At 37.6% G+C, this 141,586-nt stretch overlaps 2 protein-coding genes across 7 annotated transcripts; one reads left to right on the top strand and one right to left on the bottom strand.

Annotated features, from left to right (window-relative positions):
- Positions 1 to 43,334: 43,334 nt before the first annotated feature.
- SHISA3 (shisa family member 3) lies at positions 43,335 to 44,687 on the top strand. Its single transcript, XM_088524784.1, has 2 exons — positions 43,335 to 43,614; positions 44,236 to 44,687. Exons 1-2 carry the CDS (start codon positions 43,335 to 43,337, stop codon positions 44,685 to 44,687), a joined length of 732 nt encoding a protein of 243 aa, XP_088380910.1.
- An 8,361-nt stretch (positions 44,688 to 53,048) lies between these two features.
- Positions 53,049 to 140,323, bottom strand: ATP8A1 (ATPase phospholipid transporting 8A1). 6 transcript variants are annotated; one of them, XM_088524753.1, is made up of 37 exons: positions 140,250 to 140,323; positions 131,481 to 131,595; positions 130,015 to 130,114; positions 128,534 to 128,632; positions 126,887 to 126,932; positions 123,506 to 123,546; positions 122,561 to 122,634; positions 118,010 to 118,079; positions 117,184 to 117,311; positions 113,481 to 113,592; positions 112,437 to 112,602; positions 111,783 to 111,910; positions 110,004 to 110,081; positions 107,848 to 107,936; positions 105,063 to 105,107; positions 102,691 to 102,763; positions 100,483 to 100,588; positions 99,016 to 99,098; positions 98,776 to 98,825; positions 95,492 to 95,561; positions 94,432 to 94,516; positions 92,195 to 92,334; positions 91,403 to 91,541; positions 89,591 to 89,655; positions 88,090 to 88,262; positions 82,099 to 82,282; positions 81,893 to 82,003; positions 78,236 to 78,310; positions 77,987 to 78,109; positions 75,770 to 75,848; positions 74,567 to 74,628; positions 71,697 to 71,753; positions 70,445 to 70,552; positions 61,162 to 61,250; positions 60,650 to 60,742; positions 54,654 to 54,745; positions 53,049 to 53,989 (listed from the first exon to the last, which is right to left on the bottom strand). In XM_088524753.1, the coding sequence occupies exons 1-37, from the start codon at positions 140,296 to 140,298 to the stop codon at positions 53,892 to 53,894; spliced, it is 3,495 nt and encodes a 1,164-aa protein (XP_088380879.1). In that variant the 5' UTR covers positions 140,299 to 140,323; the 3' UTR covers positions 53,049 to 53,891. The 6 variants fall into 6 exon arrangements, with proteins under 6 accessions (XP_088380879.1, XP_088380878.1, XP_088380881.1 ...); XM_088524752.1 differs by lacking the exon at positions 122,561 to 122,634 and adding an exon at positions 119,894 to 119,967; XM_088524755.1 differs by lacking the exon at positions 105,063 to 105,107.
- Positions 140,324 to 141,586: the final 1,263 nt, after the last annotated feature.

Below are 141,586 nucleotides of genomic sequence, written 5' to 3'. Positions count from 1 at the left end.
ACAATGCAAAGCCAACAGAGCAGAGTATGATTTAGGATCCACCTTATCCTTATGGCACCATTTTTCCATCCTGTGCTGCTTGTTGATCATGCTAAGTTGGCCTCAGCACTGGCAACAGAAATTGAAGTTGTTGTTTATTATCCTCAGCATAGTAATGATACCTCAGGCCATAGTGAGAAGTAATTGAAACAACAGGGGTCTTGGAGATACTTAAAAGCAGATTTCTTAAAATATACAGAAACCAGCACCGACAAATAGAATGTGTAACTAATAAATTGCCAAACATTTGCACTATAACATTAGGGCCAAAATTTAGTAATTCAAGAGAGTCCCACAATGCCCCTTCCTTCTCTCCAGAGTGCAAATCTCCACGAAGCTGAAGCTGAAATGTAAACGCTAGTAATAATTAGTTAATCACACTTACATTTACTTAAAGGGTTTTCCACTTGTAAATCCTAGGCAGATAAAGAGTAATTTTAACACAAACATATGACAACAGTCACATCTGCATAAGAATCTAGTGCAGTCCTGAATACCTGTGCTCTAAAGCTGACAAGGAATTAACCAAGTAAAATAGTGATCTTTATAAATATTGTTGACTTATTGTATCACGTTGTGTTGGCTTAAAATATATTCTATCATGCTGATTGCAGACTTAGAGATTAAAAACATTAAAAACATGGGTTTTTTCATAGTTGTGTTAGCCCTAAACAGATGCCGTGGAGACTTTTATGGTGTAAGCTCTGAAGAAGCAAGAATATGGTCTCCAAAGTAAATCTTTTTCCATCAGACCCACTGATGTGTATTTCTGTGTTCTTCATTAAAAGAAATTACATTTGATATTTTTCATTTGTCCTTATGATCTATTAGCAACCCTTTACCTATCCATCAGTCTGTATTTTTCTGCATCATTTTACCCAGTATTTTCATGTGCAAGATGGTCCCAGAATTTATAGTACTATTCCATGTACTGTATGCATTTTGGGCATATATTTTATGCAGCTGAAATATATCATACTTAACAGAAAGTTTTGCAAAACCATAGTCTCACATTGTAATGAGATACAGAGAGATTAAGGCTATTTTAGTACTTTGGCTACTGGATGGCAGATGAAGGGCAATATGATTAAATGCAAGATAAAACTGTGAGCAGAGTGATAAAACCAGACAAGTACATGAAGGATTCTTCTGTCAGACATTTTTCTTATTTGTCATGTAAATATTGCCTGAACATGCTATTACTGAAACTAAAGTTTGTAATTTTGTACCTAGTAATTCTCCATTAGAGGTACTGTTTCATTTATCATTATGTAATTGTTTCTGGAAGAATAGGAAATGTGACAGAAAGTCATATAATAATAATCTCCCTTAACCCTTGCTAACCGGCCTATACTGTTATTTTCTAGTAGCATCTAGCATGTGCTAGGGCTGAGATCCAGTGAAGTACCACAAGCGTTGCCAGCATGGCCTCTCCCATGTATGAAATCAATAGTCGGCAAAGTGATCCAAACAAACAAACAAAAAGTCAGATTCCTGGGCTTTCCTATTATTCGATGAAATTTTATACATGTATATATACATACATTTATATATCAGATATGTATTTGATGACAGTTAATAAACAGAGCTGTGGGGTGCCAAGAGTTAGCTGGCAGAGTATGCTGAGCAGAGGGGATGTATCCAAACATCTCTGCAAATTATTTCTGCCATTAAGGTGTGGAAAACTGAGAAGAAAAAAAAATTCTTAAAGGAGTGGAATTAAACTATCTAACTACTGCCATGGACAAAAGTGAATGTCATTTGCTTGAATGGAGGCCAGTCTCCTTTCTTGGTCTCTGTAGAGAGGTTTGTTTGGCTTTGTTCTTGTTTTGCATCCAACAACTACCTAATGGAAAACCTTCTATTTTCCAGCTCTTCATCCCTGCTGAAGAACGGGATCAAGCTCCTTGTCCTTGCTGGCCTGTTGCCTTAGCTCAGGAGTGCTGGGGGTCCTGGGCTGAACTTGGCTTTTTGGGGAAATTTTCCTTCAGGTTTCAGAGGCAAAGTGATAGCCAGGCTCATCCTGGGGACAGCCAAATAGCCTCTAATGCCACAGCTCTTGCACAGTAGCACACTCCTAAATTTAAGAAAATTGGAAGGCTTAGCACCAAAATGCAGGTGCAAGAAGATAGCTGTCTAAAGGGCTTTCTGGATTATTTTATGATCTTCCTAAACCCCTCTTCATTTAGTTCTGATGTTTCTGTGAGTCTTGCCCAGACAGTGTAGGTTTCCAAACACGAAGTCTTAGGCATGATTGCATAACCTAGGAGCTCAGGATGCTGCTCTGGAAAGGGAGCCAGTACAACTGCATCATCCCTGGGGTGCTGTGTCCGAGCCCACATTAGGTGTGACACTGCAGCCACCTCAGCTGGCCAGTGTCAGGACCTCAAGTGGTATCTGCTCATGCTAAGCCTTGGAAATGTCCCAGTTTGCTCAGCACCACCTCAGGGTTCTCTGTATCACACAGTGAGACAGGCTTGGATTCCTTCAGCTTCGGTGTTGCTGTGGAAATTGCCCTGACTTTGAGGGCATCACTATGTAAAAGATGGGGATGTGAATACTTGGGAATATCTCTCTGGTAAAACATAGACATTTGTACCAGGAAATGTAAGACCCTCCATTGCCAGCAATATTCTAGCCCTGATTTCATATCATGCCACAGAAATCTGGTCTTACCCAGGCTTTCTGGCTGCGGCTGGAGCGCCTGAGCCTTGCACTGCTGATGCACGGTATTTTCACTTGGGGTTAGGCTGGTCAGTGTGCAGAGGCCCCGAAACGCTGCACGGGCTGCCTGTCTGGCTACGTGGCACTAGGGTAAGACAGTGTTCACCCTAAGTTGCTTAATTCATAGACTATATAAGTTGCAAAAATTACTGACTTCAAGCAATGAATACACTGGTTCACAAGCTATTTATGAACAGCAGAAAATAAAAGCAACAATTGTGACTGGCTGAATAGGCTTTGTTTGTCCAGCATTAACAGAATTCTGAATGAACTGGATCACACAGCCCCTTCGGTTATGCTTAGAAATAATCAAAGGGGCTGAGAAAGGATCCAGTTCTGAATTTTTCAAACACCTTCCAGTGCATTCAGTACACATACATTAAGATGAAGTTTCCATCCTTGCAGGTCTCCTGGATGCTTTGCATGCAGCAAAACAAGGACATAACCTTCTCCCAGAGCTCATATGGGAACTATGAAATTTACTGCATCCATCACACAAGTGTCTCGGCGCTGGGCTGGATTTAAGCAGTCTGCACGTGATCTGGTGCCTGTTCCCTGCCATTTTCCTCAAGGCCCATCCTGCCTGGCCATGGAGACGTCCTGAATGTCTTCATAATTGGTTATCTGGCTGCTCTTGCCAAAGTTCTGGGGTGCCTTATGGATATATCACACCCAAGAGGAAAGTGCAACTACCACTATAAAAAAATCTGATCTTTCCATGTCTATAATTTGTTCCTGATTACTGGAAGTTCCAGGAGAGGAAAAAAAAAAAAACACAAGACAAAATTGCCTGAGATGATTAAAAACTTCAAAATTTATAGGGAACGATCTGCAAAGTTGCTATTGAAAATAGTGAGAGACAAGACAGAAAATGAGTTGGTTATCAGAGGGAGGAGTTGTGGGGGCCTTCCTTGGAAAAAAAAAAGTTGTCATATGAAATTATCCTTGTCTCCAAAAAAGGTGTCAAGAGCAGAGATAACGAACGAACATATAGATGATCTGTGTCCCATGCTTCATTCAATCAGGCAATCAAGATAATTAGAAAGTATGGGAAAGATTGATTAATGGCCAAGACAGACATTGAGTTGACCTTTTCTTTATTACTACAGCAGTACATTTAAATAGTCTCCACTTAGTAGGGTTTAAAATAGGAAAGTGAGCTGTTATAGATACAGTAAATGTGTAACTAAGAATGGATGATCTAACATCCCTATTCTATAGCTTGCTGCCCACCTTTAATCTCCATACCATCTCATCTGAATATGAATTATTTTAATTTTTGAATACACTCTTCAGCACCAGTAATACTTACAGTTTTAGAGACAAAAAATAATGTTTAATGTCCATAAAATAAATATAGCTTTTAATATTTTAAAGTTGAAAATAGAAAGATTAGGGGCAAATGTTACCTTGTGGATCAGCATCAGCTGTGCTGCTCAAAGGAGGAAGACCAGGGCATGAAAACAGTCTCCTAACACTACAATCCCCAGGCTCTTGCTGAATTACTTGCTGGTGTCTGCTGCTGGGAGCACCTGGCATGACTAGGGCTGGACAAACGGATCTGCTGCTTCGTGATGTCAACATGGGGTGTTTTGTTGCCCCTCTTGGTTCGGTGACTGCAAGAGGGGCCACAGGATGTTCCGGGGAGCTGCAAAGCAGATGTGCTCAGGGAATATCTCCCTTTGGAAAAGGGTTTTGAAGCTGAGCATCCCTCACCCTGTGAGACATGCAGCCAGATGGGCTCTATAACATTTGCTTGCAAATGTAAATGAAAAGCAGAGCCATGGAGAGGCACATGGAGGGCAGCAGTGAGCGGGAATGGATGGCAGTGCATTTTGCCTGAAGGCAACCCAGGGCAGCAATTTTGTTGGATCTCACACAAAAAGAGCGCGTGGTCTATCCTGCAGCTGCACACCGCCAAGCTCACGGCAGAGGGTCCGGGTACCTGCTGAAGTCTGCTGAAACCTGCTAACGATGCACAGCGCGTTCCCAGCAGCCAAACTAGAAAACACTGTGTGCTGCTCAAGGCTGCGTGCTGAATAGTGCTCTTCCTAACCCTGCCTGGTCTGCAGGGAACAGAGTAGGAAGGTAATTGATAAAACTGGCAGAGTATTTAGAAAAATATATATGTTTGGGAGAAAAAAATCCACATGAAAATTGTTCTGGATACCATCCTGTGTGGTATAATGGAGAGGAAGCCAGTGGGTTTCTACTGAAAGTGTTTCCGCAAAAGTTTACAAAATCTATAGGAAAATTACAAAATTAAGAAATGTTTCAAGTAATAGAGTGATATTTGAAGCAAGATTTGTTATGAGTGTTGTCCATTTGCACTAGGGAATCCCCCCCTCACCCAAAATAGAGCACTAGCCTCTTAATTTGTAGAGCTGAGGGCCACTCACATAATACAAGTAAAGTTTTCTTTTGCAAGGCATCTTTATTAAGTAGAATTAACGGTAATCATAGGAACTGGAGCAGACATTCAGCTCAGATTAATCAACAGGTCCCTTCCAGTGTCAGCAAACCCCCTGAATCTGCAGTAGCAGGAAATCTGGACCACGTATTGTTTGGGACAAGTGAGGTGCACATTTAGTCACTGTTTTGAAGGTAGCAATGTGGTCTGCTCCTCGCAGATGTGTCCTTGTCATGCCAGGCAGCTCTGCTGAGGTCCTCCCTGGCAGGACCAGGGCTGCTCACTGCTGTCACATGCAGGATCTGCTCCTCAAAGACTGCAGGAAACAACCCCAGCATTTCCCAAGGAATGCGTCTTTACCCTATTCCATCACAAACACACTTGAAATGGCAATTAATTGGTTCTGGGATAGCCTCCAATGCAAATGGCCAGATCCAAAGCCCTCTGTTTTCCTGGCTTCAAAGGGCACCAGCTCAGGCCCCACAGAGCTATTTTCAAGGCTAGTGCTAGTGCTTGATATGCATCTAGGTCACATTTCATCTGTGACCACGCGCGCGAGCTGTGATCCTGTGCTGATTTTGAAACGGGTGCAGGGCCACATGGAGCGCTAAGGACTCGATGTGGCCAGATGCAGAGTGCTTTTACCTGGTGCAGAGCGCTTTCCACTCTCCTCAACTTCACTGCAGAAAACTGAGAGGGCTCAGCAACTTGGAAGGTGACTGCAGGAGCAAGCTCTGACTTTTGAATTGTATTAGTAAAAAAAAAAAATCTCTTCAGCATTTCCCCTCCCCCTAAGTTTCAAATAATACTACTCCTTAAACTAGGAACAAACATTTTACTTATGGCTAGAATGCATTTATTGGTAATTTTCACATAAATCAACTTATATGAAAATGTATTCATAATCCAAGCCTTCTCTATAGTGATAAAATGTTTCTGCTTCTGTGGTAGAAAATAGCTTATTATGCAAACAGCATTGCTAGTGTTACATTATGCATGGGAGTCACCTGGAGAACATCACAAAAGCTTCAACCAAAGGGAAAAAAAAGAGGGGAGAAAATCGGGTGTTCCATTTACTGCACCACTTGCCTATTATAATTAGCTGTAAATGAGCTGGTATCTGTACTTGGAAACATATTTCATATATGCCTTGGTAATACTATACAAATACAAAAAGCAGAACAGAATGGAAGAGTATGAAACTCACCAAGGAATGGCCTTGCAAAATGTCACCCCAATTAGAAAATGAAAGCCAGGGGGCCATTTTAAACTGGTCAGCTGTATTTAGTTTAGGAATAACTTAGTTATATTTATATACTACTGCATTTAGTTCAAGACACAGCAAGTTCCCACTGGACTATCATTATTAAGAATGACATTGTTGAAAATTTAGACTAAATAAGATATGTCCTGAGAAGAATGAAAAATGCACTGTCTCAAATATATATATTTTTAATAATAATGAGAAAAAGGGTTAGTCCCTTTTCCTTTCCCTTTTAGCACAGTTATCCAAGACCCTATGTACTGAAGGATAAAGAGGCACATTTTTAAAAAAATATGGGAGAATCTCTGCAATATTGGAAATTCCTCTGTAGACAATGAAATCTTATAGCTGTTCTTATGGAATATTTTTTAGGAAGTTCAGGAGAGATATTATGTATAGTAAAGCAGCTCTTGGCCAGACCGGACTTACAGCCAGATTTGCCCAATGGGAGATCTCAGAGATTTCTGTAGTTCAAAGACTAGTATTCAAGTAATTCTGATTTTCACCAACTATGAGACTCAGATTAGTGTCTGCATAAGGTTGTCTCCACCAGTCCTTTCTGGACTACTGTCTTGATGCCCAATACTTTGCTACATCTCATAAACTTTCACTGGAAGGACTCTTTCAGCTTCTGTCTTGTCAAAGAAGCCAAATATTTTCCATCATCTTTTCTACATAGGCTTGGAAATAATGAGTTTTTTTACTTCTCTAATGTTTTTGTCTTTGTCTATTATCTAATTTAACTACTACTACTATTTTCCTGAATTACTTGGATTTAAAAAACACTTGACTAAGCTCAAGAAAACATTCTATTGTGCAGTATTTGTTTTATTAAAGTTGACAGCATTGACATGACAAACATGATTGGGGCCTTCACAGCCCATGGCAAAACTCAACCTTTTAGCTAAAACTCAACAACTCAACTTTAGGCAAAACTGAACACTAGTCAGCTAGCAGCCATAGCTAGCCCAGACAAAAACAAGATGGCATTGAAGTGAGGGAGATGCTGTCAAAAAGCTATTGGTACAAAGATTGGCTGCTACTGTTGAGGTTGTTAATCAGCACTTCTGTAATGGTGGTGTCCCTGGTCTGATGCTGAAGAAAAGCAATGAGGAACTGTTTGTTGATTTGTACAAGTCAGAGCCCCCTCTCTGGGTAAAAGTCCTTGCTCACAGTGGTGCTGGGCCAGCTGTCCTTGTTGTAACCTCATCATCTTCCTAGTGACTATCTTCCTTGTGGCCCTTCTGGTTCAGTGCAAGTAACAAAACAGAGCGTTTTGGGGTTAAATGCTGGGTTTGCTAGCCCAGGCCCAAAGCAGTTGTGTGTCCGTCAGAAATGTCTGTAAGGAACTGAACAGTTCGTGCAGTGTACTGAAAGGAGGAACTGAAAGGTTTATACAGTATGTCATATCACGATCACCTGGAACAGCACGTGCACTGTTGGGAGGTCCCCAGCTACTGGCGATTGGCTCTGGCCTTGGAGAAGGTGCCTTGTAATGCTGCGTGGTGAAGTCATCTAGATAAAGTTAGTACTGCCCCGTGAGCTCTTGCTTCAGCATCACAGTCTTTTTGAGAAGCACTGTGCATTTAAACCGCAGGGCACTGTGGCTTTCAGTGGCTCCCATATAAGCTACCTCCAGTCAGCCACCGTGCATCCACCGTGACTGCTGCCAATCAGGCAGTGGTTAAGGCAGGTCTCTGTCATGCTTTCTGGCTCCCTACAATTGCTGAATGACACCAGGCAGCTGGGGGAGAACCAGCCAAGAAAATAGCCCGAGCAAAAGATTGGATCTTGAATGTTAAATATTGAAACTCTCTGAAAATGTGCCAGACAACTGGAGATGCTTTAAATCTCACTTTGCCATCCACAAGATACGGAAGCCAGCAAACAGGAGGATAATCAGAAGGCAATTTTGTTTCTGGCAACAGCTTGATCTGAGACAACTCATGTGCTTAATGGTTTTCATTTACCTCCCTCCTGGAGGGGTCACTGGGATATTGTATACAGAAATGTGAGGCATGCTGTGCTGCCGAGAAGAAAAGCACATTGTTAATACTTCGTATATGTAAATACATATGTAAATATGCATTCACATGTATATGCATACATATATAAACATACACACACAAACATACATATATATGTATGCACACACACGTATACAAGCTCAATAATTTAAAAAAGAAACTGGTTGTGATTCATTTAAGGCCAGCAGCTTGTTCTGGGGTCTAGACTGGCTAGCAAAAGACAAGATCAGGATAGAAATGGGGGCAAAATGCTCAAAGAAGAGATTGCTCAAAAAACCCCCACAAATTAACCTTTGACAAAGAAAATAACATTTTTAAAAGGTAGTCACTGTAGCTGTATTACTTCTTACGGAGGCTACACATGCTCATACTGCAGCCAGGAAGGACAATTCCAAAGGGTAAATGAAAGGAGAGTGGCAGAAAGTCATGGCTGACAAAAACAGCATACAAAGCTGCACTAAAAACTAATGCAAGCAAAGATAATGCTTGACATTTGGGAAGATATGCAGACTCGCAGTGGATTATGTTACTGTGCAAGAGTGCATACGCCAGCAGAGAGTGCACAGCATGGACAAAGGAGATGACAACAACATCACTAGCTCCGAGCAATTCCTTCTTTGAACAATGGGCACTGCTGCAGAAAACGAGTGGAATATTACCCTGAAATCAAATGGAACATTTCTGAATTTTAAGTTGGACACAGGTAGACAAGCTGGTGTGAGGCCAGAAACACAGATATTATCATGGAGATAAAAGCCACAGGCAGTAGGAAATGAGCTGGAAATGTTGGGGTTTATAGTGGGAAGCTTATCTCTATTGAGGGAGCATGGGAACTAAATGTATGAGCAAATAACAAATTAAGAAAAGAAAGATTAACATATGTGCCAAAGGGAGGAAAAACTCTATTTTGGGGATTAAAAACATATAATAAAAAAGTACAGTTATTAAAGTGAAATGAGGCCAAACCTATTTTGTAAGAATTTGAAGGTATCTTACAGAGGAGAGAGAGGGGCACAAAGAAGCCTGGAATAAATACGGATAAACCTACTGATACCACATCTAATGCCTCGGAGAGTTTCCCCTCATCTGAAACTAAAAGGCAAAAGAGCAACTAGTTACATCTTGGCTGTTGAATCACAGAGTAAGGAATGGATGCCTTCAGTGTGCATAAAATTGCTGGACATTGTAGGAGGAAAGAGAGCTGCTGCTTGCTTATCGAGATGTTAAATAAGGACTTGAAGGTAAAGTTTGCTTCTCAGAGTGTCATCTTCAGAAACAAAGATACACTGCATGTCAGTTCTGTTCTTGGGAAGAGTTCAGGGACAACCCCAGCCTCCCACAACTGGTTTTCCACTGTCTTGGGTGATAAACTGGCCTCTACTTTCATGATCCTATATCTGTGCTTCAGCACCAATGAATTGATTCCCTTTTGGCCATTATTTAATGAATTGCTTAACGGAAAGACACTTAATGAGAGCATACTTTGAAGATCTACTACTTTTCAAGCCATGGGAGACTCTGTGCACTCCTAATACATTCAGGTTACAGAAATTCCCCACTCTGTGGTGTCTTTTCCTTTTTTCTTGACTCAGGATAGAGGTCTGTGTGGCTCTCCAAAGGTGATATAGTTAGAGAAGAAGCCTTATTTCAGCAAGGAACATGTTTGTTCTTTCCTGGCTTCACTCCTGCAGGAAGCTAGTAGGCTGGACCAGCTCACAGTGATAAAACAGCAGAGGAGTGATTGAGGTCCTTCTGTCTTCAAATCAGCATTTCAAGTGCCCTGGATTTACTAATGAAATGACAGTCTTGTGTCAAAGTAGGAGCTGGTCTTTGCACTCGGACAGATCTTAGTAATCAACATAGTCATGGGAGACTAAAGCTCCTGCTGCTCCCTAAACCCAACAGAAGGAAGGCGAGTTTTTTCTGATGACCTATCCTGCCTGTGTTTTCATGTCACGTCTGGACTGAAACGTGCAGTTTCTTCATTAGCTACCAACACCCACAAACATTGTCCCTATTTTCTAAGAAAGTTTTATCTCACCCCTTAACTAACAGAAAATCCCTTTAATGTGCAATGTACTCCTTTGGGCTTAATGAGAAATGAGTAAAAATGGGTTTGAGGAATGACCTTTTGCCTTGCCAAAGCTGTGACGTTGTCCTGCTCCTCAAGAGAGACAGTAACCAGGCTGGAAAAGTTGGAGTCGCTGCATCCCTTCATGCACAGAGCTCTGCTGAATGAGACCGTGTCCACCCCACCACCGTCAGGGCTGGTGAGAGGGCTCCAGTGAGAGTACTGCTGTGCCGTGCTGGCGTGGAAGGACGAGATTGGAAAACTAACCTTCCTGCATTTGTGTGTATGCCAGTGCCAAGAGATAAAGCATGCAGGACTTTTGTTGTTTTCCCTTTCCACTAGGAGAAAAGGATGGGCGTGAGAAGGAAGAGATCAGTACTGATCCAACATACAGTGAGATAGGAGATGTCACTCAGGACTAGCAAGGGATTTTCTATCAAAATTTCAGAGGTGAGGTAAGTGAGATTTTGGGGTGATGGCTGGAAGTCAGAAAGGAGCAGGAATTACTCTGCAGAGGGTAGAGGGAGGTGGAAAACAACAAGCTTTTTGTTCTCGTGTATTCCAGTAATGACTGATCTTTAAGGAAACAGGGGTTGAAAAAGCTTTTAAGCCAAGAACTGCATGAGCTCTAGGTGTCCCTGCTGGAGCAGGGCGGTCGGACTAGATGATCTCTAGAGGTCCCTTCCAACCTCAACCATTCTGTGATTCTGTGAAAGAATCCAGTCCCACGATGCGATAACACACCCTTTCTGGCTGGGAGATGAGGGAACAGTGCTTCTTCAGACACAAGGCTGGGCTGATACGGTAATAGCTTGCTACAGTCAAGCTGCAGAGTGGGATTATTATAGCTTTGGATAAGAGCTATTAACTATTGTTGAGGTGATTGATCACTTTTATCATTTTGTTATGGAAGGAGTTTCACAATCAGAGCTAATCATGGGGCATTACAGTACCCCTGTCTGCTTAAATGCTGAAATCCAGAGGGAAAGATTGTGAGATGATTACAAAAATTGCAAGCCTGTCATTTCCATATTGAACATGGACTGGGCAAAAATCACAACAACTCATGCATTGCTGAGATACCCCGTGTCAGCGAAAACACTTGTAAAGTTTGCTTGCTGCCTCAGAGGAGGGAAACAAACAGGCTTGCTTACCATCTTGTTTGGCTCACAAAGCACACAAAGTTTCCACAGTTTCTGGAGAGTTCGCTACTCTGCATCTCCTCTGGTACCTGCCCGTCTGAGTGCTGGGGTACTGCCTTCTGCTACTGCCTGCAAGATTTGCTGACATTTCAGCACGGAAAGTTTGTGAAGGCATTCCCCTGTAAATCTGTTTTCAGCAAGTAGTTGTGAAAAACATACCTCACATGCCAGAGGAGAGCCAGATTAAGAAGCAGATTTGGATTCAGAGTTGCATGGTTAAAATATACATATCACATATACCTATATATTTTTAGGTGTCTCTGTGTAAGAGAGATGGTTTCTAAGAACATGGACTTGCATTTGACTCTCTCATACAACCTCTGTGAGGCCATATGTCAGCTTTTCATCTGAGAAATGGAAGACTCAAGCTCAAGGGCTTATTCTACTTTCTGAGGAAAACAAAGAAAATTTGAATTCATGTAAATTAAAACAGAAACAAGTTCTGAGAAAACCAGCAGGACCAGCTGGTGAATCCAGCCAGGACTTATAGTTGTGATGGGCACAAATCTGCTTGACGTTGTTGAGTTGAGGCAGTTCTGCACATGTGAACATATGAATGAAATCCCATGCATCTCTAGGAACAGGAGCGTGCATATGTGTGTTTGTGTAAAGTACCGAGAAATTTTAGTTTCCAGTGTCTAAAGTGAGCTTTAATGCCCGTCAGAAGGTGACTTGCTTTACCAGTTTTATTTTAGTGTGTAAATATGTCTAGAATTGTGCATGTGAACAGAAACAAAAGTGGAACTAGCCCACAAGACACACTCTCTAGTAACACATGACTGATCCTACGCTAAGATTTGAGATGCCCCGAATATATCAAGTAAATTCACATCTATGCCTTGAGGCTCTCAGTAATGATAAATGAGAGTGAAGAGAGTACATGCTACGTGTATAGCCGGCATCAGGAAAGCAGCACCGAGAAAGCAGCTCCTTCCACACACTTTTCAAGGCTCATTTTCTCTCCTTGAGCATCACATGAAGAATGACCTACCAAAAGAACAGAGACCTGCCTAAACAATGAGTGTTCAGCTCTTAATGCTCAATCACCTTGACTTTGCACTAAATATGCATCAAATAGTAAATACAATAGAAATAAGAGGCAAGAGACTGCATCAGGACTGGACCGGATAGAAAATTATGAGTGACACTGAACTAGCAAGTCAAGCTTTGGTTAAACTGTACAAAGTTCTTTAGAAATAATTCATACAATAAGAATTCCACAACTAAGTAGCATATAGTTGTGCATAATACTAATAGTGTCCCAGACCTGGGATGTGTGTATGCATGTGCTCACAACTGCAATCTTTTCAAATACTGTTTCTCTGCAATAACTGATCATGACAGGAAAGTAAGAGGTCTCTTGTGTTGCTGGCTAGCTGTATACCCCTACATCAGAACCTTCATGCAGATAAGCCCTTTCCTATCACTACCTTGTTGGTTTATAGTCTGTTTGCTCTGGCAGCTCCTCTTCACTTCTGCCTTGGTATTCATCTGCTTGTGATTAGGAATATGAACTCTTCTGGCCCTAAAGCTCAATATTTGCAGAATTTAGCTTTGTGCATAACAAGAGCAGTTCTGATTTGAGACTACCACTTTCATAATCTATGAACCTGAATATCAGCAAAGACACAAGCTTTGTGGATTTTCAACAAAAATCCACACACATGGAGTGCCTAAAAACCATCTGGGTGGGTGTTATTGGCTTCCTTTGCCATGGATAACCACTGACCATAATTCAGTCCATTTGCCTCAAATTATCTGTCACTGGTGCAAAATAAATGCTGTTCACAGAGAACATACTGATGGGCAGGATGACCCATACATGAGATTAATTTGGAGACATTTTATACGACTAAAAAAGGCTCTGCCTTGGGAGCACAAGATTTTACAAGGAATGGGGTAGAGCCAGTGATCAACTGGTGTACCCAGATTTTAGACTGCTTGCTGAGCAGAGGGGAAAACCAGCCCTGAAGTCCTTGAATGTGCATGCTTGCTAGATTAGATTTGTACTGATAGCTTTTGTTTCCGTTTCTTTCTCTCTTGCCGAGTTTAATATGCATGGCTATATATGGAGAAAATGTGTCTCTGTGCTGGCATAGCAAAGATAACCTTGAAGAGTATAAATGAATGTACGTATTGATGGAGCAATTTGTGTTTTTATTGATTTCTTGCTGTGTCTCACTGAATTTCTAGTGTGTAGAATAGGCTGTAACTATTTTGTTATGAAGAACACTACAGAATATGCTTTCCCATACCATTTCTTAAGGGACTTGGACAATTTATATACAACAGTAAGAAAGAAAGAATATGGTATATATTGATTATTATTATTTTTTGCTATAGGTAGGATTAAGGGCTCCAACTAGTGATACAAGGCTTAAGATTAATCATGCAAAGCTGCTAAGATGAAATACCAAGATTTTAAGCCTGATGCCCATAGCTTTCCCCAGTGTGGAAAGAGTCGAAAGTGAAAGGGTGACACAGTGATGTGATTCTGACAAGAAAGGACGTTCTCGTGGAAAAATGATGAATGCTGTCAAAATGCAAATGGGTGGCTAGAAAAGGAGAGGCCCAGCTGACTCTCCTCAGCAGGTTGTGCATTAGGGGTGTTCCCCAGCAGGGAGATGAAGTGTTATGGGAATAACAGGGCATTGGGCTGAAATGCGGATGTCAGGGTCAGGTCCAGAGGCAGGTGCCACCCCAGGTCTGTGGAGCTGAGATCCTCTGGTTTCTTTGAAAGCAGCTATGTGCAACATGGGCACAGGGGTTTAATCTACATAGACTAATTTCTTAGCTGTCAGTTAGGGATCTGGTTTGGATTGGTGGCTCATGGCATGAAAACCATGGTTGTGTGTGGGGGTGGCTTGGCTGGATTTTCTTCCATTCATTTGGATTTTGCAGCCTTCCTCTCCTATTGTGCACTCTATCTGCTCTGAGTAGAGAAGTAATAAGAGAAATGTATTGCCTGCCAGAGTGCTGTGCAACCTTGCTCGGTGGGCTTTGACACCAAGAACTGTAGATTCCTCAAGGGAAATCTTGGGATGCCCATAGAAAGCATACAGTATGTATGTGTTTTCCTGCCAGTACTTCCTAAGCTAGAGCTTGCCTCTGAATCCTGCATTTAATACTAATTTAAGTCTCTGATGGGCCCCTTCTCCACGAATCTGTGCAGTCTCTTCTGGGCTCATTTAGGCTTCTGGCCTTCGTAACATCCTCTGGTAATAAATGCCTCGATTTAATTATACACCATGAGAAAAAATACTTCCTTTGATTTTTGTGTGAGTCTGGACCTGCTTAATTGTAAATGAATGTATCTGTCAATTAATGAGGCTTTTAAAATAGAGAAGGGAAGTCATGAGACTGATCATATAGATCTGGCGTGTGAGGTTAAACACACACCAGATGTGGGTGGGGACACTATTGAAGACCTGAGTAATTAAAAGTTGGGATTGACCAAACAGGGAAACAGTAGCTTACCAGTCCTTGCTAGATTGATGGGTTGCCAAGAGGCAGAGAGAATAATTGTCTGAACACATGAGGACATGCCAGATCTATGATTAACTGTGAGATTTGCATTAGCAATGAAGCTCGGGGTCATCACACAGATAACTATGTACAATGAATATCTATAATTGAAGCCAAGTTTAACATATTTCCTCTCCATTCATCTCCTTTCTGAGACTTGAGCTGCACAATATTCAATATTCTGAGATTTGAGCTGCACAGTTTGTATAGTGGTATGATATTTTCTTCCTTGTTGTTAATTCCTTTTTAACAGTTTCTTTCACACTCTTGATATAACTGTTGTGTCCCCTTATACAACCATTTCCACATTCCACAAAAGAAATACAAGACTTTGATATTGAAGATATCAATATTGATATTGACCTATATACATTAATATAGGAATAGGTAGATTTAAATCTAATAACTTAGAACTATTCCTTTTGTAGGCAAGGTGTGAGGCTCTGGATGTGTCAAGATGAAACTGGATGTGTCGAAGATGTGTCCAAGCTGAAACTTTGACCCAAACCAGTGATCCTTCCAGGAAGCTGGCACACAAAGAGCATCAGCACTTCCTTACAGAAGGGAGTGAGAGCCATGGAGCCTCCCCTGTCTGCAGAGGCTCCTCAGAGCTTGGCTACCTTCTCTTCCCAGCTTGCCCAATCTCCAATGTAATTTTATGGGCTAAGCAATCTGTTGTTGGATAAAGTTTACTAGCTTCCTCGAGCTGTATAGCACACAGAGTGATATTAGTCTCACAGACTGAGGTTTTTTGGTGATGGGCACTTGAGGAGAAGCTCTCATACTGATAACGCTGAGGAGCCCATCTCTATAGTTGGAGCACTTCAAAAAGATGGGTTTTACCTCACAGCGTGTTTGCAGAGACGAATTAGGGCATTTCATGTTCAATGGTGAGATCGAGGCACAGACACCAAACCATTTTTGCAAGAGCAGATGCAGAATAAAAGCACACCTCCCACTTGCTAGTCCATTATCTTAACATGTCAGACTTCCTATGGATATCACTACCGTCTGAGTCACACACGCCTGCCTCAGTTCCTTTGAAAAAAAAATCCAACCTAGATAACATTGTCTGTCTTTCCCTCTGCTTCCTTGACAGATGTCTCATGCAGTGGGATTGTCAGACAAGGGCAGGAGGTAAACGGGTCCATGCCTCATTTGCTTTTCATGAAAGAGATTTATTTAAGGTATCCTGTTGTGGAAAAGGACTCATGGCTTCCGATCCAAAGGAGAGGCGAGGCACGTCACTAGAATAGGCTTTCTGGGGCCTCCCTGCTGTCCATTTGTACTGCCTCTGTCTCAGCTGGAGCTGTGTCTCTAGCAGCTCTGCTCTTTCTGTCTGCTTGTCACACTTGGCTGGGCTGGTGACCCTCAGCCAAGCTGGTGCCCAGCGACATCTTCCTTTGATAGCTCTAGCTGGAGTGCAGGAGTCAACTGAATATCATCCTGGAGATCTGCAACCTACTTCCCTATGCTCAAATGGTCTTTTGACAAAATGGTCCCTTAAGTCCTAATCCGTAGACCTTCCAGGCAAGCAGACATTCATACTGCCATTGAAGGGAGAACAGAGGTGATGTCAGGGAGCTGGGGTCAACAAATTCCTACAGAATTCATTCTAAGACTGTGGGGAATTCCAGCAACATTTCCATTTTGTGGAAAATCCATAATCTCAGCATTTCCTGTGGAACAAGGTTTTCACGTTTTGCTTCATGTTTGTTTGGCAAGATTTAAATTTTCAGGACATTTTGTTTTATTTTTACTATAAAATTTCCAAACTTAATAAGGAGAAAACCAAATTACTCTAGAGCAAATATGTTGCAAGAGGTATGTTAGGGTTTTCTTTCCAAAATTCTTTATTTCCCTTAATTCATGGAAAGAAAATTTTACTGAAAGATTTCCTTCAGGACATTTCATTTCTAATGATATATCAAGACATATAATTTTCTAAAGGAATTTTTCTAATGGAAATATTTTCTGACAGAAAGTTTTAAGCACTCTATATATTTCAATTTTGCATATGCTTTTAATGCATTTTATAGTTTCAAAAATAAAGAGTCATAAAAGTAAAAGAAATACTTTTGATAATGAGAATATTCACTACTCATGGTCAGCATAAAATCAGGAAATATTTTTAAAATGGCCTGTATGTTCCTGTATGCAGCTGTTTCACACTGAAAGAGCAATTGCTTTGGTGAGCTACCAACCTTATTTTATACAATAATAATATTTTATACAATAATAATAATAATCTTTCTTGGAAATAAAACCGAAGATTTGTTTGTGTGGGGGCTACAACCTAATAAAATGATGCCAAAAAAAAAGAACATTTAACAATTGCTCAGAAATTATCCTATTTCCTTCCAGCCTCCTAGGGCCCTCATTCAGGGCAGTTGGCTGATATGTACATCTCAAAGTCTTTCCCACTGCTAAGTACTGGCATCATTTCCTGGAAGAGTTGGAGCAGAGGTCATGTTGCTTCAAAGGTTTCATGGCCCCTAGGGCATGAAGAGTAGTCAGAGGGTCTGTTTGCTCTTCAGCAGTGGTCTCTAGTTGAAGTGATTGCATAAGGAGTAAGAGATCTGGGACCTAAAATCTGTTCAATTTAAACCTTCAGCTCCAGTCTAGCAAGAGATGGACCTAAATGTAAGCCTAGTGTATAGAAACTCCTCTGCCCATGGTTTAAAAAACAATGTCCTCAACTAGTTTGAGGGCCTCATCCTCGTAGTGTGTTTTGGGTGCTCCCAGATGCTAATGTATAGAATATGATAAGGATGTAGACAGAAAAGTAATGAGTTTGTAGATTTTGTTTGCGCTTATAGAAGGAGTGCTTCCCAGGGGCAAATGTTGATGGTGCTGTGCAGAGGTGGGTCTGGAGGCTGCCCAAGGAGAAGTGCTTCTCTAGACTGCCTGGGTACTGAGTGACTATCCTTTGGATGCAGGCAAGCCTTTTGGTAATGAAGAACGTATCTGGTCATAGCAAATTTGGCTTGACTTGGGAGGACCAAACTGTAAAGCATTCTTCCGAGTGTCAGTGCTTCAAGGCAAGTGGTAAATTGAGTGAAGAAACACTAAAAGTTTGTGGCTTTTAAGGTTTTGATAGCTGGTGTAATTTCTTTCTTTGAAGGAGACTAGTCAGTCATTTCTGCACCCTGGGCACTATGCAGATCCTATGCTCCTACCTTGCACAGACAACATAGCACCTGTTACTGGGAATAGCTTTAAAGATGTTGTGGTTTGGGCACGGACAGCAGTATCTGTCAGAAACTGGAGAAAGTGTTTGCTTCTTTCTACACAGGTCTCTAGAGAAACTTCCTCCTATCATCACTATCATTATTATCGCTTTTCAGTGCCTTGCGAATGACTAATGGGTCAGAATTACAGCAGTTTAGATCTTGTAGAATCGCAGCAGTTTAGATCTTGTACAAATACACAGAAAAAAAAAAAAAACAAAAAACAAAAAACAGCAATTTGTGACTTCCAGAGTGAGAACAAGGCTCCAGAAGTAAAAGTCTGGTCCTGACTATTAACACCAGCTAGTGCCTTCCTTCCCAAATGTACCAGAAATTAGCATAATTTTTGGACTGGACTATTGGATGTCTCTTTTCTGTTTTTTTAATGATAAGAAAGAATTTTATGTAAAACTGCATACACTCAAAGCCAGTATATAGCACAAAAAAAAAAAAGAAAAACAAAACAACAACAAAAAAAAACCTGAAAGACTGTATTTATATTGATTCTGTTTCTTTTTGATAATAATTATATGGCAACAAACTGCTAAACTGATAGTACCAAACACAAAAGAAAGAGAAAAAGTCAATACTGTCTATATTTGGACTTGGTCTGGTCAGATAGAGATGACCATTTTTTTTTAATGCATTTTCCAATATTTCCTTCCTGCAAACAGCCGTCTGGTGAAACCTGATGATTTGCCATAAAAGGACAAATCCAGAGTATAACTTCAGAGAAATTACTCGAGGGATATATTTGGTCCACTATGGAGAGCAGGGAATGCAAGTTGATTAGAATCTCTCCAGTGCTACAAAATCATGCTTAAAGCTCAAGAAATTGAGCAAGCAAAAGAGGTATTTAAAAAAGTATTACTTTTCCTGCTGACGTATGTCTGGACTGCATTAGTGCTCACTTTTGGGAGTGGTGCTTGTGCTAAAAGTATTTGCTTATCTGACTCATCCTAAGCAGGTGCCTGTCAGTGAGTTACTGCCTTATTGTCATTATTCTAGAAACGAACTTCATCTCAGCTAGAAGGGTTGCAGACATTAACTTTCCTTTTCTGGAGGGCTCACATCGCCCCTGGAAGATCGTGCTTCCATTTCTCTGTGGTTGGGGACCACAGCCTTCTTCCAGTAGGCGTTACAGTTGTAATTGCCCCTGGCAATTTTAAGATTTCTGAAATGTCTCTCAAACTCATCACTTGGAAAAAGCCCAGCTAAGTGGTAGCTGAAGCCTCTTTATGCTTGAAGATACCTGGGGTTACTGCCATTTCTTCAGCACTAACCTCATAATAATGCTGATCTAGAGCTTACAAATACGCGAGTAATATTTGTAACTTCCACTTAACTTCACTCAAATCTCACCTACATCAAAGTAACAAACAGTACAAGCAAGAGTATCCTGCTTTCTTGCCATCAGGATGCCAGAAGCTCATACAATTGAACACAATTTGCTCTGTGGAGGGGATCGGATTCCAGGGGTATGGGATGGTGCATTCGCATATTGCACACTGAGTGGCTTTAGATCTCTGCATCTTGGGACATCTACCAGCTGGTTTCCTCCATCTCTCTGTGCCCAGTCAGTGACTCTCAGGTCTTACCAGCCTGATGAGCAATTCAGTTAGTTAGTATCTAAATCTTAAGTACTCAGTAGCCTGTGGAGGCTTTGGCTTTGGTGAATGAATGAGTGGGTATCTGCCTGGAGATGCTCTCCTTCCTTCTGCCCCTTGGTGGAACATGCGAAAGGCAGATCACCAAACATTGGTGCAAGTTTTCCCGTATGGCCTGGCCCCTCTTCATCTCCAAGCAGGTGATTTGCAGAGCCAGGCCTGGCCTCAGCACAGTGTTGCCTTCCGACGCAGCCGGCGCAGCAGGTGAGAGGAGCTGCTGCTCCCCGGAGCGCGCAGAGCCCACCTGGGAGCACGTCGTGCACCGTGCACACCCCGCAGCGGCACGCTCGGCCGCCGGGACCGCGGCGCGTGGCCGCTGCACGGCCACACGCACCGCCTGCATTGGAGGCACCGTGGGCAGCTCGGCCCGAGAACCAACGCGCTCGGCCCTGCTCGGGTTCCTGTGCAAGCAACGGTGGAGCTGCAGCAGCAGCTTTGCTTCATGCCGGCTCTCAGTGCTTTAACTCACAGCCTCTAAGGACCTGAGACCTCACAGATGTCCCTGTCAAGGCTGCACAGGAGACTTATGGTAACCTGTGCATGTGGGTGAAAATGATACTTCATAATAAGCAAAATCACCTAGGATAGTTCTTATGGTGCTCCCTTCTACTCTTATACTTGCTGTGGAAACTAGAAGTGTTTTAGCTGTTTCTATTGCTATATAACAGATGGTAAGAAAATCTAGATAAGTTAGATAATCATGTGAGCATTGTGGGTTGAAATGATTTGGGGAGGGGACTTTTCCTTATTCCCTTTCTTAAACACCAACCTCGCACTTCACTCTTGGCAGAGGTGCTTCTCCATGCATGGAGGGCGGATGGAGAAATTAAAGCGGCCTTGCATTTCCCAGGAGGTCAGCGCATGGAAGTTGCTGCTCTAAGGGAAGGCACAGTTTATGGAAACTGCGATTTTTTTCGCTCATGGTGAAGAACAAGGTACCTCTAGAGGGCACTCTCAGATTCCTTTTGAGACAGGGCTCACAGCCGGAGAAAGCGCAGGACCACACTGAGGCATCACTTCTCTCCAGCTAAATACATTACACTTAGGCAGTACGTATTTAAAGGCAACAATTTTAGCAGAATTAAAACATGCATGCATCTGAATATAGATCATATTCGCCAAGACTACAAGCGTGAGATTTTCCAGAAGAAAGTGGGAAGGTGTGTAGAAAAGATTTTTGTGTTAAGGACCGTCATTTCATGCAATATGCAGTTTTCACTAGCATACGAAACTCTGGGGCACTACAGCTGACTGCAGTGCTCATACACCAGGAAAGTGGATCTCACATGAGCTTTCCCATCTGTACTTCTGCCAGCTCTTCACTAAGAGGCAAATGACACAAGAAGGAGGGAAAGGGATACAGAGCTTCATGAGGGTTGTTAGCAATGGGACTCAGGATGGCTCTGATAGGCTTTCTCTTGCTCTCTCCTCTCTCATGGTATTTTAATAATAACTAGTTTGAAAGACTTAAAAAAAAAAGATTGAGCATTGCTCAAAATGTAGGTGCTCATTGCTGTCATCCTTACTTCAAATCAAAGGAAATTGTACTTCGTGAAATCTGGTGAAAAGTACAAGCCCTGAACAAAGAGGTCAAAGGAGATAAATTTCAGAGAGGAGTTGTTTTCCCCTTTCTGTATACCACAAAATTTTGGACAATGGAAATATATGTAGGATATGCCGTACTTTACAATTCCAATACTTTTTCATTGTACCAATATCTTTGGGATGCATTTCACTAATATATTTTCCTGCTATTCACCTAATAGTACATGAAATCTGCCTCAAATAAATATAGATGCTCCTGTTCTAATGCTGAATTCCAAGTCTGCCAAAGTAGTAATCCACTTGTCTGAAGATAAAGGAATATAAAGAAATATCAAGAAAAAGTCAGTGGCTTTATTTATTCAAACTACAACAATGCCAAAAAAAAAAAAAAAAAAAAAAAGAGCTACAAGTGTTTGGGATGTGTCAATGTTTTCCTGAATCTGCCAGTTATGTTTTTTCAGGGCACAACTTGTATTTGTTTGCACACATTGGCAGGAGAGACAGCATGTTCTAATGAGCTGCAGGCATGGGCTGCTTTAGCAAATTCCAAGGATTTGCTCTTGGTGTTTATTCCAAAAATAAGCACATCTCCTCCTAATAAATTTTGTATGCAAATATGGCTCAGTCATTTCTGCATAAGATTCTAATTCATTCATTTAAAGATGTTCATTTCATAGTGTATTCAAATTTGCATCTGTAATTCAGCAAAGGCAGGAGCAATCTTTTATATTCTCATCACTTCTGACATTTTAATCAATGATTTATGTCTTATTCTTACATTTATTAGCCCTCTCTCAGAATGCTAAACCAGATTATTATGCGTTGATATTTCTACACTTACATAAAGCTCATTAAGGAGTCTTTGAAAGAAGTGTGGTCAAGGTGCAGGAATAAGGGGCAGGTATTGGAGGACTTGCACTTTACCCCCCTAAAGACTGGCTGTGTGCATTAGATTAACAGTTTTCCTTCATTTCAGACGTCCTATCTGTACAAGCAACACAGGATTGCTCTAACTCAGAGATGCAGCTAATTGGAGCTTTTAAAGTTTTGTGCTCACTGGCTGGAAGTTATCATATACATATATATATGTATATCCTTCCTTCGGTATAGAAAATTAACGAAGGTACAGCCCTATGTAACAAACATATCATCTATTATTTCTAGCTTTTGTCTGCACTTAAAAAGGGCTGCAGGAATGGCATTCTGTTAGTCAAGAGACTATCCCTTGCAGGTATTCATAGTCACATACTTCCTGACTTTTTGACAAAATTCAGCTTTTATTGCAATTGCCTTTTTCTAACATCATTGGCTTTGCAGTTCTGAGAGACTAAACTTCATTTTATTACCTCCCGGGCACCCTCAACAGAATATTTTATCTAATCTTGCTGCCAGTCAGTCACTCTTCTGTGAATCCTTGGAGGGCAGTTGAGGCACAAAGGTGATCAGCAAAGCCTGAGCTGTAGGATACAGAATTACAGAGAAGCAATTTAAGGGTGTAATTTAACCTGCAAGACCTTTGTGCATGGGGTGAACATGAGAAAGGAAAGCTTGGATTGCAGATCCCGTTTTGAGTCTGAAATAGGCCTCAGCATTTAGAAGGTGATCCAAGAAAATAATACGGGATTTTTCAAAAGTGTAACTTCACCTTAAGAGTGGAAATATGCAATCCTCTCAGAACTAGAGCTTTGCCCATGTGATTTTGGAAATGTTTGCATCTATATATGCATTAAAGGCAGCCTTGTGTCCTATAGGAATACAGTTTTATTTTCCAGACATGTAAATCTATTGATGCTACTTGTCAAAAACAAAGTTTCAAATGTTTGCAATTAGAAATACAAAGTATAAACTGATGTTTTGTGCTCTTATGTTATGTTTCAGTTGAGTAGGTAGCACATCGTATTCTTGGAGCACACACACATATGTGAGAAATCTGTTGCTTTATTCAGCACAGCTGTTGTCATAGCCACGTCAGATAGTGGAGCTCCTGGTGTCTGGAGGACATCTCAAGTGTCAATTCAAACCCCTTTCAATAGATTATTGTCTGAATCACCCATACTACATGCTCCAGGTCATATTCAATGCTAGAGTAAATCCAGATGACTGCAGTTTTTGACACTAGGTGATGGGCTGGCCCAGAGTCAGAATGAGCCACATGAAACCTAGAACATACAGGGAGATATTTTCATTATGTGAAAGTCTTGTCTGAGCTCTAATTCTGATCAGATATTTTTATGAGCCTATGAGACCTATGACTCTTGTATATACCCAGATCATTTTGATGCCATTTCGTTAGGCCCAGGATTGTCCCAAACGATCTTCATTATGAGCTTTTTTTTTTTTTTTTTCCTAAGAACAATATGTATCTGCAGTGTTACCTAGCAAAATAAACATTTTTGACATTGATCTAATGCTAAAGTTTCTAAAGAGAGATGTGTGCACATGCCTCTTTTCTTGGACATGTATCTTTAAAAGGTTCAGCTTCCTACTAGTGGGAATTAATATTCTGTGGAGGAGCTCAGAAGTCGAAGTGGGGCAAAGTGGCACTGTAGCATCTTATCAATCTCATCTCTTCCAAAAAGAAGAGTGGTTTCAGACTCTCCTCTCCTCAGCAGGCTGTTAAGAGCAGTTTCAGACTCTAAGAAAATACATTTTACCCTCCACATTAACAAAAGTTTCTTATTCCAGCTTTTAAAGGGCATTCCATATGCCATATACTCTATTCTTTTTTTTTTCTTTAATTTATGGCCACATGTAAAAAGGACAGTAGTCCTTGGAGTTCTTGTTTCTTTGGCTTGTCTTGTATACAGAGCAGACCTTGCTACCTCACAGAACTGCCAACGTGGAAGGAATGGAGATACTCATCTGTAACTGCAATGGTTTATAAGTGAAAAGAAACCCTTACCCCCATACTACATTCCCACCTTCCACTCTCTGAGAGGCAGGAGCACACCATCTCATGAGGACTTGTCCAATGAAAGGGTGTTCAGCAACATCTCCTCCGAAGGGAAGCTGGAAGGAGCTATTCTCTGTCAGGGAATACCCACTGCCTGGGATAAATCCTAAATTTAACCCTCCATGCCTCAAGGGCTGCCAGGACGCCTGGACCCCAATTTGTGTCCTCTGTTGTCTCCCTTTATCCTGCAGGAAAGTCCCCGAGGAGTAGAGTAACATACACTATCCTCTTTCCTGCAGCTTTCCCTTTGACATCTTCCAGTAATCATTGATATTCTCTGGGTATAGGTTTCTTCCACGTATACAGTATCTGCTACTTCCCTGACTTCAGGTCTGGAAAGTCTGGGCAAAACAGCAAAGCTCGCAGAGAGGTCTGGTCCAGGGCAGCCCCAGCCCTCCCCATCCTTCACTTGATGCAGATGAACCAGTAAATAAATCACTGCATATTTCTCACTGCAAAATACACAGAGCTATGGCTTTGCAACACAAACTTTCCCCAACATTTCTCAGAGATTCTTCAATCTGTAATTACATAAACAATACTGCAAATCTGAATGAGTAATTACCATAGTAATTTAAACCTGAAAGGGAAAAAAAAAAAAGAAAAAAAAAGTTGCTGAGAGAGAAGAACATGGTTTAAAGAGAAGAGAATATAACAAAGGAACAGTTGAAATTTTAAACACAGAAAATAGAGCAGAAAAACCACAGCAGAATACAAGGATCATTATTGAATGCATTTCTTGGGAAGCCCACATTTTTTCATTTGTTCTACAACTAGTGTTTTTTTTCACTTGTGTGGTAGCTGTTGTAAAGTGACAGCTGCTTTCTCTGCCATGACAGGACAGTCACACAGTCAGATTTCTACAAAATAGAAGACATGGGCAGTGTAGTGAAAACAAACGGTAGTTATTATTTGCATTTCCTGTCTGAAGACAGGACTTCATTAGTCCTGCCGAATTTTTGGCTATAAATCTAATATCACTCATATCACAGTCACTTTAGGATCTGTTTCTCTGGTGCCAAGTAGGCCATGAAGAGCAAAGGCTGAACTTTCTTTAAATAGTAAAGTAGCATCAGGAAAGAGATTTGGATGACGAAATATGAAGTACGAAATGACTCATCTTTTTTTTTTCTGTATTAGATGCCAACAAAGCGGACACATTTTTAGTGCAGCACCTGTGATTTAAGTTTTTAATGTCACAATAAATGGTGTCATTGAAAAATACACACAGAGCAGTAGGTTTTATGCTGTGGTGTATTAGCAGCTCTTACTGACCATGCAGAGCTGGTCATCCAGCACAGGATTTTCTCTGGCCATTTGAATATTTCATAAAAGGTTGCACTTTTGGAGGGTTTGATATTTAGGCCAGCCCTAGCAGCTTCTCTTTTGATAGTAAATACTACTCATTCATTGAACTTCGAGGTTTTCCTGTGTGGTTCTAAATGTAATCTGGCCCCAAGTAAGAGCCACAGACCCATGGGCTCTAGCCAGCATTTGTTTCACATAAATCATATCTTCCTTTAAGTTACATTTTATTTGGAATGAAAAGCTAATTTGTTTAGTTTTGCTAGGCTGAGGGTATTAAATTGAACCATATTGTCACTGGTAACATAAACAAGCTCACAGACTGCTCGACAGCATCAGTAAATGTAGTTGGTGAAGTAGTTTCACTTAGCCACAACTCTGAAGGTAAAAGTCTGATAAGTTAGTCAAAGCCTCACCTTTCTTGAGCTATCAGTTCATATATCACCCTTGACATAAAAAGGACCTCATTCCAATAGCTTTAGCACCAGAAGGTTTCTTCTTGGTGTTAAATTCTTAAAAACAACATCTGTGTACAAGATAGTCTTGGAATTTTTATATGACCAAATAGTATCTTACTAAATTAGAGCACAAGGACAGTTCCTGTGAGAGACTCCAGTTTATTGTGTAATTGTACTACTCAGTCATTGAAGTAACACCTTTCAAAACAAGTCTTAATAGTAAATCCAAGGAAAAGTAGCAATCATGCTCCCAGTTCCTAACAAAAAGAGGAAATAAATTTAATTATAATATTCTGTAAAATTATTCATGGGCAGGTGGCTTTTAGTAGCATTCATCTTCATTTAATTTTAGATTAGCATAACATTTTATTTTTTAAAGATTCTTTTCTAATTTATTATCTATATGGTCTCTCTCTCTCTCTCTCTTTTTTTTTTCTTAATTCTAATGCTGCACTTCACAACACTGTAAAATACTAGGAGCAAGACAGTAGTCTCATTCATGACCGACATGAGGATGCTTCCTGTGTTCCCAGGAAAGATATTACTGAAACCCAGTTGGTGGCCACCAGCAGGTACTATTTTTAGTGGACTCCCTATCATGGAGTCCCCAGATATTCTTTCTTAGACCTCATATGGAATGAACCCCATCAAAAAGAACTCCCTCTAACATACTCTACTGGGTATGTATCCAGATATCTTGCTCTAGCAAGAGCATCTAGCAGAGTGGCTTGTGGCACTGGTTATAGTTGTGCTTCATTTATATCCCAAATTTCGGATCACACCTTGCGTCATGTGTTTTTTTTTTTCTTCTTCCTACAAGATTGTCTAGAAGCTTTCTGCATAGGTAAGCTTCTAGCATTCAAAATGTCCCATCCCACATCTTGATTAGCATTTTGCTAATTTCGTAGCTACCACCTGCTATTAGTAGGAGATAGAGTGAACTATTCATTTTCTCCATGCTATTCATAATTTTACTATATCCTCCCTCCATTGTTTCTGTTCCAGACTGGAGAGACTTACTCTGTTATTATTCCTTACAGCAGGGACACTCAATCTGCCAATCTGCTTACCCACTTTGGCACCATGCTGTTTTCTTTTCTAGTGGCCCTGTAGTTTTTCTGAGCCCCTCATCACCACTTCTAACATATAATACTAGCTATTTATATATGTCTGCACTACATAGTTTGCAATCAAACTAATTTGCATGTGTCATCTATCTAGTGAGAATTCTTTCTCCTTAGAGATATTCTAGTATTCAGAGAATGTTACTCCTGCAATATCTAATACCCAAACATGCTGAAGCTAATTAGAAATGGACAAATCAGCAATTGCATACCAACTAGCGCTCAGAAGTAGTATGCAAGTCTCGATCATATAGAGTTTATTTGATGCATATACATACATGAGAAAATAGACGTTTTTTTCCCTTAAAAGTTTTCTATGTAAGGCCTAATTGCAGCTACTATTCAAAAACATGAGCAGACAAAACAGAGGTTTTGTTGCTCTCTCCATTCAAAATTCAGGTAGGAGCTATTGAAGAATACATCAAAATAATAGTCTTTTGGCCCTTCCTATTAATGGCTTATTACACTTTTCTCCCTGTTTTCAAATTTTTGTCAACTCCTCTTTACTTTTTAATGTACAATCAGAAAAAATCAGAAAAAAAAGAGAGGCATTATGACACGAAAGAATTACTTACCTGGGTTTAACAATTATTGATTATATATTGCTCTCTGAGGACTTCCGAAATTAGTTTTCATGATATATTTTCACCAAAAATGCCAATGCTCCTTGTTGAGTGCTACTGTATTGTCTTCTATTTTTAATTATTAAAAAAGAAAATCCTTTACAACATGCTCTTTTGTGCCCCTTCAAAACATATCTCATTGGAGTAATAATTCATAACAGGCCTGTCCAATGGTGTCATTGAGATAAGGCAGATCAGAGGAAATATTTAAGCGAATCACAGATGACACCCAGGTGTCCCGACAACCTGATAAACGCTGTGTAAGTTCATCATGCTTAGATTACATGTCAAAGCTATATAGTGGTGCTTGTATCATAATACGTTATGATAGACACTAAGAAAATAATGATATGGAGATTTGTGACAAAAAAAAATTGTTGAATTATTGGGTAGTTTCTGTTTCTGAGGTCGTCCTACTTCCCTTTACAAAGAAGGGACTGAGAAGACCTTCCCTCACCCATGACCATGATCACCTAATCACTGGCTTCTTGCATATTCTGTTCTAGCCCAGAAAGCTCTGCTCCCAGAGTCATTCTGCATCCAGACAGGGATGGAAGCAGCAGCCCATGACATTCAGGAGGATCCACAGGACCTGCTTGACTGGGGGCACAGGAAACACAATCATATATCCGCCATCAAGATATTATTATTTATTAAATTTATTAAAGATAAATTCATCAAGAGGAGGCTTCCTGAGACTGTTATGTCTTGGTTTATGCTTCATGGGATATTTGTGGGTGTCTTTTAAGTTACTTCCACGCATACTAGAAAGTGTTGAAGCCCGTCACAATTTAAGACCAGATTCCTATGGAGATGCAGAACTGGTTAGTCTCAAAAAAAGATCACTGGTCATTTTTTATTCATGCAATCAGTGGAAGTTTTTATTGTTTTTTTTTATAAGTGCCCTGAAAAGTTTTACTCCCAGTGGATGTTTGTTAAAAAATTTAATAGGTGTTTTAATGGCCAACTTACACGGAAATGTTCAGTCTTAATGTACTGTCCTCAGCACTAACAAAATTAGCAGCAATACCCTCTGCATTTGTGTAATGATTATCCTCCAGTTTCTATTTTGTGCCTCTAGATCATCACACTTGCTTCAAAATGTTCTGTCTCCATGATTTATGGTTAGATCTGCTTTGTCACCATCTGTTCTGCTGTTGCTGAAGAAATAACAAATCCCCAGAAAACATTACTGTCCAGACTAAGAACCATATAAGCATCCTTTGCATATGAAGCCAAACATTGACTAATGGCAGCTAAGTTAAAATCACAAATTCCCTCCTTTCCTGTTCACTGCAGTTCAAATTCATATCAAAAACTTGATGGAATTCAGCTATCCTCCTTGGGGATATAGGTTACCATCTGTCTGGTTTCCAGTGGTACATTTAAAAAAAATATTTGTCTCATTTTCATAAAACATCCTGCTGCACAGCAACCACTTCAATATCTAATTACATAGTATTATGTATCACATATGTCAGAACTAGTATAATTTGACCTAAGTTTCTCTTATCCGGTCTATTCTGTTTTGCTTTTTGAACTTAAGTTATCCAAATACCTCCAAATGCCAAGAATATGCCTTCAGCTAATGTAATTAAAAAAAAAAAAGTAATTATTGAACTGCCCAAGGAATATTTTGTATTTAATTTGGTAATTTTTATAAAATTTCCATTTCAAAAGCAAGCTAGATTTTAAACTAAAGGCTAATGTACTTACCATTGCATGAATAAAGAAAAACTGAAGTTCATAAAAGCAGGAAGAAAACAGCAAAGAATATTACTAATTTTTACACCAGCCCCATATAAACATCAGGAACGTAACAAAATAAATTAGTCTTATTCCCATTCCTCAACCTTTTCTGGCTTCATAGAGGCCTGTGCAGATGACAGTGAGTCACACAAGGAATACAACATTTACTTGTGGTGCTTGATTCGGAAGCCACTCTAGTTTTGCGGAAAGCTTCCCATCATCTCCATCAAGCCTAGGTGCTGCCAGGGTGCCCCAGAGAGAGTTTCAGCCAGCTCTTGTGGTGATGTCCTCATGGGAGGAAGGGGTTTCTCACTTAGGATAGTCCAGATGACTTCATGATTTAAAACCAAATAACCTCATCAAGAGCCAACAGGTAGCCAGACTGTACCAGGGCAGTGTCCTTGTACCCTGGGCAGTCTCAGGTCCCTTCCTTAACCTCACCCCTGAACTCCCTTTACGAGGCAGGTCCCAAGTTAATGATGAGCAAGGCACTGAAAATATGGGAGTGCTCCAACTCCAGTGCATGTCACTTCTTGATACCAAAATAAGAAGGTCTGGTGGCATTCGTGATATTAAGTCCACTGGCTTTCCTCGCACCACCTTGCCCACCTGTACTGTGTTTCTGCATGTCTCCAGCAGCAGCACATGATGAAAACCTAGAGCCACATGGTATTTCCATCCTACTTTCTCTCCCCCTGGCTACAGTCTATCTTCCTTCCCCCAGCAATGCCTTGAGGTGGATCAGAGTTGCCATGAACACAGTGTGGTGGCAGTCTGTAGATCCTCAGTGGCTCGTTGAGGCTAGGATATTGGGAAAGAATAGCCTTGGAAGCTTCACTCAGTTCCCCCAGAGCAGCTCTCCAGTCATTAGAAAGATTAGAGTAACTCGAAGAGTAGGCACAGGGAGAGGAAATATAGAGAAAGAGACAGATAAAAAGGCCTCTTCCACCCAAATACTTTCCCATCCAGATAGATACTTAAGTGACCTCTTGTCCAAAAGTTTTCATATTCCACACTTGGTCTTGTCACAATGCTTTTTTTCTAGTGCGAGGTCTCGGAAGATTCAAATGGCATTTCCCATTGCTACCAAGGGAGAACACTTAACAGCAGAAGAGTCTTGAGCTGACAGAGAGCTGATAAATAACAACATTATTATTTATCATATATTTGATTAGATTTTTGATTAGAACAAATATTTTTATTTTCCATCCATAGATGGCAACCTTGATCACAGCTATTTGTCTGAGAGGAGCTATAAATAACTAAAGTTCACTATGTACATCCACTGCTGGGGGAGGCAGGGCATGTTCCCTATAATCATGTCAGCTCTGTCTGCATAGAATCTGAGGCAAATTACTCAAAAGTGCCCCTCAATTTCTCATAGTTTTTCAGACAGATATGAGGTAGTCAGCCCGAAGACAAATGCTTCTTTTGGAGAATACATATTGCACTGTGAGCCTACAATGTAGAATTGTTTCCCAAAATTCAGAATCACCTTACAGCTATATATAGCATCAACAACTCCATCAACTACCTGGAAGAAACCAAGTTTGATCAAATCATTCTTTCTCCACTGAATTGCCAATATATTCTTCCAAAGTGAGGAAGACTCTGGCTTATTTACAAATGAAAAAAAAAATCAGTTCAGATGAAGCTATCTGTTTGCTGGAGAGGGAAACAGATAAAATGTCTTTTGGCTGAAATTCAAGTAGACATTATATGAATATTTGTACTTTCTATACAAAGGAAGCATTCAAGCCTCAAAAAAACAGCTTATTAATAACACATGATCAAAGTATCTGGTAGAAGAGGAAATGACCATTAAGGTAATATTAGACCCAATCTGTGAATCTCAGAATTCACAGCCATGGGACCTCAAAAGGATGTTGCCAGCTCTCATCTTGGATGCCTCCATTAGAAGAAGGAAGAATAAAGACCCAGAGAATGTGAGAAAACAAGGAACACTAAAGAGCAGGTGGAATTGACATTTTGCTGGGTCAGGGTCCTGTTTCTTCGTCATCACATCAAGCGTCAGAATTCAGTTATATAGGAAGAAGCAAGAATACCACTGAAGGGGTTACAAGCAGACACTAGACCCAGCTCCCCGGGGCACAGATGGAGGAGCAGGAGTGTCTGCACTGCATAATGCTGGAGGTAACAGAAAGATGCCCAGTCATTGTGAGGGATAATTGTTTTCATTCCCTTATTGGTCTTGAACTCCTAACTTAAACCTAACTTTAAGCTAACTTAAAGAGTTAGGAATTCCTGAAAGTAAATGACAGATTTTGCAGATGTAAAATGATGCCATTTAAGGAATAGCTATTGAATTGCTGGGCAGAATTAAAGCAAAAAGGGAAAGTTTGTAAATCAGTTAGATTTTGAAGAACTTTTATTCCACATACAGCCCAGCAGGGCATAAAAATTTCTTTATAGAAACTATTGCTCAGGCATCAAATAATGTATCATTACACTGATGGACTACTCAGTGAGATTGCAAAAGTGTTCAAATATTGAAACTAAAGGCTACTTGTGAAAGACCCTTGTTGGCAATACTGCTATAGCAGTAGCAGCTAGGAAAGGAAAAAATAATCCATTTAAATTTATCAGCAGTTTTAGGACACATTATCTTACCAAGATCAGTATGACTCTGAAGCTATTTCCGAGCTTCAGGATCACCTGAGATCTGTGTTATTCAATTCAACATCTGAACAAGAGAAAAATGAAGGCAGGTAAGTAACATAACTAAGGAGACATTTCATTATCAATCTATTATCAGTCAGTGAACATCTTTATTCTTCAAATAGACAGTAAATAAATAAATAAATAAATTCATGGAAGGAAAGTGATTGCTATATTTACCATAGTATAACCTTCTACTTTTTGTTAAGTGACAGCATTTGTAACTATATGCCTAATACTTCATTTAGAAGTTGACACTGGAGAATGTTTCCCTGCACAACAACTGTGATTTCCACAGCAGTCATGCTGGCAGTTTATGAACAAAATAATCCTCCTCTGTATAGGAAGTCCTCCTACGTCCATTAAGTGAGGTCTAAGTACTGCAGTAAGGAGAAAATTTAACACTTCATCTTGCTTCACATCATTGAATTAAGCTGGACAATAGATGGTAAGGCAGGCTAAACACTCAGTGAACAGCTAATAGTTGTAAATTTTAGACATATGAGGAGACGTATACCTGACGTCCTACCACGTGCAGTAGGGTAAGAAGTCAAAGGTTTGTATAATGCTATTACAAGTAAGAGTGGACCAGAATAAGTAAATTCAGGGAGGACACAAGACTCCATCAAAGTGTCTAGAGGGAGTCTGGGCTCTGGGCACCGAAGTATTTTCCAGAGAGATTCCCACCAATGAGACAATGATTTCTACAGTTCCTTTCCATTTCTATGATGAGCCTCTGCATGTGTCTGCAAGGAGCTGAGCAGACGTGTTCACTCCTTCCGTTTCCAAAGGTTTTCAGGGCAGTGTTTTCTGGGGGCCAGCAATGACTTGATTACCTGTTATGCCCTTTCTTTGAAGTTCACTACATTTGCATTTCCACTTGTACACTTGTACTGTGTCTGAGCAGACACAATCTTTCAACTCAAAGTGATGCAACTACTGTATAGCATTCTTCATGTAAACCTGAAGTATCTGCTCAGGCAGGATGCTAATTCCATGCTGTGAGTGTTGATGAACTTAAGACATAGAGAATATGTATTTTCACCCCAGAATACACATTAGTAAGTCCCAAAAGTGTTTTAAGAAACTCAGATGACAGAAATTGGGAAACATGAAGGCTTTCTTACTGTTTTCAAAACTGATAGCTGTTTCAGTGTTTCTGTTTCAGCCCAGGGAGTAGTTGCGATGAAATAAAAGATACGAGCATTGCATTGCAGAATTCATCTCTAATTCATATATGTAAAATACATTTATTTCTAGGGTCAATGGAATCGGTCTGTCAACTCCTTTGTAAGAAAAATTTTCTTGCTGTGTGAGCCACTGACCTCTGGTTGCCTCACCTCCTTTCAGCCATGCCTCCTGCCTCTGCCTGGGTAGTCAAAATGCTCAGTAGAAAAGAGAGTAAAACCATCAGTGTTGAGGAGCAAGATAATGCTTCAGCAATTTAGCCTCAAAACTGAGGAGCGGGGTTAGGAAATAAAGAGCAGCACTGAAAAGCTACCCAAAGCAAACCAGTGCTGACTTGTTCAGGGAAAGGCATTCAGCAGCAAGGGCATCAGCTGTGAAATTAACAGTTGGTCAGAGCTTTCAAGAGCAATTTCAGAATTTTATTTAAAAGCAGCTGGTCCAGCCTTCCTGTCTCTCGCATTGTTTGTTTCAGAGCAGATAGTTAACATTCATTTTGAAGCTTTATTACAGGAAAAATAATGTTCACTGAAGGTGGAATATGGGAAAATAGATCTGAAAATTGACCGCAGAATAGGAAATAAGGTGGTCCTTTTCATCCCCAAAGTACTTAGTCCAGCCTCCAGCTTACCTCACCATCCTGTGGCACAGTTTAGATAGAATGATAGAATCATAGAATGCTTAAGGTTGGAAGGGACCTCTAGAGGTCATCTAGCCCAAACCCCCTGCACACACAGGGTCACCTAGAGCACGTGGCACAGGACTGCGTCCAAGCGGGTTTGGAAGATCTCCCTAGGGCCTGGGACTCTAAGGGGCTGCCCTTGGTAAACACCAAAGCAAAGAAGGCATTCAGCAACTCTGCTTTTTCTGTGTTATTCATAATCAGGGTGCCCACCCCATCCACCAGCAGACCCACATTTTCCCTGATCTTCCTTTTGCTGATAATATATTTGAAGAAGTTTTTCTTGTTATTTTTAACGTCCCTTGCCAGATTGTGTTCCAAACACACCTTAGCTTTCCTTGTCGCGTCTCTGCATTCCCTGACTACATTCCTGTATTTCTCCCAGGGGGCCTGTCCTTTTTTCCACATTTTGTATATCGTTATCACCTGCTTGAGCATTGCCACAAGCTCCCTGCTCATCCACGCAGGTCTCCTGCTCCCTCTGCCTGACTTCTTACACACAGGGATGCCCTGTTGCTGGGCATGGAGGAAGTGCTGCTTGAAAACCAACCAGTTCTCTTGGGCCCCCCTTCCTTCTAGAGCTCTAGCCCATGGGATTCTTCTGAGGAGGTCCCTGGAGAGGCTAAAGTTGGCCCTCCAACTAACCTAAAGTTGGTTGCAAGGCTACTTACAGCCCTGCCTCCTCCTCATTGGATCCTGAACTCCACCAACTCATGGTCACTGCAGCTGAGGCTACCCCCCACCTTCACATCTCCAGCAAGTCCCTCTCTATTTGTTAGCACGAGATCCAACAGCCCACCTCTCCTCATTGGCTCCTCCACAACCTGCATCAAAAAGTCATCATCAACGCACTGCAGGAACCTCCAGGACTGTTTGTGCCTGGCTGTGTTGTCCTTCCAGTTGATGTCAGGGTAGTTGAAGTCCCCCATGAGAACCAGGGCCTGTGACCGTGAGGCAATATCCAGCTGACTACAGAAGCCTCATCAACTTCCTCTTTACAAATCCATCTGCAGAAAGTTGTAGCGGTGGATGATTATTGTCATTAGTTATCATTTATTTTTGTTGCAATAAGTAGTAATTATGCTAGTTACAACAACAATAACAACAAAAGTTTCCTTTTAACTTAAAGGTTAAGAAAAACTCTCTCTTTGGACTGAAAATATTGGCAGTATTTTCTTCAGATTGATCTCTCAGTTGCGTCAGTATTTCCAGGGACAGGCCCCTCAACTTCTCCGAATAAAGAGCCTTGGCTGGTACAAGGAATTTGAGAATGTGAAAAGTGTCTTTAATTTCAAGCAAGGCTTCTGTTAACCAGAAGTTACCCAAATTGTGTTTTGGAAAACAATTCCTAAAATCTTCTTGGTTAGTTAATAAGAGCATATTGGAGTGAGCCTGAAAAACACAAATTGAATTTGATTACAAGCTGATATGACAAAAAGAGATGCATTAGTAGAAATAAAGCTGAGCATTTCTATTTTTGCTGTGCTAAAGACCGCAATTGCCCAAAGCATGAATGTAGTATCTAGAATATATTTGATAGAGGGTGTGGGAACAAGGCATTATGAAATTTGTGAATGGTCTAGCATCTGCTGCTAAGAATGCCTGGTGATTAGGTAATGACGGGAGAACTACCAGTGTTTAATGTAAAGATGTGAGAACAGACAGCTTATATCCTGTCTGAACTCTTAGGGGTAAAGACCTTGCAATTTGCTAGCAGAGTATTGTGCAGAATAGCTTCCTGATACTTAAATTGAGTTCTTAAGTGCTTGTGTAATAGAGTAATAATAATTAACCATATAGCAAGTGAGCTGCAGAACAAAAGTATATGCTAAGAAAAAGACAAATAAGCAACTGTACAGAAGTACAATAATTAATAACTTGAAAATTATCCTAATGAGAGAAGTAGTATTATAGTCAAAAAAAAAAATAAAAATAAAGCTTCTGACAGAAACATGAAATTAATTCTTAACTAAGTTAACCTATATGATGTTTAGCTACTTGTTTGTTTGGTACTCTTAAATAGTAGGTTTTGCAACAGGTCTATTAATCAAAGTGATGGAGGAATAGAATCTTCACACACAGCCAGGAAGGCATCAAGTCAATATCAAAATCATAACATTTTAAGTTAAAGCCGTCTATCTGGACTTTGGAAATGTTTAGACTACACAACCAAAAGTCAGAAACCAAACATTCGAGCTAAGCTGATAACAAGTGATCATTAATTAAGAGTGAAGTCAACAATCTGGCACTGAAGACATTTCTAATACACTGAGCCAAGAGCCTAAAGACGTCCAAAATAGGTTCATAATAATTTATCATTAATGCAGGAGGAGATAAGCACATTGGAAAAAGTCAAATGTGGGTAACAAGGGAATATAGACTGTATGTTGAATATTAACTTCTCTTCTGAGATGAGGGTTAACAGTGACTAAAGATTCAGGCAATTAAAGACAGGCTTTTATGACTGGATAAACATTGTTTCAGGGCTACTATTACTGCTGTTTTTTAAGATTTATGTTGAGAAGCCAGCTAACAAGCACAAACAGCTGGGACTCTGCTATGCTAGGTTGTGTCCCAACATATACTCATGAAAGTCCTTGCTCCCTCTATGTTGTAGTCTAAAAACTGACATTTTACTAGTACATGAGATGAACAAACAGCCCGGGTAATGAAATAAAAAAATACACTGGGAAGTGCACACTTCACAGCGACCCAGCAGCAAAGGTCTCAGTGGCAAGACACGAAGGAGTGGAGAGAAAAAGCAAAAGTTGCATGAAATACCAGTCCTTCCTTTGCATCTGCTTTTGCTCTGTGCAACTGTGGTGAATTTCTTTTATCCACCCCGTGCTCTCAAAAGTTTGCTGAAGGGGGATTGCTGTGCAGCACTTAGAAGACACAGGTGGGGAGCTGAAGGAGGACTAGGCAGTGAGGGACTGATGGATTTTCTTTCAAACTTTTCTCCTTGCCAGATGTAGCTCTGAAGAGAGAGTGAAAGGCTGTGTATCCTATGTATATCCTACGATGTGTATCCTATGTATATAGGCTTTATGCACGGTGTGCTGAACATCCTCCTGCTTCTTTTCCCCATGGCTACATTAAGCCTTAATAACCTGAGCAAAATCAGCTAGAAAAATATGAATGTGCACTGTAGATGGTGGTGTGCGGTTGCTCTCCTCGGGATACGCACTTGTTGCTAATTCCCTGACATTGTTAAAAAAACACTTCACTCAGTAAAGAGCAAAGAAATGAGAGCAGCTGACACTATATTTAAATGCTACTAATTTCATCTCTGAAACAGGGGTATTTGTTAAATGTTTTCTGTAAACTTTCGCCTATCAGAAATACAGTTGTTTTTATAGGTCACATCCCAGAAGAAACCTAAGCAAAGAGGCAGAAAGGTAGATAAGCAAAAGAAATTTTCGTTGAGCTGTTGTACATAAGAATAAGTAACACTTCGAAGGAAAGTTATTAATTCCCCAAACACATGACTACATTCAGTCTATGGGAATACTTCATGTCAAATTCAAAAACTGAATATTTTGAGTCAACATTGCTGCTCTCCAAAATAACTAATATGTTCACCAAAACATTGTGTGACTCTACTCCTACTTCTTTTAAAATTTAGTCCTTTTAGGTCCAATACGCCACAGAACATAGTCTGCATTTATGCCATATTCAAAGATATCTTTCTAAATTACTTTCTTTTTTAGGTATTTTAGGTATTTTAGTATTTTAGTATTTTAGGTATTTTAGTATTATATAGATGTATTTTGATTATGTATTTGCTGCATATATGAAGTGGAGTGTTGTCAAGAGGGCATTGAAAAGGCAGATGAAATAAAAGATAAAATGAACAAAATCTAGCTATCTTTTATATATGTGAAATGATAGAAATGCAAACCCTGAAGGAGTGTTCTTCATTTCGGAGCAATGGAAACTGAGGCTGCAGCGTGTGGAGACCTGAGACCCAGGAATGCAGGAATACTCCCACATTCAAATATGCAGGTTTTAGCCTTTTTTTTTTTTTTTTTTTTTTAAGCATTGGATAGTGGTTATTTAATAGTCGGAAGAGGTTGGTAACAGCAGGAATATGAGCCGTTTTAAAAATTCTTTTTGTACTTTTAAAATATTTAATAAAATTATTGTGTTGCTGACTCAAGTGTCAGGGAACAGTAGCAGGTTCGGTGGTACTGCAGAATTAGCCTTTCAGGTCAAGAGGGTCATTTATTTGTGAATTATTTGCATAGAACTTCTAAGAGTTAAAAACAGACTACAAGGGCTAGAAATTACTGTTTCCTAAATAACTAGTTCTCCCATATTTCTGTAAAGGATGAATCGTAAGGTTTAAGGCACTGCACAACCAGTTGATCAGAAGATTTCTCTTCACATTAGTTGTTATTTACATGTTGTACTTTCATAATTAAAAAAAAAATAAAAAATCACATACCTTTAAACTTAGTCACACTCTGTTAATACTTAGACACACTCTGTTAGTACTTAGGCAAGTTCTGTTAATTTAGGACTGAAACAGTGCTCTCAGTATTTAGCAGTATTTATCTTAAAAAAAAAGAGCAGTGGGATGTATTCCTCATTTTTTCCTTTTGAATGTTCAAATGTTCTTTTTCTTGGCAAGAGTGAAAAACAACAGTCGCCTGAGAGAGAGTACCCTCTTTCTGCCCTCAGATTTCATATTCTCTCAGATCCTTTCACTTTTCAGCCATTAATTCTCAGGGTTGCAAGGAGAGAAGTGCACATTCCACTGCAGCGCAGAGCAGATCTGACTGATGCTATCTCTCTCCTCTGACCTTTCTGTAGCAGTATTCATTAATCGACGATAGCACCAAGTCTTCTGTTCAGGGAATTAGGGAATTGAATGGCAATAGCATACTGAGCTTTTCACCTGTAGCTGGTGGTGTTTAAAACTGGTTACAAGATGAATATTGTTAGAAAATGTAGCTATTATCTAGCAATAACTCATTCTTTTGCTGCAAGTTACTGAGAAGGAGCTACATGCCAAACTACTGTAGCTGATTAATGTTTTTCAGTTGCAAATGGTCAAAATACCACGATTTTCAATTTTTTTTTCTGTCAAAACTTTCCCCAATACTCAGTGCTTTGAAAATAACTGTAAAAAATGTAGCAAATATTCTGTCTGCCATTTTAACATTTTCTTTTAGACTTAAGTCTTTATGTTCTTTTGGCTCTTGCTGTATGAGCTGTGGGTGTAATTACATATTGTTTTCTTTTTTTCAGAATTGAAAAATGTTGTGCAGACAATTTGTTTCTGAATCTAACAGCACAGGAACTTCTGGTTTAAAAAGCAAATTAAACACCTCTTCAGCAAACCAGGAGGAAAGATCATATTGCTTGCCCACCATGGAAAGCAAGGGGCTGAAGAAATGTCAGCATTTCTGCAGGTTTCTGTTCCAATTTCTCTTGCTAGCCACGAGAGAGATTATTTTTAGTGGTGGCTGGAGCGAAGGACAGGTAATTGCATGTCCCACAAGGACAGCACTCCCTATCTCCTCCAGACATCTGTCCTTGCCCTTGTGCTCCCAGGAAACAGCTGTGTTTGCATCTGGCTGCTGAAACGGGAGAGACGCACCTGACACACGGGTGCCTGGTGGCGTGAAAAGAGCTTCTGCTCTTGATGCTGCACAGCGAGAAGGGCCATTTCTGAGGTCTGTCCCCAACGCCTCCACCCGCCAGCACTGTGCGTTTCATATGAGGGAGCACCAGTGCACCTATATAGCACGTATACCTATATAACACCAGCCTAACACCTTCCTACCTCAGCGAGTCCTGCGGCTTTCCAGCATATGTAATCCTATTTGCTTAGACAGCCATCAGGCTTACATAGCCCCATCTCTACCTTTACACTCATCTAAAACATACCCGGCTCTCTCAGCAGACTGCTTCTGTGAAGGTACAAGTGATGCTGCTTTTAGTAGTTGGGCTGTGCATTCTCCTCTCTCCAGGATGCCCGAGAGACTTTGGGTAAAAAAGTGATAATCCCGACAGGAATGAAAAAATAGTGCCGGTCAAATCTCATCCTGAAGGTGTTGTTAATCAGAAATAAGCCATAAAATAGGTTGACTGTCAGAGACTGTGACTCCCAAATCAAAACACTCTAGAATGGTCTCTTCTTGCTAGATGAGAAAGGATAAGGCTAATACACTGGAAAAAAAAAAAAAGCAAAAGAAACCTTAGTTGAACCCATTAAACCACATTTTGTGTGTTTTACAGTTTTGCATTAGTCTGCTGAAGGAGGGAAAGGGCTGCAGTCCCCTACGGGGATCAGGGGCAAGGGGAGACAGGATGGTTGTGTCAGCCTCCTGTTGAGGCGTGGAGCAAAGGGATTGACTGTCTTTCTGCGCCAGAAAGGCCAAGTTCACCTTGGTGCAAACTGCACCATCTTCCAGAGGAGGCAGAAAGGAAGCCAAAGAAGTCACTGAGGATGTCACCAGTCTGTAGACAAACTGCTCATGTCCTTGGAAACTTTCAGGATTCCCTTTGTGTGGAAGCACAGTGCCAAAATTCGCCTCTGTTTTTTCTTGGGTGAGTGTGAGCTGAATGCTACTTATCCACAGACAAGTCAAACACACACACACAAGAAAGCACAAAGTTTAGATCTTGCAAGATTTTTCTTACACGGTGGGACAATTTGGGATTGAGTTTGAGACAGGTAGTTGTGCACAAGTGACAGGGACACGCACGGCTGCCACCAGGTCCCACAGGGGCGAGCAGAGAGGACCCCTGCACAAATGACAGACTTCTATTAATGATCCAAACACGAGAGATGTTTTAAACACAGGAGAACAAAACCAGCTCAGATTCATGCTAATGCTTGTGGCCTGGGCATTCCTCCACAGTTCCTGCATGAGGATCGCAGAAAAATACCCAAATATCTGAAATATCTAAAAGAATAATAACAGAATAAACCTCTTTCTTTGAAGATAGTGAGTTAACTAGGAAAATTCTTATGAATTGCAGCACATTTGCCTAGGTATTGCTATGAAACGTGTCTTTCCTGCCAATCTGACAGGATGCATCTGCTGCCTGTAGAATAGCCAGCTATGGAGCGCTGAACATGCCATGTAGACCTTACCCCACTCATGACCCAAGTCTCATCCCAGGCAACAAAAAGATTTCTTTTGACCTTCTCGGAAGCTGCATTAGGACTTTAAAAGCCTTGCGTTGTAAAACATTCCTTGGAGGTTCTGTTTGCTTTAAAACCACAGAGAAGTAAATGCAAAACTGCATTAATATTTAACGTTGGACTGTAAAAAACAGTAACTCAGAGTCAGGACAGCTGGTGCAAGTTCGATATACAATGTCATTTCAAAATGAAAATGCGGAAGAGAGCAGAATATCACATCTTCATGTTAGAAATCTGTTTTCTTTAATACCTAATTTTGTAGTTTCTATACATATGCTTGCTAAATATCCATGAATAATGTTTTGCATTTATATAACTTTTTGATTTGCTTTTCCTGTCCAGTGGTATGGGTTGGATTTAAAGTTATCAAAACAGAAAAAAAAATCAGAGAGAAAAAAGATAATAGACTGGTTATAAATAAAAAGCAACAAACACAAATATTGTGCTCGTGGACTTTATCTGGATTTGGCCAGAAGTCGATGCTCTTGATAGATGGTTCTCAGCACGCAGAGTTTTATTGCTGGTACACAGCACACTTTGTTCCTTTTGTTTCACTAAACCTGCCAACTTTTAAAATTAGTGACACAGGCATTCAAAATGTTTGACAAGTGGTCAGGCTCACATATACATATTCATACCCCAGCAGTAAATGATGGCAGGAAGTTCAAGATGCAGTAAAAATAAATTCCTCATTTGAGCCCAGCTTTAGTGTAACACTAGTTTCGTGAGCACTTCCACGGTGAAAGCAGGAGTGCCTCTCAGATAGCACACAAGGGACCCATCATTTAAAGAAATGTTTCTTTGCTTGAACCAGAAGTCCAAATCTGCTCAGTTCATTTAAAATACCTTTTCCCCCCTCTAGCCTAAATGAATAAGCAGTTCCTTTTGTGGTTTTCCTGATGCTTGGTGACTTGCTATTATTCTTGCAGCAGCAAAAGGATCAGAGGCTCCTACCAACAGATGTGTCCCTCCTCCTCAGTCCTGCTCTCGCCCTCCCGGTTTGGAAAATAAAGGTGACAAGTCTGGTGTGTGTCTAAACAGGGCTATAAATCATATATATGCACATATTGCTGTATTTTTACACATAAAAAGTATCCAGAAAAGGAAACAAGTCAGAAAGGAAAGGCTCCTAATATTAAATAGCGTGCTATTTTTTTTAACCCTTAAAGTGCTGAGCTGCTTCAGTGACCTGCCCATGCACTGAACTCCTCTGCTCCTGCGTGAGAAGGAGGGAGAGATGCCCACGCAGAGGCCAGGGCACCCCGAGGGCCTGCGGAGGGGCAGGGGCCTCCGCGGAGCCCTGTGCGCCCCGCGTGCGGCACGAACAGCGGCGCTTCCGCGGGGATGGAGCCAGTGCCACACGTCCCATCCGGGAAATGCAACGAAAGGGAAAAAAAAAAGGAGGGGGGAAGGAGAAAAAAAAGGAAAATAAAAGGTGAAAAAAAAAAGAAAAAAAGGAAAAAAAGGGGGGGGAATGGAGGAAAAAAGATTTTTTTTAAAAAAAAAGAGGTAAAGAAAAAAGGAAAAGAAAAAGGAAGCGGGAAGCGGGGCCGGCAGGTGGAGGGGCGGCGTGCGCGCGGGCGCAGGTGAGCGCGGCTCGGCGCGGGGGCGGCGGGCGCCGTGCGGGGGGAGGCCCCGCGGCTGCCGGCCCGGCCCCCGGCGGCGGCGGCGGCGCTCGGCGGGGCTCGGCGGGGCTCGGCGGGGCGGGCGGCGATGTCGGGGCGGCGGCGGCTGCTGCTGCGCTGCCTCGTGCTGGGGCTGCTGGGCGGCGGCGGCGGGCAGCGCGGCGGCGGCGAGTACTGCCACGGCTGGCTGGACGGCCAGGGCGGCTACCACGAGGGCTTCCAGTGCCCCGAGGGCTTCGACACGGCGGCCGCCACCATCTGCTGCGGCTCGTGCGCGCTGCGCTACTGCTGCGGCGCCGCCGAGGCGCGGCTCGAGCAGGGCGGCTGCACCAACCACCGGCAGCCCGCGGACACGGGAGCCGCCGCCCGTGAGTGCCCGGGACGCGACGCGACGGGACGGGACGCGACGGGGCAGAGCGAGCGCGGCGCGGCGCTTCCCCGCCCCGCAGGGGCGCCCGTGGGGCTTCCTAAGCTCCTGCCGGCTCCAAAGCCCCTGCTGCTTCATTTTCCCCGAGGTGAAGCTGCCGTCGGGCTGCCGCATCCAGAGCCGCTCGCTCCGCGCTTGTTTTTCACCTCGCCAAGAGGAGTGACGGTCCCCACAGCACCGGAGCGGGCCTGCAGGTGCAGGCAGCCCCAGCAGCCTTTTGCAGGGAGAAGAAGAGTTTGATTCTTGAGTGGAACCGTATTTGAATAGACTGTAACCGTCCAGCAAAGTAGACACAACACAGACAGTTTTTTACCGTTAGAAATAATGAAAACTGTCAACAGAAGGTAGTCTGAGCTTGCACCGGTAGCTTGGAGAAGGTCCGATGATGAGCACGGAGGCTCTGTCTCAGGAAAAGCGTGGGAGGGTGGTGGGAAGCTGGTGGTGTCACAGGGCTTCATATCCTCTATGCGGGTTGTTTCTACATGATATAACTTCTCTTTCTGTTTTTTTAATACACATGGTTTGTCTTGCTGTTTTTTTTTTTTTTTTTTCTCCTTGCCAGAACCAGTCTATGTCCCGTTCCTCATTGTTGGCTCCATATTTATCGCTTTCATCATCGTGGGCTCCTTGGTAGCTGTTTATTGCTGCACGTGTTTGAGACCTAAACAGCCGTCGCAGCCCACACGGTTTTCCCTTCGGAGCTATCAGACCGAGACCCTCCCTATGATCCTGGCGTCGACGAGCTTCAGGTCGCCCTCGAGACAGTCCAGCACGGCCACGAGCTCCAGCTCCGCCGGCGGCTCCGTGCGGCGCCTCTCGGCGGGCCGGCCCGAGCCGGGCGGCCTGGTGGCGTCGCCCCCGCCGCCCTACAGCTCCGGCTGCTTCCCGGCGGCCCATCCCGCCCAGCTGCCCCAGCCCGCCGGCTTCCCGGCATCGCTCCCCTACTTGGGGTACCCTCTCCAGCCGGAGCCTGCGCTGGCCGGGAAGAGCTGCTCCGACGTGGGTCAGGGCTGAGCGGCGGCGGCCGGAGGCGTGAGGAGCGGTGCCGGGCCGCGCGCTGGCCCTGGGAGCCTTCGAGCGGGTGAGTGGCCCTTGGAGCGTGCGGGAGCTCCTCGAACCGGCCAGGTCGCCTTCCTGGGCGCGGGAGTGCAATTTACTCTTCACAATATGAATATGAAAGGATTAATTGCTCTAAAACCTGACTATCTGTTAGTTTGGTCTAATCTGTGCGGAACATATCCAGAGACAGGTAGGAAACCTGTTCTCGGCTAAAAGTGCTCATTTCATAGTGTTATAATTGATGTTTTAACCCTAAACGATATTAACTTAGTTAACGAAGCGGCCGTGTTGTGCAGGGATAACCATCAGAATAGCTCTTCAGAGCAGCAACGTGGCTGAGAAGTAAGAGAGAAGTAAAACTTACTAAAATGAGGAGTTTGAGCATCCTAAAAGCAGCTGACTGCATCGTGCACCCACGAGCAATGGAAACGCGAGGAAGTGTATTACTATAGGTACCCAAATGCGTGGGTTTTTTAAAATGCACTTAATACACCTGAAGTTACACTCCATACTGGCATCAGTAAATTACTAGTAAGGTAGATAAAAATATTTTAGTACTAACTAGGTTAGTTGAAAACATGTCAGTCCAAACAGACAAAACGATAACTATATAAGAGAAAAGCAGAATGTATTCAATAATATTGTTAATAACCTCTCAGCATAAAATTCTAAAAATGGCATTATATTAAAGTGTTTTTCAGAAGGAAGTATTTATTGTCGGCTTTTTTGCTCAGCAACTTTTATACAGTAACTTGGACAAACTGATCTTTATATTCTATTTGTAAAATTAGCAATGTATAAAATGTAAAGATAAACTTGTAATTTAAAATGTATTTACCGCATTGACAGCACTAATTATTTTGTAGTCACACTGCGGGTTTTTCTCAATAAACTGTGCAGTTCAAATATTGTGTCATCTGTATGTCTGTACAGAAAGTGTTTGATGAGCACGTTTTCATTTTGATGGTTTCACTGTAATGTATTTTCTTCTGTTAAAATAGTTTTACAAGCAACTGGGTACCTATGATGCTATGCAGATTCCATATAATGTAACTTTTGGAATATATAGCTAGCTAATAGGTTAATGCTTTTTATGTGAAACTGGAGACTTGATGTGGTCAGAACTACGCTGTTTAGTTAGGTATTTTGATTTATAACATCCCCTCTTAGGAATACATTCTGTTTCCTTGATCCAAGCAATCCAACAAATCAAATGGAAGGATTAAAAAGGCATCTAAAGCAAACATATGCTGCAAACAAATGCGAAATACACAAGAAAAATGTGCAGCCATTAAAGGGCCTCAATGTATACTTTTCTGAAAAAAGTAATTCTCTAAGAATCTGCTGTAACAGAGGCTAAATGATCCTCTTTTATCAGGCCCAAATTCCCTGTTCGTAGGGGCTGTTGAAATACATTTTACCTAACTAAATTTACAAGGATTAGTGTATCGGTGCCTATTAAATTTAGAGTACTTCTATGCTGGACTACAGTGTGTTTCTCTCTATATTTTAGGAAGGCTTCATTGATTCTTCCTTAAGACTTGCATATAATTCTTTCTCTTAGAATTCTTTTCTTGATCTATAAGTCAATGTCTTAGCTTTTATAAAAAATGAAAAAATATTTTGAAAAAAAAAAAAACCTTTTGTACTATTTTTATTGAATAATTTACCTTACAGTCCAGTAGAAATTATTGCTAAAAATACAATAATAAGCATAAAGACAACTTACTGTACATTATGTTTTAAGTAATAAGTTTTGGCTTACTTTTGTACCTACAAGGGTACAAAGGGGACCTACTTTTGTCAACATTTTATAAAGCTCTACCTTGGATCCACTGGGCATTTTGAATTATAAGGAATATGGGACTGTGTTAATGAAGTATCTTGCCTGGTAAAACAAACCTAGAAACGAATACTGCGATAGATACCAGCTGTGCTGCTTGGGAGCAGCTTGTATGACCTGTGTGCCCTCCTGGTCATTCTCGTATACAGCATAGTATATCAGCATATATCTGCAAACATTGTTGACTTGACTATGGTTTACATATCAAGACATATTAAGTCTTCTATTAATAAAACTTTTAAAAATCTAGTAAAAGTAAAAGAAGATCCAATCTATGGAGGGAAAAACTTCATATTTTTGGTTAAAATGGCACAATTTTCTTTTTGTTTGAACAATGAAAGTGTTTTTTAACAATAGTCATCAGAACTAGTTGCCCCGCTGTTGGATAGCTGGAGTTTGAGGTTTTCCTCAAAAAACTCATGGATTTGAGACCAGTATTGCCTATTAAAAACCCATAGTGTAGGTTAAAGCAGCCAGCCTGCTTCACCGGAATAGCCTCGATGGACTTTGATTTATTAATGTATTAACATAGGGACACATTTTGCTACACTTACATGCAGTCTCACAGACTCTGAAGGATTATTTAGTGTAAGTAGAGGCTGTGGAGTTTGCCAGGGATTGTGAAATTCAGCCTAGCAGGGAAGAGCCATCTGAACTACTGCCTTTCCTCCCCAGATGCTGCGTAACAGGTTTGTAGTAGCATATGTTGCCTAATGGGTTTGATCTCATGAAATGCTTGGACAACCTGACACACAGGAATAATTTCACTGAATGGGACTTCAAGTTCATGGCGTGTTGAGTATTTTACAGAGTGGTGGCCAGATTGCAACGAATCTTGTAGACAGGGCTCTAAGACAGTGGGAAAGATCAGGTAGAGCTAAAATAACTGCACTGAGCTACCCCTTAGCTAGGTGAGGTGGGAATTATGCACAGCTTGCAAATGGATCACAAAAAAAAAAAAAAAAAAGTTATTGTTCATGTAGCTAAAATGATGGCAATAGCTGAACAGAGATGAAGGGAGAAGGCCAGAATACCTGTTCGTGGTCAGAAGTGATTTTTGCCCTTGCTGGTACTTTCCACCACAAATGGATTTAGGCTACAGGTGACAATAACATTTTTCCTTAATGAAAAGGACCTATTGGCTCCTAAGATTAATAGAAAGATAGTTATCTCCTAAAGCTTGCAGGAAGAACACAAATGATATTCTGAGGCACATTAAAATGCCTAACGAGTTTGATTTGAAGGGTTAAATAACACGAGCTTGAATTAAAAGAGAGAAATTGCTTGTTACCAGAAGTTGTATTTACAGACATTTAGTCACATTTTTAAATATTACTTGCTTTACTACTATGCTTTTAAACACAGTAGGTTTAATTCTTCAAATTGTAATACTGGAGCCAATTTGTACTAATTTTACTAGAGTGGCACTAACCTAAAATAAATCAAAAGGACAGAATAATCACACTCAGTAAATTGATTATCATAATCCACACACTTTAGTCACAAAACAATCTGGTATCAGCATGCACGAACCCCAGATCTTCTATGGGCAAAGAATAATCGTAAGTGATGTCAATTAGATCAACCACTTGTTCTGTTTTTCTGTACTATGCGTTTCCGAAGCATGTATCTCCAAGATGTTTCAAAAATCTTCAGTGCTAAGAGAAACACCACATGCACATGCAAGAATTTCTGAAGGCTTCCATTTTTAAACTAGGTAAATGATACGGTAAAAAAAAACAGGTAAACTGATTTGTGTTTTTGTAGCACTAATTCCCCTGGAATTTTTTTAAAAAGTGACAATTTCATTTTTTTTTTTTCTGTCACTATTTGTTTAAAGTTTGAAGTAGCGTTACGGACATGGGGTCAGTTTTTGAGCCATTTTTCCTGGTGCGCTGATTTGTCTGGATGTGGAGCAGAGCAGCTCCTGCGCCGGGGGCTGCTGCTCATCACGGCATCGCGGAGGTTAAGAAACCCTTTTTTTTTTCTGCTTTCTTCCCTCTTCTCTCAATCCTGTGCTTGTGACAGGGTGACTATTCATGGGACTGCGGTGTCAATCAGATTAGCGAAATTATCTAGTTTAAAAATAACTTTTGTCCGAAAGAAAGGACGGAAATGATTGGAAAGGGAACCTGCATTGCCATAACCTGGATGATAACGGGAATCCTTGCAAAGGCTTCAAGACTGCCAGCAAAACAGAGGAGGTGGCAGCAAACTACCTGGTACCATCTTCAGGATATCACAGCGTGCACCTACGATTGTGTGTGTCTTGGCGAAATAAAAATTCTCCAAAAATAAATTTGATATTTGGTGTATATGAGGAGTCTGCGACTAAAACTCAACTAGCTATGGATATATTGATTTTTATTCTGTGCGTAGGCACTGCTGCGGAAAGAAACAGCTGCTCCTACCACAGCCAAAGGATACACTATGTTATTCCATATGATCCAAAAAACCAAGCCCGTTACCTTATCCACACTCTGCCATTGCTCTCATAGCGCATAGTTCTCTCTCAAAATACGGGACCTCTATCAGAAGCCTTGCTGAAAGCCGCTAAGTTGCAGACTCCCACCCTGACTTTTTGGAAGCTTGTTTCTAATAGTTTTTGTGCTTCACGTAGTAACCAGAAGAGGCACCTGAAAACAAGTATTTTTAAAAAGTAAAAACTTTTTTCTACTTTTTTCCATCAGTTTACCACGGTAACATAAGAACATTTGAGTGCTCTTATGAAATGGTATTTCTTATATACGCTATTTTGATGGATTAGAAAACTAAAACGATGGGTTATACATTTTCCTTCGAAAGCAATTCCTAGCATTTGCAACCAATCACTTCAACAAGTCTTCTTCATTTAATGGCAAAGTTTATTAATTTTTTTTAACAATTAAAAGACAAAACATTTAAAATTTACAGTTCAAAACATGCACAGTCACCAAATGCGAAATGACATGTAACACTGCATAGAACTGAATGTGTTACTAAGAGAGAACAACTATTTATAAAACACAGTGCATTTAACATCCAGTTAAAACTAAACCTGAGAAACTACCATAAACACTGAGTCAAAAAGTCTTCATTCATGCAGCTTTGTAAGTTCCACAACAGTTTCAGCAGTAATGGTTTAGTGGAGCTGGAAAACCTCACTTTACCTCAAAAGCAAACTTTGCTTGGACATAGCAACTGCTTTCTGCAGCAGTTCATACATATCAAACACTGAAAAACTTAATGAAAAATTAAGTCAAAGTAGAAAAACAATATTAATGCATTTATGGCTTCTATTCTACCATAAAGAAACACCATAAAACATGATTTTAAACAAACTTACTCTGGTCACAGCTTTGCAATTACAAATCACTCTATGAAAGGAAAAGATTTCATCTAAGTTAAAGTACCAGCTCTTCGAAGTGCCCAACTTTGCACATCATTACCCCGACCAGTAGTCCTTATACTTGCAAACAGCCCAATTGAAGCCTATGCGAGTAGGGGTTTGCATAAGCAGGAACAAGGCTTGGAATGCTAAAATATTCCTTTGTTTAATAAGGATCTTTTGGTTAACAGAGAACAAACTGGGGGACTGAGGGCAGGGGCGGGAAGGAGAGTCTCACTGGTTGAGTTTTGCTACCAGCAAACACGTCCAGTACCCAAAGGCTGAACTGACCAACTCATTTGCTTATATACCCCGAGCTTCTGAATATGTTATGAACAGACTTTTAACGAAGGCATTAAAAAAGGGAACAGCACCCATCATGCACTGCCTCAGAACACATAAAAATATCTCATGCAGACAAATTCATTAGAATTACACGTGCTTTTGCACAACACATAAGAAGAAAAATAAAAGCGAAAATTTCTTTCCTTAAATTTGACATATATTCCAAATTGCTAATCATTCGAGATGGGTTTAAATGTAATGAAAGAAGTCTTACGGCATTTAATACACATCTTTGGAACATGGTGGGCTTTCTGAATGTACATGGACATATAGGAATCTTCAGTTATTTATTACTGTTTCAAAATATTTTATTTATCATTTTTATACAAATAGAATGATGATTAAATATAAATCCGTTGAAATCACTTTGCAAAAATAAGTCTAAAATTAGGAAATGGCAAGAAAAAATTCCAAATACAAATTATCAACAGGTTTCTTAAAATTTGTTGTGCATTACTTACTGTTTGGAATCATTTATATATATGTGTGTATGTGTGTATATATATATATATATATATATTTAAAAATAAGCAACTGTATTTATATATGATATCTAATTTGAAAGTGGCACTGCTTCAACTTTTTTGGAGGAATTTTTTAATACTACCTTGTTACTGTAATATAGTGCACACAGAACAGATGGAAAATTCCACGTGAATTCCATATATAATACAAATTTAAATGTTTAAATGTTGTTAAATAAGAACAAATGCACTGTGATGAACCATTTTGACTAAATTGCTTTTTCTTTAAATAAACATCTGCACAATCCTCTTAATTTAACAAAGACATGATATACTAAAGAGATGCTAATAGATTATATTACTGAGTACTTAGCATGAAAATAAAGTGCGTATTATATCTGGGATCTGATTTTAAAATGGGCATAAATAGCTAAGATGTTGTTTTATTTTAAAATTGCATGAGCAGCCAAAAAGCATGTTTAGAACTGCCACATTGTCTTTTTACTATTTGCAAGGTATCTGCCCACCACTAATCACCTGACAGTAAATAACTGAGTGAGCAGAAAATCCACAGAAACAGAAAAAAAACCCCCCAAACCAGAAACATTAAAAATAATCAAAGTGAAAAAATGCACTTTGTGGACTACTACTAAAAATCCCGTAAAAATGCAAGGATGAAACACAGTGATAAGATTACACTATCTTAAAAAAACCAGCAAAATATGGCTTAGCATAACCACCAGCACATATTACAGTCTAAATTCAGGATCTTAAGAAATTTTCAGTTGCTTTTTTCCCTTTAATACAGATGAACAAAATTGGAATACTGAGCCTCCTCTCTCCCCTTCTCCACATATGATACTGGCATGATATAAGTTATCTTGCACTTTCTCATATGACATTACCAATGTGTTTCTTGTCCTTATATTGTTTTCATTAAAACTAATATTTAAGCCATTCAGAACAGGAAAAAAATATTAAAAAATTACTAATTTATGTGTGTATGAATGGATTGAATTGTTTCATATGAGTTGAGTACACTGAAAGAGTGTAAAAGAACAGCAATGTCATGGTTAATTTCTGAAATGTTTTGATGTTGGCCATTGCCCCTCGGATGACAGAAAATAGGACCCCCATTTTAGAAAGGGGCATGCCCCTAAATTTTTCCTTGCCTTAGGTCAAGTGATTTGGCCCTCCCATATTGATCCATCTATTTATTTATGCTTGAAATAGCTTTTCTGAAGGCAGTTCTTGTCTGCATGACTGACTGGCAGCACTGCAGCTAGTGGGATACGTTCCCTTTGTCCCTCTTTTTCTTCTGTTTTCTCTTCTGTGTAAAGATCACTCCGGGAAGCTGGGAGGAAGACACGGTACAACATGCAGATGAAATGCATCCTGCCTTCCACAGGGTTTCCCTTCCTAGACATGTACAGTGCTTTTTATCGGAGTTTTCGTGTATGCTTACTAGCTTCTCCCAGAAGGGAATACAAGAGACTTGGATGGTGCAGTAAAGTGGATGTTCAATGCTGAATTAGATGAAAGGCAAGAAAGTCAGCTTTAGTAAGGAGGATCCAGAAGAGATGGGAGTGCATGGCTTGTTACTTATAAACAGAAACTGGAAGGTTTGGAGAGCAAATAAGAAAATCTTTATCTCTCACAGATCATCCGGAAGGTCACTGTTCTCTTTATCTAGTAAATCTCAATTCAAAGAAAAAAAAACCCTGTCATTTCCATATAATACACTGAAATGTAATTAAAAGCATTCGTTACTCTATAAAAAGCATGTTAAATATGATTTTGATGGCTTTTAAAATCAGAATTAAAGGTGGACTAAAGAGACACACTTTTTTTTTTTTTTTAATCTCAACTGGAAAATAGCATGGAAATATCAACTACAGCTACTTTAAAAAATCACCATCGTTTTCCTCAAGGGAATAAAACTTCTCATTTTACCTCCTTTCCCTTTTTGTTTTTATCAGTCTTGTCTCTCTGTAGTCACTTCCTCTCCGTTCCTAATGAAAGATGAGAGTATGTAGGTTTTCTTCTTGATTTATAGGTTGTAAAGAGGCTTCTGCAGTGCTTTATAGGAAGTGGCTTTAGTGCAAATAGAACAGTACATACTGCTGACTGGCATGCTTCACTCTCTCTAACTATCTTTCAGATAATTGTAGTAAAAATGTTGAAAATTTAATTAGTAGTTAATTTGTGTTTATAAATTAAAGTTTGTGCTGGAGCTGCAGCATGAGCAGATAGAACTTCCAATTCTAAGCATTCAAAAATGACTGAAGACTGAAAAAGGAAAGTAAGGCAGAGCAATTTTTAAAAATCTGAACAATTCAACAGTATTTGCACTTCATTTTACAAGTGGCAGTCATTTTCCATATATGCATTATTAAATGAAAATAAAGAAAAAGCTTCCCTAAGGCCAAAGGTGCAAAAATTTGTAGTTTTGAAAGCAAATGCCATAAAGGCCACTCAAATTAGGCTCATTGTACTGTAAATCTTCAAGTGTAGAGACTCAAGCATGCAGTTCTGACATCAGGACTGGAGTTAATTTCCTTTCAAATTACTTCTGAAGAGAGAAAACATTTATGGAACTTCTTTGGCAAACATTTTTAGGTTAGTTTGACACAAACATCTATAAATATCTTGATTCAAAATCTTTCTTAAAGGCAAATTAACACCTTTAAGGTATTTTTTTTCAGCACTTGTTGAAATCAAGCTATCAAGGCTTGTTATCAACTGTATTTAAATATTTATCACTTAAAAACCTTAACAGATGCTAATGGTCTGTCAATGTAAAGTATGTTTAGCAATCTGACCATTACATTCCAAGTATATGACCAGTATTGATTCAGCTTCGTTGTAAAATAAGCAAGCTGGCAAGATACAAGGTAAATTTCAATCTGTTTACAAAGGCTAAGCGAATCCTCCTTAAAAATTTTAGAGAGATGGTGTGGTACAGTATAGTTGCACAGTGCTTATGTCTACTGAATACACAAATCCAAACTTCATGGAGTAGGACCATCATGGATCTTAAAATCTTTGATAATGGGGCCTTGGTCACAGTTCCCAGCAAAGATCTAGCAGTCTGTATCACCAAAGTAATTAATAAGGCCTAAATCGCAAGCCACGTTCCTTCACCATTCGTCAGGCCTCTGCTTTGTGGTGTCGTAAGCTCTTATTACTTCAGATTGGGAAACAATTCCATTTTCATCTTGAGAGAAAGCGTAGCCATCTGCAGACAGAAAGCAAAATGGAAATCAATTAAGGTTTGATCACAGTTACACTTCTTCACTCGACATTTTAAAGTTTTAATGAAAGCGACTTAGAAAGGTCAATAGAGCTCAATAAGCATCTTTTCAATTGTAGCAGCTAGAAAAAATACAGTTATTTCTTACACAATTTTGCAACTATAAGAAAGCAGGAAGAACTTAGTGCAGTACTTTAGGAATGACCAGAATGCAATGAACGTGGTCTGTTGTGTTTACATTCTGATACAAACATAGTCACACACGGTTCAACCTCACAAACACAAATGAGACATAAGCATTCCATAAATGTTTTCCTTTTCCTTTTTTTTTTTTTTTTAAGTATTTAATTAAAACAACATAATGATGCATAAAATTTGAAAAAACCTACTACATCTACATATAATTCAAAATAACTCATTAGCTAATTTCTTTGCTAAAAATAATATTAATGTGAAAAAATAGTTCTATTCAAAATTTCAATAATAACGTGTATAGACACAAATTGTATATTCTAGATACACGTGTTCTAGAAAGCCTTAAATCCCCTGTGACAAATACTAGGATCTTACATCTTTATTGTAAACAAATGCAGTGAAAGGTTATTTCTATATTTTGAATGTATTTTTTGTCATATCTCTGAACACTTACGAAGCAAGTTTTGCTGCAGAGAGTCAGAGCGATACAAGTTCACATGGTTCTTCTTAAAAACATTCTTCAGTAGTTGGGCTCTTTCCGTTAAACTGAAAAGAAAGTGGATATTTGTGAAAATGTATCAGTTTCTTAGTTGCCATATTCTTTTATCTTACTCTGTTAAGCAAGGGTTAGTTATTAAATGAAGTGACTATTTTTTTTCTTGTTTTTTAAATCGTGCCCGAAATAATTATTAAACAGATGATTAAATGCAGGTGAAATGGCAGATTTACGAGGTTGAAGTCTCCAGTATTATTTTGTTTGTACTTGCTGCAGTACAGTCAAAACACCTGTTTGTCAGTGCACCCCATTGCTTTAATATAAATAAATACGTAATACTGAAAATATTTAAGCCTGACTCCTTTTGGAACAAGTAAAAGGAAGGTATTGGCTTTCTTTAAGTATGGACTGATGAGAGCCAGGCAGAATTACAGTCTTTCCTTTTCTTTCCCTTTAAGAAAGAATACTTTTTCTCTGCTGACATAGTTCCTAAAATGGATGGGGAAAGAAGGTAGAGGGCAAGCTGTCTACATAACCATCGGCTGGGCCTACTGAAACTGTTTGCTTCCCAGAACAGTGTCCCAGCAAGGGGCACTCCCCAGGCAACGCAGGAGTCTTTTTTCCCCAGATCATACTCAAAAAGGAACTACTATCACTACAAAAGTTGGTTCATTTCAGCCCATATCCTTTCCAAAGCAGTGCTGACTCATACCACTGCTTTGTTATGTATTTCTTATCCTCTAATGTGATCCGTGTGATTCTCCATTTCAGCCCAACTAGAAAAGAGAACATTAAACGGCTTTTAAAGTAACTGTGGCACCAGCCAAATGGTTTCCTTGGACAGTATCCTTCTAACAATTTTCACAAATACTAAATAATTACTAGCTGTAATTGCCTTAGAAACTTTTCAAAATGCAATTGATAGTTTTGATGTATTAAAAATGTGCAATATTTTAAAAATTTATTGATCTAAATTAAATATTCATTATGAATTAGAGCTCGTATTTCAGAAAAACACTAACCTGTCATTTAAACATTTCCAATGGCGGAGAACCACCCCCTCCCTAGCTCAACTAGTCTAAAAATTAATTAATTCTTTTTTTTTAAAAAATGTATCTTTTATTCTGAGTATATAGTAATTTGATTTGTTATACTTTAGGTAGATTGTTAAAATTATTTCTTGAGTAAGTATTAGTACTTATGAAAGAGCTCACATACAGAGTAAGTTTTGACCAGTCAAATTACTTTTTAATATTCTTGTTAGCTCTACAGGCTGCCTTCCCAGGCCATCTATCAAACTTTAACTGGTGGAAGGAATGGAACAAAATTGTTTCCTCTACTGGATTAGTATTCAAACCATTAAATTAGATATGTTCCTTCTTTCTTCAGTGAGTACTTGTTTTTCCTACACAAAGCTGAATTACTAACTTGAACTGGGAATAGTAATAATCTGACTCCCCTTTCTGTTCCCTTCCAGTTTATCATCTGGTGGTTAAAGCACATACCAGGAGGTAAGAGTTTGTTAAGTTAGAGAAGGGAAATAAACCTACCATTCTCACATCCATAGAGGAATGCTAACTGCAAAACCTAGAGAGCGGTGGATGAGTCTTCACCACTCATCCTGTGACCTGCTCCTGTGGCCATATTTTGAATGAAAAGATGGAATGAAACTTCCTCTTAAAAAGGAAATTCCAGGACAGGGTCCAGTAACATAAAACCAAAATTGAGATCTGAGCCAGGCTGCTTATGAGTATAAAATCTTAGTTTAGAACTAAACACTTTTAAAGCGACAAGATGATTAAAAAGTTATGGGCTTCAATGTTGTGCACATTGGAACTTCTAGGGGTTAAACAATGTAAGCAAACCTTGGGAAAAATATATACATCCAGGTAAAGTGGGAGACCATGTGAATATCGATAAAGATATTAGCTGTATCTAGTCCTCAGCACACCTGAGAAACTTTTCTTAACATAAATTGAGTTGAAATCTATGAAATTTTTGGTTTCAACAGATGACATGTTCTAATACGAAACAATTTTGACAAAAAATATCTGGTCTGTTCTATCTTTTATGATACTATGATTACCCTTTGGTTGTGTTCCTGAATAAAATATTCAGACTGTCTAAAGGCTAAGCATGGAAAGCATGGTCTTAAGTTTTATGTGAATGCGCAGTATGTACTTTTGCTAATTCCTATATTATAAAGTACCCAATGGGCACAGAACTGACAGCTGATATAGAAAATACAAATATAGCAAGAAATAAATCTTGAATAGTGCTGATAATAGCATCTAACCAATAGAAAAGGTTAAGTCTCTTATTTGTGTTGTATTAATTTGAAGATAGGGATGGACAGCTGGAAAAAGTTTCTGAATTATCCTTCTCAGTATTCTACCCTTAATCAAAGAATGCTTTACATTCTCTAAGAGCATACCTTTTAGGTTATTTTGGCATTTCATAAGAACAGATACCTTTTTCTGTTACAACACAGGAAGATACTTCAAGGGGTATGCATGCTAAAAGAATATTAATTGGCTTTGAAGAACATACAAGAAATTTGCCAAAAAAAATCCACTGGTCTCATGTGAAAAGCACCACAATTCTTGAGTAAATACGGTCCATGAGATGGTCTATCTAAAGCAGAAATATTGGGAACTTTCCTTTATATTTATACATATTTATGAAGCTCTCCAGACTACTTATTCATGTGATAAAAATATGATTATAAAACTAGACAGATACCCTAAACCTGTTCAAAAATTGTTAGGAGCTGAAGGCTAAACTACAGAAGGTTCCAATATTAAAACAATTAAATACTTTTGGAAAGAGAGATTTTCTTTGCCGACCGAATTACTAACCCTATAGGTGAGGAAAGAATGAGACTCTCCCTTATGGAAGACATATACATGGTGCCTACTATTTGGAAGCATCAGGTTTCTCTGACATAAAAAATAAAGAGGAGGAATGTAGAAGAATTTCTCTAAGATGAAGGAGAAGCACAGTGTCTAGACAACTGAACTAAATCTAGGATGACAAAAAAATTCTTCAGATTGCAAGTACTGAACATTAAGTACTTAATATACACTAAGCATAAGCACTATATCCACTATAAGAGGTTTCTCTTTCAGCACTTTCTACTACTAACACCAGTTTTCTTTAATTCATACTTCCACATTTTTAAAATCATTTTATTCTTTTATTTCTCCAAGGCTCCTGAGTTTAACATAATGTAGCAATAATCACCGCACTAGCCGTATGCAGCTGCACACTGCAAGGCGGGTACACCTCATTGCTTTAGCAATGATTGATGTTCTCTCTAACCTTGCTTTTTTTTTTGTCATCACCTACATCCCCTACAGGAACTTGTGAATGAAGAAAAAATGTAACGCATTTAATCTCTGAATTCCAAACATTTTCCAGAATGAATTTTGAAGGTGAAGGGAAGACAGTTAATGAGAGTTCTCCTGTAAAGATTTCTGCACTCAGTAAGTCCACCTTGGTGATCTTAACTGTCTATAAGTGCCTTGATACTTGGAGAGGGCCCTATGCAGTACCTTTCCCAAACCTGTAACAGCTCTCTGTTTAAGGATCTCAGGATCCTTAAAACACTGAAACACTTGAAATTTTGCCTAAAGCTATGTTACGTTGTATCTGAAGGCCTTTGCCTTGGTAACAGTCATTGGGAACAGCCAAGCAAGTGAAGTATTTTTTGGAAACACTGCTTATCTGAGCTCCTGTAGGGTTCAGAATTAAGAACATTGGCTTAATCCTGGCAATTTTATAGCAGCTCACCACGCAATCTACCATCAAGTGCCACAGTGCTGGACTGAAATAACTGGGCTTTTCTTTCTTAGAAAGGAAAATGAGAGAGACTAGCTTTTAAGGCCATATCAACACTGAAAACAAAATATGTTTTTGATATTCAGGATACAAAGGAGCCTAAGGTCAGGAATTGAGGGCTTGGAAAAGTACAAATGAATCTTTTTTTTTTTTAAAAAAAATTAAATTCACAAATTACTTCAGATAAAAACTTATGATTCCTGAAAGAGAAGACAGCCACAGCAACCTCAATCTCCAACTTCTGAAGCAAAGGTGATAGTTAACAGAAAGCCTATTGTGATCAAAAGAAGAATCAAAGAATGTAAAGCTACAATTTCAAAGTCCTCGCTCATGAATGGATATGGGCACTAGATTAAGTCTACTGTGGTCCAGATGTCTAAAAGAAGAAAAAAGATCAACGACTTGAGAAACCTTGAAGTAACTGGGTGAGAAAAAGTTTTTTGCTACTACGTACAACTTTATGGAACAAGAGATGCAAAATATACTGAAAGGAGAGAGGCTTTCAGAGAAAATAGGCATTTGGCCTCTGTGAGCTTTGCAATGAGAAGGGCATTGATAATAGTTTAGATCAGTTTAGATCCCTGCTAAAAGTAAAGGAAGTCACTCCTGCAAGCACTCATTGGGTCCTGCAGCGATGACTGAAAAGTATGCCTGATGCAGGAAGCATCATCACCTATGGGATTCTGCAGTACCTCAGTACAGAGCCACTGCTACAAAGGCAGCACAAGGAGCCTGGTGGGAGACACAGCATTAGTATGTGCTCCTATGTAGTCCACTACACGAGAGTAGGTGCTCCACTGGTGCTGAGGGGAGTTCCAGATCATGCAGTATCTCCACTGGTATTTGTCTGTGGTACCAGGGAAGATGAACTCCACTAGAGATTTAAAAAAAAAAAAAAAAAAAAAAAAAAAAAAGCTCTTGTAAAAGAACTTCTAGAAGAGAAATGGAAAAATGGCGAAGACATGAGTTGGATATTTCATCCATCTGAAATGGTGGTCATTATCTTGGTATACTTGGTATCTAGGTAGGACCTAGCAAGTTGTTTCCCACAGAACTGGGGGCAGAGTACCGTAAGATCAGGAAGAAAAGGAACTTAATTATCTTTATGAAACATCAAGAGAAGCTGCCTGAAGTTGGACCTACAATGAAGAGTTGGCTGTGCTGGTGTTTTTGCAGCTCTCCTTCCATGCATGTCTTGATAGGAAAAAGTACTTTTTGACTAAGCAGCCTCTCCCCCTTTGTCTGGACAGTAGTAAAATACCAGTAGTCTACAGAGATATACATATATATATATATATATTTGTATATTTAAATTTCACAAAACTCATGAAGATTAGGAAAGAAAGCTCTAACTCTTCCAAATGGCCCTAAGCGATTGGAAGTAGAGAATGTTATACTCACATTCAGCAAATACCTCCTATGAATTCATCTAGGACTAAAATGTCTGAAGTGTTTTATGTGTGTACTCCATACTAATTTTACACATGTAAAAATGTTCAGTTCTCAAACTGACTTCATCCCTTCTCAAATTACCTGCTTGACACATGAAGCAGCATGTAGTAAGATAATTTTTGTGGAGTGTTAAGTTTAAATTATTTCTTATCTAATTTATCAAATTTCTGATTCTTTTTATTTAATCATGAAGAGATGCCAGCAAATCCTAGAGAGATAATTGCTGTTTTCCTCTATGTTACCAAGTAATAATAAAAATATTATTATTTACTTTTTTATTAAACAGTGTGCTTAAGTCCAAGTTGTAACTATAATTGTGAATGATCTAGGTTTAAACTCGCTTTGTCTTAACTGTTAAAACAATTAAAATGACAGTATTGAAATTCTACCACAATTTATTTTAATACACAATAACTAGAAATATAACCATCGACAAGAAGGAAACACACCTGTTAAACAGGTGACAAAAACACTGATAAAAACTACCTACGGCTAAGCATATAAAGAACCACACAGGCTGAAACCTCTTTACCTACATACCTACAGCGAACACTTTTTGCTTGCATGTTTTTGGAAAATAACTTTTTGCTTTTGAGACACATATGAAGCTGCAAACATTCAGCATTCTTATTAAAGACAATACTCGATAGATTTTATAGTACCTCTTGCCATGCACAACTGCCCCAGGATCCTCAGACTTTGCTTCCAACTCCTGTACTTCATCTACCAATGTCTTAAAAGTAGCTCTTTTTACTCTATAAAAAATACATAATACTATCATTTACTCTCTTGAAACAAGAACAACAACACTTTAACACTTTTTTTTTTTTAAGAGCTCATAAATTAACATTCGGTTTACAAAACTGTTTTCTCAGATGACTTGAAATTAAATTTTAAAATAAGAAATATTAGAAAGCAATAATTTAATAACCCATTTGATCAGTAGTTCTTGAAAATTATAACTGACAAATATTTTACTTATAAAAATACATTACCATTAAAACATTTAAAAATAATATTAAGGTTTGCAACAAGATTCGTAAACTACACACAAGGTGTAAAATAATTTTATATATCCAGTAGATGTGAAGTCTGTTTTTCTTATAGTAGTAACTAGAATACATTTTTAAAGGTCAGCATCTTCCCCTATAAACACCAGCATTTCCATACTCACACTTTGTATACTACATCAAAAAGCAATGCTGTCATAGGAATACAGAGAAGTCCCATCCAAAACACTCCAGAGCTGAACATCATAGCTGCCTGGATGGAAAAAGCACAAAATATGATGAAGTTACGAAAAAAACTATAAAAAGTTAGAAATACCAATGGTGCTTGATTGAGAGCATCAAAACTGAATTTAATTGAAGCCCCATAGACTATCTAATGTAAATTCAAAATTTAACTTCTCTGTAAAATCCCCTTAAACGCTACAGAAACCTGGCATTTAGTGAGCACTAATACATGTTAAATGACTGGTATAAAGATCACATTGCCCAGGCTCTTTGAGAGAGGGGGAATCTACACCTCTGCAAACCCAGCTCTACACCACTATGCTGACTGTAGAAAATTCAATTAAATTCAGATTTATTTATTGAAAATCCACTAACTACTGCAATCAATCCAAACAATAAATAACTGTTACTGGCACTTGATGTTAATATTGTATACTTTTATAATCATTTTGGAATACAACTCAGATAAAAGCACATCTAGTTCCAATAGAACTCACTATACGAAAGTTCCCACACTGGTACAGTGTCCTGTTCAACAAACTGTTAAAAAAACAGAACTAAGAAAACAACTAATTACATAAATACCAAAGAGCAGTATAGGAAGTATGCAGTATATCATTAAATGAAGATTCACAACATGCATGGTAAAATACTTGCAAATATGTTATTGCTTTTACTTGTGGGTTTTTGTCTTTTTTATGAAACGTTACATTAATAGATAATATATTTTTTTCTGTTCAAAGTGTGTTTGTACACCTGCTAAAAACTAAAGGCCCAAAAAGCTCCAAAATAATAATGGCACTATCGAAAATCCTTTATTCTACCCTTCACGCCCAAATATCTACATCGATAGTCCTATGGTTGCAGGGAATGTGATATATACTTAATCAAACACATTAATGAAAGGTTTGCAGTCAATATTAAAAAAGCCTTTGCAATGTAGTTAGATTGCATAGAGATTAAAAGCAATACTGGTGCACAATGATACCCTTTCACACCCTTTGCTTCGTTTCTCGGAGACTAATTCCTTTTCCAGGTTAAACCTCAGCATTTAACTTAAAATAAACATGCTGGAATTTTACTAATCTCCATTAGCAGACAAACACAGATAATTTGCAGTAACTCAAATATAATCTTGGAACACATAAACAAGGAAGTTTGTTTTAGAATTATTCTTGGTATGTTGCTTGTGTAAAAGCAAAAAAGGAAATAAAACCTCATTCTACTATAGAAAGAAAAGGCTCGTTTACCTTGTTTTTTGTATCCGATCAGTTGAAACAGTTATACAGATTCTTTGGAAAGCACTAGAATATATTTGAAATGAAAACGTGGTAAACTTGCCACAACTTATGTTAAGGGACATAGATACTTCCCCTATATTTCAGTGACTATTTCTGCCAAAGCTGTCACAAAGGTAATAGGTTCAAAATAAAACAATTCTCATAGTCAACAGGAAGAAAATAAAAAAGAAAAAATTTCAATCGGGAAGTGGAGAAAATGTATTTGTATTGTCACTTGAAAAGTGAAACATGACTTTTGACATACTTGATGACATACTCAGATCTTTAAAAAAACAGCTAATAGGAATGTCCATCACAGCTACATTTTCTAAGGGTTTCTTATAATTAAGTAACAATTAGAAAAGACTAACGGTTTCCTAACCAACAACAAAAAAGCATAGAAAAATGCAAATTGAAGCAAGTGTCTCCCTATTATTAATAACATTTCTTATTTTATGAGAATATAGCAAAGAGCTGTCCTGCATTAGCTACCCTGTATTAAGCGTTTTGCTGGTGAAACAGTAAAAGTGATAATGTAGGTCTTAGGATGTTAATTCTGACCATTGTAATGCTAACTATGAATGAAGGAACAACTGGCGCCTACTATTCAGCCATTCCAGCCTTTGGCTTTACAAATGAACGACATGAATTGAGGAAAAAAAAAAAGAAAAAAAGAAAAGTTTTTCTGCGTCATATTTGAAAGCCTGTCAGATTTTTTTTTTTTCTTTTACAGAGTTAATCCAAACCTAAAAGATTTAAAGCCGACATTCGCATTAAAGACAGAGGGCCTCTTTGTATTTTTTGGACGAAGAGGGGAAAAATAAAATCCCACAGAGGTATTTCCTTCCTTTCTGTACCAGAAAGCTTCCCCCTCGCTCTGTAGAAAACATTTTTGTCTCTAACTTTTCACATCTCTCTACACACAGGCAGGTCATCTGGGAAATGGCAAACCAATCCCTTCCAGACAATGGCACTAACAGGAGCAGCCTGTTCTAGGGACCGACTCTGGCTGCCTCTGTTCGGGGTTTACAAATTGTTCCTAATGTGAGAGATTTGTGGTCAATGCCAAGTTTCTCCCCTTTAGGCCTTGTGAAACCAAATGGAATCTGCCACAAAAGTGCCTCCCCGGGGAATTCAGAAGTAATCCAAAATGAGAGCTGGGAAGCCTAGTTTATTGTAAGGCTAACAAATCCTGTAGGGAGGATAAATAATTTGTTGTCTCTGTAGCTCTTGCTCAATTCTAGGGCTTTCTACAATGAATTAACACTGCTTGTAAGCACAACATATCAATTTTCACACTGGTGCTTAACTTTTTTAAAAGAGAAAAAAAAGGCCGAAAATTACTCTCTTTCCTAGGTTAGGATGAGAAATACTTGCATCAAAATATTTTTAATGTACTGATGAAAATGTACTATTAGGAAAGAACACGCCAAAATGAAGAATGAGAATATTCCCTATTTCCTTACTATGAAATGTTCTGCTGAAACAGCTAGCACAGATTTGAAAAAGGAGAGCCTTCAAAATGCAACGAGAGGAAGATGAAAAGACCTGTACAATTCTTGCTGAGGAAAAGCTTATGAAAGCCCTTTTCTGTACAAGACTTCAAGCTTTAAAAAAATAAGTAACTATTAAAATTACATCTTCTTACCATCCTAAAGAGAAATTTTAGTTACTATATGTGTTTGTCTTCATACATGGCAAAAATAACCTTACTGATGCAATAGTAAAACAGATTTAACTCCCAATGCAGTGAAGTTCCTACAAATATCCTATGAACATCTCAAGCCTTTCTTTGCTACTTAGAGCTTAGAAAATAATCTCACAGGTCTTATTAACTCAGAATTAAATTGGAACTATGCTTATTGAGAATATTAAAAGGGGATCTCTCCATTATCCTCTGATAATACAGTCAAACCAAACAAAGTCTTACTGAGATTCAACAGAACGTGGAGATACTTAAGCACAGCAGGTAGCAGTTAGTTGGGAAACATCTCCTGTGAAATGAAGAATCTCAGTACGGACGGAATAAGGACCCGGCCTGTAGCATTTCCCAACTCTTCTCACTTCAGCCAAGGATTGCACCAGGCCTTTGCTAGACCAAGACTTCCCTAGCTGCAGGTGGTATCTGAACAGTGGAATGCATCCAACAGAGGAATAAATTATGAAGCTATGTATGTGTGTATACATATGTGTGTGTGTGTATACATATATGTATATATAAATAAAACCTCACAGATACAAACTATAAATCCCGAAGACAGCTTCAAGACAATATCTCTGTGGTAATACGGTGAGTATATAAACATTAACAAAGCCAGACAGAGCCATACAGAGCATCTGCATCTTGCCTTTTTCCCAGAGAATATCTTAATCACTCAGGTAAAGGAAACCCATCATAATGTCTCTTGTGATCCAATAAATATTTAATTATTCTATTTACTAAGTGAAATGTAGAAGGCTTATAGTTCTCTATTCAATGACTCTTTCAGCAGAAAGCATTACTCTGAAAGCTCCAAAGCACGGAGACACTTAAATTTGGCTTGTTGGTAACACTGATTTTTGGTGAGTGTTCTAGGCCTTTAATTGTTAGATAAATGGGAGATGAAGGGGAAAGCTGGTATAAGGGTCTACGTTTGTGAATCATCAGATTAACACCTATCTCTAATCAGAATAAAGCATCTGAGCTCCAAAAGGATGAATTATGAGACTGTTTCTTACAGAATGTTCCTGTGACTAGCTTAGGGGTATGTTTCCTCAATTTTTATTTTGTGAATTAACTTCGCAAGCACTTAATTCTAGCCATCCATTTTATGACAGCTTAGAGTACACCCTATGTATTTCACCTTGGAAAAAATAACACAATGATAAGTTTTAGTGCTAGGAATGCTTTTATCCTTGGCTACTTCAGTATACCTTAGATAGAAATAATAATTGAAGTGCTTGCTTTCAAAAATAATGAAAAGAAGTATTAAATAATTCTTGAAAACATTCCCCTCAAAGTCTCAGAGGACAGCTCACTTTAAAAAAAGAAAGAATTTTCTCCAAGAATTGGAAGAAATAAGCAAGTCTGGCTAACAAGGATGTGCTACAGCACAGATTGATAGACCTGAAAAAAAATCACCTTAAAAAAAAAAAAACCTAAAGAGAATCTGGATACAAAAATAAAAAAACGCGTTGGCAAGGTCCTCTTTTTTTGATTACTTTTAACTTTGCTTGTAATCTCATTTACAAAAGAAAGACTCAACTATCCTCTTTTAAGTAAAGCAAACACTTAGTGCTTTGGAGCGACAGTCCGCTGAGAGGGCGGACTATCTATGTTGATTTAAATGCCATGCAAGTAATGCTATCACAGAATCACAGAATGGTTGAGGTTGGAAGGGACCTCTAGGGATCATCTAGTCCAACCCCCCTGCTCAAGCAGGGACACCCAGAGCACGTGGCACAGGGTGACATCCAGGCAGGTTTTGAAGATCTCTAGAGAAGGAGACTGCACAACCTCTCTGGGCAGCCTGTTCCAGTGCTCTGTCACCCTCACAGTAAAGAAGTTCTTCCTCCTATGGAGGTGGAACTTCCTGTGTTTCAACTAACACCCGTTACCCCTCGTCCTGCCAATGGCCACCATGAGGAAGAGCCTGGCCTCATCCTCCCTACAATCACCCCTCAGGTACTTGAACACGTGGATCAAATCTCCTCTCAGCCTTCTCTTCTCCATACTAAACAGGCCCAGCTCGCTTAGTCTGTCCTTGTATGACAAATGCTCCAGTCCCTTAATCATCTTCATGGCTCTCCGCTGGACCCTCTCTAGAAGTTCCATGTCCCCCTTGCACTGGGGAGCCCAGAACTGCACCCAATACTCCATGTGCAGCCTCACCAGGGCTGAGCAGAGGGGCAGGATCCCCTCCCTCGACCTGCTGGCAACGCTCCTCCTGATGCAGGCCGGGATCCCATTGGCCTTCTTGGCCACAAGGGCACAGTGCTGCCTCACGGTTAACCTGTTGGCCACTAGGACTCCTAAATCCCTCTCTGCGGAGCTTCTTTCCAGCAGGTCAACCTCTAATCTGTACTGGTGCCTTGGGTTATTCCTCCCCAGGTGCAGGACCCTGCACTTGTTCTTGTTGAACCTCATGAGGTTCCTCTCTGCCCAATTCTCCAACCTAAGTCCCTCTGAATGGCAGCACAGCCTTCAGGAGTGTCAGCCACTCCTCCCAGTTTGGTACCATCTACAAACTTGCTGAGGGTGCACTCTGTGCCCTCATCCAAGTCACTGATGAACAAGTTGAAGAGCACCGGGCCCAGTACTGATCCCTGCAGGACACCACTGGCCACAGGCCTCCAACCAGACTTGGCCCCATTTATCACCACCCTTTGGGCTCTGCCATACAGCCAGCATGCAGGAGGGAGAGGGAAAGCCAGAATGAGCTGTGATGCTTCCACTGAATTTATTATTCAGACAGACACTACCCAAACTACCTAAGTATAACAGGGAAGAAGCCAAGGTAACAGTTTCACTGGGATCTGCTACAGCACCGAAATCATTGCTCCCAGTTGCACACCAGAAGAGAAAGCTGGTAAAGAGCGAAGCTGAATACCACAATTTTTGTAATGCTAGTTCCATGCATAAGTACAACAGAAAACTGTACTGTGTTTGATTTGTAACATTTTAAACAGAAAAAAATAGCAACTTTTGCATATAAAAAGCAAAGGGGAAGGAAAGAAGGGAAGAAATAAACCTAAATGCTGACATTGGGAACAGTCTTGCCAATAGAAAGGAAGAATATTAAAAGGAAAACTGCCAAGAGTGACCATTATAAACTGAAAAGGCAAACTTGATAGTTTAAAAATAAGCTCTGCTGTTTCTGGTCATAATGAACTAGTTAAAGAATAATACGGATATGGCTACTGAATATGTAAAATATCCGAATCTCTGAAATATATCTGGGAATAGCAGACACTAACCAGTACCTACTACTAGATTAAGAACAATTAAACCATGAGGGTCTGTGGACTCAAAATTAAGACTATCCAAAGGGAATCTAATAGAGAAACTATTACTAAATGTGGAAAAAAAATCCCTTAAAAGAGAAAATAATTTGAATTCCTTAAGTGAAAAAAGAAAGCTTTTAATATAAAGATCTGAATGAGCAGAAATATGCCACTATCACAACTGTAGCAATCTTAGACTGTCAGGTGAGGATAGAAGACAAAAATGGAGATGTGTTATGGATTGGATTCTGATTTCCCGAAAACATCTTCAAGAAACCATATGAGCTTGGTTATGCAGTAAAAATGTTTTCACTTCAAAATTTCCCTAAACAGGAGGTTTGCAAAGGTATATGAGGCAGCACATGCAGATCACGGATTACCCCTTTGCGCAGTTTTACAGGTCCGTATAATAAAAGCTGGGGGAAACAAAAACTTGGATAAGGAGCATTGGAGAAAACCTGAAAACATGGTAAGAATGTAGGAAGAAGCCCAGAGAAAACTTATGCTGGGTATGGGCTGGGAAAGATCTGGAACTGTAAGTGAACACATCAGCTCTGTTGCTGTCTGTGTTCAGTAAAACCAGATTTCATGCTTTCTTTGCAAATAAGCAATATCCCCTCACTGAAAATTTACTACACCAATTACCCCTCCCAAAATGAAAACCCAGAATTTTGGCTAACATTTGAATTCAAACAGGTAATAAGCAGTGAAATAGGGAAAAAAAGGACAAAAATTACTTGCTAACTTAACATAACTAGCCCAGATATCAGTCCTTAAAACACAGAGTTTTCTGCAAGTATTATGATAAAGAAATGGGAATTGAACAATCTTAGTAATCAAGGCTTTATGGTTATTTATAATGTATTTTATATATAGGGGAATACCTATTTTTAGCAAGAGCAATTCTGTTGTGGGGTTGTGGGGTTGTGGGGGGATAATGTAGACAGAAGCAATACTTTAGCAACTAATACTGTTAGTACAGTATATACTAATAAATCTTTCCTACAGGGTGCAGTTAAATTGTCCAACAAGGAGTTTTATTGTTGTTCACAAGGATTCTCTAAACCTCATTCAAAGGATCTGAAATTCTGTAAGACACATGCTTGTTCCTTAACTCCAATTTCCTTCAGTAGTTTTATAGATCCCCTGAGCCAGACAGAGAAGAAACAGCTGGTGCTCTGGAGAACTTTACAGTGCACATCTACAGTACCACAATAAATTAAAAAAAAGTTCTGCAGATACTGAACTTCTGCTTTTAATCTTAATATGTCATACCACTTATTCAAATAAATTTTACATTTTTATGCTCATTTATTAATCAGACAGATGCATAAGAAAACCTACCAACAACCTTGAGTACACAACAATAACAAACCCTAAACTCTCAGTGTAAAAGATAGGCTGTAATTCAGCCAACTTCAGAGAGGAATCAGCGCTTGGTTATACAGCTAACACTTTCCTTAAAGAGTACACTGCCTCATAAATTGCTGTACTAGTACAAAATACAGACAGGCTTTATTTTATTTATTCTCTCCCACTTAAAGTTTTGCAGCTCAAGTCATAAATGTATTTGTTCAAAAAAGAGAAAATATACCAAGTTAGAAATGTATCAAATCTTATCATTCAAAGGAAAAAGCAAAACAAAACCACCCCAACCAATGTGCTTCCATTTAGTGACATTGAAAAGAAAAGCTGATAGAATAGAAAGATTAACTGAAAGGTTCTAGCAGCTTTATAAACCTGCTTACACAGGAACATCAAGTAGCTATTCTGATTAGGTGATGCAAATTACAGGTTTTCTATTAGCTATTTCTTTATTGTAAGAAGAATATAAGACTTCAGAAGACGACTGCAAGAAATATACTTTAATCACAACATCAAATTAAACAGCCTTCCATTTCCAGAGCAGGTCATAGCACTGTGAAATTCAGAATGTAGTTTGAACAAGGGTATCTTTTAGCATTTTTGACCAATCAGAAGAAATAAGCAGTTCCTATGTCTAATTCTAATTCTATGATTATTTATACTTCTGGTAGCAGAATAAAGATGCTGTAGAAAAACAATTTTGGAAAAGTATCTGTCTAAAATAATTTAAGTACACCAGCTGTTTATAGGATTTCATAGAGATAAAAAATAAGGGTCAAGGGTAAGACTCATTTTATGTAGTAGGTCTAAACAAATAGGTCGTGACATGGCCAACTTCTCCATAGTGGAGAAAAGCTATTTTAACACTTCTCTGTAAGCAGATATCCCTGCTGTTTCAGGATCTGTGATGAGGACTAGGAAGAATATGGTCCCTTATTTGTTAGGCAGGTGGCAACAGCAGGACTTTTGTGGACTCAGTCCTATTTGCAACTGACAGAGCAGATATATGCAAATAGGATAAAAGCAAAACAAAAGGTTAAGGATAGCACACAACAACATAATCCAAGTGGCAAATTAATAAAAGAAGAAATGTATACATTTGCTCATGTAATTTTAGGGCCCCTCAAATGTTTGATGAATTTCATAGTTTCAAAAAATCAGAAAATTTAGAAAATTGTAAATTCTGATGAAAAGACAACCATAACTAATATACTACTAGCACTACTCCATTCTGAAGTCTCCAGCAGTCTCAAATATTCTGCATACTTATATGCAGAATAATTTTACTGAGCTCTGAGTTTGTAAGACAGCTCTTAAAAAAAATCCAACTTACCAAAAAAAACAGTCAAGCATCTTACCTGCTACTTCTCCTTCATTATAATATAGACTCATAGCCTGACAGCTGATCTTCATTTTCACTAGAGTAAAAATTCATTCTATTTTAAGTAAACATGGCTACTCTATTGGATGTATAGAGGAAGAAACTCTTGCAAACCCCTACTCAGCAGAAGTATCTAATAAAGATTAGACCTGTAGTGAAAATCAAAACAGTATTCTTAACATAAATTTGGAGATGAGTTAAAATATACTTTACCTCTCCTGACATGTCAGGTGCCATAGGAATGACTGGCCACAAAGAAGAGTAGATGCCAAAAAACACTACCCAAAGTGCTATGCTGCCCCAGATAGCTATATGGCTGAACTGTTAAAAAAGAGAGAAAGAGACAGACACAGACAAAGAATAATCATCACAGATGTATTACAAATTAGAAAAAGATCTTTGCTGCTTAGTGTTTACTTTGAACGTTGATGTTTTGGGTGAAATTTCCATATTTAGCATTAATTTAATTCTGTTCCTTTAGCCTGATACTTGTTAAAGCAAGATGATACTTTCAGCAACAGCAATAATTGCTAGTGTGTTTTAAACCAATTTAAGTTCAATTACAATCAACTAACGGATATTTGATTCTTCTAATTTAGAGATTACTTTAGGTCTTATACCAAAGTCATCCTTTTCACTATTCACAGAATCACAGAATGCCTGGGGTTGGAAGAGACCTCTAGAGACCACCTGGTCCTACCCCGCTGCTCAAGCAGGGACACCTAGAGCACGTGGCACAGGGTGGCATCCAGGCAGGTTTTGAAGATCTCCAGAGAAGGAGACGCCACAACCTCTCTGGGCAGCCTGTGCCAGGGCTCTGTCACCCTCACAGTAAAGAAGTTGTTCCTCCTATGGAGGTGGAACTTTCTGTGTTTCAACTTGCACCCATTACCCCTCGTCCTGCCAATAGCCACCACGGAGAAGAGCCTGTCCCCATCCTCCCTACAATCACCCCTCAGGTACTTGAACACGTGGATCAAATCTCCTCTCAGTCTTCTCTTCTCCAGACTAAGCAGGCCCAGCTCGCTTAGTCTGTCCTCATACAATAGATGCTCCAGTCCCTTAATCATCTTCATGGCCCTACGCTGGACCCTCTCTAGAAGCTCAATGTCCCTCTTGCACTGGGGAGCCCAGAACTGCACCCAGTACTCCAGGTGCAGCCTCACCTGAGCTGAGCAGAGGGGCAGGATCCCCTCCCTCGACCTGCTGCCAACGCTCCTCCTGATGCAGGCCACGAGGGCACAGTGCTGCCTCATGGTTAACCTGTTGTCAACCAGGACTCCCAAATCCCTCTCCGCAGAGCTGCTATTCAATGCTATATTTGGTCTTTCCACACAGCAATGTACTTAATAATTTACTTAGATATTGTGACTGGCAGACTTTAAAGACATAATATAATAAACAGGAACAAAATAATGATATTTTTATAGCACTTTTGAGAATATGATACGAAATATTTCCTTACCAAAGTCCAGTACGAGGTCTCTAATCCAGCCTTCAAACACACAGTAAGAACTACAAACTGGAAGAAGAAAAAAAAAAAAGAGAAAAAAATAGAGAGAGAAAAATATTGTATTTAGTACATATGGTTTGATTAGTTTAGTTACATATTCAGCAGAATATAGAACACAAAGGTTAATTATTTTTGCTCATTATATTCATTTTCAAGTGTTAATGTTAAAAGCCTAAGTAAGATCTATGTTCTGCGTACCAAACGCACAATGAATACATTTTGATTTTTTTTTCCCCTTTTTTTTCTCTATATTAGTTTTTTTCTTATCTTTATTTATGGCACAATCTCTAAAAACATCACATCATTCTGAGACCAGCAGTAGTTGAAAGTTTATAGTCCTATAGCAGAGACTGGCTGATTTAGGAAAATGCTTATCTCCTTTCTTGTAAATTTACATAAACAATCAAGTTTTCCAATTACTAAAAAATAGTTCCTAGTTTTGTAAGTCAGGTTTTGTTCTGTTTGCAATCTGAAGAACATAAGAAAGACAAAATGGGCCACAAAGACCAAGCGCCATCTATAATAGCTCTGTTTTAGTTTCAGACATCTATGGTTTAAGATCTAGTCTGCTGGCCAAGATGGGGGAGTTTGTCTGTGTTTGAACTTCAGCGAGTCTCAGACACTCAGAAGAAATTTCCTTCAGTTGGAAGGGATATATTTGACGTGTCCTTTATGTTTCGGGCATAGATGGATATAAATCTTCCTAGAAAGCTTTCATTCCAGCTGTAACAGTTTATGCTTTTAATTCTGAAATCTCCTGTTTCAACTAATGCTGCACTATTTAGGATGACAAATTACACCTCTACAGCTCCATTATCCAGAACATGTGTAAAATCTGATTAGCAGATAATTTAAGGTGCTTGATGAGTGTTTTAATTTACCTAGTCTAACCAGTGCTGTATTTGGCCAAGTGGAAAAATGTAGAATTATAGAGGGAAAAAAATATATACCACTTCTCATATGCTACACTTGCTAGCTATTTTTGAGTCAGTCATTAGGAAAAAAAAATCCAACCCACATTCTTTAGGATCACAGTAAGAATTTTCATTGTATAGACAAAATACATACATAGCCCACATATGCACTCTGCTGCAGGTCTCTCTAAAAAGTTACAGATTGCATGAATATCTCATCTCTTTGCACCTTCACTGTTTCCCCTAAAAAAGTTGCCAGATATGCACAGCTGTTTCCTCAAGGATTTGCGTTTTATTGCCCCATTCTCTCCTTGTCCCAAGCTAATGATAGCTCAACAGAATCCAGCCCAGGGAACACAAAATCAAATTGTTATTTCTGTATACACTGTTGAGCTGAAAAGACCTCTTAAGAATGGTCATACAAATATTTTCATGGGACTCTGTTGCTATTTGAAGTTTATGTTCAAAGAGGTAATTAATTCTAGGACATGATATGAATCAGCACACATTCCTGAGTTTGTTTGTGGATCTAAAGAACCTATATTAATTGCTGATTCATTTTTTTAATTTTTTTAAAATTATTTTTATAAGAGAGGGATTCATGGAACTTGATGCCTAGATTAACGATTTTTTTCAAAAGCCTCCTAAAATGGCACCTTGGATAGACAGTTCATTTGGCATACTGAAATGAAAGTATTCTGTTTGGCATAATTTATTGTGTTATGTATCATCTAAAACAGGTTGTTCAGTGACACAGGAATCCCTCTCTGATATTTCTAGGTTACTTCTGGTAAAATCTTTTCTTTTTATTCTTAATGGGCATGCTCCTGAGTGCAGAATTCCTAAATACAGATTAAAAGCAGAAGAAGAAAGGAAAGTTCCTTAACCTGTTACGATTTGGATTTTTCAAGACTATGACTATTTCAAGCATCAGTGCAGACATTTACATGCACATATTTTTTGAAAAGCAGGCTCACGCAAGGAATTCCCATGGTTGAGTATGACCTTACATCTTAATTGCTTGAGTATGACCTTACATCTTAATTTTGCACATGCAACTGAGGTTATTCCATCCATTCTTAATGCAGATCAGTTCATTGTACAGTGGACTGCACAACTGTATGTGACTACTGCTAACAAATATGCTGTGCTTTGCCTTTTATAACAGGCAAGGAGGAAGCGCAAACAGGTTCCTCAGAGAATGTCCTAATGCAGAATTCTTCAATGTGGCCTGAAAGAACCTGCTCAGTGTCTTGGAAAAAGTGACAGAAGAACCATTTTATTTTCACTACTACAGCAGTAAAATAATAATAAAAAAAAGTACAAGAAGGCCTATGGATACTCTGCCCTTTATGCTCTCACAAAGCAGCAAAAAGAACAGACTATATGTTAGCTGACTAGAAACCACTATTTAAAATGATCTCTTAGGCAGCAGATGCCTTTAGTAGCTACACATGCCTACATTCTCAAATAATTACCATTTATTCTAGAATACCTTTATTTCTTTCAGGTATGACGCTTTACTTTTTCCTGATTGAATTAGGAACTAGATTTTGATACAGATTTATATTCACAGCACAGACCCCTTTTCTGGATGAACTTCTTTACTGTCTAGACCAAAAATAAAAAAATAAAGTTTATTTTCCAAGAACAGAAGAAAGGGATGGCAACTCTAATTTTACTTCTGAGAGGGATCTGAGGAAAGCTAAATCTGTCAGGTAAAACTTATATCCAACGAGTGCAAAACTTCTCCATTTCTTATTCTTAAGGCACTCTGCTGAATCAACGCTTCTACATATACAGCTATAAATAAAAACACATCTCTACATAAAATGTAAAGATTGAGTCAATATAAACAAAAATAAATAATCAGCTAATAGAGCACTAGGTAACTATAGCAAAACTTACAGTGTAAACAGTGTTCCCCAGGAGCAGATAATCTGAAGTTCTACCATTGCCAAATACAGTGCCTGGAGAAGAGCATCAATAAAAACATTAAAAAATTTAAATATCCACAATGATAAAATATATATGAACTTTATTTTTGATATTGGACATTTTGTGAGCTTTCTTCTGGATTGTTTACCATCCTCTCAAACATAAGTAGCAGCCAGTGAACTTGCGTTCACGCGCATTTCATGGAAAGTGAGGCTGTTGCCTACTTTGTTTGCCCATCAAAAGTTACCAAGTACAAAATACTCTGCAGAACAGTTTCTCTCTTGAGCATTTCTCCGTGACCTTCTCACAATCTAGTCTCAAACACCAGAACCTTCCTGAAGTTCCAAAACGTTGAGAGATGATCAGAATATCTCTGTGCCCCTTGCACTAGGGCGGACTATTATCAGGGGAACTGAGAGGACTACTACTTTTACAGAAGCTGGGTACACCCTTTCTGTATATTTAAACATTTTCTACAAACCGAAATTGAAACAAAATAAACCCCACCCCTATGACAGCCTCAATACACATAATAATTCCCATTAATTGGAAACACTGCCTTCGGCCTCCTCTAATTATTATGGCTTGCCTCACAAGCCTCTAGTTTCCTTCTGCCTCTCTGGTGCACATAAAACAGGAACAAGAACGGTGACAGGACTGAGCTGTCTAAGATATCCTGGTTTCACTTGTCACAAACCCAGTGATACAGTGGTTTACCAACGGGTCTGTACATCCCCAAAAGGAGAGAAGCTATAGGCACAGGCTATAAGGGCCTTGCAAAAACATGCAAGAGGCAGTAGTGACTGACCTAGCATTTCACAAGTATTCAACATAGTACATTATTATACAGAAGTAGGGTAATTAATCACCAGTCCTTTTTCCTTCCATATGGTTTCTATTTGCTTCAAGTATATTTATATAATTTCATACATATTACATTATATTTCTTGTATTTTTAAACATAATTTAAACATGCCACATTTAAAATAGATTGCATATTCCTCTCTAGCTCTAGAAATGATAACTTAAAATTTAATTCCACAAAACTGTTAGCATTTATCAAGAGTTCTTAAAGTAAATTTAGCATCTTTCAAAATTTTATATGTGTGTATATATATATATATACACACACACACATACACACAGACACATATATATGCTTTATACACTTACCATGCTGGAGGGCTTTTAGTGGAAACCAAAAGAGAATGAATGAGTGGAAGAGGCCATTTAAACAATGAACCCAGAAAACCTAAGGGAAAACAAAACTCCATGAGAACCATTTGCAATAAACTAGCTCTGTGAACCCTGACCTTTCTTTTTATCTGTGGGTTAGATTCACAAAATGTGTTTCTGTCAAGCCACCACTGTGAGGTAATATAACTGACAGGCACTTTATGCCTCTTAGCGCTTCATGGGCCATTTTTGTTTGTTTGTTTTGAAAGAGGTGTAGAACTAGAGTTCTACACATAACTATCTATATATTTCTACATAGAAATAAACTTAAAAGGACAAACACATATAGCTTCCTCAGGTTTCTTCTTACATGCTCCATTCTTTAAGGGCATAACTTCATTATATTTAATGTATAAATAATTCTGATTTCACTTTCAAGTACATACCCACTTAAAAGAAATACCATCTGAGAAGAACAGTATTAACTGTAAACATAGTCATCCTATTAATGCTTTACATGGTATGTTGTACAAAGATAGAAAAAGACGTAATCAGAAATATGTAACTTGTGTCCTTTGGGATAGCAATCATGTTTTCTCATTAAAAACGCTTTTTACAAACACAGCTTTTATTGTAACTAGCTGACAAGTATTACAAGTTTTAAGGTGTTCAAACAATAGAAATTAAGTTGCCTGCCTCACGACATTTTCCACGACGTCTCAAAGCCTTTTGTTAGGATCATATAGCTACACCAGGTTGTAGATCCAATTTACACTCCAGTACTTTGCACATTTGAACTTGTGCTACTCATTAACCTTTGTCTCTCCTTCTTGCTGTGTCATTACCACAAGTTTTTATTTGACAGAAAGCACAGGTGGGTGCAAGAAAAATTAGTTCTACTTTTCCATTTTCCTAACCAATACTTATTGTGACATGTTAATCCTTTAACCTCTGTCATGACCTTGCAACCTTTGATCCTTTTTACCATAACAAACATCTGCATCAACATTCAGGGCAGCAATGTTTCCACTATTCAACCTCTATAGCTGGGAATTTTGTAGACAGTTACCCCATTTCAAGGATTATGTGGGAAGAGCCACAGAATTTCCACTGAAGACAAGAAGACATTTGTGCAATACTGGAAGTTTCGAGAGTTATCATTTTAAACATAACAATTCAGCTACTGTGATGCTTTTCACATATGTTGTTGTATTAAAACTACTGTAACGCAGAAGTGACTATATTAACAGATCATGAAAATTCTCGTATTTGTACAGCACTCACAGTGACACAAGAAGCTGACTGGGACAGTGAGGGAAAAGGTGCAGGAGAAAAAAAATCTCATAGGCTTCAATGAACAAAGATGGTCTAGACAAATAATTCCATAAAAATACTTCAGTTCCGTAACAAAACTGGCACTTCGACATCCGCTACAAACCCTCACATGCTAATTCAATGGTAAATTGAATGTACCTCCAAGTTCGACATAAAATGAAATTACCTGAAACGTCCCAACAATGTTTAGAAAAATCAAATCAGACCATAAAGAACTGTCTTACAAATGTCACCTACATACATAAAATTGCAGATTCAGAAAAGTTTCTTATTTGTTTTTAATAGGGATTATTCTATATCTATAAAAATTGTGTATATTTTATATATTAAGAAGTCCTACTTAGTTCTCCTATTTTTTTAGTTTTTGCAAGACAAATATTGCCAATTTCTATGAACAGTAGCCTCAGTTTTCTTTTGATTCATCCTCACACATTTTAAATATATCAAAGTATTTTTCCCTAAAATTCCAAATGAGATGATGAAATTGAAACTCAAAATTGACAAGGAGTAGTGCTACGTGCTTTCCTCTATAAATCTAATAACAGTTCTAATTGTCCCTTGCAATACTTCTCCACATGCTTTGATAATTCATTTCCATATAATAGTACAAATATATACAGCCTGATGACAGAGAACACTAATCCGTTTTGCCTGCAGAAGACGGTTTTATTAACAGCAGAGAAAAAAAAATGCTCATCTTTTTTCATATTGCTAAAAATGGAAAATATGATTTGTGCCATTCACAGACCATTGGACTACTACAGGAAACAGCAGCAACAAATGCCCACACCACTTTTAAATATGAGAATATGCAGGGCAAAAAAAATCAAAATGGTTACTATTTTGAATTACTATTGCTTTAATTATATTTTGACTTACTTTAGTATTAAAGTCCAGTGCATTTTGAGAAGTCTTGTACAACTCAGGATATTTCAGCATATTTTCTTTTCGGCAAGATCTCTCAAATATTCCAAGAGTTAATGGAGGCATTGCTGTAAACATCTAGTGTATGTATTAAAAAAAAAAAAAAGCATATTGCAAAACTGGAAATGAGAGCACTTGCTTTAAAGCTTGCTTAAGAAACTTACATGAATGAGACAGAAACTGAAAGTAAACAAAGCATCTTACCACATTGTAAAGACCTATACACCATCTTTCAAAAAGAATTTGTCCAGAAAAACCGTTAACAAAAGCAAACCAGATCTGAAAAAGAAGAAATACATTAATCAAATGTCTTGATTTCTTGCAAGGTAAGATATAAGGTAAATATATTTTTCCTCTGCATCACTAAGAGGGGTATTCATAGGTCACATGTACAACACAGTTGGGAATACTCTGGTTGAGAGCTATATAAAAAATAATCCAAAAAGAGCCTATTTTCAGAAGACATGATGGAAAATGTCATCAAAAATGTGAGCAATTTTGTCCAAATATGAAAGCACTTCAGAGAGATAGCTGTTTTCAGAAGGAACTTGATATTCTTCAATTATTCACAAATTATTTAGCTCATTACATTTGAACTGTATTTCAGTCTTAACAAAATATGAATTCTGAGAAAGACATAAGTTTCAGGAAAAAAAACTGTAGATTAAAAGCAGTCATCTACTAATCAGTAGAATCCTCCCAAACTAATGGAATTCATGGAGTAAGCTGTAATTTTGAACTTGGGTCCTTTCTCTTACCTGAAACTCATGGGAAAACGAGGACTCACCAAAGTACTAATTCAATTACAATTCATTTACAATTACAATTCAATTACTTAACATTAACAGCTATACTTTTCACTATTATAACCCACTAGCCTACCAGTTGTAAGACTGTTAAGAGACAGAGTATCTAGAGAATCTTCGAGGTCTAAGCAGAAGCACAGGCTTTCTTTTGCTTGTAAGAAATCTTGGAAGAATTAACTGTATTCAAATGTTTTCAATAAGAACATCAGCAGTTTTAAAAAAATAGCAGCTAAGGAGAAAATAACATATATACATATATATATGTGTGAGTAAGGATAAATACAGCCCTCATCTCAAGTTGGAAAAAGTGAGAAGAGTAGATCACCTTTTAACCCCACTCTTAACCTCTGAACTCTAGAAAATTGCATCCTTAACCTTGATATAAAAACAGAAATATAAACTCTACAGAGCTTACTACAGTATTAATAGCAACAGGAAAGAGCTTCACAGTGGGAAACTGTCTTCATGGACAAATGTTTTTCATCCTGATTATGATAGGCAATGGAGGCTGCTGTAAAACACCTCTCTCTATAAAATATTAGTGTTCAGGGAATATGGTACATAATGATTTAGGAGCAAATTTAGGAAGCTTCTTAGGGAAGGCAGACCCTACTCAAACTGCTCAAATTATTAATCCAGCATCTCAGCATAAAGGAAAGATGACAGGTGTCCTTGAGAAGTGAATCAGACTGTGTAAGTGAGGGAGAAATGAAGATGGAGACTATTTTATAGTCCAATAGAGTTTCCCAATGAAAATAAAGATTTAGATTCATAATCAGTGAAAAATGAGACAGGTTGTAAATGGGGATCCATACATTCCTAATTTTTCAAACTGTGTAACAAAAAGTTGAGCATGCTCACTATCACTTCTGATGTCCATGTTTTAAACTAAACTGAATTCAGCTTGCATACATTAAGCAAACTGATTATGTAGCATATGGACCTTCTATGATTTAACTGTCCCCCTTCTTAGCATAAGTGACAGAACAACAAATCCTAAACTTTATGGTTCACTATTAATCTGAGTATTCCTAAGAAAGTCTCCTTAGGTTTGGATTTATGCATGTTAGGATCTGAATATGATTGTAAGGGTTCTCTAGTTTGTCATATCAGATGAATCAGGAATAAAATGATAAACTTCAGTTATAGACATGAGCAACAGGAAAAGTGTCTAACTTATTAGAAGAATGCAAACACTTGGGGAAAAAAGATACCATATGCAATTTTAGCTATGTAAAACTTGGGAGATAAAAAAAAAGAAACGAGATAGATGTAGGATTAGACAAAAGTAAAAAATATCTGGATTGGAGAGATAAATGTATATTTCAGTACATAATCTCAGGAAACTGGTCCCATACAATAAGTGAGGTCTATGTTTAGATATCTATTGAAATGAAGAGTGGAAAAAGCTTTTAGAGACCACGTCTAGTTTCTTATAAATAGGAGCTTAAACATACAGAAATTGCTGCTACAGAACTTTAACCTGTTCAGCACTAAGAAATCAATGGCCTTTATTTCATATCAAGGCACAAGTGCCTAGGAAAAAAGCTGTGCTTTACATTAAATGGCACCTATCCTATTACTTGTTTGATTAGTACTAAACAGACACTTACATGCAAAAATGCATATATTAAATGAAGATAGATAATTTCATTAGCCTTCGGCAAATAAAAGGAAATGGATTTTAAAGCAACTTCCAGGCAGACTTTTTGTGATGTTATTTTCTGAAGGTGGATTTCTGAAGGCCTTCTCCTGAGGTATGAGCACGTCTGCTGATTAAGCAGCAGCTTACAGATACTCACTGAGCCCGCTGCTCCCATGCCTCATCAGTACAAACCACTGAAAAGGAGTTCGAAACTGGCAGTTGTCCCTTCTAGAGACATTCAGTGATGAATATCTGCCCATTCATCCACAGTATTGGCACGAGCTAATTAACACGTGTCAAAGATTTTCTGAGCTGACAAGGGTTGGGTATATAGGAATTCAAGTAAAGTCATCTCGTCTTTCAGAGAAGGTATATATGATAAAATGCTTGTAGGGGCTATATATGAAATGTAATAATGCACATAAAAATAATGTCTTTGCCCTTCCATCTGCCTCTCTTTTGTATTTTTTAAATTACAAACTCTGTACCTTGTACCTTAAACTTTCTTGCACAAGAGAATACAAATAAGGAGATATTTATTCATGATTTAAGATTTAAATACACAGACTGCACAGGTGACAGTAACATAAAACCAAGAAAAATAAGGCAATATGTCCTAAAGCTGAATTTTGTATTCTTTCCATAACTACAATATACTTAATACTATTTTAAATATTTATTTAGCTATTCATTTAAATGGTATTTAATACCATTTTGCTAAGAGGTTGAAGAACTTAAAAAATACTGATGAAGAGTTACAGCTAACAAATGCATCATGAATTCATGCTTGGTTTTGGAAATGCAGGATTTAAGACTACTGTCATTTTTAAACCAACTGAGGATTTCTAACAGAGCATTTCTTTGCATTGCTTCCTAGACAATAAACTTTTTGATATTACATTGAAATCTACTCACGTGCCTAAAAGCAGCATGGATTACACATTAAAAAGTAAAAGGTGTAGTGCAGGGGTGTGATTGAGCACGTGCATGGAAAACACAAAATATTTCTTCCGAACAGCAACAGCCTAAACATGCAGTTCTGCAGTGGTCTGAAATGGGCATTCAGTTTGCAAACTGGACAGTTGCAGAGAGCAGTTCAACAAACTGCTTAAGCACATACATTTCTTGGCAAATTTAAGACTATTTACAGCTGTATCCCTTAGGTACTGTAACATGTTACAGATAAGTATTAATAAGCTAGTAGTATGATGCAATGCAAATATTCAGTACTAATGTAACACTCATATTCACTAGGTATTTGTACATGAGCAAAAGTAACAAAATCAGACTATAAGATTAATCAGCTTATTATACAGAAAGATTCAGGCCAATAAGCGTTTACTGTAAAGATCACATATATTAACCAAAAGCTCAAAATAAATGCTTAAAGCTTTCAAAAAGTAAAATTACCTCAATAATATAAAGGACTATATTCTTGTAGAAACAGTATAAGATGCATTTAGCTACTCTGTTATAGTTCCAGGCACCATGAACCAACAACAAGTTCTTCAAATACTTGAACTGCAAACAAGAGAAAGCACATACTTAGAACACGGACGTATTGATATTACAAGTAATTTAATAGCAGATTAATGATTTACAGTGTTGTAATTTACCTGAGCAATTGAGTAATCTGAAGAATTAGCAGCCTGTAGACCTTCATTCCCACTAATACCAACACCAACATGTGCTGTTTGTATCATACTAACGTCATTTGCTCCATCACCAATGGCTAGAGTTACTACCTTAACTTGTTTTTTAACCATTTCTACAACTTCAGATTTTTGAAGTGGAGATACCCTAAACGGCAAAAGAAAGCAAAAGGTTTAATATAGGAATTTAAAATGAACGTACTTTTAAAACAAACTTTGTTCTGCTACAAGTTATTAAAAATAAGCCAATTAACATCCCAGTCGTTGACAACTTTTTGTTATTGCCCTTTAAGTTATATGAAAAAACACATTTCTTAGTAAGTTTAATGCAAATATTGAATTTAAGTAAGATGGGAGACACACATGTCAAACATCATCTCCATGCACAGGCCTGCTGTGATCTCGTAATAGACCCCTAAAATGGAAAAATGGATGAAATCCCACCCAGCAACGTGAGATTTTCCCTGTAGTGCCAAAGGTCAGTGCTTGGATGATAAAGGGATGCTCATACCATAACCTAGTTGTTTCAGGTTTGAAAAACAAACAAATTCAGCATTATTACAGCACCCATGCAGCCACAGAGATTTCTTCTGATCGTGCTCTAGGTGTCCCTGCTTGAGCAGGGGTGGGACTAGATGATCACTAGAGGTCAATTCCAACCTTAACCATCCTGTGATCCTGCAAGTTCAAGGTCCCAAAGGACTACTCTCATGAGTAGGTGAGTTCTGAGAGACTTCAGGATACTTGAAAAATATACCATCAAAATTGATTCCTGAAGGGCAGGTTCTTTCCAGTTTGAAGAACTCCAGCTAAAAGAATTTTACCAAATCAAGTAAGTTAATGTAACAAAATCACTGTCCTATCTGATCCTTTTGATAGGATCTGAAAAGTGTGCTAATGATAGCAATAAAAAAAACCCAAACACCTACAAAAGAAAAGAAAAATCTTTCCAACTATATACATTAGTCATATTATTAGTCAACAGAAACTCCTGGCATTATAGGATGCTCCTTTCTCCTCGCTGAACACTGTCATTACAGCCAAGGCTAAAGCATCTGCTTCTCTTGACATTGGCCGCTCTGGTAAGCTACAGTTCACTGCTCTTTATAGGAAATCAACTGCTTCTCTAGAGAAAAGGATCTCTTCCCACCTTGACATATGAACTTTCTCATCACCATTCTTCCTCCTGGCCCACAAAAGGCCAAAACACAACAAAATCTCTTTCAAACTAAAAAATGAAAATAAGTTAAATTCTCCACATACAATTAAGTTTCTTGGTTTATGAACAATGATGCACCAATTACCTTAATGAAGCATTATTACCTAATTACAATTACCTTCATTAACGGCAATGTTTGGCCTTCACTTTCTAACTACCTGTAACCTCTACCATTGCTAATAGGACATACAACAACAAGCAATTACATGTCTGGCTGAAGCTAATGGTGATTCCAAACATCTTCCACTCTGCTTGTATGAAAAAAAAGAAAAAACAACTGGTTGATATTTTATTTGCTGAGAGATAACAAAATCCAATGTTCACAGGACAGACAGGCTATAAACTTAGGGAAAAAGAAAAAAAAAAGAAAACTTTCCTTAGAATTGACACTGAGACTGATGACTGATTTCTTTTTTATTTCTTTAAAAAAAATAAAAGCAAGAGAGCAGAGCAGTGAAAAAGCTCAGAGAAAAAAAAAGAGACTACAAAACCTCTGACATCACACTTCATTTTATTACCTCTCTTCTACTTCTTTTATTGACAAAATCCAAGTAACAAAGGTGTGAGAAAATCAAAACACGGAGAGCAAAAGGAGAAACAGTCTTGAAAATGGCTCTTATTTCTGAAAACCCACAATAGTTTTCCATGATAGGAAAACACTTCCCCACTAAAACAGAGGCTATTTAATCTTTCTAATCCAAGAATAATCATGACGACTCTGAAATACACCACACCTATTGGTTTATGCCATTAGTCCATAACGCCAAAATAATTCTTTTCCTACGGAAATTAATGATATGTGATCTGATTCAGTTTGTCACAGAAGAAATACAAAGCAATAGTATGAAGCACATTGTTCATTAAAAAAAAAGCTTTTTCTTTTTTTCCCCTAGTGAATGTGATTATTTTTCATTTTGTCTACCTTATGAAATTACAGAGAGAAAAAAAAAAAGTAGATGATGTCAAAACACTGCATACGCTACTGAGTTAATGAGTTCCCAGTAATGGTGATGGGCTCTCTTTCCTTGGCCATGGTGACAGTGGGACAGTCTTGCTAAACAAAACTGGGAGCCTGGCATCTTCATGTCCTGGCATCTTCTAATTCCTCCTGGGACACATCCTTATACCTATAATCCAGTTTTCTAATCTTTCTCTCCATGTGCCGAGGACACTTACTCACAATCCACCTGACAGCGATGACTGTTCAGCTGAAAACATCCCCCAATGCCTATCCTGTGCCAACGAAGTAAAACTTCTTAAACTTCGACTGCAATCAGTCAAAAAGAGGTTAGGTAAAGTCTAACTGTATGATCTTCCAAAGCAAAAAAAGAAAGAAATGAAAAATAATACAGACTTTGGATTGAAGGTCTCTATCTAGATACTTTATTCAGCAGCCTGTGCAATAAATCTTAAAAATTTTGAAAATAGTCCTGTACATTTTTATGCAGAAATTGAGTTGACAGCTCCTAGGCAAAGCCCTTTGAAAGAATTTCCATGGTCCAAGTATATTAAGAAGTTTTTCTATGATCAAAAGATTATATATGTTATATATCTTATTTGAACACTGCTTGATGAGATATCGAGACTAGCCACAGCCAGCTTTTACAGAAGATCCCTGACTTGAGAACTGAAATAATATATAAAAAACTAATATTCTGAGATTCCAAAAAAAAAAGTTCCAAAATGATGTTTCTCTCTGACACAATAGGATTTTTATAATTATGATGACGAAGCACTTCCTGTGTCTACCCAGCAATGAAAAAAAGTGGAAAGCTCATTTTAAAAATGGTTTATTTTTTATCTATTTAACTTTCAAGGAACAATAGGTTATTTCCCTTTTGGACAATATTATTGGGGCAGTTGGAAGATGACACTTATTTTCAAGACCACATGAAAGCAAAATACATACTGGATACTGGATACCTTCAAATTTATAGTGAAAGCTAAAAAAAGTACCTTCCGTTCACTTTGGTCACACTAAGCTGTATGTTTTTTTACTACAGAATCATCAGTTTAACATTCTTTATACACATATTCCTTGGAAGCCAATATAGGGCTGGAATTCAGCTAGTCTAAGTCTTTAAGCCAAACATCTGCTTGGAATTAATAGCATATGCAGATTTTTTGAAGTGAAAAGTCTACTGAATGTTTGTCAGCTTCATCTGTGTTATGGCTACTCTTAGGAGGGGTTCACTGGCAATAAATGCTTCTGAACAAATGAATACAATCCGAAAACGTCAAAGAAAATGATGTAATTTGTAGTTATAGAACCAAGGAGTGCTTAAAAGTGTTTACTGCCTTTATTTGGATGGAAGAATTCTGTATCTTTATTTTCTAAAGGGATAGTGTTGTCAGACGGATAAGTGATTTGCATTATTAACTAAAATTGTCTTTCTGTGTCTTTGACCAGGAGAAAAGATTAAAACATATATTAAAAATGATAACATTTAAAGATGAAGAATTAACAGAAAAAAAAAAAACTTTGGTATAATTTTGGCTTTTGAAAAGCAAGCGATACTTTTCAAAAATCCACATGTGCTAACATAAGGAGTGTTACAAGTAAATATTTTAGTTTTAAACCTGCAGCCAATTTTTAAAATATGTCAGAGCATATCCCTCGACAATTATTGAAACTGGCTGACCTAAATAGATTTTGGAAATGTAGAAACGGCAGGCAGAATGTTACTAGAACAGAAACTCTGATTTTGTACTTTCTGTTGTTTAGCCACAGAAAACCTACCAATAAAACTATTTGTACACATATCCTAAAATGGTTCTACCTTAATAAAAACTTGTACTGTTTCTTTATACAGCATGAAACGTAGCTCTGAGTTAAGGAAACCGAGGAGAGAAGCAGGGATTTCAAAACAGCAGCTCTCCACATATCCACTGCCTGTTACTTACTCTGCTGAGCAGAACTGGAACTGGCAGAATGCGCGCAGAGCTCCTGCTTGCCCCTGTGACTGTCCTAAGGTCTGATGTCACAACATGGAAGTGATTAAAACGGTGTTTATTCATCACACAAGTTCCAGTGTAAGATTTTAGCTGGAAAGAGACCTCCATGCTGGAGCATGGCCACAAAGCTAAACCTTAAAAATCAAGGCCAAAAACTGTTCTCCCCTTCTTTTGCAAGACAGAAAAATTTCCATTTTAATGTGCAGATCCATTTTGAACATATTACTTCTTCAGAAGGATGTTTTTACCTTAGTGAAACATTCTAAACTCTATACCTGAACTGAAAGTGAAAACTTTTTCTTTGTTGTTGTTTTAAAGGAAAAGCAGACAGTCTATTTATTTTCAAGTTCCCACACCTGCATGAAATGTCCCTTTACTTTCAGATACTGAAGTAATAGGCAAAGAGATACTTATATAATTTATTAAAGAAAATTTAAATTTGGTAAGAAACGGTGCTAAATTCTCTGAATTACTTTATTCTTTTACAAGATCCAGCCTGACTTTCCTTTTCATAGATTCTTCTTCTAAAGCAATTACAATCAGGTCATGTGAAGAAAAGTGGAATTAGATGCAACATTATAAGACAAACATGCCTAAAAATTACAGTACGACAATAATTGTGAGAATTTGAGTCTATGATACTATTTATTATTGATAAACAGCAAGCTATGAAATAGAGTTTGAATGGCTTATATTTATTTTTCCAGGTCTAATATAGGAAACAACTTAGTAAACAAAATAGTAAAATTAACTCGAGAACATTAATTGGATATTCTTGCTACAGACTCCCTAGACACTAATGAAAATAACAGTCATTTCCACAGTTGTGGAATTTTTGAATGCTTTTCTAACAAGGGTGTCCTACTTGAGTTAATAATGACAAATCTTTATCATTATAAAACCATAAACAGTCACTCAGCAGAAGACCAAATTCAGTCATTGACTTTTGCTTTTTGACTGCTCAGTCACTTGGGTTTGGCAACTTGTTTAAACAACAGCAGGAGCAGTTCTTGTTTATCTAGCTAATAGTTCTGCAAATCCTTTTTCTTTTTCTTGCAATCAAGTGTATGTGATATGCTGCAGAGGAGATGTTTGCTGTTTCTATGTTTAGAGCCACATCAAAAATACAAATAAGCTATCAATTTCACAGTAATGACGTATTCTTTAAAATAAATCTGGAAGTATGAAAAGACCGGCAAAAAGACTAGAACTGTTTTCATATTTTGCATATTTGGAGTGCATGCATCCATTTTTCTTTGATCTGGGAAAAGTTTCCTTTAAACACCTGATTGTTTTGTAAGAAGCCCAGAACAATAAAGAATAAATAAAGAAGCTATTTCCATCAACTTCAGGAAGGAAAAGTATCACTTAGAATGACATCTTTTACATTTTTTGTATTACTTATACAGTGTAATCCATGCTTTATAGAAAAGGCACAGACATAAATGCTTTCCTGAAGAGGGAGCTCTGCAAAAGACTCTGGAGATGCCAACACCTGCAGATAACTGTACTGCCAATTTAAGGTTTATATAAATGTCTGAGACTATCTTTGTTAGACAACAATTGATTTTTGTAGTATGTACAACCTGAATTATTTTGACAGGTACCCACCTGTTTCATTCTTCACTAGACAAATATTTCGCTTGAACATTTCAGAATTTTAACTAATATAGATTTTTTATTTCATGCTTGGAAGACATAGATGCATATACGTATTTGCCTACTTAGAATTAGAAAATATATTATTAAAACCTGTAGAGAAAGAAAAATGTAAGTCTTACCTGCAACAAATAACAGCTTTACATGACAAAGCCAAATCCAGGAAATACTGTCTCACTCCAAATGTCAAAGCATACTTCAGGGATTTACCATCAATGATAAGAGCAAAATCATTTTCCTTCCTTAAAGCATCACCAAGAGTACTGCAGTGATGGCTAAGAGTCTCTCTGGTTCCCTATTGCACATAAAATTGTAAGAGTTGATTATTTTTAATTCCTACTATTGCTATTTTTAAATCCAATAATATTTTCAATTTGATCAGAAACATCTGCCTTCACCTTTTTAAGGAAATTACCTTCTGATTATTCTATCAGATTTATCAAATATATAGTATCAAATAATAATATCATAAAAATATTTTCAATAGATGTGCTAGTAGAAACCACAGTATTGCTATAACACTCTGCCAAAAAAAAAAAAAGAAAAAAAGTTCAGAAGTCGTGGTACTTTTAATGCTCTCTAAATAGCAACAATAGCTGCCTAAATGACTGCTAACAGATGTTACTGAAGTATGTTTTTTACATACCTATCTGAGGGAAAATTCACATATAAATACCCAAAGAAATATTTTTGTTCATTGTTAGGATAAGCCAACATCAATCATATGCTATAGAAAAGACTGTATTTCATATTTTTTCAGCTGCAATGGAGAGTTTGAATCACACCTGCACAAATTGCTATTCTGTGATCCAGTGCTAAGAGCTTTTGATTATAGTCAGTGGCCAATACCTTCCCTTTGATTTTATGCAGCAGGATTTTTTAATCAGCTTTGGAGAGGTCACTCATATCTAGCTAGTTACAGCAAAGTTCTACCATACAATGTCATGAGAAGAGCAGGAAGAACAAGTAACTGGTCATATTTCTTTTTCTGTAAATGGCATTTATACAGCTATAGCCATCCTTTTCTTCTGCAGTATTTTTCCTTCACATATCAGCACAGAGTAAGTCAAGTTTAACTTCGGAGTTTTCTACAGAAACTTTCTGTACAGGAAATATGTCAGTTGGAGAAAGGCTTTCCTTTTAAAGTTCATCTAAGGCTCCTTCAGAAAGTGGTTAACAGGAGCTCTATTTTTCTCTTCACAGAATTTCTTACAACTTACATTTCTGCATTTGCTTATTGCAAATTTATGCATTTGGTTATTTGCTCATGCATTTGCTTATCTAAAAAAAAAATCCCCACAAAGACCTGTAGATTGGTGGTTTCAATCTTAATTTGTAGGTAAGTGTTCTGCTTACAATTTCAGTTGTTTCACCACATAATAACAATTTTTTTTATATATATACTAAGAAGTCCCTAAGAAATACCATTAGAAGAAACTTACAATTAGTTTGTGTTCTGTAAGCATGTGGAGTTTCTAGCTCTTTGCCTAGAAGATGGCACTACTACTAATTCTTGCATTTTGGAATCTGTTCCATTATTGTTCTGAAGTTACTTCAGTATTTGAAGTAGCTAAATAACACAATGTTTCATTTTGGATTGAAAGCTTCGTAGGTTTTACTTACATCCAGGGAGCCTTCATTTATAACAATTAGTCCCATGTTCTTTCTCAAAAGTTTACAGGAGTGACCTGTTTTAAAAAAAAAAGTTTTCAAAATCCGCTCAACAAAATCTTTTACAATGTAACAAAGCATTTCTTTTCTACAAGAGAACTATGGGCAGAATTAAAAACAAACTGTCCTAACTGAAATGAATGATTAAAAAAATTATTGTATATCATTAAATTCCTATTTAAACTACTCTCTTGTGTGAGGGAGTGCCCATTCTGCATGCATGTGTGTAGGTCTAAGTGTTAGCAACTGGGTCAGATCACAAGTTCGAGGGTCCTTGTGTGCAACTGGCACAAGGTATATGAGTGAGAATGGTGCCATCAGTAGTACCACACTAGCTGGCATGTAGCTTAAGTGCCATAGGAGAGAGGCATCTGAGTGTGTATCCTTAAGTGAGATGACAGGGAGTTGGCTACAGGGGAGATGAGAAGAGACCCTGCCACCTGGGCCAGCTCCTGGACGGACCACGCATTGAAGGGCAGCTACAGGAGGGATCACAGTATGGATGGGCAGGCACGTCCACGCGTTGTATGTGAGGGGGTCTACACCAGCAGCAGGAGTGGGGCTGTGGGCCTCCTCGGGAGCTACATGTCCAGATACCAGCAACCGGGGAGACTGGGGATCCTTGGCCAGGTACCAGGGAGAGTGAGTGTATTAGCCCAGCTCCTGGGTCAATGTACATGTATGTGTATGTTCCACTGATGGATCCTCCTCCAGATCTGCCAGAAAGGAAAACAGGACAAGGCCACTGGTGCTATATGTGTCTGAGCAAGTGCTGAGCACACTTGACTGAACTGCCCTGTGGAGGCTGGCTGTGCACATATGTAAATATTCATAGTATATGTGTGGCTGTGTGTTTTTTGGCCAGGAATACATTCTCAGCCTTGCTACGTGAAGGCATGGAGCTGCAGCATCCTTGTGTCTGCCAGGCTCCTGCATTTGCCTCCTCCAAACAGTATGGCACATACTAATGAAGCAGAGGGCCTAGACAGCTAAATATTCACTGCTACTCCTAATAAACTGAAGATAATGGTATTATATACATTACCTTAACCATAAAGTCACTAAGAAAATTAACTGCGTTGTGTACAGACAGAAATTTCCTTAAGATTAAAAAGTAATAATAACAACAACAACAATAATAAAGAGATTTGTATTACCAAAAAGTCTCAGAGCACTGATTTAGATTGGTGTATAAGTGTTGATATTCCCTTATGAAAATAATCTTAAATTTCACATTCTGTCTTCCCATATTACTATTTAACTAACTCAAATGGTAATACAGCTATATGTTGTCAGGATTTCTTTTTTTTGTGTGTGAACAAAAAGAAACCTCTCATTGATGATAAAGTTTATAACACTTTAATGTACAACTTGCATTCTTTGCTTAGCTTTAGTTGACATTATGATCCCTGAATAATGTCTTTTCTGAAAGCAAAAAAAAAAACACAAAAAGAAAACTAAGAATACTTAGATTTTCTTAACATTATTCCCTCTCACTGCCCAAAAACAGTGTATTCTTCATGATTTTAGATGCAACAAAAAGCACAAAGGCCTTTTTTTTCTTTCCTCTCTGGGATAATGTGAACTTTTGTATTGTTACTGTTGTAATGGAGGAATAATGAAGTTAATATTTAAATTATAAAATGACATTTAATAGTATTATTTTTACAACATACCAATGAGTTTGGACAACAGTTTTATTCTAACAAGATCTATAATCAGGCAAGAAAACTGTAAAAAAAAAAAAAAAGGCAAATTTAATACCAATGTTAATAGCAGTCTCTTGCTTGTCCCCAGTAAGTATCCAAATTTTGATGTCTGCTTTCATGAGCGTCTCTATAGTTTCAGGCACTTTGTCCTGTAGTTTATCTTCAATCGCTGTTGCTCCAAGCAGCTGAAGATTCTGTGAACACAGAGTATACATGACAATTCAGGAATCAGACTTGGTATCAAATAATGAAGATCTTACAGGCTGTTCTCATGAGCTTTCTTTTAAATATCTATTTGGTTTGATAAACTATACAGCATGAACACTACAACCTCACCAAATTATTCACCAGATCAATGGCTTCTTTGGAAATAGCTACCTTTTCTTGAGAGGAAACTTCTTGATTTGAAGTAGTATACTAAGAAGTATATTAATTACAGTCTCTCTCACTTGTAATAACTTCTTTTCACCTTTTAAAAACTGTTCTTTTACCTTAGAGATTATCAGTTTGATTATGTTTGGTTTTAGCTTCCCATACATCAAGCCTACACAGTTTTTCTGAACACAGCCATTTTAATATTTCACATTTCTATTAACTTTAAAACTATCTAACTCCTAACACCAGCACTGTAAAGCTAACTGTGTGCAATGCCTCTAGCTGTATGGCCTGAATACTACAATGCTGAAGGAGTACTAATACTAGCAGTAAATTTTGTCAATACAAATATATGGCTAGCAAGGTAGCCATGCCATTAAAAAAGGTATGTAGTTTCTCATCTTATTTCTGTCTGGATAGATTACACATTTAGTAGGAAGCCTGCTCCCCAGCCCCTAGAAGGGGTACATACTTTTTCAATTAGCTCATAGCTCTCCTCAAGTTTGAGCGCTCTGTTCTGTATAGCTGTGGAAGCCCGGTGATAGACATTTAACCACTCTCGATAGTCACTTTCTGAAATTTCAGCCACAGCAAAACACAGAGTTCGTAAACCTAAGGCAAAAAGAGATACAAACATGATTCAATATTTGTCAGCCTCTTTCTTAATACGCTTGCAACAAGCAACTACTAAATACTATTTGTTCTGTATTTATTCTATTTATTCTTTATTTTGTGTATGCTTATGCCTGATTTTCAAGTTACAGTTTCATGCCCTGAAGAACTTTGTTTCACGTATATAAAGGAAAAAATGTAATAAAATTTTCGCAACAGTTTGTCAATGTAGATGAATGTAATACAGGTGATGCACTTAAGGGGAGGAAAAAAGGAATTTTGTATAATTTTAAAATTATCTCAAACTGTAAACTATGCAAATATGAAGATGATAAAGAGCTCAGTGTGTATGCAATATCAGCGTTTTTTATTCTTTACTTATTTTTTTTTAATTCAGAGTGTAATTTTTTTTTTAGTTTTAATTTTAAGAAAATTCTTTTTATTTTAACTGAAAAAAACTTCCAAAATAAAAAATGGAAAACAAAGTATCTGCCTGCTTTAATAACAACACAGAAAAATAAATAAACTTGCTCTATTTATCCAAGTAACATTTATCCAAGTAACAAGTAGCATTAACATTCGAGCTTAATAAATGCTTAAATATAGATGCCAGCCATGCTAACCACTTCATTTTTGAACAACACATCAAGAACATGCAGCAAATGCCAAGGACATACTGTACTGCCACATAAAAGGATACACAGCAGAAACTCTGAAACATCATCAGCTGCAATTTAAATCTGATGCAGAAATAAATACCAATTTCTTTAATCGATTCCAGAGAGAGATGGACTTGAAAAATTTTTAAGATTGAATTTAATGCTTTTGAAGGGTTAGCAAGTGACTCTTTTGAAGAATAAACCTTTTTATCTGATGAGGAGAAAAGTACAGAAAGCACTTGAACAAACTTCTCAACACTAATATATACATACACTGGTTATAAGATAGAGTAGAAATCTTCACTTTTTTGTGTTGATTCAGTCCAGCCTGAGCTTAGAAAATACAGTATTGGCTATATCACTGATTTAATGAGAATAGTAATTAAGAACTGGATTGAAAATCTTGTACCAATTCACAAAGAGTAACAGATATTAATCTACTTTTGCCTTTTCTTCAGTCACATATCTAGTCTGTAACCCAAAATAAATATTATCTTTTCTTTGATTGATCCTGGTCAGGCCTTTAAAACCTGAAACTGTCCAATCAGTTCAGATAACTAGATTCTTGAGTCCAAAAAACATATCTGAGGCTTCATGCTGCTGTGCTATCAGTCAAATTCATTTGCTTTTAGCTCTGCTTATAGTTTCTTCTCCAAGAAATTTATTATAACTTTGATATTCTGTAAGATTAAATGAGACTAAGCAAATGTTTCCTGCAGAGATCTTGATTTGGTCAGACCACAGATCTCAGTTACCAAAAGGTAAGGATCCTATTTTAGGAGGAAATGCATCCTTTATCATTAAAAGTAAAAAAAAGTTAAAAGTTAAATTTTAAGTGTAAGGTTATTTCTGAATACACATCAATGGTATTTGTAACATCCTAATAACAGTGTGTTAAAAAATTGAACAGGTAAAAAGATCCGTAACTATCATTAATGCTGCTTCCAACTATTCCCTCCATCATTTAGAACTTTATGGTACTTCACAGTACCCCTCTCCAATCCTTGCCATGCCCCCTTATCACACGTGAAGGAAGATGTTAAGAACAGAGCTGCAAGAGCTGTGTTGCACAGAAACCCTCCTAGAGTTACACCTGCCCTTTGGCCGTTTCCTTCTGTGCAACATCCCTTCTTGCATGAGGGAGATGAAAGCCACCAGGGAAAGTGAAATCTTCACATAATCAAAGAACTGTGCAATGTATTTACTCTTTGAAAAAAATACCAAAAAAAAAAAAAAAAAAAAAAGCCTCTGCTTTTTTCGGATATGAAGTTATTACTCAGACTTCTTGGGAAAAGAACAGCAGTTTTAGGAAAGCATTACTAAAACATTGTAAGTTTTAGACTTAATGCAAATAAGACATTACAACAATATAAAACCACAAAAATAAAAAGTTAAATAAAAATTGAATTTCAGATTTATACTGAATAATATTACTCACCTTCTGTAGCAAACTGCTCTAGATGTTTTAAGGTGATTTCTTTGTATTTTGAACTCTCAGCAAGACGGTCATAAATTACAGTATCCTATAACACAAATAAAATGAACTTGAAACAATTTACTAGAGTAAATGAGTTCTGTTGGGCTGACAATGCAAATTATCCAGGAAAAATGGTAGAAAAATATGCGGCATTGTATTGATTTATTTTGTTACCAAAAAAGAGTAGAAGTGAGTTTCTTTCAGGGGAAGGAAAGGGCATTCTAAGCCCTCACATCATACAAATTTACAATTTCTGCTAACAGGCTTTTTTTTTCTTTTTTTTTCCTCCTACAGTTGTTGCAATTATTTCTTATCATATCGAAGAGCATTCGTTCTTCCTTTGCCTTGCCATGTGAATTTTTTTGTTTCCTAAAATGTTATCTTTCTCTTTACTACTAAGGCAACAAGTTAAAGATTTTTGTGGCCAGCTTGCATATACAGAATACTAATAATGACTTTTTTGATATTTACAATCATCTTCAGTTTTTAATATCACCCAAGAATTGGATCACCCTACCCCCCCAAACTTGAGCTTAGATACGGAACAAGAATGAATGAGCAACTCTACCACTCCTAGATACACTGTGATCAAAATATCTTCTTCCCACAGATCCTTTTTGTATCCAGAAAAAGTTCTGGCATAACAGCAACGGTAAATCACAATTCCCATCTAGTCATTTGTGCAAGATTACTATTCCCATCTAGTCATTTCTGTCCAGCTGCTTGGGCAAACAAATAATCAATTAACCTAATCCTTCAACTATTTTATTGAAGTACAAAAGAAAACAACTAGTAGTAAGTACAGAGGTGCTTGTCAAAGTACAAAGAATAGGTCTGACTTACTTGAATGGCAGTGAATAAAAAATGGCATAAACAACTACATAATAAAATCAAGTAAATCAAAAAGGCATTTCCTTCTCTCCATTTTCAATGTTAGGACTACAGCTATAATAAATTTTGCTTTTGTATCTATGTCAGTAGCATACATACATTGATACAATGAAAATACAATAAAACTTACAGCTCCTTTGCAGTACAGTCTTAACTTTCCTGTTGGGGTGCGAACTATCACTGACATTCTCTTCCTAGTGCTGAAAGAGAAATAAGTGCCCCTTTATGTGTATATAGTTCATAAATATTTATATTTGCAAGCATTTTTATCTTGGAATATTGATTTGTATATCAAAGCAATAAATCAGACATATATATTCTGAAGGATGTTCTTTAGGTGACTGGGATGGAAAATGGTTTTAGTGTCAAATATTTAGAATTAATGTAGTGACTGCTTGTAGGCATTTTTCCTCTGAAAGTGTATTTCAGAACCTTCATCTAAACACTGTCCACTGTTCCTGAAAAAAAAAACATTTCAAATGTTCCTAACTGAGATCACAAATAGTTAATTCATTTCTTTCTCCGTTTCACCTCTAGTCTAAGAAATCTCAGATAAGCCGAATTCCCAAACCTTTGGACAGTGCTCCGTTGGAGATCTGCTATGAGACCAGAAGAGAAATTCAGATGGTCTAAATTGCACATATACTCTCTGAACAAAAGCAAGCCTAAGATAAATCCTCTTTAATTTCTGGCATAATGATATAGTCTGTAACTACTACCATTTTAATACACTAATACACTCACCTGGAAAGTTCCTTTTAATTATGGAGGAAATGTAGTTTATACAAATCCTAAATAAATGTAATTATATACACACACATACGCGTCGTTAACAGGTAAATCCTCAACAACTTTGCAATGCCAGAAGACTGCAAATGCAAAGACTGAAAATTGAGCTATGAAGGTAGGTAATAAATCTCAACTGACAAATACATTTCTGCAGTAAAACTACAATAAAGCTAGTGAGCAATACTTACTGCCTGGACTAACTTTTTATTAGTCATGTCACTGCAATGTCAGTTTTATTTCTCTTACTTGATGAAATATGGATATCACAAAATAACACTACTACAAACAACTAGAAAACTTTCAAGTATGATATCCTTTTGCGTTGTATTTTTCTTCACCATAGGAGGTAGAATAGCTGGTAACTCTCATGGAATTGTTGCTAGATTAAAGATGGACAGAAGGGGAAGGAGATGTTTTCTTCTTCCATGAAATTTGCCACCTCCAAAGTTTGGGAGTTCAAAAGTAGCAGACTTGAAAGTAACAGGGCCAGCCAGGAGCTATCTCAGATTTAAGTTGACGATTTCTTCATTACTGCAACAATACAACCACGGAAAACAAATGCTACTAAAGAGACTTTGGTACCTCTTCTGTCAGCCCCTCTAGCTGTTCTTCTGCATTTAGAAGTGTCAACCTTTTGTTACAGAATATGATTAGTTCTGGACCTCACTGAATGACGAAAAAGAGGTAGGACCTCAAACGCTCTAGACAGAGGCCTAGTGTGGGTTTGGTACAACAACAAAGGCAATGTGTATTATTTGAAGGACAGATCAGATGGGGGACTAGTCAAACCACTGCTTCATTTCATGTGTCCACATGCTGCAGATAGTCTTTTGACAAGAAGCTTTAGACAAGAAAAATTGTAGGAACCTTTTGCTACAATGTGGAGTGATTTTCCAGTAAGGGAGATGAAGATCAGCCAGTTGATGAAGATCAATCAATAGATAGTTTGTATTCGCAGATATTGGGATATTATTACTACGTCTACACTCAATACTTGTTAGTGAAATTTATTCTGATGCTAAAAATTCAGCTCATTCTTCTAACAGGACAGGTAGCTACAATCACAATCTTGGTAGCACTTCTGAAAATGACACATGTTCATGCAAGCACCGATACACAAACTGCGACTGACTGTGGAAGTCAAGTCACCAGAACTTTAATGTTGAATGCATCATTCAGGCTTTAAGGATAAATGTATCTCATGCTTATTAAAACAAGGAATTGCATGCTTAAAAAATGCTTATCCCTGTGACTGTTTATACTTGATCCAGGTGAAAATGTATTTGGCAGAGAGATAACCATAAGCATGAAGCCTCCGCTTAAGATGTCACCACTGACATGGTGCCTTCCCTTCTCACCCCCCGTAGGTACATAGCTGTATCTACAGAGATATCAGCTCCCCAGAGATAGCTGGACAGCAGAAGCTCTCAGCTACTCCCCACTTCCTTGAGCTTAAGGTACCACAACAGTTATGCCATCTGGGCTAAGTTTCTACTTGGAGCAAACTCAAGAAGACACCTCTTGCTCCACAGAGACGAAAACTACTTTTTAGGAGTAACTATCGACTAACTGCTTTAGGATTATCAGTTGCGTTCACTATGCTTGTACACCAGTAGGACAGAAAGCTACTTCCTTGCCTATAAGAAAAGCATATCACTACCATATTGTATAATGAAAACTACTTATCAGAGGCACATGTCATGATCTTTGTATAGAAACAATACCATAACACACAGCTTTATCAAGCATTTCTACATGTTTTACTTCTGTGACATTTTTCCAAAAACCTCCTATAAAAAAGCAGACACTGCTGCGGTCTATTTGCAGTCTTATTTGGCTCATGCTGGAATTGAAATCAGTTTGCATTTCTTTTTCCAGGAAAAACAACTTACAACACCTGGAAACCCTTCAGTTAGGTGTCTTAACTGTTATAAATTACTTGTCTGCAGGTACACTCTCCTGGCCATTCAGATGGTGTTAAGTTTTGGAGCCAGAATTTCTTCTGCTGTGGAACAAGAGTGACCTCTAGTGCCTTCAACAAGTCATTTCCAAGTAAGGCAATCGAATACAAAGAGTAAGTGAAAAACAGCTAAAAAATCTGAATGCTAAATGAAGTTGAATGATGGTATCTGCTGAGAATCTTAATCCTTCAAGGGCTAAGATTCACAAGTAATTCTTTTTTCACTAGAAAGTATCAGTGTTGAAATCAGTATTTGTCTGAAGCTTTCTCCCCTAAAAAATATCACTTTCCTATTTAATTCCCATGGTGCTAGTGCTTTCGGAATTAATTTTAAAAGTTCCCTTCCCTATACTGTCTTCTCATGCTTAAAAAAAATTCAGCACAATTTTTTGAAGCTCTGAGCAAAAGTGAAAATAAGAAACATTAGCCAAAAAGGAGATGACAGAAAAACTACACGCTTCTGAAAATAATGTTACAATAAAAAACAGAATACAATCTCACTCCTGTGCATTGCTTTGTCTATAGTACGGTGATATAATCTAAAGTGATAAAAGCTTTGTAAAAGTATAAAACTTTAAACATGATTTTTCTGTATGAGCATTACAAATGCAAACTTTTTTTTATCCATAAGAGAAAAGACGATACGTGTTCAACATGCCTTTTACCTGGTGAATTCCAGAACATTCAGTAATTCATATCGTTCTTCCTGTCCCAACTGAAAAAAGTAATAAAAATTAGAAAAAAAGGAGATAGGCATTAATGTAAAAGGATTTTCTATAGTAAAGGATTCACAAAGAAACAAACTGCACTTTAAAAGGCATGTGGCAAGATGCAGTTATTTAGAAAATATTTAATATGGCAAGAGAAAATGCCTGCAAATTATATTTTCATTCTAATGTACTTACAGACTCTATGATTACTGAGTCAGGTGTCCTTCCAGTGAATACGAAACGAAGATTCCTGGCTGCTCTGACCAATGCTCCTTCATCTGCAACAAATCAATTAGTGCTTAAACTTGTTATTTATCCCAATGACTCAATGGGCACAGTGCAAGATTTTCTATTTTTGGTTTCCTTTTTCCTTGTTAGATTTGCAAAATTAGAGCTGATGACAGAACAGAAAGAACTCTTTTTCTTGTTAAAGCTGTGCTGAATTGTGTTTGCATTTCAGAAAATACTATGTTCAAAAGAAACTGCTTCTCAATCCAGTAAGTACAACCTCTTTAAAGTTTAAGTTGCAGCCTAGTGATTTGCAGACATGATGATACTGCTTCATCAAGGGAGGCCTCCTTCCTGCTTGCTTTCTGGGAGTTAGATGTTTGGATGCTCTCTGAATAAACTTTGCTTACAGAGCAAAACTCCCACTTTTGGACAAGTGCCTTTTTCAGCAGAGCATTAAACAAGAAGGTAAGCACCTTGTCTGAATTGTTTTAGAAGACAAGAATGGTAAGTCATTCTTGTAAATAACGGTTAAATTTAGTGCCTACTTCCAGAAAAGGTTTCAAACTGTGACTCAGTCTCCCACAGGCATCAGTTCTCCCCAGATGGCTCAAGATATAAAAGCTAAATTAGTTCCCTATGCCCAACAAAAGGCAGCTTTGGTCTCACTAATTATAATTTTATTTATTTATTATGGTTCTACCTCAGTCCTGACTTTTAATTCTTGTAGAACAGAATTTGCAGGTAAATGGCTACCTGGGAGTTGGAACAACATAACTGTGCTTCATGCCACTTCTCTTATCATAGATTGTCATACTACATTAGCTTAGGTCATATTTTAATCATTTTGCCTTGGTTTATCAGGCCCTGAATTCAAAATTGTCTATGCAACAGAACAGGACTTAATCAGACCTTTTGTATTCTCATCTTTATCTTTTTTTTTTTTCTTTTTGCGCTGGTAGAGCTTATCAAAACTTCTATCCCTTTAAAAACTTTTATTTTTCTCATTTTTGATTTAAATAGTGTTTGTTATAATTCGATAGCACTGTTATTGCATATGCAACAGGAACAAAAGCAAGGACATCAGTTTGCCTCCTCAGTTTCCTTCATATCTATTTGCATTTCAGTAGTTCACTCAGAATTCCAGAGTCATAGGATGACAACTTAGTAATACTGCACTTATCAATCACAATTTGCCATTATGTCATACACAGGAAAGCCATATATATTTACAAAAGCAAATTAAGCAAGAAAAAGGCCATTTTTTTGACAAATTGTTTTTAGCTTACGCCACTTCTCCTGGGGGGTTCTGTGTTCTTTTTTTTTATTTATTTCAGCAGATACCTCAATATCAGTAATACATTTAAAATACAATTTTCTTCTTGAATAGATGGACTCCTCTGTTATATGTTCACTCCATTATTTGACTCTCACCTGGAGATGCTGCTTGATATATAATCTTATCACCTTCTCTTTCTGGAACAGCGGTGTGACACACTGCCATCATTGTCAAAAACTCACATATTATAGGTGCAGTTGGCTAAAGAAAAAATAGTGTCAGAAAAGTGGTAAATCACTTGAACAACATAAGCAACTGAAGTGTAATATACATATGGGCAAATAAGTCAAGAAAAATCTATTTTTTTTAAATCAATAATTAAATAAAACAGACATCTTTTATCTTCCAGTTTCAGCACGCAGAGTAACTTCTTGTTTCTACTTCAATATAGAGTATACAGACATTATTTAGTGTCACTTCCTATCATAACCATCAAAAGGAAATAACCGAAACTGTAAAATAATTCAAATAAGCATTTTACAGGAAAGGTAAACCTGAATCCTATACTGAAAGAGATTTACTTTAAAATGATTTCATAACTGATTTTATTATTTACTAAAGTCTCTTTGAATATGTCTTTTTTAATTAAAATACTCACTTTGTATTTATTTTTTGTAATATTGTATTTGACAACTTTTAAGAACCTTTAGAAGATGTAGCAACCAAACTCTAAACTTAAGAGAAAATACCGTCAAACAGAATTTGAAAAAGAAAAAAAAAAAAGAATTTAAAATGGTTTAATCAAGGGAGTAAGGGGAAAAAAATAGATCTACTCAAAACAGTTGACATTTGTTGCCAATACAAATAAAATGCTTATTATATCTGAAGTGTGGTTCACTTCATATATCTGCTTAGTATAACCGAAGTTGGCAAAACAAAGGAACTAATTCCTGAGCATTCCTTCAAAACAAAACAAACAAAAACAGCATTTTCTCTAAATAAGATTAAAGAGCTGCCACCTCAAACTGAGACTCTCTGTAGAATATTTTTACTATTTCGATTAGTTGTACACTAAGAATAACAAAAAAAATACTCTATAAAATATAATAATCTTGGAAAGACCTAACAATTCCAGAGTATAAGAACACTGAATGGGTGAACTTTTATAACTTGGATCAAGACAAAGCTCTTTATAATCAAACATGGGATCAGGTACCTTCCATCTTCAAATGAGAGCCCCAAATTCTCTACCAAATGATTAAAAAAATTCAGTTACATTTTTTTTTGAAAACACTTCAGAACACTTTAAAATTTATAAAAACACCTTTTTTTTTCTTAAAGACCTCAAAACACCTTGCTTATTTTATATAGATTTAATGCATATTTATAGTGATTTAATACACCTGTAAAGAAACATTCAAGATTCAATATTCCCTCAAGTCACCTGCACACCTAGGATTCTATAAACAACAGTAGTCATACGAAAGCTTTTTCAAATTTTAAACAGCCTACACTACCAGCACCTAAAGTGGCCTGTGTATTTCTGCATAAGAAAATTCTGCCTCTGTCACATTTGTGGGAAGAAAATGCTTCACTATTTGCCAGCTACCCTTATATTACCCTTAGGGGAAGACAACCATTAAGCAAAAATGGTAACCTATTTCTACTTTTCACATATAGAGACTGAACAATTTAAGGATTCCAGACAGGTGTTCTTTGTTAGCTAAAAACATTTCTTGTACAAATGACAAAGTGTTAATGATTGGACTGTTTCATAATCAAATTACAAACTAAACCATTAACCTACTGTGAAATGTACTGTTTCTCTGCAGCAAATATCAGGACTCTGTAATATCTGTTTAGTCCAATTATCTGATTTGATCCAACTTCAAACAAAGACATATACAAAAGAGATGTATATGGTTAATTCCTTGTTCTTAACCAAGCCTGCACAGAAATACTCAATCATGTCAAGATGGTAAGTTGACAGGACGGACCCTGCAAGCTTTGATGGAGAGCATGACAAACATATGAGCAGCATGATTTAGGATGAAACAGGGGTAAAATACCCAAATAGCTAAATAATCCACAGTGTAAGACCACTATATTTCAGTCTCAGAAATTCTGAGTCTGAAATTCCCTCAAAAAGAAGGTTCTTTGCAAGTTAATGCTGAACATTAGTTCTAGATGGATCTAGTTAAGTTACACACATTCACAGTGAACAATTAAAAATGTACTCACGATTATGCATAGGTTTTGTGCAAGTACTTAATTTACTTTCTTCAAATAAAATAATCTTCTGATTTACTGAAAGCCAAGGTTTGATTTCACAAAATAGCAGTAATTGTTTCTGTATCACTTACATGATTGCTTTGAAGATTCTCCAGTAATGATGAGTCACTAAATGTTTTTTCTTCTCCATTTTGTGAGCCTTGCCTAGAAATAATTAAGAAGAGTGAACACCATTAGCAAGCTCTTAATAATCTGTAGATCATCTACACAACTGTGCCATGGTCAAACATTTTAGCTCTGTAGGCGCTGCAGCATAGTGCTGCGGCTGCAATTGCACATGATAAGAAACTGAAATGAACAGGTGCTTGTTACATATCTAACAACATTTATCTAGCTTTGACAAGTTTGATTTACATAAATACCCCTAAATGCAGGGAAGTCTTTCTTTTGATTCCAGATAACATAGGATGAAGTGAAAATCTACTAACATACACAACTGGTCATTACTGATGGCACAAAGAAGATATGACTTAGGAAATAACATTTGAGAAATTAGCAGCTTCCAAAACAGGTTTGCAAACATTTACAGAAAAGCTGGGAGTTAAAATAAACTGAGATGGTATATCAGGGAAGTCTGAAAGGAGATTCTTTGCCCATTAACAAAAAGGAACCTAGTAAATTGATGCATAAAGATGGAGCAACAGTGGTGAAGCAAAAGGGACTAAACAGAGACAAGGCGGGGAGAGTTCCGGAGAACGAAAGATCACACAAACATCTCCCATGTTGCTCAAGGCTTCTGGTTGAAGCTAAGGACTCCAAAAACTAAATACTTCTGGGCCTGTTTACATCCTGGTGCAGACTTGCTACTGCCAGTGAGTGCTGAACATCAAGACAAGGCACCTGAGTCTGAAGGCAAAGACAAGGCACCTTCGTGAAACAAAAAAAGCTGAAAAGTGAGCTTAGTTTACAGAAAGAATATTCTTTTTTCAGTTATATTGGAATTTGCCTTGGTGTCACAGTTTTAGCCTGTACATAGCCAGTGTCTTACACTGGAAATTAAACCACAACCTAAGCCACAAAGTCTAGAAGTTCTCTATGGAAACAGAAGAGAGCTGCTGGAGTCAGCTGCTGTGAAGAAATCTGAAATGACAGTATCTCCTCCACACAAATTTTCAAGGACCACTTTTTGTAAAAGCCTACAATGAGTGAAAAATCCAAAGTATTCTCAATGATATTTATTAAAAAAAATCACAAAGCTGCTGGGTCTTAAGAGCTGAAACTTAACAATTTCAATAATAACATGTTATGTTTGTTTAGTGTTCAAGGTTCAAACTTCATTGCTTAAAGCTTTCTGATAGAAAAACTTCAGGGTATGGATCTCATCTGCAGTAGCAAAATCAATTAACTTCTGAATTCTCAGCTCTAAAAAGAAACTGCAAACCAGTTCAAGGTTTTCCACTTGGAAACAACAAGAATTATATGAGCAAATATGTTTAATTTTATATAAGCTTTACTTTTATTTTAATAAAACCATTCATTTGTGCACAGCTAAAGTGCTCATATATGTTTGTAAGAAATGGGCCAAGACAACATGTATAATTCTGGGACACATGTCTAGTGGGGCAATTTTTTGGGGGTGCATGTGGGGTGAGATTTTTTTTTTTTTAAATGTAGAATTGTTAATTCCAATCTAGCAAAACATTTTTTTTTTCTCACAAACTTTTAAAATTTAAAGAAACAACATACCGCATAGCTTCTGGTGCAATATCTTACCCTGACTTTCAACAAATATAATGATAATTTACAGACTGCCAGTTAATGTTTATTTTTCGTTTAAGCTATTTCTGAACAGGATAGAAAATGGTTGATTTAGGAAAGAACAATGAAGACAGTACAAGGTGTCATGCAGATGGGAACAGAAAGGAAGCCAGGTCTTGGTCTTCCTGAGATTCATGTTAAAAACACTGAGGTTGGCTCAGGTGCACTTGCGTGCTTTCATAAAAACAAAACAAACAAACAAACATACAAAACCCCCAAACACACACAGGAAGCGCTAATATGCAAAGACTCTGCAGTAAAATGTTAATAGCTTATTACATATTTTTCACTCTCAAGTTTAGACTATTTTTCTAACAAATACTACTACTAACTTATTACTAGTTAATGGCAGATATATATGTGGTCGAAGTTACCTTAATACCTCTATAAATAACCAAAACTCCTTCTCCAATAGCTATTCTGTATTGTATTGTCAGTAGGACAATTACACCACAGCTCAGTGCCCACATTAACAACTCTGTTGCAAAGTACCCAGTCTAATCACTCAAGGGTTCACATCATAAAATTCTATAAGGCTCAGTCAGCTTCCATCAATTTGACGCTAAAACAGCTTCTGAGAAGAATATCTCATACCTAGCTCTATTTCTAAAAATCGATCTATCTCACAGGTATTAAGCATGAATCTTAAACAAACACCATATACTAAATGATTCTTAGAGCTTACCAATCATCTGAAGGAACACTATAATCCTCAGGCTCAGGGCAATGGCTGCACAAAAGGTAAGAGAGGAATAGACACGGGGAGAGGGAAAACAACCACAAAGACTACTCAATTAGATCACGTGCAAAAGAGAAGTTAGTGAAATTGTTACTAGAGAGATTTAAAAGCATTTTAATGAGTATTTTCTCAGTACCTAGATAACAATAGACCATTGCAAAAAGTATGATACTTCTGTGGAGGACTTACAAAACATAAAGGATAGTTTTTGTTTGATTTAAGGTTTATCTATTTGCTAGCATACACCAACTGAAATAATAGCATAACCCATCTTTACGAATCTTGTTTGGTATTTCAGTATACACAAACCAACTAACTGTATTATATAGAAGTCTATGTGAAAGTCTAACACATAACAGTTGAACAGGCTGTTATTGTGACTTTGTTCTGCAGAGGTGTAAATGGCAGTCTAAACTTGGAATATACTCATTTTTAATGCAAGAAAATACAGCAGGTACACAGAAACTGAGGCAGAACAACTCGATCTAGACTTCTGAGAAGTATTTTTAAAGCAAAAAGGAAATGAGGTAGCAATTAGGTCCAAGACAGCTTAAAGAAAAGCCCACTGTAAAGAAGTCACCATTTTGAATATTTTGAAATCTTTATCAGGCTGAAATATTACCTTGTTTCACTTGAAACATCTAATTGTATTGTGATTTTATTTCCTGTACGTATCAAAACAGGTTTTGTTTCAGCAGTTATCACATCTAACATGGCATCACATTAAACCTACCACCACTAACACATCTTTTTACCAATTAAGGCACACACTGAAAAGGAGCAAGAAACGGGGCCAATCGCTTCATCTGACCGCCTGGAACCCTGGAAGAGTGCTCCAGTCCCTGTTGCTTTTTTATTTGCACTTTTACTTCAAAAGTACATGACTAATTCTTATCATTTGCTGTCATAGCTTGAATCCCCAAGCCAACTGGGTGTTGTTGTTCTTTATTTTAGAAATGTTTGCTCCAAATTAAGCAATAAGATGTTTCAACGGCTGGAAACTGCTGCAGTTTCACTTTAAAAAAAAAAGCAACTTTGGGTGCTATGTTAATGCAGGTTTATCTGCCTGAGTTCAAAAACCATCCAACACATCTAACCACAGGATGTGAAAGATCTGGCCTATGATGACCCTACTTGAAATATATCAGAAATTAGACTACATTTAAAAAGAAAAGGCATGGAAGACAGAAGTCATCTCTACCCTTCTCTCTATGTCCAACATCCTCCTACCTGCACCAAGACAGACAGAAAATAATGAATCTATTGACAGAGCAGTCATAAGAGATGCTGTAATGGTTATTTGCTGTACAGAGAAACTGTTTTATAAACAGAGTAAGGCTCATAAAAAAGACCACTGTCTTTTCAAAAAGGGGCAAATAGCAGCTGGGAAGCATAGCAAGAAAAATCTGATCACTTTTTCCTAAAATACATTAACACCCTGTTTTTGCAAAGAAGTCTGAAAATTTGTGCTATATCAACTTCAGATAAAGATGCACAATGAACTGAATACCAAATGTTGATTTTAGTTGCCACTACCATTACTGTGTTCGTCAGCTTACAAAACTGCTGTAAAAAGATTTTGAAAATAGATGGTTTAGAGCAGTTTCACTGAAGTAAAAAGACTAGCTCCTGTGCTCAAAGATGAGCTCAAAACAAAGTGTGAGTTTTGTGTTTTTATTTTTTGAAATACCAGTGTTGAAATTGTATTTTTAAAAATGAAATTATTAATTAAAAAACTCCATTGTGGTTAATGCATTGAGGATCTAAGTTTTCAGAAGAAAACATATTTTATCAGACATCTCAAAATCACTTTTAGATATTCAAAGGAAACTTTCAAAGGGACCTTGTGGAAAATTATCCCACAAAAGCTCCTGCCCAAAACCACAAAAGCCCGAACTTTAGCACAAGTGCAAAACTTAAAATTTCATACTGTCTGCCTGGTGTCTGCCCAACATTTAACGTTCTATATGCATCTAGTTACCTTTTACTGAACAGAGAGACCTGCCCAGACCCAGAATTTCATTTACTGCTCTCATTTAAAACATAATCATTTCTGCTGTAGTTATTGTTCTTACAAGGTTCTTGCAAATCACAGCCTTGGAGCTTTGAGGCTTTCACACACTTCGTGAGAGAATGTGGCTGCAACCGGGGACACTAAGCAATAATATTCTTTGTTTTTATTTAGAGAGTTTTATTCTGAGAATTTTCTTAATAGTTAAAAATCCATATTTGGAGTTAAGCCGCTTTTAAGCTACTCGTAAAAAACACCTGAACTAGATGTTATGGCAACTACAAATCCAATTTCGTGCAATCCAAATTCTTATTCATCCTGCATAACATTTAGCGTACGTACATGTGCCTACATGAAATACGAAGTATGGACAACTACAGATTTTTTTTGCAAACATGTGAGAAGTCATTTTTTAATAATAGCACTAAACGGGCTGAGCTATAGATGAAAGAGGTGTACTGAAGTTGCTTTATGACATTAAGTGATTGATATCTATACTTCCGTTTCTGTTTCAAAAAAGAGGCATTATAATTGAGGTGATAAAAGCTGCAGCCCTCTTACAAGAAACATTTCATAATCACAAATTGACTCTACATTGCATCTACTACCAAGCACAAATTTGTTTTAAATTTAGCTTTAACTTTATGTATATATGTGAATACAAGCAGAGGAAGAGAAAGGCACAGAAATACAGACATGAGTATATATAGAAATACCTACCCATATGCCACTCCTGCTATAGTACACTTCTTGAATTGCATGACGTTGCATGTCAGGGTACCCGTTTTGTCAGAAAATATGTACTTGACCTAAACAAATGGTAAAATTAATGTGTAATTAACTTTCAATAATTATTTATGTATTTATTTAAATTTATGCCTATTAGCACACTAAATGTGCTAATATGTTAAATGTGTATTTATGACTGAATTATCTTCTTAAATTCAAAATATTAAAAAAGGAAAGCAAGAAAAATCAAGTTGCAAGAATAAAAGCAATATCTTGCTTTTTATCTACTCTTTATCTCCCCTTTCCCTAACATCGTAGCTATTTCCCCAACAAAAACTACTGCATAAATTATTTCTAAATCTGAGCTAAAATACACAGCCTGTGATAGCTTTAAATCTAAATCAAATTTCATCTTAAGGTAATACATAAAACAATGGCTTTGATCAAGTTGCAGCTTCAGTTTTAATGAATTAAAAATTTTCATTAAAAAGGCCACAGTATTCTTAACTAGGAATTAATGATACTATATATTCTAGATGCAGATAGTAGCACTATGTATTATTAAAATTTACTCAGCATCTCCAACTTAAAGATTCTGCTTCTGATAGGTTATGATTTTGCAAAAAACAACTACTAACACATTATCTTCCACAGCGGTTTTATGCCTCAAAAGGGATTTTGTGTGTGTGTGTGTGTGTGCGTTTAGAGATGGTGGTAAGGCAGAATGGGAGAGCAGGAATTGCAGTGGACAAAGCACTACCTTTTTTACACATACTTTAGAGTAGAAACCTGTTTTTTTTTGTTTTTTTTTAAGCAGACTATCCTTTTGTCTACCTACAAAAATCTAAATTTGACCAAATTAGGGATCTGGCAAACAAGTGAAAAAGGAGGTACCAAGAAGTTTGACTAGATCTTGATGACAGAATTCTACTGGTAAGCTGGAAAAATGGGAATGTGAATGACAAGCTAACTGCAAGGACAGAAAGTCAGACAGATGTTATAAAATGAGACAGAAATAAAATAAATATTTAACAGTCTCTCTTCCACCTAGAGTATACAACCCTTTACAGCCAGGAGCGGAACAAAAAAAATCTACTATCTGTAGATACTTGTTAAATCAAAAGGTCTCATCTTCCTTAATGTGGACTAACATTAAACATGTTAACAACTGCTGTTCGTTGCTGTTTTCCCAAAAGGCTGGTCTCTGAAGCACTAGATCCTGGAAGCTGGGTGCTAATGGCTAAAATTCTCTGCTTAGCTTTGCAAAAATAACAGAGAGTAGTAATAAATTTTGTATTCCCATTCAACAAGGGAATTAATCAATTGGGTAAATTTATAGATTTGAAAATGTAAGGATATGTACATTTCACATATACTATGCCTGTAATTAAACAAACACATACTATTTTTTCCATAGAATCAGTGTACTAGCAAGCATAAAGTGGAGTATGTTTTTAAAGCTAGACTGGAAATGCAATCGGACGAAACAACAAATATAACACATAGTGCTCCTACAAGTATGCCTCAGAGCATGAAATGACGAAGACACAGTTAGTAATCTCTTGTGAAAAGCCTGACCAATTTATCAGTATTGCACGGGCACTCTGCAGGAGAAGGCAGAAAATAAAGCCCAGATTTCCAGGACTGTCTTTCACTCCCTTCAGTCTTCTATGGCAAAAAATAGGGAAGGCATTTAAAATAAAAAAGAAAAAAATCTTCTTTTTATAAAATGATGATTCATTTCTTGAGCATATTCATTGTCTCTATTGAGCAAGCCAATGTGTGTGAAAAAATGATCACACAGACACAAACATACACACAATCATAGCATGTGTATATAGAGATTTAAATTTAATGTGCCACTGAGAGCCTTCACTCTGCATTTTGGATTAACACACGCACATCTATATATAGAACACCTTCTGCTCATTTAATACTGGCTTCAAATATTTACTGAGTAGGTATTGCAAAGTGTTTTAAAGAAATGCCTCCAACAAAATTAAGAAAAAGGAAATAAGCAAATAAAACAAAAGCTAAGGCAGGAATATGTGTTTAGAAGTAAAACTTCACATTATTTTAATAAATAAGATTTTAAAAACATTCGCAGTATTCTCCACACAGAGATGGAGCAGGTAATTTCTCTGTACCTGTCCAAGTTCTTCATTGAGATTGGAAGTACGAGCCATAGCAGCAGTGTCTGTAGGTTCATAGCGCATATCTATATCCTACAGGGAAAAATATATATTTAAAAGTTTGTCTTCCATAGCTTCTTATAAAAAAATGGTACTTTCTAAATAGAGAAGCTAAATGAACAAGAACAAATTGATTATGAATACAAATTATCTACTTCTGTTCACCTCAACAGGGGAAGCCACAGATAGTCATATCATTTTTAAGAATCCCAAACAGAAAACAGATTTCCTCTTTAAAACAAAAAAACTATATGATGCTTCAAGATTTACTGAGATTACTCCCATTAATTTATATTATTGAAAATAATTACAAATTAATCTAAAATAGAGACTAATAAACAGGAACACTGTACTGTAATATTCAGTGAGAAGTCAGTCTTATCTATTTGCACTATATCCCCACCATTCACTCCCAAATGGTAAAATAATTATTTCTTGAAACAAAAAAGATTTAAGAACACACAATTATGAACACAGGCGTGCTGTACCTATTTCTTTTGATTGTTCCAAGAAACCTAAAACTTTTTTTTTTAATAATAAAAACGAATATAAATTAAGAAAAAATGTATGATTTGGTCACACAGTGCTAGAGATTGTAGATGACCAGCTTCTCTATACCACTATCATAACCATACACATAGCAAACATGTTTAAGTCAGTAAATATTCAGTGCCTCAGATAAAGATAAATTGATCTTTGAAGATAACTATCTACTATGTGAAATGAAAGAAACAAAAGTTAAAAGTGTCTTGTTAGGATTTCTGTATAAGCACTAGTTACAAATGTATTTATTCAACCCAGGTTATATTTGTTCTCCTGTCCACCAAAATCTTTGTCAAGTATTTGTTTTGGGATATAGAATATAAATGAAGAACTATGTTGCATTATCTTACTTGTCAACAATATTTATGCTGAAGCACAAACGAAATGAAGAAATTAGTTGTCGGCTTGCAAAAATGAAACTTTTGAAATCAAAAGGCATTTTACCTGCTACTGTACATATCCATTTATTTATATTTGTATGACCTCACATCTCTCACACACAAATTCATTTCATGTATTTGATCAAGGAAACAGATCAGAGACTTCAGAATGATATCATTAAGTTATTTTTGAAGAAAAAAAAAAAAGACATATTGAAGGCATGATACCAAAAGCAAATAAATGACTTCAAAAAGTCAATACTTCACCCCATCAATTCACTAGGGAAAAATTAAAAGACGACAAAATGATCTTCATCTATTTTGTACAAGATTATACCAGTAGAGACTGGCTTTGCACAAAAGCAGTGAACTGTGTCAGAGAGGGAGGTGGAAATCAATGAAAGGTACAAAAAATTGGACTAAGCTCAGAAAGAAAAACAAGCGATAAAACTGTTTAAAACTACAGGACTGTAAAACAGGTTTTTTTTTTATCATTCTAGTTGAAATTTTGATACCTGAATATTAAGAATGAAAAGGGACAAAGCATTGGAAAAAGCACTTCTGCTCCAAAAATGAATCCTGTGCTGTTACAGAAACGCTAAGAAAAACTGTATTATCATTTCCTTCTCAGATTCCTGTAAGGAACTCACAGTAACTAAAATAAGTATTCATGTAGAAAATCTGAAAATGTTCATTCAGGCATAGGAAATCATAGAAATTATTCATAGAAATGACTGACTAATCATTTCCCTTACTTGTAAACTATTTGATTTTAGAAGTCTATGTAAATTGCAGTAAGAATAATATTTACCCAATTTATGAAATACGCCTGGATAAATTTAACAACTTCAAGTGTAACCAGCAAACTGATTGGAATAAGATTATTGAAGAGAATGATGAAAGTTAAGAAATTCAACCCGAAGTTGCTTGCTCCACCATCTGCCAAAAAACAAAACACATCATAGAACATTTAAGATCACAGTTTAAAAAAAAAAAGTCCAAATCCCATACAGTGCTGATTTTAAAAAAATATTATGTCAAATTCTGAGAAGCAGACTTCCCAGGCTTTCCCTCCTTTGAATAATTTCTTCATTTTAAGATAATAACCTCATTAGAATATCTATACATAGCAATCAAGTTCTAAATATGACTTTACTAAGTTTGCCTTTTTAAAATTAGGGACTGTGAAATCCAATTTTCGTTATCTAACCTCACACTTTCCTATCTTCTCCAAACAGAAACTACGAAAAAGGTAAATTCACACTACCTAAAATAGATATGAGATATGAGATTGGAGAGTTTAATCAGTCCTCTAAAGGAACAGCAAATGTAGACATACCTAGCCTAATTACTTCAGTCAACACATGATAAAGACTGATGGAAAAGTAACATGTTAAACATCCTCCTTTCCAGATAGCAAAGACAACTGAACACTAAAATATTAATTTATTAATTTACAACTTACAATTTAAATCAAGATACCAGTCTCTTCCAGTATGTCTTCGATTCCATATAGCTGAACCAATGGAGCAGATCAAGGACATGGCAATAAGGATGCAGAACAAAATCAAAATCTGAATATTTGTAATTCGCTCCACATTGGACATTTTAAGAGGTGGGCTCGTGGAATTCTGCAAGAGACAAAACCAACAGTGGATATTCAGTATAAGAGGTATGCATACTTTTTTTTCTTTTTCTTTAAAATTTTATACATTATTGCATCCCTAAGTTTTCTTCCACAAATACATCATCATATATCGCATAACTATCTCACTTAAGAAAGACAAACTCATGAATTTGAGTTTTAGATTTGTATCACAAGCACTTTAAATAATCACACAGAACATTCATAAAAAGCAACAGCTACTAGTAAACATTAAAAGTGTATATACACACATCGAAACAGAACTATAGAAGACAACTGCTAATTAATACTAGTCAAGCAGTCAAACTAGGTGTTACAGATCAGAACAGGAATAAAAAAGAGACATGCATGACCAGACTGAAAACATTTCTTTTTCTTGACAAATGCTTTTAATTTGGATATTTCAAACAACAATGGGAAAAATATCTTCACAGTCTGAGATTTTTTTTCCTCATCATTTTGCAAATGAGTAAAATTTTACTTTGTTTTCTAACAAGAATACTTACCTTCATACTTGAAAGAAAGCTCCACAACAGGACAGTTTTAGGAGCAGTCAAAAATAAAAAAAGATGAACAGGCAAACTGTAACGATACAACTTGCTAACAAAATAGTTTTCCACACACAAATTACAAAATAATACCACTGAATATGATTACCAGTAGGTAAAATACTTAGTGGATAACTGACTGACAATTGTCTGATGATTATAATAAGAAATTGCTTTATTTCTACTGATTTTACTTCTTAAGATGAACAATTTAACTACTATACTGAAAATAACCATGCTTTCTTAAAGAATATTCCATGTAATAACGATACTAAAGGTAATAAAACATTATTCAGAAAAATTCCAAGTGACAAACCTGCATGAGTTTTGTATCATGTCCTGTATAGACAACTATTCCATGAACCCACTGAGTATTTCTTAACTGAGCTCCTCGTAGAAGAATCTGATCAGATCCCAGTGGAACAGTACTAAAAGGAAGCAATTTTATCATCAGTTCATTTATTTCAAAGAATAAATGCAACCAGCAGTTACTAAAGCTTATTAGCTGTTTTTTCAAGTATTGCTAGCTGTTTACATGCTTATAGCAAATACTCTTGGAACCTAATTTTTCAAGTTTTTTGCATGTTGACTTAAATAAAAACTGATAATTTAAAGCAAATCATATGGGATGTCCAAAAATTTAAGTTTGCAAAAAACATTACTTACAACTTAATTTTGAATACAAGGACTAAAGATCTGATTTTTGTTTTATGATTAGAGGTTTTTCTGAACTTTTATACTGAAACTCACGTATTTGTATATAATTTATTCTCCAAAATAATTCTCAAATAATTTTCTTTGAACTCTCAACTTAATCCATTTTCTCTGTCAAATAAATAACCTTTATGAACCTGATTAATTGCGTAGAATTTATAGCTGTATTTTCTGTATTATCTTTGAACCTCAAAACTGGTTTTGGATTTACCTATATTATTCTTCTAAAACTGTACTAGGTAAGTCAAGAATAAAAATTCATAAGATATGTTGGAGATGTCTAATAGTCTTTAAATTTAGACAGCTGAGTCTAAACATACTTTTCAAATTTGTCGTTTGTTCATTACCCTTTCCTTGGGACAAGCAATACTCTGTTTTTCACTTTCTGTCTATAAATACTAGCTTTCACTTCAGATTTGTCAATAGTGCTCTAGTGTTTGGCATCCTCATCAAAACCAATGATCGCTGTAGCTGTTTCAGAGAAACACAATATTAAGATTATACATAAATTAATAACAGCACATCAATTCTGATAAATAAGCTTCAGAATTCATGAGGAAATCATGTTATTTTGCTATCCATTTTTGGTTGTACAAAGAGCTTAAAGTCAGTATCAACAAGCAGGTTTCAGTTTCTTCCTTTTGGAGTGTGATATTCTCTACTGCCACACACAAGATTAAAAGACAGGAATTAAATAGGAAAGGACACATTTTTCCTTCTTAAAATTAATACTGGTAGTAAATATTTTTGAAATGAGCTCCTGCAGAAACTAGAAAATGTATTTAATCCGGAAAAATGTTGCAATGCTTTTTCATGAAACAAAACCGAACACAATGCTGCTATTTCCCAACTTAGTCCATCTATTGCCAAAAACTAGCATGTGTGTCTTTGTTTTGTACATGTTTGTAACCACTGTTTAACTGAATTTCTCACTTGACAGAAATTCACAGGCAACTTATCCATAAAATATTTTACTTTAATGATTTTCATTTTCATTCATCTTGGGGTTTAAACTGCAGCCTAGCTAAGCATCTAAAAGCTAGAGAGTTCTGTAACAGCCTCATGGGAAAGATGAATTCACTAACCCTAAGCAAACAGTAATGAATGTATGCTCTTTCATGTCAAATTATAAAACCTTGAATAGCTCACTTCCCTGGAATTGAGGCATCTTAAAATCATTACAAAAAGCATCCGTGATTCTAGTGAAGCAAACCTTTCCCACCAAGACTTCAAGAACTGTTTAAAAAGCTTTCACTTATTCACTTATTATATAAACTGCCTATTATGGCTAAGACAAAGTCCAACCCCTTTAGCATACTTTCCTGCTAGGGCTGTCACTGCTATATTAAGAGCTCTTGATTCCTGTGACACCTTGGAAAGCTTACAAATCAAAGTGTTTGCCGAAGAAAATCTTCAAGAAAAAGTCTGCTTTAGGTCAGGAGAGTCAGTATCTGACCTTCTTTATAATTTGCTCACACTTTTCCTTCTGGATCTTTTTTCTAATCATTATTTCAAATTTGAAGTCTCTCTCAAAGGACAGCCACTTCTTTCCTTTCTCTAGCTAATTGTATTTGTACAAAAACCAAGTGACACACTCCTATACATTCATAAGCATAACTGAAAGAGCTGCACCTTGCAGAGAGGAGTTAGCACCCTCACAAGTTGAAGAAATGGTGAAAAGGTTTTTGGGCTCTTCTAGTCCATAGATACAGCTAACAACAGCTAACAGGCAAAACAACTACATTTGAGTTCTATTTCTTGAATACAGAGTACCCCAAAGAGTGAAAATAACCTTTGTTTCTTTAATTTGCTCTCCCATGAAGGTAAAAAGAAGGACACAGAAAAAGACTATCAGTCTACAACATTTATGAACCATATAGCAATCTGGCATTCCCATCAGTTATCTAGAGTGAAAGAAAACAGAAGAGGAAGAAACATATTTTTGCTCTTGCAAAAGTGTTAAGATGACAGTGGATAAAGTGGAAACCATAACTGCTGGAAGGAAGGCTTTAAATATCTGAGTATATATTAGACAGGCTTTATCTGCTCTGCCTCTAATAAGTGCAAAAAGAGAATTCATTCCTTATTTTTAGGTTGGAAATAAGACCAGGATCCAAAAAGAGTTACTTACCTGCAATTCTTTTTCACTGAAGGTAAGTATTATATTAGAGCCACACTTTTGGAACTACCCTACTGCATAAAACTATATTCTAAATATTTCACAACCGAATTTTTCAGATGATAAATTGCTTGACCAGCAGATGGCGTGCTCCCACACATTCATGCGGCATAATAGCCAGCATGTTCCTTTCTTAACCAAATTTTAAAATTAAATAATTCAATTTTGAAAAGTACGTTTTTCCCCCTAGAAAGGGAAGAAGAATGGATGTGTGGATCTATTATAATCATTACCTTCAGAGAAGAATTACAGGTAAGTATTTTTCTCTTCTGAACGACAAGTACAGTGGAATTATAATAGATCCACACTCTTGCGACTGAAAACTCCCGGAATGCATCTGTAAGAAATCAGCAAATAAAAAATGGAATATAAAAAAAGGTATGTTACAATTAGATAATAATATATGGATATATTTATATATGTCTAGAAACACAAACATGAGTAATATTCTATATGGAAAAAATAAGACTACCAAATTCAAAAAATCCTGTAAGAACTCAGTCTTTGGGAATGGAGAATTCAACCATTCTGAACATAGTATCGAATTTTATACTTCTAGTTCAGCATAGTAGATTTGACCCCATAGAAGACTCACACTATCAGTGTCAGGTAAACACTTAAGTATTTAAGAATTCTCAAAGCAGTTTTAAAAGCATGTATACTCACTCTGAAGTTATCTATTTTTACAGAAATATATTTCCAGGAAATTAATCTATTACACATCTTCTAGATGTAGTCTGAGTACAATTGAACTCAACATTCTTATATCAAATTCGAAGAATTGGAGCGGACTTCCACTCTAGACTTGAAAATACTCAAGAAACTTTTTATACTCAGCTTCTATAATAACGCTTTAACAGACAAAGAATGAGATGCAGAAAAAGTGAGTTACTAGGTACAAATCCCAAAATACTCTTAGAAAGTTTATAACTACTCCTTTGTATTAAAAATAGCTATTTAGAAAATAGCTGAAGGTCATCTAGTATAAAAAGTCAAGTCATAGATGTAAGAAATTAGATTTTCCCTTTCTAGTCTTAAATGAATAAATATTTTAATATTCATACTTTAAGTAGTATAACAACATATACCAGATTCTATTGAGATCTTTTTCTTCAAATTTACATACCCATGCCCATCCAGTCTGATGTTTCCAACAAAGTCGTAGAGATGTCTGTTTGGGCTTTCACATTCGATTCTGCCTGAAAGTCTCGTCAAGCTTTCAATGTCCTTTATATCTGATGTCAGTGGCAAACCCTGTAAACAAAATTTGTTTGGCATGATCTTATAAACCACTTTCCAAAATATTAATGTATATTAATTTATATTGTATTGTAACTTTGATAATGCAAGACCAGCAAACTAGTATCTAAAGCAGAAACTTCCACCTCCACTGGAGTTGAATGGGACAATTACATTATGCTGTTGGTGGCTATAGGCAGTGAAAAAGTCACCTTGATATTTTGAAATATCTTGATGGAAGCAGGGTCATAATTCCCAACACTCAACCACGTAACTCAGCAATTTTGCCCCAGAATCCAGATAGCACGTTTAATTAAAGGCTGTCATCTGCAACTTCTCTGTCTGTCCCTCAAGGGCAATTCTGGCACTATCAGATTCTTTCTTCAGAGCAGTCCTCTAAAACCAAAGCCAATGTCCAAACTACAAAGCTTTCTCTCCCACCCAATCTATCAAAGAAAAAACCTAAACAAAGTACAATGCCCTAAGAGACAGTATTTGTTCCTTTTGCTTGAATACATACATATACTGAATACATAACATTCATAATCCACATTTTTTATTCAAACTTCTAAAATGTCATAGCTTTCTAAAATTCCTGTTATTTTCTTAAAGGGCTTCCATATTTCTCTTGGCAAGCTATAGAAAACCGTTTTAAACAAGCAGTGATAAACTAAAAACAATTTTAGCAGTATATTCAACAATGAAATTCCTACCTGTCGAATTTTTAAGTTTGTTTCACCATCCAAGTTTGATGTTTCAATGTAGCACATAGCTTGTGGTTCACTATACAAAAAAAAAAAATCTTTATTTTAAATTATAATGCAAAAGTGCACAGATTTTTTTATACTCATCTAATACATCTAATCATCTAATACTTATGGATCCTGTTTTTTTCTTCAAATGTTCATCAAAACTTCAGAATTAGAATACTTTATGATCAAATCTACAAAGTCACTAACAGTGCTTTACATTTCCAGAAAGCAGTTTGCCAAAACTTGTCTTCTTGGATCAAACACTGATAAAAATCTTGTATATAGTCAATGTTTTCTAAGCTCTTGTATTAAATTTACATGCAGGCAAAAAATGTACTTTCAGCAAGAATTTAGATGTGAAAGTTTTATTGTAAAGTGTTTTATTGCAAAAGAAAAATATATATATTATGGATACCATAGTACACGCTTCAAAATATCTGTTCTTTTAATGCTATTTTTAAGAAGTTTTAAATACATTTTTTAAGTTCACACAGAAATGAATAGTTTATTCTTTTAGCATATACTGATAAGCTGCTTATCCTTTCCATTTATATTTTTCAATACTATTTACTGAGGTATAATATGTAGTAGCAATTTTGAACTTTGTAAAATATTCTTACATTTATGATTTAGAAAAATCGAATTGTATAAATATCAAGAAAATGGAAATACAGAAAATTTTCTCAACTATTCCTCTCAGCTGCCATTTTCTGGACACAACAACAGACTTCCTAATATTTATACCTACGGTAGAAACAAGCTTTGATCCCCATAAAGATGCAGAAGAGTCATAAAAATGTGTAACAATCAGAAGAAAAACACTTTAGTACAGTGTTTTAAAACTTCTAGTAATTTCCTTCTTTTCTAGCATTTAAATCTAACATTAAATGATGTTTTGGTATCTTAATGATTGCATTAAAAATTTAAAACTGCGTAGGTTATTCTGATATATTTTTGTAAGGTATAAGCATTAAAATGTGATGAATCATTACCAAAAAATCCTTTCAGGCTAATATTTTCTCCTTGGCAAACTTTTCTAAAAATGTAAACAGCTTCTGTTTAGATTGTTCCCTATATCCCACCTTTATTCCAACTCTAGTAGTTTTATGAGTTAACTAAAAAACAGAAAACAAACAGTACTTTTGTGAAGCACTTTTAAGAAACACTACAGACTAAGGCAGCAGAGGCATTTCAAGTGAGACACATGCTTAATTCGGATTACTTTAGCAGAGAGCAGCGACCTCCAAAAGACATGGATTTCACTTAGATCAAGGCAGGCCCATGGATTTGTCAGGGGTAAGAACGAAGCGCAGTAGCAATGCAGACACGAGCGTAAAGCTGCCATGTCCCAGGAACATGCACTGTCACGATACACAAGAACAGCGCTGCTAGGGCCACTGCATGCAGCAGAGACTGTGCAACAGCCACGTCTGTGCAGAGGGTCCTCCACCACCCCGGCAAAGCTACATTCTTCATGGAAAATAGTAAGTTGTTATGAACATGTACAGTCCTCTTAATTTGTTTTAAGGAATTAAACGTATGGTTATCCTAGTGCTTTACTGTGTGCTTAATGAGAACTTGTCTGATAAAATTCAATGGTGGTAACATGAAAATAGAGAGAAGGGCTGAAACAAGTTTTCATTTCTTGGAGTGTTATCATGCATTTGCACTGTAACGATCTATACATTTATCACCTGAACTTTTTCTGAATTTATAAAAGGTGTGGGTTTTGTTTAAGGAACATGAACAGCAAAGCAAAGATTACCAAAGAAGCCATGGTTTTTATTTGTATTTGGTATGTGAGGACCCACGTACACATGTCCTGTGCAACTAGTTTATTCTAACCTTGATGACAGACTGATGAGATCAGCTGGGAGATGCTCCCCATTGGTCACTTTCACTACTTCCCCTACTGCCACCTACACATCCCAGTTTAAAAATGATTAGAACAGAAAAATAAGTGACGGGAAAAAATAAAACAAATGGACAAAGACAAAAAGACAGAGTTTGAAATTATTATACGAACAATACATTGTTAATTAAAATGTCTGAGGACGAGTTTTTCAAAATCTATTTTAATCAGGTCAGAAAGAAAACAGCTAAAATATTCTCATTTTTATTCAAATGAAGTGTTTTATTTTAAAGCATCAATTTTAAGTTGCATAGAATACTGATATTGAACACTAAAAATAAAACGATTTGCTTATTTCTCACTGCATATATTAAAAAAAAAAACAACAACAAAAGATTTTCCATGAACTTTCCTGAGGAGTTAGGTGACAAGAACTCTTAGAGGTAGACATGCTGAAAATGATTTTGGATCTTCAGTTTCAATTCTGTAAGTTTCAATTTACACTGAACTAGACAGAACAAAAGAGAATTAAGCCTTGGAGCCTTAAGTCTTGAGTCCTTCCACCACAAGAGATTAGTTTCCTAAAATAATTAAGATCCCCCCTTTCCACAGAAACTTTTATTGTTGGCAAAAAGAAGTAGATTATATTAGTTAGAAATAAAATCAGACCACAGATTCTGATTATTGTAGAAGTCTAAAATGTACACTGCCAGCAATAGACACCTAAAAACCAGAACGGATGACATGGTCTTCCTGGTGGCCATGTGTAGATGAAACTTTGAGAAGAGAAGTACATGTTAGTAAGCAGATAGAGATGATGCAAAGGCAGAAGGTTCTCTCCTGAAAGAAAGATTACAACAGGCCTCCCGTAGTACCACTGAGAAAGAAGTTTTAGCTGTAAGAATTTCAAAATTGGACCCAGAGAAGTAATCAGGAATCAAAGAGTCATCATGGCAAGTTGGATCCTAGAAGAAAGTCTGACAAAAGAATACAATTCGGACACAATGTTCTGAAAAAATGAAAAAAAAAAAAAAAAAAAAAAAAAAAAGAGGTGAAGCAAAGAAGAGATAAGAGTCCCGACAAGTCCAGTAGCACCTAAATTTTATTTCAATATACCAAGATACAGTGTATGATTATTAGGGCAGGGGAGGCGAGGGAGGAGGCACAGAAACAAGGCTTTACAAGCAGTTTCTGTTTTTGAGTGTGTACGTATACGATTGGAGAACAGTGCAACACAAGGGTCCTTCCAGACTGAAAAAGGCACAAGAGTTAAGATATCTGCTCAAAGACTCTACTCTCTAACTCCAGGATTTTTTTCAGGGGAGCATAATGGAAGTATTCCGAGATGATGTAAACTGCCTACGCTAACAGAAGACATGAGGATTAGCTCATGACAGTTGACATGAAAGAAGCTATTATCAGGCAGTAGAACAACTGTTCTTGCAAAACTGTGTATTGACCATGACTATATTGGTGTGGAAGCACCAACAGAAATTACAAATGCTTCTCAGAGCAGAGAAGGTTTAGGGAAGATACCTATATTGAGAAAACATCTGAAGTTATGATATACACTAGCAATAAACAAATAAAGACCATTGGAGAATTAACAGAATTATCTATTTAAATTTGATAATAAATAGTTAAAAATATTGTATAAATAACTACACTATATCTTGAGCTATAGTGGTAATTGGAATAAAGCATGCACTAGTATTCACCTGGAATCTGTCACAGATGCATGCAGGATACTGACATTATTATAAATGCATGTATTACTGGATTCATTAATGGGACCATAGAAGTTTTATACCTAATCCATAATTACATATTATATATTTCAGTAATGATTCCACTCTTATCACAAACCAGATGTAATTTCAAGGTAAAAGAGCTAAGAAAGTGAAATACAGCTGACCTTTTAAAAATAATCTTAACTAAAAGACTATTCTATTGACCTGATCAAATAGATGTTGAAAAATGTGCATCTTCCACATAAGAAGATGTGAATTTCTTAAATAAAACTGTCCAAGGAAATGATGATAAACAATATCTGATTGCCCATGTAATTTTCACAGTATTAAATTACATATAAATGAAGTCTCACTTTCAGTACATGAAATTATTTGAAGTATATATTACAGAATAAACAGAATGTTCAGTTCATAAAGGCACTGCTATTTTGATGCTTCATACCTTACATTGACTTTTTTTTCTGATTCAACAACCAAAATCGGCAACTGATCTGTTAAAATCTGTTGCCTGTTATATATCATATTTTGATTTGTTTTTAATATACAATTTCTTATGTGCCTATCAAAAAGTCAAGAAACTCAGTTAATATAGCAGTTGAGACCCAACATTTAGGCAGAGATTTAACCTTCTTTTTTTTTTTATCATATCCAATAAAAGAGTAACAAACTAAAATTTTCTTAGGAATAAAAAGAATGCCAGTATAAATTTAAAATTATAATCGACACATTAACAAAATATTGCCTGAAACTGTAAGTGCCCAAATTAACAAAAAAAAAAGTACTTAAGAGAAGCAGCATTTTTGTTTATGCCTTATTTCCTTGGAGCAATCACAACTTAAATAAATAAATAAATAAATGCAGGGTAGAGAAACCAGCCTCTACACTATAAGCATCAGTGGGCATCTCTACCTTGATGAGAGCAGTACAGTGTCAGCAGGTATATACTCTTTGCCTTTTATTATAACTATATCTCCAACATCTACCTGAAAGAAAACTGGGAATTGGTTAATGGTCTCAAACAAAATACACTATCCCTTTGTTCTAAGCAGAGTAAGTATTAAATTTGCTGAATTTGCTAGAAAAACTGCTAGGAACTTAAATACTTTTTTAAAAGTCTACAGGCATTAGTACTCAGAGGTGGTCACTGCAGTTCTCCGGAAACCTATCCTTTAACCTACCCTACACACTGCTTTGCTTTTTCTAGTTATGGAGATAAATATTTTACTGGTAGACTGAAACTAAGTTAAAAAAGAAATTAATCTCCCGAAGATCACCGTTATTTTTTAATGCACTATTGCCCTCATGTTGGCTTCCCCAAACTTATAAACCAAATTCCATTGAATCTTGTCTCCAAATCATTGCGGAACAAATTTGATTAAAGTTATCAGGTATTGAAACTAATAGAACTAAGGGACTAGATGAACTATATAGCATTCATAGCCAGAAAGTTGACTTAAGAGTCTTTAAAGTTCTAAAACTTTAAGCCAAACAAATCCGCATATAAACAAGGTAACTACTTGCCAGAATGAAGTTTCTTGCTTACAAAGAATTCAAAGTAAGTAAAATCTTGCTGTACGTGAATAATCTTAAATCAATAATATTATTGAGGTGATTTTTGACTGAACTTGAAACCCACTATGTAATAGTAGTTCCCTCATTCATGTCACCAGAACTGACTTGACTTAAAAATACATTTTAAGAGGCAAGTATTAACAAACATGAAAAAAAATACAACAAACTATACATTTCTTATGATACCAGTTCATTCTTATTAATAACAATTATTTGGAGAAAAAAAGTATGAAAATCATATCATGTTATAAAAATCCCCAGAAAACATATACACACACACACCTTTTCCCAGTGGACAATCTCCCATGCACCATTCCGTAATACTGAAAAAGAAGAAAAGAAAGGAAAATTCTCCTGTTGTACAAATAAATAATATACAGGCATATGTTCAAGTTGTCAACAAAAGCCAAACCGACAAACATATTTACAGAGCACTTAAAAGCACGCTGTGTCTCCATTAACTCTGGTAATATGTATTTTATATGAAACTTTTTGTACTGCAGAAATTTATTACAAAGTAAATCATGATATTTTACAGGATATGACAATCAACTAAATCTGATGTTCATTGTATTATACCAGAAGATATGTCTTCCAAAAAAAATGTAATAATAGGAACAAAACGTTCTAAACAGTTAAAAGAAAAAAGTTTCTTTTGATTTGGAAAGTAGTATGGGAAAAAAAAAAAAGCACATCAAGAATATATGTTTGCTCAGTTTAAATACTGACAAGAGGATCACACCCTAAAACAGGTTCACACAAAGCCATCAGCAGGTTTATGATTCAGTTGTTACTGTTATTGGCATATCATGGAACTCAGGATAAGGTCAGTCACCTGGAGACATAATCTCCATAAATATATTAGCAATCCCCCAAATCAATGCATGTCATTCAGTATAACATTTACTATAGGATTTCCTTGACCCTGTAATGAATATTGCAAGCACACTCCACTACCTTCATTTTAAGTATTGCTGCTACAATTCAAAAAAAAAAAAAAAGTTTTTATTTTTACTATTTTTTTTACTCTGAAATCACCATTCTGCCTGGATAGTTCTCACTTGCTGCATACCTCAAAGATCCACAGTATGAGGACAGCAAAAATATTGTCCCAAGTAACTCAAGACACTTGATAACTGTGCCACGAACTACTTTTTCTTTTTGTTCTGTTAATAGAACAACTAAGACAGGAGTTCTATAGTTTCAAAGCTGTCAGAGTTGTCCAGGAGCATCTTTAAAAGCAGAGCCAGAAGCAAAGCTCTGCATCGCTCCTGCCAAGGGCAGTTCTGTCCTCACCTCACACAGAGCTGCACACTCTTGCTGTTTATGGTTAGACTCTGGAACAAGCCAGTTTAACTCACTAAACGGTAGGTTGGTTTTATTTGCTGGGTTTATCTAGCAGAGTTAGTTGAAATGAGCTTGCAAGCAGATGAGTCACACATGAGAATGTATTGTGAGACCTAGAGCCTCAGGAGTGCCCTATCCTCAGCTTAATCCAAAAAGCCTGTTAGCACAATTAACATAGACTGGCACTCAGTCAAACCTCTTAAATAAAATAAGTAAATAAATAAATAAAAAGAAGCACTGTTACAGTTTGCCTGTAAAAAGTCATAGCTTTGGAAGCTTGGCTTTCAAATCTGTATCACCCCTTTTTTCAGCTGGCTCTTCTCTAAAAACTAGATTTCAAAAGCAGGGCTGTGGACAGGCAGGGCCCATCTCCCCGACAGAAGCTGCCTGGGAGGACACTCTGCACTGCAGGAGCGTAGGCTTCACTGTGCCACAGGGTGAGACTGTGTCCTGGCGTCCACCCATTCAGCCTGGAGTAGGAATACCACCCCTAATGCAGCTCGGTAAACCAAAACCTTCTGCAAAAGGTACTCATAGTAATGGAAGCTTAGGAAGCTAATTACTGTGTCTTGAATTAAATGATGGCCATTTAAGATCAGGGAAATTAAGGGAAATCCACACTGATCCGTATATGCATATACTATTTCATTTATAGATTTAAAAGAACCGAAAGTGGAGCTGGATTTATAACACACTAAGTGGCTACTTTTCAGAGCTAAAGAACTGCTGAATAGATATAAAAAGACAGAGTACACTGTCTGTTAATCAGTACACTGATTAACCCTAACTTACTGCTTTGACAACAGTGCACTTAAGATCTGTGCTGTGCTGTGCTGCTAATGAATCACCATTAGCATCAAGGAAAATCTTCTCTTTCAGTGCTAGCGATATTTGATGCATCCTCACTACAATTTCAACTCAAAAATGTTTTTCATATGCCTGGAATTTTAGGAATAGTAACCAAAGTATCTCATGAGAGGTAACCAAAGTTTGAGAGAAAATAAAACAGGGTTCTACTAATTCAAAACTTGGTATACTCCAGATGAAAGTTTGAAAAGCTGCTCAAAGATTCTCTGTTAATCAAAATTGTTCACCATCTCAAAATACAGGAATGCCTGATGAAAGAATGTAGAAACTACATTAAACTTTTCTTTGTTTTTATGTATAGCTATGAGAATATCTGTTTCTCTAGTCCTGTTCTCTGCATAACATTCCTAAACATCTCTCCTATCACTACCTAAAACATCTGCTAAAAATGTCCAACCTAGAAGGGATGCTCAGATGCTTTATGGTGTAAGCAATTAGAAACTAGGAAACTACCAGTGTTTTCAGTCAACATATTCATCAAAATCAGGTGTCTTGTGCCACTACCCTATTCCTTCCATATCTCTCATTGAGCAACTAGTTAATTTAAGATTTATGGGCAACTTATGTAGGACAATTTATATATCTTTAAAATTTAGAGTTTGAAATAATGGAAGATTCTAATAGCTAACAGTGTTAGGCAATTCTGATTATACAACATCTTAAGCCAGTGAGTGCTCCCTAAAAACATAAGAATATGTTTTGCTTTCTACTATATAAACAAGATTCCACATCTAGCTGTAAAATTCGCTTCTGTGAAAAGCTTAAAATATGTCAACATCAAAATAACAGGAAACTTAGTCATTCTCTGTTAAAACAACCAGACCAGACATATCAAGAAAGAGTTACGTCAGAACAGCTAACACAAGGAGTTCAAAAGCAGCAGAGTGGGAATTTAACTTGAACTTTCTACCTTGAAAGTGTCTTCGTCATTACAGAACATATTAGCTAGTAGCACCTGCATTACCCACATTCATTTTTTAGACACTGTTTGGCAGCAGTGTGGGGGAGAAAAAAAAAAAATCAATTTTATGGCTTTTTGCTTCCAGTTCCAACATTTTCCAAAACTGAAATATTTCAAATACGGGGGTGGATGGGCTTTGTGAACTTACAAATTCATAGAGTTTTCATCATAACATGGTTATATCACTTGTGTTAAATGAGTTAAAAATTTCTTAGGAACCTTCCAGATTTTTTGTAGATCATATATTGTTCTATGATTGCAAAATGGCTTCAAATTATCATTTTAAATGCGTAGGTTCAAAAATTTTAAAGTAATTTACAACTGCAGTTTTCAGCGCAATTACCTGTATACTCAGTCACATTACCACCATTTGCAAAAAAAAAAAAAAAAAAGAGAGAGAGAGAAGAGAGAGAGAGAAAAGAACCTAACCGAAATACCACGACAATAGTCCTCAAACTGCAGTTAAGAGACATTAAAAAAAATCCTACCTTGAGTTTGTTTCTTGTTCACTGCATTATCAGCTTTATGTCTTTTCTGAATTAAAAATGCATAGTGGTTAATGACGCCTGTTAACACAAAAAAGCTTTCACATTTAAGATAAACAATACATTTACTACTTCCTCCCACTCATGAATTCAGCAGATTGATTTTAAAACATTTTAACAGAACTATAGATTACTTGCATAGTCATAATCATCAGGAAAAATCACTCCTAGTTCCATGCTAAGAGCATAACACTAAAATATCCTCCCATGTGGGCAATCACTCTGTAGTCAAGCTTCTTTAAATACAGAAGTGCTCTACTTATGTACCATATTATTATTTATGTATCATAACCCTGTCCTCTACAACAACTGGAACGCGATTCTAGAAATAAAATGCATAAAATAAAAATCCTTCATTCTTCAAACAAGCATCAGAACAAGCATTAGGTTTAGATCAGAAACCAAGTAATGATTACCGAATTAACATAGGGCAACTTTCACGCAAATGCCCTACACACTTCTGGAAAAACAAAACAAAACAGTAAAATCCCCAGCCTAAAACCAAAAAGGCTATGGTAGCTCTGAGTTTTCACATGGCTGTTAAAAGACTTTTAATAGTTCAAAAAAAATTGGCATTTTCAAGGCATAACCAAACTCATTTTGGTTACAAAAAGTTTTAAAAAATACTAGCTTAAACAAAATATCTAGCAATAAGAAATCCCTTTCTTCCTGAGCAGGGTTATTCTACAGTCCAGCATTTCTAAGCTCTGCCTTTGCTCCATGAAAGAAAGAAACTCTACTTGGATACTGCAAGGTGAGCAGAAGCTCACTCTGCTGCTGGTTTGTGGTAAACGCTAACAGTGATTGCACCTGAGGTGCTAAGAAGATTCTTGTCAAGAAAATGAAGCTCCTGTCATTGCTAGGGAGAACTACTGCTTGCTCCCCCAGCAGCTAAATTATAGTGGGCAAAATATGAGTCTTGTTTACACACTATTTTGGCATGACCATAGCATGAGAAACACTAAAAAAAATAGAAATAAAGGAAAAAATCTGTAAAATGTTAAAGTTTCAGTATATCATTCAGAGGTTGAAGTTAAATTCAGCTCACAGATGTTATTAGTGAGAATAAAGGACTCTGCTCAGGAAGGAAGAAAAAACAACTTATCCCATCAGATAATTTTTAAAACGTTACTTAGTTTTAAAGTAGATTCCACCTGAGATGAATTCAGTAAATTCCAATCTTCTTTTATCAGAGCCCTTGATGAGAAAGCTGGCAACACTTTGCATTTGACTGGACTCTTTGGAGTCAGTAGAACCTTCTATTTTTAGTTACAAATCACATTTTACCTGCAATATGCTTGTACTTTGTTAATAACTGTTACAATTAGTTAATTAAAAAAATATTACTTGCTATAACAAACATTAACTCCATGGTAAAACAGTGATTATCGCTTTTAGATATAATAAGCACTTTCAAAGTATAATACCATAAGCATAATTCTTAAGATTTTTATCCTCAGTAGTTTTAGAAGCTTTCAACAACATCCAGAAGCCAAGAGTGGCTTCACACACATTTATTAAAAATAAATTTGCAGTATAATCCATCCAAATGTGATCATTATTTACAAAATATTTCTATTAAATACTTACAATATCCTCTATTATCTCTTTGACTGCAGCTACAGCTAAAATAAATAAGAGAGGAACCAATGTTGTGTAACGACCTGTTGGTGATACATCTGGAATTTGCTGTTAAAAAGAAGGAAAGAGAAAAGTTTTGTTTACATTCCTAGCAAGAAAGTGTTTTTATTACAAGAAGCAGACCTTGTACAGGGCGCTGATTATTTCAAGTGAGGGTCATTGTGCTAGAATGAAAAGAAGATGCTACATTAACGAAAAGCTACATGTTAAATAGCACTCTGAAATTTTAGAGGTTTGAGAAAGTTTCAGAAACTTTCAGAGGTTGTAGTATCTGCAGAAGGTTCACCTTCTTTTTCATTGTTTCAAATCAAATATGTATTTATGAAATACAGAGGGGCTTTTTTCAGTTTATAAAATTTTATCAGAGTAGGCACAAGTCAAAAGCATTTTTAGTTCTTCACAGTTTTAATTTATAACACTTATTTTGTACTAGTTGTTAATCAACAAATCCCAATTAACCACTTTCTGCTAGATTATCAGAAGAAATACATTTTTCATAAGTAAGTGCAGGCATGCAAGCAAATGCCTGTGTACAGGCAAATGTTGGGAAGAGACAGTTACTGGTATGACATAACACCAATGCCTCATCATTCACAATTATCTGTATATTGTCTACAGATTCCTAGGAAAGAAAGTACAAGCACTCTGCACAGTTGCATTCTAAGAAACTTTTCCAAGCACTCATCCTTTCCCAGGAAAGGCACTGGAGCGTTTACACAGGAATCAACATTCACTTGTCTGAAACATCTGTACTGAGAAAAGGAAAATGTATACAGGGTAGTGCATTTATTTATTTATTTATACCCTTACATCAATTCCCAACACAACGATTCCCACAACAACAACAACAAAAATATTGTAAAATATGCATAAAAATGACTTTTTTGCAAAATTGCTACTATTGGAATTATTGCTATTATTGGAATGCAGAACAAGCCAATGGTAATTATCTTTGTCCCTTCCCACAGTACAGTTTTTCATCATCAGCCATATACAAAAGTATTACACAAAAAGCACAATCCATCCTAATTTTATCAGCCAACTATCATGAAATTAAAATATTCTAGTATATCTGAAAAGAGTCATGTACTTCAAAAAAGTCTCAATAAGCTTGGGTCAGGGACAATTCTTCACAGAGATCTTTACAAACTCCTCCTGAATGAAGCCAAGGGGATGCTATAAGAAAGCCAGGATGCTTTCTTTCCAATCAGTGCAGATATCTAGCATCCAAACGGGAAATACCTCCTGCAGTAGGTTCAGGAACCCCTTGTTTCCATAAAACAAGTATCCCCAAGAATAATTCTTGCCTTGCCCTTTGCAAGGTTATCTAGCTCAGAACAACTATATCAATTTCAGTATCTGCTGAAAGGCAGCATCACCGTCTGCTGCATAAATATCTTTACACACTAATATTTTATTGTTGATCTTACCTGAAGTAACGCAATAAAAAGAAAAAATGCATTAGCAGCTCTTCTGAATTGGGAATAAAGGAATCTTGGCAGGAATGTTATTATGTTGTACTTTGCAGTGCTGAGAAAGAAAGACAAAAACATGAACCCTTAGCATAGTACTGGAAACTCCTCAACTATATCCTTTCCTTCTCAGTTATACAAGCTAAGAAATAAACCAGAGCCTTCACTGAGATCTAGTCTAGCTGCCAGACTAACTTTGCCTAAAACAGTAGTTTAAAGATTTTTACAGACACCACTTTGCACCAAAAAAGGTGGCCATGAATTTGTCTGATTCAATGCATCCTCAAGGTTAAAAATTCTACCAAACAGATCAACTGACTTTAAATACAGCATATAAGCAATAATTAAAAATTACAAAATGTTAGTAAGATATGAAAAACTGTACCCATCACTGAAATGAAAGTTTGGTTTTCTTCTAACTGATAATTCACTTGATATTCCTTGTAACTTTGCTAGGCTGGAAGAGTAGAAAACAGTTTATCCTTACTGCGATAACCCTAGCTAAACCACACACACAAAACAGGCAGACTCCTGGCTCTATGTCAGTATTATATTTGTTTAAGAACAGACTGCCACCATTTATCATCCTAAAACAATACTAATGCTCAAAACTGACAGGCAGATGCTAACAAGAATAGGTTAACCTCTTTTTAGAGTTAATAGCATTCCCTTTAATGTAGCATAAAATGGGCAATTCAAACAAGGAATTATTATATTGTGCAGTTAGCTTAGCATTTTCAGAATGCTAAGGGTACAGTCAGGGTAATAGTTGGGTATACAAACAAAAAATATTATAAAGTATCTCCAGTTTATGGAAAATGATTTTATTCTTACAGCATGTAAAATATCTGCATGTATAAAAGATATTTTCATAAAACACATCTAGGTAGAATAGGGGTATCTTTGCTATTCACTTAATTTTAATAGCTTAACTGAAGGTCATTACCAGATCTAAATACGCCATACTCATGAGTATTCAGTATATTACTTAAAATCCAATAGAAGAAAAATACATAATACACGACAATGGCTAAAGCCCGCAATGGAAATTCAAGAATAGTTCCATAAGCAACAACAGTATCCTTGTAGCTGGTTAACTGAAAAAGGGGCAGATTTTCTAAAGCATAAGCAATGCCATGCCCAAGTAAAATACATTTTGTGCTCTCAAAAATACATTCAAAGATGAACTGAACATCAACTGAACTGACAGCTCAAGAAAAAAATCCAAACTCTATGGGACCTAGGGATATGCTGATGGTGTAGTTGTGAAGAGGACGCTTTTCTGACTGCAGTTCCCTCTAATTTCTTACCTAGACCTTCTCCACTCCTTTCTTAAAAATCTTGAAGGTAAGATCTGTAAAAGCAGCAGAATTGCTCTCTTAGTCACCCTGAAATTAAATAACTACTAACATTGAAGTTAATACCTGACATGATTATTGCAGAATTTGGTAAACTGGGGCTGATTGATGAATATAGTTCTCAGTTCCTCTTGATCAGCTAAAGAAGTTTTCTCTGAAACATCGTCTGGCTTCTCATATCCTGTAAAAATACAGCAGGAATTTTATACAAACAGCTATTCAGATTCTTAATATAAATAGAGAAATATACAAGATTAAAAAAACTTCATGACAAGAAAGGAAAAATTTGAATAACACCTGTTGTGAATATTAACCCAGTGCATTTGTATTGCTCACAAAAACAAGTCATGTTGATTTAAAAACAAAAATCCCTCAGCCTTTTTAATCATGTTTGTGGATATCAGGTTATGTGGATAAAACGTATGCAGTCAAGATGCTCGGTAAAGCCACGGTGGTGAACAGTAACTGTAGAATTTGCTGAACTCATGAGTACACCTTAACAGCTCTCCTGCTTCATGACAATATGAAATGAAATACAGGTATGTTGATGTACTTGGATCTAGAAGTTGAGCACACAAACTCAAACAGAAAAAAAGAAAAAGAAAAAAACTCTTCCATCTCTCCCTGCTGAATGATCTTTTGTTAATAGTTTGCAAGCCTCCAGAAACATACTGAGATAAGTAAATATTTAATATGGCAGACACTGAGAGAAAAATGTGAGCACTAACAAAATAAAAAAAGCAAAAAGGACAATAACATACCAGTAATATCAGTAATTCTGGGCAACACACAACAGAAATATGGCTATCCTGCAAACACTTCAGAATTGGCATATGGTACACGAAATATTTAATAGATCAGTTCTAAGTAAAAATTAGCATTAACTTATCACTGAGTTCAAAGGAAAGTCAAATATTTAAAAGGATGCTTGCTTAGAGCCTTTGTACTGTTCCATAACCTGTATCTTCTGATCCATATATAAAAATCTATTTTCCTGTGCTATATATGCCTAATATACAAATAAAAAATTCTTTCTCTTTGAGTTTTTCTTCTTTTAATAGACAGATAAACACACAGGCTTAAAGTTATGTAACAATTAATAGTTTGCTAACATATAAATACGCAGGCTAAGTTTCCTATAAAAACTCCGAAAACTTAAATATTAATCCCAGTGGTAGTGAAACAGTTCATTTGGAAGATGTTTGAACAATGACTACATTCACACATAGTTTTTATTCTAAACTAAAATGATTCAATAATTCTGTTTATATTCACAAATTGCCTGTACTGAAAAATGCATACTAAAATTTACTTATAATTAACACTAAATAAACACAGAAGATTAATGAAATTACCCATACCTGGGGCAATTACACTCTTTCTACTTTTCCTCCTGATGTGCTTTTTGGTTGTACAGGACCCTCTGGTTCCCTAACTGCACCCTAATCAGAGTTGCTTTCTACTATCAGTTTCGGCTGTTCAGTGACCTGCACGAGAAACTCCCGCGTGGTTCAAGGTCATTCACAACTGCACTCTTCCTCTGCGCCTCGCTCCAGGCTCTCTTGCACTGGGAAGCCCAGAGCTGGACCCAGCACACAGATACGACTTACGAGCGAGCAGCAGAGAGGAAGGAATACAGTCCTCAAACAGCCGGCGCTGCAGGAGCCAGGATACACGTGTTCTTCCTTCCTTCCTGCGAGGGGGCATTCCCGCTCAATTTGTTGTCCATCAGAACCTCCAGGGCCTCCTCTGCAAAGCTGCTCTCCAGCAGTTTGGCCCCCAGCACGTCACGGTGCACGGGTTACTCCTTCCCGGGTGCAGGACCTTCTAGAACTTCACAAAATGCCTTTCTGACAGTTTCTCCAGCCTGTGGAGGTCCCTCTGCACAGCAGCACCAACGATCCAACACACAAGCCACTCCTCATGGTTTTGTATCATCTGCAGACCTACCGTGAGAGCACTCTGGCCAACACGCCAGTTATTAGCGTGACATTAAACGGGATCAGACCCCGTATCAACCCCTGGGCTACTGTCCCCAACTGGGCTTTGTGCTGCTGATCATAACCACTTAAAACCTCACTGTCCACTTGTCTAGCCCACACTTTATCAGCTTTTCTATGAGAATGTTATAAGAGACAATATCAAAAGGCAAAATACATTCACTGCTCTTCTCTCCATGAAGCCAGCCATGTCATCACAGAGGGCCTTAAGTGACGACCTAGGAGAAAGCACTGTACCTTTGTTGTTTTCCATGTCCTTTGTTAGCAGATCCTTTGCCCCTTCAGCAGTGAATCCGTATTTTCCCTAGACTCTCATTTTCTGTTGATATATCTGCAGGAGGCCCTCCTATTGCCCTTGAAGTCTCTTGACTTATCCAACTCCAGATTTTTTTAGCTTTCCAAATCCCACCCCTGCAAGTTCAGGCAGTGCCTCTATATTCCTCCTAGGTCACCTGTCCCTGTTTCCACCCCCTCTACCCTTACTTTTTTATATCTGAGTTTACTCAGGTCTATCTTATTCATCTACACAGGCCTCCTGCTGCCTATGCTTGATTTCCTGCTTGTTGGGACAGACCAGTCTTGAGCCTGCAGCAGGTGACCCTTGAAAATCAAGCCCACTACACATTGATTAATGGGATACTAGCTCCTCAGCTACCAGTTTTTCTGTATGATCCTAGCCATTTATTCCCAGAGAGGTGACCTTTGTAGGTTCCTCGTTTTCTGTGTGCTCAGCTTGAAGCAATGTCACTTGACTTACAGCCATTCGGAGCACCTGCGGCCACAGAACGCCGAGAGCTGAGCTCAGCACCTACTACTCTGAGAGCCACGCGAAGTCTCGCAGCGATCTGCATCCTGGCTCTCATCTCTAAAAGGGGATACTAATGCATCCTCTGAAAAGGCTGCTCACTGATGTTTGCCAATCACTCTCCCGCTACAAGGACGATCATTCAGGCTGGGGGGAAGACAAAAACCAACCACACAAAAGTTAGAAAACGTCCGTGTGTATGTGTGTTGTGTGTAGCTGTTTGTAAAATACACAGTTCACTCTATATGTCAAATAAGGAGGGGGAAAAGTATGTCATGATGCACCTGATTATCACATCATGATGCACTTGCTTTCGAAGGCTAATTAAGCTGCACGGGAAATCTTAAAACTAATTTCTAGCATGTATTATAAATCCTTACACACAGATTATAGAAAACTTAAACCATTGTCTAGTCCACTAATTTACTGGATGTAAAACAGTAGTTTTAGCCTCTTACCCATTATATGTAGAACACATTTCATACAAAAAATTCCTTGAAAGATCAAGTTGACACACACTGAATAAGGTTTATCTAGTACACAAAATCAGTGGAAACATGTAATTTCATGCCATTCGCCATTCAGAACTCATAGATTCTATCAGGCAGGAAATCCATGCTACTATGGTCATCTACTCCAACCACGGGAATTCCTTTATTTCTTTCCTTCAAATTCTCCCAGTAAAAGATACATTCAACCACTTCTACGAAAGCTTCAGTACAGATCTCTTCAGAGGAAGGGCAGCCAGCCTAAAGACGTGAAGCACCTGAACAGATGCCCATTCAATACTCCTTGATTTAAGGAACCACAGGCAAACCCGCGGCAGACTAAGCAGCCACATCCTGTTCCTGTTGTTATTTCTCCTGAGAGTGGCGATTCCTTCCTATATCACGTAGCTGGCCATGTGTGATATGACTAGTCCACGAATATACATCCCTTAACACCGCTGGACATATGTGCATCTTTGATTAAGAATGCCAGGGTTTAGGTCAAGTCTGAGGTGCACATCCAATCATATGATCATACATGATCAGATGTGAATCCAGCATACACAAGAGCATCTTCATTCTGGGCGTATGACATCTACTTGCCCATTACTCGCATACTGACAGAAGAAAAATATTAGTAAGCAGTGAACATTGTGCATCCTCTGTTAGTTTAAATAACTATGAAACTAGAGAAATTTTTGTACATCAGTATTAGGGCAAAATTTATTTGTTCTTTAATCAAAAGGGTGGTGAAAAGCTGTTAAGAAGCTTCAGAAAACCAGCCCTGCCTCAGCTGCCTTTATCTTGAGTTCTCTTCATCTTTACTCCAAGTGGAATCTTGGAGTTCAGTTCTGAGCCCCGTGCGGAGCCCTTGGCAGGCTGCAGCTTCAGCAAACCCAGCTCCCTAGCCCAGAAGGACTACACTACCCAGAAAGCTTCAAAGGCTACACGATTCCCACCACTTCTCTGCCTCAACATTGCAATATCTTCACCAGACTACACAGATTGAGAGAAAAAAATGAGTCTTAAGGGAACACAATCTTTCTTTGTGTGGGTATGTATATGCGTATACATAAGTATTTAAAAGTATAGACATTAACATTACCTAAGTCATAAATATTACACTAAAATGAACATATACTTAATTTAAATGCCTAGATTGTCTTCTAAGCACTAAAGACACAAAATGTGCTCTTTGAAATTGCTTTCACATAGGATTATTGAAAAGAATGTAAAAAAGTGATGTAAATCTAGTTTAGTATTTAATTATAGAGCTTCTGCGTCCTACCCTTCTCCAACGTCATTTCTTTAGAATAGCCACATACCCAGTTTGCAGCAATACCTTTACACTGCACTCGCACTGCCAGCAGAGGAACTCCACCAGGGCTCCGCGCGCGTGTCTCGGAGCTGCCCCGCAGCTCTGCAGTCGCACCATTAGCTAATGGATGTCTAGCCAGCACCGGGCACGTTTCTTGCCTGGCAGCAGCCGATTTTCACAACTGCGTGAGGTCCAACAGCTCCCCTTGCTGCACGGCTTCAGGCCAGCCGAGCTCAGGCACCGGTTCCGGGCTCTCGCACACCAGACGTCCCCAGGGACACCACACCACCCCGACCCGCATGCTGGGCAGGCCTACCCTACAACACGGGCGTTGCTGCTTCTGTTTCTTTTTTAAAAGCCTGGACAGGATGTTTTCTACATGAATTTTTCCAATAATTGTCAAGCTATAGGGCTCTGCATTCTCTTTTCACAACACAGCTACCGCTGCGAGCACGAATGGGTGTTTTCTCACATGATGCATTCTGTACAATTGCAACTAAAAATTATCTAGCCGCCCCGCAGGGTCTGTTTGTAGTCTGCATCTTTAGAAAACTAATCTGAAGCATTCCAAATTTCTGCCATGTCTCACCCACACTCCTCTAGCACAAACAGATTTAGTCATCACAGGCTTTATTTAATCATACCCATCCTTTCAAAGATGACCTGCAAGAAAATCTCCAGATCAATTTACTTGCATATTACGTGAATCAAAAACCTGACATCACCTTGCCTGTACTCAAATGGCCCCAGATAACGGCATGTTAAAAAAGAAAAAAAAAGAAAAAAGAAAGTTTCCCAAGTAGCTGAAGTAGTGGTCACAAATGAATATGCTTTTCAACAATAAAAAAGATGCTACTGCACATTATGTGGGTTATACATTCAATTGCAATGCAATCTGCACTGCAGGGGATAGAAATGGGGCCAGCAGATTTGCCCCAGTGTTACGATACCTGCTGTTCTGGAGCTCGGGGAGCACGAGACACTCCGGCTCCGTATGGGAAGTCTCGTGGTTGAGCAACACATCATTTTGACTATTTGCTTTCAAATCAAACCATACTTGTTAATGTGAGTCTAATTGCCCATGACACACTGACTTTAAGGGCTACATTCCTATAAAATCTTAAATAAATACACCACAGTTATAATTAAGGTATTATTAAGACAGCACTCAACTGCTGACTAATTTAAAAGATATTTCAGTGCAGCAGGTCTACATACAAGCTCACCGCTTTGGAAAAAGAAAGCTATTAAGTGCTACGTTTCTCCCTCCAGAATAATAAGGATCCATTGGCATCAAAACATTTTGTACACACAAATCCAGCCTACTAATAAAATAAGCAGAGGGTTGTCATAAAAATATTGCCTGCAAGTACAAAAACCCACCATATTTAAGGATGGAATGAAAATTTCACCAAATCAGTTCTTAGTGAAAGTAGCGATCATTTCTGAAGGGGGATTGAAATCATTCAACACACCATAAGAATTAAAATGAGCTGGCTGCCCTTCTGTAATCAAGTAGCAGGTTCCATGACAACAGATGAACGTTGACCCAACCATTCGGCATGTTAAGAGAGAAAGAGAAAATACATATATGTGTGCGTGTGTGTATACATAAACAAATCTGAAATATGCAACCCAGTAGACAGAAAGGCAGGAAACAGGAAAGGAAAAAAAAAAAAAAGACTCACAACAAATGCCCAGTTCATAGCAAAGCACAGCTATTTAAAAGTGTGATTATGAAGAAATACTGTGAAGAAGTAAAAATTTTAAATGAAAAATCACCCTAATTTCTTTTCCAAAAATACAAAATTATTACTGCTGTGAATGTTAAACCGGTGTCCATCTAACTCACTGCCTGTTTGCTGACATGATGGTATCAGAAAAGCATCATTCCACTGTTTAATTTAATTTTAAAAGTTCTGTCTCTGTCTTTTAGATCTTATCTAAGATTATAATATATTGTAAAGTACTATTTAGCAATATTTTTAATCGCTCATATCTGGTAGGAACAAAATGCTGATTATTGCATTTCAGACAGGAATAGTAATGCTGCAACCGAAACATTTGTTTACAAACCTGTTGCATAAACCAGAATGACTCTACATGATGTTTTGTTTTTCACTTAAACCTCTTTGTTAGCAAAACCCAGCATCTGGAAATTGTTGACGGAAAGCCCAAAAGGCATAGTGTCACTCCAAGTCTATAGATAACTGAGACTTGGTACCGGAAATCTTTAAATCTGTTCAAAAATGAATAATGGAAGTAAGTTATATGTGAGGGAGAGGAAAAAGGCAAGAAAAGAAATGGAGACAGCTTCTGGGAATTTTGAGAAGACTATGCTACGCAGTCCTGTAGTCCATCAAAAAATATCTAAGCAAACACATTAAAAAAAAAAAGCATTCTGCTGAAGAACAATTTGATTAATATAAAAACTTTGAAAATACTTATCTTTTACCATGAAAATCATCTCACGTAGCACAAGCTCAGTTTCACCTAGTTGTTACATCGACATTTACTAATACGAAGAACTATTTATCAGCTACAGCTATTGGCAGACAGCCCCGTGGCACCTCAAATTTCTTCCACCAAAAATAGTTCCCTCCGCTCACACCCGGAGAAAAGCCGGGTCACCACTGGAAGGCTGGAAGAGCCTTGGCAAGTCCTGCTGGCCCCCAGGTCACCCTCCCAGAGGATGACACGGATCCACTGTCCCCACAAGTCTTAGGCTGCCGTAAGGGATGGTCCAGGCTACCCCAGCGCTTACGAAAGCTGCTGTGATTACAGTATTACCCATGACCTGCAAAGGACGGGCCGTGAGGCCGCCAATAACAGGCGCTGCCGCTGCTGTGCTCTAGCTAGGACTCGGTAGCGGTCTCAAGGCAGCCCTATCATCACTCACAGTGCTCATCCAAGATGCACAGTGCTCATCCAAGAGACCTGGCACGGACCCAGCCGGGGCGTCAGCGTCCCCTTCGCAACACCAGGGATGAGAACCACGCCGCAGAACTCGGAGTTTTACTTATTATCTTTAATATAGTAACACCTGCTTAGAAAGAACTGCTTGCAAACTTCAAGCACGCAGGCCAAGGAAAGTAAATTTGGAAGCAATTTATTTCAAAAAGAATAGAAAGGAAGACACACAGACATGAATTTCACTGTTAGTGAAAATGATATAAAAAAATGAACCAGCAAACTTCACATTAATCTGTGAGTAAAAGAACAGCAGCAGCTTTTAAATGATTTTGACAGGCATAGTAAGTGGTAGTAACTTTATTGCCATAAGCAAAAATCATCACATAATTTTCCAAAAGAAAACTTCTTAAGAGAAGTTTCATAGCCTTTTTTAGTCCTAAAGAAATAGTTTGAAAGGTTTCTTCAAAATATATTCAGTTAAAGCCATCCATGCCTTGACACTATTCAAACAAAGCTCCCATGATTTCAAAGACAGCATCAATTTTCCCAATTTGTGTGTATTCAGCAGCCAATTTGGAAAGGATTCTTGGAAGAGAAGTGGAATTAAGCACTACAGATCTGGACAGCTAACGAGCCCGTGTCATGGCTTAGACATCATGACATGGGTGCACCGCGACGACTACTTGTGTCGTGAGAGCGCTCTGAAAGCGACGCTATCGTCCTTGCAGGAAGGCTGCTCTGCTCCGGGCTTGGTCTGCTAACCCCGGCCGGGGAAAAGCGGTGAAGCTGGCTCCGAGGAAGCCGTTCTCGTGGAGGAGCGGGGCAGCCCTGGGTGCCTCCTGCTCCCACGCTCCGGCTCTCCCGCTCGCGCAGGCCTTTGTTTGGCAGCAGGAGGAGAAAAGACGCAGGGAACAGATTCCTGCTCCCCTAAACGGCCAAAGGGAGCCGCGCGATGGTCTTTCTACGAGCCGAAGTGGCTTGATTTAGCACCAAAACTTTAGGACGAGCAAAGAAATAAAAACCCGTCTGATGCGCTGGGGCCATTCTCAATGCCGCTACCCGGAGCGGCGGCGGAACCGCAGGCTGCGCAGACCCGCTGCGTTCGGCACCGGCGCTTCCCGACCTCGCGTCTGAGGGAAGGACGGTGCGAGCGCGCAGGGACGGGGCGCGGGGAGGCGCCTGGGGCCCCGCGGCGGGGCGCGGAGCCGCCTCCCCGCGCCGCAACGCGGCCGCCGGCGCGGAACGAGCGCGCCCGCCGCTCCCGCAACCGCCGGCCGGCGGCGAGGGAGGCGCCGCGGGGCCGGCACTTACCCTCTGCGCGGGAGCGGATCTCCGAGACCGCCTTCTGCACGGGCGGCATCGCGGCGGGGATGGCGGCTGCACCTGCCGCGCGGAGCGGGGCGATGCGCGGGGCGATGCGCGGGCGGGCGCGCCGGGCAGCCCCAGGCGGCAGCTCCCGCCGCGGCTGCGCCTGCCGCCGCCGCTCGCTGACAGCGCCCGCCCGGCCGCCTCCCCCCGGAACCTACCAACTCCCGCCGCCCTCCTCCCGCCCGCCGCCTCCGCGGCCCCTCCGCCAGCGCCAGCGCCGCCCCCGCGGGCCGCGCACCCTCCGCGGCGGCAGGAGCCGAGGCAGGCGCGGCGCCGCCGTGGGACAAGCACGGGCGGGTTTGCGGGTTTTGCCGTCCCCCCCCGCGGCGAGGCCCGAATGGAACGGGCCGGCCTGGGCCTCCGCCAGCGCCGGGGGGCGGGAGCTCCGCGCGGGAGGTGGCTCCGCGCCCGACCCCCCGGCGGCGCCTCGAGGCAGCAAACGGGGACGTGGGGAGGGCGAGCGGCGGCCGGGGAGGCGGCTGCGTCTTACGGGGAAAGGAGATAAATAGAGACGGGCTTAACGGCGGCGCTCGGGCTGGAGAATGCAGCTTGCGCGAGGGTGCCAATCAGTACTAGTCAGTACTTGTGGGCAGAAAAGGAAAGCCCAGCTTTCCAGCCCAGGGAAAACAGAATAATTTGGAATATGGATTTGGAAATAAATTGTCTGGATTTGGAAATAAACACAGTTTTTTAGTTTTTCTTTGTCCCCCCGCCCCCCAGGCCATTGGCTGGGAAACCCGCTGGAGTCTGGCCCTCAGACCAGTGTGCTCCTCTGCATCGGCCTCTGCAGCGCCCTAGATGTGTTTTGGTCTTGGATGAACAAAGATGATGGGGTGATGTTTATTTATTTATTTACTAGAAAAACGTGAGATAAAATCACAAATCACATGCACTTCACATCCAATTTTAAGAACTGCTTTGTGTAGGTCAAATTCAGACCTGTCAGAGGCTTGGGCAATACAACTTACTTTGATCAAGGGACAACTTTTATTTTTCTTCTTATATGACATAAAAGCCTCGTCGAAGCAGCCAGACGACTGTCTCAGGAGGAGAGATTCAACTGATCTGTAAAGGTCCAGCCTAAGTAGGGCCTTTTCCTGATAAAGAAAAACCTCATGGATGGTTTTGCAATTCTTTAGAGGTATACACTGTAATTGTGTGGCTGCAGCAAATTCACTGGCAATTCCCTGGCAATCTGCTGTCAATATACATGTCAGTAAATGTGCATCTCCCTGAAATCACCACAGTCCTACTGCATTCCGTGAATGACAAATAGCATT

Source organism: Tinamus guttatus, unplaced genomic scaffold (genome assembly GCF_059628265.1).
Source record: "Tinamus guttatus ecotype Peru unplaced genomic scaffold, ASM5962826v1 Tinamus_guttatus_pri_ptg000213l, whole genome shotgun sequence".
Taxonomy (NCBI): Eukaryota; Metazoa; Chordata; class Aves; order Tinamiformes; family Tinamidae; genus Tinamus; species Tinamus guttatus.
Note: the sequence above shows the minus strand (reverse complement) of the source record. Positions and strands in the feature narration are given on the sequence as shown.

Coding starts and splice junctions, on each gene's coding strand:
- ATP8A1 (XM_088524753.1), bottom strand. CDS start 140,298: ATGCCGCCCGTGCAGAAGGCGGTCTCGGAGATCCGCTCCCGCGCAGAG. Junction 123,547..126,886: donor GAACAAGAAACAAACTCAAG/GTAGGATTTTTT, acceptor CTTCTTTTTCAG/TATTACGGAATGGTGCATGG. Junction 110,082..111,782: donor AGGCGTATTTCATAAATTGG/GTAAATATTATT, acceptor TTTTCCCTGTAG/GATATAGATATGCGCTATGA.
- SHISA3 (XM_088524784.1), top strand. CDS start 43,335: ATGTCGGGGCGGCGGCGGCTGCTGCTGCGCTGCCTCGTGCTGGGGCTG. Junction 43,615..44,235: donor GGACACGGGAGCCGCCGCCC/GTGAGTGCCCGG, acceptor TCTCCTTGCCAG/AACCAGTCTATGTCCCGTTC.